The following is a 144179-nucleotide window of genomic DNA, read 5'->3' as shown; positions in this document are numbered from 1 at the left end:
TGCAGAAAAGAAGGAAACAAATAGTGTGTGACTGCTTATTCAACTCTAGTGAAACCATTAATTTTATTTAATTAAGTTCTTTCAAAAAAATCCAGAGTATAGTCAGAGTCTGGTAAAGCTAATAATAGTATCTTTCTTTGGTTAAAAAGTCTTTAGAGGGCTTCCCTGGTGGCGCAGTCGTTGAGAGTCCGCCTGCTGATGCAGGGGACACGGGTTCGCGACCCAGTCCGGGAAGACCCCACATGCCGCGGAGCGACTGGGCCCGTGAGCCATGGCCGCTGAGCCTGCGCGTCCGGAGCCTGTGCTCCACGGCGGGAGAGGCCACAACAGTGAGAGGCCCGCGTACCGCAAAAAAAAAGCCTTTAGAACATCTTCAGTCCATGAAATTACATTTGAAAAATGGTTGTGTATTATCCTTGGCTAATGATAGACAGATAATGTGAAATAAAGATTAAAGGTCAGTTGTCAAATGTGGCTATTAGCCAAAAAGTCTTTCAGATGTGTTTCCTGAAGCCTTTTGAGCCTGGACATGGTTGACGAACAAAGTGGGTTAGAGCCGTGAATCATCAGAGCCTCCTGTCCGACCGTGTTTCCTAGGGTAGCAGCCTGGATATGTTCAAGTCCCGAGTTATCTGATGTTCCTTTGTTAAACTGCTTCGGAGTGTACTTTGTCACCCTATTATTGATGGGAGGCCGAAGTGACAGTGCTCAATTGTGAGCTTTGGGGACTATTAGGGAAAGTGCTTATTTCATGAATTAATTCCCTTCACTGACACAGAGACCTGGGTTAATGCTTTCACTCAGTTGGGAAGATATGGGCAGTCTATAACAATGATCTTGAGGTGGGAAATGATGAAGTGAGCATTGTCAGAGATGTAATGGATGTCATATTGTGAAGAGCTGTGCTCAATTCGGTGAGTTCATGGTGAGGCATTGAAGAGAAAAGCATTTGCAGCCTCTTTAACCTCTATGACTTTTAAAAGTTCTAGAATTTTAAAAACAAGCATTAGAAATGACCCCTCCAAAGTACTTTTCAAGTTTACCAAAGATTACCATGGCAACTAAATTGCTGCATGACTAAAGGAAGTATGTCTAATGACGTTTTTCAGCCTATGTACAAGTTCCCTGTTTATTAAAGAAGAAATGCCAGGGGTTGAGGCGATCATGCTCTTTGTTAAGGAGGAGAATGAACATTCTCCAGAGGAGGTGTGTACTCTTAGCAATACGAAGGAAGTGTGTTAAAAGCCTGCACGTTCATCTTCATATAAGTGCCTGATGACATTAAAAGGATGAAATTGTTCAATGGGACACCATTACTCCTTGCAAGTGAGTCAGAAAGTCAGCGTTTTAACTATAGGAACAGCTTTGAGGTGATCTGGTGGTGGCTTCTTTTCTACGTGCATTTTTGTGTTCACCTATGTTCTGTGCACTGAATTTCATACCCTCCTGGGTGATTTTTTTTATGATCTAAAAGTACAAGCAGGAGCCAAGGTCAAGCCTTGTTACACATTTTCAGAGGATGTTATATAATTGCCACTCTGGGATTTCACTTCAAGTTTTATAGACTAGGTTTTCTGTTTATCATTTATGAGTATCTTCTTAGAAAACTCTTTGTTTCTTTGTAATGTACTACAAGCATTTATCACTAAAACACACTAACATTTGGTGAAGAAAAGAGCAACAAGGCTATATGAAATGGAAGTTTCTGTTTTATTTTTAAAATTTAAGTGTTTATAGCAAGTGCAGGTGTGTATTATTTCAACCTGGATTCATTCATTTATACACCCAGGTGATTTTTCTTTCTTGATTCCATTTGAAATTACCACAGCATCATGTACTTGGAAGTACAGATTCTTCTGGTCGGAAGGTACTTTTAAGGTAATCTGGTATTAAAGGATAAGTCTTTCTGAGGCTCTCATGAATTTGCTGTACCTCAAGCATGAATCAGTGCCCAGCTGACAGTCCCATTAGCATTTGGTGGTGTTCCACCTAGGAGTTTGTGATATTGGGAAAACTTTTTGGGAGAACCTCTGGGTCTGCACTTGTCCTTTTAGCTTTTGTTTCTGAGTTGGCCCGTTGATATCTTGCAAGAGAGAACAGAGAGGGAGAGAGGGAGGGAAGGAATGAGAGACAGAGTGAGAGAGAGAGAGAGAAATTAACTGTCCTTTCCTTCGTGTGCTAGCATTTCCCTGCAGAAAATATAAAGTTTAAAGTTACTTGAGTCAGGACCCTGAGTGTGCAATCAGCCACTTGGAGTTAACGGAAACCTTAAAATTTGTCAGCATGACTACATGTAGTTCACAGTTTAAGCAGTGAGTAGTATAAGATGAGCAGGAGGAGAGAAAGCCTATGGATTGGTGAGTTGATTATAGAATTAAACATAACGCATATGTATATCTCAGGGTATTCAAAGAATAGAAAACAATATTTGGGGGCCTGATATTGGTATCAAGACCTCAGTTTTCTTTTTCTCCTTCTAGAATTTGAGCCAAAGCATGGCATAGTATTGCTTATGCTTAACAGTTCTAAGAAATGTTTGGTATAAGCAGGGGCAGGAATAAATAGCTAAGATGAGGCTATAGAATGATTTGCAGGTTTCTTCTGTCTGCCATTCTACCCGAGAAGACAGTGGAGAGTTAAGAGTGAGGGCTGTGGAGTCAGGCTACTTGGCTCCAACCCTGGGCCAAGGGTGTCCTGGGCTGGGGTCTTTGGACAGAGTTTGGTATGTGTGGTAGTTAGAGGGACGGACCCCTGTGGACAGGAGAGGGAGGACGGTGTGGGCAGGGGGAGGAGTGGAACTGACTGCAGGTCCAGCAAAGCACCAGCCCACTTGATGGGGGGGCCGTGGCATGACCCATTTCAGCTGTCCCTCAGAGAGCCCCATCGGTCAGACCTTTCTACCCTGGCAGTGATCAGCCATTGGGTTTGGGCTGCCCTGGGGAGGGTGTGCTCTTGGCGAGGTGATGTAGACACAGCTGAGGGGGACTCTGAGTAGCTGACCACTTGAGGCTGTCGCTGGTGGCACTCCCAGAAGCTGAGACAAGTCCCTCCTTGAAGGCGGGTCCGGGTAGTACATCTCTGTGTCTACCATACCTGGCTCCCTTTTAGAAGCTATGTAACCTTGGACATGTTACTTAACCTCAACTGGGGACTCTGTCTCTTTATTTGTAAATGGGGATAATAACAGTACCTATACCTCATAAAGTCTTTGTGAAGGTTTAGAACTGTGCCTGGCATGTAGAAAACATATAAGAAATGTCAGCTATTTTTCTTTTTAGGCAATCTTCCCCTCCCCGCCCAGTAGCCCACTGAATGGAGAAAAGTTGTAGTATTTTCAGACTTTGCAAGATATAGTTCACACTCTGGGGAGAAGGTCACGACAGACCTTTTAAAGAGAGATCATAATTGGGATACTTCACGTTCTCCCCTTGTCACTTGATATTATATGATCTACACTGCTAGCGGAGTGTGCTAATGACCTCCAAGTAATAGAATATTAACAACTCCTAATAAGCTGGACATCATAGTCAGAGAGCTATTTAGAAGCTATTTCTAAATTACATGATTTGTTCCTAATGCATGTGCATTCCCATCATAAAATAGTATTTAAAGATTGATAATTAAGGAACTTGGTCTTTAACCCTCTGATGATTCATAAATGCTCATTTCTACTGTTTTGTAAGAGTCTCAATGGAAGTTTAAGGCCAGTTGGAGTTTTTCGGTTTCTGTAGCTTTGAATTTTTCAAGTTTTCTTTGAAAACCTCTGAATATATCAAATAAAGCCCTTTAAATCCTATTCATGGCTGAACTTGAAAGGATTGTGCTCTCGTCTCGGAAGTGGCAAATTACCGATGCTGCTGCTGCTAGTATCGACTGGGGAGAACTGTTGAAGAAAATGGCTGGGGAATGAGGAGATGGGAAAAGGAGAACCTGCTAGAAATAAAGACCAATTATTTCTTTCCATCTATTTGTTCACTGAAAAAGTATTAATCTAGCACCCACTGGGCCGTAAGCAGGATGTTGGGTGCTGGGATGAACAGAACATGAACCTTCTTTTGAGAAGTTTATGGTCTATTAGGGGTTGTGTTTGGGGTGTGGGCGTGGTGGGTTGATCGACACAATATTACAGATACTGTCATAAAGACACAAGGTGACCCTGTGGTGGGAGGCCTGCAGTTAGGGGTTAGCCTTGGGAATGGCAAAGTAGGAAGTGATGTCAGAGATACTGCAGTTGAAGAACAAGAAGTACTTGCCCATCAGTCCGCTGAGGGAGTAAGACAGAGGACTCGTCGACTAGAGTTAGAGTTTTGAGCCTGGGTGGTGGGGAGAATGGGACTATCCTTAGAAAAAATAGGATATTTGGGGATGATGATAGATTTGTTTTCAGACGTGTTTGTTTGAAGTACATTGAAACATCCACATGGAAGCACCTGTCAGGCAGGTATGCAGGTTTGTAAGGGAATTCATAGATCAGAAAAGAAAATAAAACTAAGGTTGCAAAGATAAAGATGGAAACAAAGTATATATTCAGTTAAACAGTTTGAGATCAAATGTGCACTGTGTGTCCCAAACTAAAACTTTCATAATTGTATTATTTTTTGCCTTGAATTTTATCCAACTAGAAGGGCTAAAATGAACCACATAATTTTACGCTTAAAGCTTCATTTGCTAGTGTATCTGATTTGCTTAATTTTTCTCTTTCCATGAGTGGCTAAGCTCAAAAAAGTATGAGGTCTTTTAAAATGTATATCTTTAAAAAATTATAAAATATCTCTTGCTTGTCAAAACTCAACTAATAGAGAACCACATACAGTAAAGAGTGAAAGCCTGCTCCCCTGAAGCCCCAGCCTGTCCTGCTCCCTAGAGCTGATGATTGCTAGTGTTTGCTATGGGTCGTTCTGGTCTTTTAAATGCAAATATAAATATGTACCTGTGTATTTTATATAAATGAGTTCATACCAAATATACTGCCTTGCATCCTACTTCTGTGCACAGAATAATATCTTGTGGACCTTTTTTTTTGTTGAAACATCTTATCCTTTTTACTCACTGAATAATACATAGCTTTGCATAGATGAATTGTAATTCACTTAACCATTCCTCCATGGATGCATGTTTACTTTGCTGTTTTTCAGAATACAAAGTGTGCACACAAACATCCTTCCATGTATCTACACACTTGTTCTAATAAGTGTCCTAGAAGTGGCACCAGTAGGTCAAAGGGAATCCACATTTTAAATTTTGATACATTTGACAGGTTGCATTCAAAGAGATTGTACCAATTTTTACCCCCTTAAAGGCTTTTTTTCCCCAATAATTGCAGCTGATGTTTATTGAGTCCTTCCTGCATGCAAAGGAATTTGTGTACATTATTTCATTTAATCCTTAAAAGAGTCCTTTGAGGCAAGTGCTATTATCATCTTCCTGTTGAGGGATAGGGAACTGAGGCTCAGAGAGATTAAATATGATACTCAAAGTCACATAGGTAGTAAGCCGTAGAGCCCGTACTTGAAACCAGTTTGATACTGGAATTTGTACCCTTAAGTACTGTCCTGTCCTGCCTCTCCGACGAACAGAAGACCACAAATTTGTCGACTGCAGGGGCCTCAAGTGTTGTGCTTGATCCTCAAATTTGGTTCTGATCTTCTTGGATGCTTGAAAGAAAGGGAAATAGTTGTATAGAACTAATCTTAAAGGCTTCTTTTGAATCAGATTGTCATTTTCCTGTGCCTGTAACTCTCCAGCCATCTTGTCTTGCATCCTACTTGAGAGAAACCGTGTCAAAGACCCTTTATGGAAGCACATCCCTAAAGGCCCAAGTTCCTGAGGGGCAAGTGCTCAGGCCACGTTGGCCGCACTGTCTTCAGCGTCTGCTGACAGTGGCACAGACTGTGTTCATTATTCTGATGTGACAGGTTGTCTGGGCAAGAGGGACAGAGGAGAGGAATGTGGCTGAGACCCTACGGCTTTCCCTGTGAATATTTAAAAGCCATTTAAATAGATTTCTTTTTATCTTCTAATTTCCTATTGATGACAGCACTGAAACGACTTGTCTCATTTTTCAAATCAAAGCTTCCCTAAAGCAAAATGGCCTGGAGACTGAACAGCTCTTGAAGCTGTATTAATCATAAGGGTGGGAGAGGTAGGGAGCCCAATAAATTGTTCAGGGAGTGGAAAAGTACTTAAGACTCAAGACCACCTCTCCCTTCAGCCAACCTCTTCACACTGCTGCTTTGAGGCTGGTTTCTTGTGAAGAGTCTTTCTGTTTCTTTCCTCAGAAATGATTTCATAAGTACTTTCTTTCACCAATACACCTATCGCTTTCTCTCAAAGACCTTGGTGGAGTCAGACAGCTGTGCTCTAGGTCATCTGATGTGCCTGCCCTCAGAAGAGGTGACTCTGGGAAGGCATCTCGAAGTCCGGAGCCATGTCCACACTGGGGCCATCGTCTCCCTTAGCTTTAGGAACTGGAGTGATGTGGGTTGGAATCCTGCCTCAGCCTTTGTTACCTGTATGACACTGGGCAAGAGACTTAACTTCTCTCGTTTTTGCTCATCTGAAAAGCCTTGGTGTCCCTACTGAGATAATAATGCCTGTCTCCCACGACTGTCTTCAGGATGAGTGCTAATTCGCTCTGTCTGTCATTGGTAAATCACGCACCAGCTCTGTCCTTTATGCAGCAGCTGCAGAATTTCCACAGAGCAGTGGCTGTGGTGATCACATGGTAGTGTTGTGCAAGTTTGGTAGGCCTTGGGGCTTCGAGGCTGCTTTCCAGGGCTCTGTAGCGAAGACGGAGAAAGCACAAGTTACCCATTTCAAAGCCTGGGGTGGGGGCTGTGTACCCTCCACAGCCCCCCTTGGTCCATCCATTGCTCATCTACTTAAGCTCCATAAAGCTTGGGCAAGTTACTTAACCTCTCTCTCAGATTATTTTACGTGTAAAAAGAAGTTAACCGTCTCTACTGCATATAGTTGCTGCAAGGATGAATGAGAACTTCATATCACCATTTTTCCATTTAGGTTCCTTTCACAATCTCACTTTAGTTTCCTTGTTTAGCTTCATGAGTGTTCACCTTCCCCAATATAAGCTCTGTGAAGCCAGAGATTTTGTCTGTTTTGCTCACTGCTCTATTGCCTAGCACATGGCAGATATTAAAGGCATGTTTTGTTGAATGAATGAATATGGAATGCATAGAACAGTGCCCCAAACATGATAAGCACCCCATAAATGTGAGTCCCTTTGAAAAATCATTAGCTACTGTCTATAAATTGAGGATAATAAAACACCTACCCCATAGAATAGGATAAAAGATCATATGAATGGTGTACCTGGCACAGCACACAGTAGGCCCTCAAAAAATGATAACTGGATTATGTGTGAGTGATTGTCAATCATTTTAGCTAAAGTGTTTTGTGAAGAAAGCACTTACAGTAGTTATGTTCTCTCCAACTCTGTGTTTGAGCTCATCGATTTTTAAAAATTTAACTTCATCCCTGGGTGAGGGGTGAGGAAAAGAGGTACAGGGAGAGGCTTGAAGAGACAGTGGGTGTTAGGAAATGGTAGCCATTTTTAAATGAATTCAGCTCCTGCATGCAAAAAGTATTTAGTGAATTCTTAATTATGTTCTTAACATTGTGCTGGGCATGGAAGTAACTAGAAAGGAAGATGAGAATGGCTTCCTCTCACGGCCAATCAGGAACCAGTAGTCTTTCAAAACTGAAGTGCCAGTTTTCATGGGCAGCTGTTGGAGATGCCCCTTCTGGAAGGCTTAAAGTGACCTAGCAGTTTTCTCGTAGGAATATATGATCTAGATATCATCAGTGATACATAGAAAGATACAGACACACATACTCATGAATATTCATCACAACATTAAAAAATATAAATCAATCTAAATGTCCTGGAAGAAAGGGTTGTTTAAATATTATGTTCAAATAGTGGAATTCTGTTTGGCCATTAAATATATTATGTACCAAACTGGTTTTCAGGGCAGAAATAGAGACACAGATGTACAGAACAAACATATGGATACCAAGGGGGGAAAGTGGCGGGGGTGGTGGTGGTGGTGGGATGAACTGAGAGATTGGGATTGACATATATACACTAATATGTATAAAATGGATAACTAAAAAGAACCTGCTGTATAAAAAAATAAATAAAATTCAAAAATTCAAAAAAAAGATATTATGTACCAGTATCTTTGTTGACATGGAAAGATATTCACAATATATTAGAAAAAGTTTATAGTAAATCTAAATTTTGAAAGAGGATATTGAGAAATAATTGATACAAAGAGATATAAAGTAATTTTTAAAAATTATTTTCATTATTTTGTTTTATTCTAATTTTTTAGATATACATAAGTAATTTAAGCACATAGAAATCTGGAATGATATACACCCAAATATTAACAGCATAAGAGGGATGGTTTTATTGTCTTCTTAGTGGTTATTTGTATTTTCCTAAATTTTTTTCCATTATGTAATACATTTTAAAAATTATTGTTTCAATAGCTAGGACATGGAAGCAAACTAAGTGTCCATCGACAGATGAATGGATAAAGAAGATGTGACACATGCATACAATGGAATATTACTCAGCCATAAAAAGAAACGAAATTGAGTTATTTGTAGTGAGGTGGATGGACCTAGAGACTGTCATACAGAGTGAAGTACGTCAGAAAGAGAAAAACAAATACTGTATGCTAACACATATATATGGAATCTAAAAAAAAAAGTTCTGAAGAACCTAGGGGCAGGACAGGAATAAAGACACACATGTAGAGGATGGACTTGAGGACATGGGGAGGGGGAAGGGTAAGCTGGGATGAAGTGAAAGAGTGGCATAGACATATATACACTACAGATGTAAAATAGATAGCTACTGGGAAGCAGCTGCATAGCACAGGGAGATCAGCTTGGTGCTTTTTGACCACCTTGGTGGGATGAGGGTGGGAGGGAGATGCAAGAGGGAGGGGATATGGGGATATATGTATACGTATAGCTGATTCACTTTGTTATAAAGCAGAAATTAACACACCATTGTAAAGCAGTTATACTCCAATGAAGATGTCTTTTAAAAAATTATTGTTTCAAAATTTATCTCTAGAAGGTTACACAAGAAACTGCTAACATTTGTTTCCCCTAGGGAGGGGAGCTGGGTATCTGGGGAACAGGGGTATAGTATAAGTTTTCATTATATACTGTCTGGACTTTTGAATTTTATTTATTTATTTTATATTTTTAATTTTTATTGAAGTATAGGCGATTTACAATGCTGTGCCGATCTCTGCTATGCAGCAAACTGATTCAGTTATACACATAGAGGCATTCTTTTTTTTTTTTTAATATTCTTTCCCATTGTGGTTTATCCCAGGAGATTGGATATAGTTCCCTGTGCTGTACAGTAGGAACTTGTTAATCCATTCTAATGTAATAGTTTGCATCTACCAACCCCAAACTCCCAGTCCATCCCTCTCCTTCTCCTACCTCCCACTTGGCAACCACAAATCTGATCTCTATGTCTGTGAGTCTATTTCTGTTTTGTACATAGGTTCATTTGTGCCATATTTTAGATTTCACATATAAGTGATATTGTATAGTGTTTTGGACTTTTGAATTTTAAAATATATGAATATAATACCTATTGAAAAAAATAATAAAAATTAAAAAACTATAAATGGTGGCTTGAGAAATGGTGGTGGGCACCTTGACTAGACTCTCGATGTGGGTAAAGGAGGTTTCTCAGATGCGTGGTGGCTCCTGCAGGTGGAAGATGGTGCCTGGGACCTGAGCAGCTGACTTAGGTAGGATATACATGCTCAGTGTGGATGAGGTGAAGAGACCAGGCAAACAGAGCAAATGCCTTGAGTAACACTATGATGCTGACCGTGCTATTCTCCTCCTTCCCCCTGAAAAATCGCCCAGAACGTGGTTATCTCTGTAAGCCCAAGATATTTATCTAAAAAATTTATTCATTTTCTGTTTTAATACAAAATACTACATGTTCATTGTAGAAAATGTATAAAATGCAGACAATGGAAAAAATTATTTGTAATCCAATTATAAAAATGTTCTAATATTTCTTTTTTTAATGTTGCTTCTGAAAGATATAAAGTTCAGGGTAGAGAGTTGTGGTCATTGAACAGACTCATTCATTCATTCATTCATTCATTCATGCATGTATGTGTAACCCAGTGTTCCTCCATCCTAACTAACCGGGGTCCATTGTTTGAGATCTCATTTACCTAGTAACACTGAGCCCTCCAACACCTAGACTGTCACCAGACTTTGTGACCCTGGGGCCCCTTCGGACTTACTCCTTCTTTGTCATGTATCGTCAGTCATTTCCTTTCCACTGGATTATTTCCATCAGCATTCAAACATGTTCAAGTTTCTTTCATCTACCCATCACCTTCCTAAACCTGCTGTGCCTACATTTTCCATTTCAGTAAATGATGTCCACACCGTTGCTCATGTCAAAGAGCTAGAAGTTATCGTTACTTCCTCTTTCTTTCTCCTTCTACATTCAATCCATCAACAAGTCCTGTGGACTTTATCTCCAAAATGTACCCCTGGTTCATCTACTTTTCTCCATCTTCACTGTTACCACTCTAGAGCAAAGCACTGTGATTATTGGCCTAGATATGGGAATAGCCTCCTAAACAGGTCTTCCTACAACCCATTCTCAGCAGCCAGTGAGACCTCTGACAAATCCAAATCCGATATCTCTTTCCTTTGTATAAAGCCCACCAAGGGCTTCTTCACATTTAGAAGATTACTCCATTCCTTATCATGACCCAAAAGGCCCCTTCTAGGCTGAGCCTGTCCACATCCCTGAGCTTGCTCCATCTGTGTTCCCCTTTTAGCCACTCTGGCTTTTTCCTGTTCCTTGAACACTCCTATTTCTTTTGCTGCAAAGGAAGATTCACCAGGGCAGAGACCATGACTGCCTTCTTTATTACTGACTCCTAAGTGTCCATTCCAGCTCCTTGAGCATGGCAGGAACTCCATACAAATTTTTGGACAAGTAGATGAATTTATGAACTAGTGAGGATGATAAAAACAAGGGCACCAACTTCTAAAATGCAAAGCCAAATGTGGTAAGTTTCCTAAGAGAGATTTGAACTAAGTGGTCTGGGAGGTCATAGATGGGATACTTATTCTGGCTGAGGAGGTCAGTGAGGACTTATGGATGAAGAAATGTTTGAGCTGGACATCAAGGATACCTAAGACCCTTCAGGCTAGAGAAAAGGTATAGGGTCTGAAGAGAATGGCAAATAGTAATCCTGTTGAATCGGTACATAAGGTGTATGTAATGGACTTGTACAAGTTAAGGCTGGAAAGGTATTTCTAGATGTGATCATGGGGGATCCATAGTACCAGGTTGAAGTGCTTAGACAGTTCATCTGACAAAGGAAACATCCCCCTACCCTCTGGGGATCAAAATGATCATAGCCATAGGAAGATAAATTGGTCCATGATCTTAGGTGGTCCACAGTGGAGATGAATGAAAGAAGAAGGAACAGATGTCAAGATTATCATTAAAATATCATCAATAGGAATTGATAACTGTTAGGAAGGGGCTGAGTATAGATGAGGAAGCAATGCAGATTTGAGCTTGGGTGACTCAGAGGATGGTGGTACCATTAATAGAAATAGAAAATCATGAAAAGAGGATTATTTTTTGAGGGGGAAGATGGTGAATTCGGTTTATAACCTGTTGAGGTTAAGGTACAAATGGAACATGCTTTGTGTTGGAATTTGGGGCTAGAGGCAGGATTTGAGATGTAGTTTTCACTCATTCATTAATTTGTCCAGTGAATATTTATTGAGCATCTAGTATATGCCGGGCACTGTATCAGTCACTGGGAATACAAAGATGAAAAGCGTAAACTCTGTCCCCGTGAGTTTCCTTTTGCTATATCCAGCTTTTTGACCCAGGATCAAGAGGAAGACTTTCCTCAATTGATATATAAATGTAAATGATCAAGATCAACAATATAACTTATAATGGGCATGAATATTTATATTTTTTAGTTCTGCTATGATTATAGGTTTGAATTAGAAGGAGTTTCATCATACAAACATAATTGCTTATAATGTATAACCTAAGGTTCAAGGAAATCCTGATGTGATTATCAGAAGAAATAGTTTGAGGATCTGTATGTGTGTTTGACTTTGACCTATGATTAGATCATCTCATCTATATCTCTAATGCAGTGAAATGGCAATGAAAGAGGAGCCAAAAATACCAAGTCCAATGTGCTGGAATTTGGAAGCCTTCTGTTTCTCAGTGGGGCTCATCAAAGGGTGTAAATTCTGTGGACAGTTTTAATAAGGGTGTCAATCTGGAGCCATCCTCAGAAGGGAAACAATACCACCTACACTCAGCCTCGGAAGAAGCAGGGATGACTGTTTTATGAGATTTGTATTATTTTTCTGATGGGAGAGGATGGGGTTATGAAGGCAAGGTGAGGGAAAATGTGGGAAGAAATCAGATGGTAGAAATTCAGGGCAAATGGAGAGAAGACTCTTAAGGAAAGGGGCTGTGAGTTTAATTATAATCATACACTTTCACTTCTTCATTACCCTATTTTATTTGCACAATATCATGCAAGTTTGAGCAATAGTTATCTTTCCCACTTTATATAAGGAAACTGAAGCTCAGAAAAGTTAAATGACTAAGGTTACAGGACTAAAAGCTAGAAAACTGGGGCTTGCCCCATGTTTTTGATTCAAGTCCAGGATTCTTTGCACTGTACTGAACTGTTGGGAGATGCTGTATGTTCTGGTGCTCTGTCCCACCACTATGCCTTTGCTCAGGCTTGCAGCTGAGGTTAAATGTCCTTCTTTACCTTTCCAAGGTTCAAACCCTACTTATCCTTACATGCCACCTTCTTTATGAAACTTTCTCAGATTCTCTCAGTTAGTACCCAATAGCTTTTCCTTATGGCTCTCTTTCTCCTTGGATTGCATCATACTCTCTCCCAGCATTATAATAGTTATTTATTTATATGCATATTTTATCTCTACTGGTAGACAGTAAACTCCTTCAGGATAAGCCCTGGATCTGAATCATCTTTATTTTTTCACAATACTTAGTACAATGCTTTGTAGGCATTTAATATATATTGAATGAACGAGTGAGTGAGCGAATGAGTCTTCAGGTCCCATGATCCTTACCAGTTAGATAACCTCCTTGCCTCTCCAATTCAGGGCAGGACTGAGGTCACCTGGGTGTTGTGGAGGCGGATAGCCAGATGAAAAAAAGAGGGCAAGGTTTGCTTTACTTTTTGCAGGTAAAAGGAAGGTGTAGAAGTAGTGAATGGATGGGTTTAGAACTGAGATTCAATCTGTACGATTGTCTGAAGGTCTTAGGAAAAAACTTCCAATCGCTTAGCTCATGTGAATTGAAATAATTAGCACTCTGCGCTGTGTAGTTATGTTATTTGGCACAAAGAGAACAAAAATGTATTGTCAAGTGTGTTATAAGGAGGTCAAGAAAAACCATGAATAAATTGAGACTGTGGCCTTTCCTAGACATTTTCACTTTGGACAGACACCACAATGGTCTGATGTCTGAATTATTTATTCTGGAGTCATGTGATTCTGTCCGCTGCTAGACTTCCCAGTGTGCTTGGAACAAGAGCAATTAATTCAGTGGCTCCATGACTCATTTCCCATAAACTACACTGAAAAAGTTTGGCATAGCAGTGAGAGAGAACTGGAGATTAAGATTGAGGAAGCAAATGGAACTTCTGCTGTATGTATCCCTGGATGAAATCATCCCTGTGCCAAAGAGGTATTAATCACTCTCTCAACCATTAAGGGGAAGAGGCCAGGAGAGCAGTTCAACCTTAACCTCTTCTGTGACTGCTTCAAAGAGGAATTAAAAACTATTCAACTTTAAAGCTTGGAACCAAGTAGTGTGAGTTTAAAGGATGAGACGATGGTAACCATGCTTTAAAGAATCCATATGTATGTTGAGCAATACTTGCTCTGGCATTCTCTTTCACTGACAGGTTCCTAAAGAACTAGTAATTTCCTAAAGAACTAACTAGTTTCCTTATTGCAATGAATGCAAAAAGTAGAAATCAGGAAATTCAGACTAAAGTGCATTGACCCTATTTTGGTTTGCCAACCAAAAAAAGGAAAACATCACCTACAGGGAGAAAATATGAGGCTGGCCTCAGACTTGTCCATGACAATATCAAATGCCAGAAAAAAGTGCAGTAATTTCTATGAAGAAATCCAATTTTATACCTAGCCAAGTTATTTTACAAATAAGTATAACAGAAAGACATTTCCAATATACATAGTCTCAGGGTATTAATGAGCTCTGCTTGGAAAAAAAATTTGATGTTGAAATATGGACAACTAAATGATACATCATAATTATAAAGAATTAGGAACAGGAAAGCCATGGTATGTACTGACTAGTAGTAAGCATTTAATGTATTTAAATAACCTACTAAGGCTTTAAAAAGTAGTCCATTTGTATACAGAAAATTATAAGACACTGATGAAAGAAATTAAAGATGATACAAACAGATGGAGAGATATACCATGTTCTTGGATTGGAAGAATCAACATTGTGAAAATGACTCTACTACCCAAAGCAATCTACAGATTCAATGCAATCCCTATCAAACTACCACTGGCATTTTTTCACAAAACTAGAACAAAAAATTTCACAATTTGCATGGAAACACAAAAGACCCCGAATAGCCAAAGCAATCTTGAGAAAGAAAAACGGAGCTGGAGCAATCAGGCTCCCTGACTTCAGACTATACTACAAAGCTACAGTAATCAAGACAGTATGGTACTGGCACAAAAACAGACATATAGATCAATGGAACAGGATGGAAAGCCCAGAGATAACCCCACACACATATGGTCACCTTATCTTTGATAAAGGAGGCAAGAATACATAGTGGAGAAAAGACAGCCTCTTCAATAAGTGGTGCTTGGAAAACTGGACAGCTACATGTAAAAGGTGAAATTAGAACACTCTCTAACACCATACACAAAAATAAACTCAAAATGGATTAAAGACCTAAATGTAAGGCCAGACACTATCAAACTCTTAGAGGAAAATATAGGCTCTATGATATAAATCACAGCAAGATCCTTTTTGAACCACCTCCTAGAGAAATGGAAATAAAAACAAAAATAAACAAATGGGACCTAATGAAACTTAAAGGCTTTTGCACAGCAAAGGAAACTACAAACAAGACAAAAAGACAACCCTCAGAATGGGAGAAAATATTTGCAAATGAAGCAACTGACAAAGGATTAATCTCCAAAACATACAAGCAACTCATGCGGCTCAATATCAAAAAAACAAACAACCCAATCCAAAAATGGGCACAAGACCTAAATAGACATTTCTCCAAAGAAGATATACAGATTGCCAAAAAACCCATGAAAGAATGCTCAGCATCATTAATCATTAGAGAAATGCAAATCAAAACTATGAGATATCATCTCACATCAGTCAGAATGGCCATCACCAAAAAATCTACAAACAATAAATGCTGGAGAGGGTGTGGAGAAAAGGGAACCCTCTTGCACTGTTGGTGGGAATGTAAACTGACACAGCCACTATGGAGAACAGTATGGAGGTTCCTTAAAAATCTAAAAATAGAACTACCATACGACCCAGCAATCCCACTACTGGGCATATACCCTGAGAAAACCATAATTCAAAAAGAGTCATGTACCACAATGTTCACTGCAGCTCTATTTACAATAGCCAGGACATGGAAGCAACCTAAGTATCCATCAACAGATGAATGGATAAAGAAGATGTGGCACATATATACAATGGAATATTACTCAGCCATAAAAAGAAATGAAGTTGAGTTACTTGTAGTGAGGTGGATGGACCTAGAGTCTGTCATACAGAGTGAAGTAAGTCAGATAGAGAAAACCAAATACCGTATGCTAACACATATATATGGAATCTAAAACAAACAAAAAAAATGGTCATGAAGAACCTAGGGTTAAGATGGGAATAAAGATGCAGACCTACTAAAGAATGGACTTGAGAATACAGGAAGGGGGAAGGGTAAGCTGGGATGAAGTGAGAGGGTGGCATGAACATATATACACTACCAAATGTAAAACGGATAGCTAGTTGGAAGCAGCTGCAGAGCACAGGGAAATCAGCTCGGTGCTTTGTGACCACCTAGAGGGGTGGGAGGGAGGGAGATGCAAGAGGGAAGAGATATGGGGATACATGTATATGTGTATCTGATTCACTTTGTTATAAAGCAGAAACTAACACACCATTGGAAAGCAATTATACTCCAATAAAGATGTTAAAAAGAAAAAAAGTAGTCCTTTCGAAGTGAAATGAAAGTAGCAATTGTTGACTTTCAAAAAGGAATTAGGTAGTGCTTGTAATTATTTAATCAAGGGGTAGATGGGATCACTCAGTGAGTTAAGATAACATGAGGGACTTAGTTTATACTGTACTATAACAGATTCACAAAAGTTGTTAAATACATGAATAAGTAAGAAAATGATGGTCAATATTACATCTTGTGTTTTTAATTACTGACCTCCTGTTAAAATAATTCTACTTCTACTTTCAACCTTATATACTAATTTTTTGGATTTTGAATATTTTGAAAGAAAAAGGAATGAGAACCAAAAAGAGTGAGCAACGGATAATAAAAGTTTCTACTTGCTAAAATTTCCTAGAATGATTTTGAACCTATCTTTAGTGCTGAGGCTGACTCTTAGAAGTTAACACTGTAACCAGGTATGTTTTCACACAGCCACTTTTCTCAATCCCTTTTCTTCCTCTGTTGTGACACACTCCCCCACTGAAGTTTATATGCAGGGCACACACCCATGTGCATATCCAGGGTTGTGTACAATTCCTAACTGGGAGCTGTAAATCTACCCTTTTCTCCACTTCTCAAGAAAGTCTCTCGAAATGAAGTGCATCAGGGCGTTTTCAGCTGCAAGTAACACTCAACATCACTCATATAATAGGGGGATTTATTCTTTCACAAAACTAAATCCAGAGTTAGAGAGAATCCAGAATTGGTTAGTTCAGCAAGTCAACAACATCAAGACCAAGCTCTTTCCATCTTTCCACTCCACCGTCTTCAGTGTGTTTGCTTTTGTCTTCAGGTTTATCCTTTCATGGCCACAAGATGGCTATGGCAGCTCCAAGCTTTATATTTTCACGTAGCTATGCCTAAAGGATAGAAAACAGGACATCCCTTTCTTGTGTCTCTTTTTGAGTGAAGAAGAATCTGCTGGAACCTCCCTGACAAGACTTCTTCTCATGTCTCCTTGGCCTAAATTCTGTCATGGGTCAATTTCTTTTTTTTTAGGTTTATTTATTTTATTTATTTATTTTTGGCTGTGTTGGGTCTTCGTTGCTGCACGCGAGCTTTCTCTAGTTGCGGTGAACAGAGGCTACTCTTCATTGCAGTGCGCGGGCTTCTCATTGCGGTGGCTTCTCTTGTTGCAGAGCACAGGCTTTAGGTGCACGGACTTCAGTAGTTGTGGCACGTGGGTTCAGTAGTTGTGGCCCGCGGGCTCTAGAGTGCCGGCTCAGTAGTTGTGGTGAGCGGGCCTTAGTTGCTCCATGGCATGGGAGATCTTCCCGGACCAGAGCTCAAACCTGTGTTCCCTGCATTGGCAGGCAGATTCTTAACCACTGCGCCACCAGGGAAGTCCCCATGGGTCAATTTCTAAACCAAACATTTGTTGCAAGGGAAATGGCAGAGAGGTTCACCTTCTCTGAAGCTAGAGTTCTGTTAGCAGTCAGGAAGGGACAGGCAACCAACAGTGTCTATTAGAGTGAAAGTGACATTATAGGAGTAATTTTTAATTGGCTATAACATTTATATAACCATATGAGAAAAGTGTTCTTTTAGCACTTAGTGCTAAAACTAGTGGGTGAAACTTTAAAGAAAAACAGGATATTTGCATAGCTTGAAAGTATTTCCCCAAAGATATTTAATTACATGTATTAATTACTGTGGTGTTTTTGACATATAGTCACAAATTCTGTCCAGAGGTGGAGCTTAATTCTCCTTTTGATTGTGAGTTTGACTTAGTAGCTTGCTTTTTTTTTTATTGTTTTATTTTTATTTATTTATTTATTTTACATCTTTATTGGAGTATAATTGCTTTACAATGTTGTTTTAGTTTCTGCTGTATAACAAAATGAATCAGCTATATGTATACATATATTCCCATATCCCCTCCCTCTTGTGTCTCCCTCTCACCCTCCCTATCCCACCCCTCTAGGTGGTCACAAAGCACGGAGCTGATCTCCCTGTAGCAGCTTGCTTTTAAGGAATAGGGTATGGAAAGGGAAAAATAGTAACGCTACAGTGAAGAAACCTGAAAGATACTATCTTTCCCAAATAATCAAGGTTAGGCAAGATGGTATCCTGGATTGGATCCTGAAAAACAAACAAAAAAAAACCTACAAAAGAACATTAATGGAAAAATCAGTGAAATCCAAATAAAGTCTATAGTTCAGTTAATAGAACTGTACCAATGTTAATGTCTTAGTTTTGTAAATGTAACTTGATTATGCAGGATATTAACATTAGGGGAAACTGAGTGACGGTATGCAGGAACTCCTTGTACTATCTTTGTAACTCTTCTGTAAATCTAAAAGTATGTCAAGAATAAAAAGTTTTAAAACAATTTGGTTATCAGAAGAAAGGTTTATTATCAGGACTAATTGCTTTGAACATATCTTGTAATACATGATGGCACTCCAACATCTCATGATACCTTGTTTGGTTGAGAACAACTGTTCCTTTTGTTCATTCAATACATATTAATAGGCTAGGCATGTGCCAGGCATGATGTCAGGCAGGAGTACCAATGCTGAACTGAAAAGATACCACCCCTGTCCTTCTGCAGCTCATATTCCATTGACCCAAACTGGAAAGTAATGGGTTTTTTTCTACCCAACACAATAGTGATTTGAAGAGAATCTTCAACTTTTAAAAAGAATTAATTTTTTTGAAGTATAGTTGATTTACAATATTTTATTAGTTCTAAGTGTATAGCATAGTGATACAAGATTTTTATGGTCTATACTCCATTTAAGGTTATTATAAAATATTGGCTATATTCCCTGTGCTGTACAATATTTCCTTTTAGCTTATTTATTTTATGCATAGTAGTTTGTGTCTCTTAATTCCCTACCCCTATCTTGCCCCTCCCCCTTCTCTCTCCCACTGGTAACCACTAGTTTGTTCTTTATATCTGTAAGTCTTTTCTGTTGTTATATTCAGAGAATCTTCAACTTTGAGATTTTTGATATGTTACATTCTCTATAGAGATTTTTTATTTTAAAAACTTGCCACTAATTTTATAAAATGTGGGGAATTTATGCTATTCATTTTTTGATACTAGCAAGTAAAATTAGAAAACTTTTTTAAAGGAGATATGAGTTAGGAGTTTTCCTTGTGCTGGAAAATAATGTTTTACTCCTTTGTCCAAGACTAAATATGAACCATTTCAGCTGAAGTATTTGTTAGATTTACCAGTGACTGAAGACAGGGTTGGGAGAGACTTTGATAAAAAGCCTTACACTGTTTGTCTTATTGCATTGGCAAATCTGAATATAATATATGTGATGAGTTTTTAAAAGGTGAATGCAGAATTTAATAAAGAGCGAGTAGAAAAAAAAGGCAAAATATCAGAATGCAAAATAAAAACACAACAGGCTAGCTTAAAAGGGACTCTGAAATTCACAGCCTTATTATAGTACTTTGCCTCATGCTTGCTGAATTTTTCTTGTAATTACCTGAATGAAGGATGATCATAAAATAAAACGAACAAGACTTTGTAGCTTTCCCAAGGCAATGTTGCAGCTATATCAGGATACGTGTAGGAGGTTGTAACAAGGCTGCTGGATGAATTTTAATTCAAAATTTATTTAAAAGTATCATGTTAATTCTTCACAAACAACAACCAGAATAACATAAAGCGATTTTCAAGTTTCATTTTTCGTTCTGAATATTTAAGAAAATTTTGAGTCACATACACAAAAAAAGAAAAATCACTGAAGACTTGTTTGTTTCAAAAAAAAAATTGTGGTCAAGATTTATCCTATAGGATTCAGAAAATATTTTCTGGAGCCAAATGAGATAGAAGAGTTTGATTTCAGTTAATCTCAAGGAACATTGCTTTAATCAGTGAGATCTGTGATTTTTGTGTCTACTTTCATTCTTTTCACCATTGCGTTTTTTTCCCCCAGAGTTAACTTTCACAGCTTTTACTTGTCCATATCTCTTCTTCCTTCTCTTGGTGATATCACCCCAATATTTTTTATTAGGTGATTTTTTTTTTGACAAAAGTCAAATGTACAGATCTTAAGTGCACAATTCACTGAGTTTTGACAAATGCATACTTGTATAATTGCCATCCCAATCAAGATAAAGAACGCTTTCATCACCTCAGAAAGTTCCTTTAGTCACCCAGCAAGTCAACTCTCAACCCACATGTGTAACCAAGCAAGTGGTCTGGTTTCCTGCCTCACAATGGAAAGGCCAAATGCTGAGGCAATAGTCTTTTGCAGAGAGAAAAGGCTTTATTCCTGGGTGGCCAAGCATGGAGACAGGATGCGATGCTCAGATCTGTCTCCTTCATTGATTGACTATTGAGTAGGGTGTTTATCTTGGAAGTAGAGAGCAAGATGGAGAGGGGGCTTGGGAATGATTGGTGGAAAGTCAGTGTAAGTTTCAATGTAAGTTTTAAGAGTCTTCTGCTCAGGGCAGGCATGTCTGTTCATCATGCCTCTTCATGGGCCACGTGTGCAAATTCAGGGGAGGGGGTGTGTTCTGTATGCAACACACAGTGGATTTTTGGCCTGTGAGGTCTCAAGTTCACTATGAGTCATCCTAGTCCCTTAAAGCACCTATGTAATGTTTAGTCAGGGTGCTGTCAGCAAGTTGTTTCCATATCTGCGGTTTCCCTGGTGTTCTGCCAAACTGGCTTGATGTTCCTGGTGTATCATTTTGTTTCTACATTATGGACCTTGTAAGTTACAGGGTACAGTTTTACATGTACAGTGTTATGATTTCCATCACCATTGATTATTTTGCCTTTGTTTGAACATCATATACGTGGAATCATTCAGTACTTAGTTCACAGTATCTGGCTTCTTTTGCTCAACATGTTTTTGAGATTCATTTACTTGCTGTGTGTATCAATTGTGTTATCGAACTGAACCTGGGTCTGCTTGCCAGCCTTGCAGCAAAGCCCATCTGCTGACACCAGGTTGTGGTGGAAAGTACACCATTTATTGACAGGTACCAAGCATGGAGAGTGGGCAGCTTGGGCTCAAGAGACCCAAACTCCCTGATGGTTTTCAGGGAAGGGTTTTTAAAGGCAACATTTGGGGTGAGGGCTGTAAGGTGTATAATTTTCTCCTGATTTGTTGGTGCTGAGGTAACAGGGTGATATTTTGGGAATCTTAATCATCAACCTTCTAGTTCTTACTAATCTGGGGTCTGCATGCTTGTGGTCAGCATGTAATCACCATCCTCCACCCGGGCAGGAGTCTTAGTTTCTACATCAAACTCAAAGATATGCATCAGATTGTTATGTATATTCCTTGAGGAGGAACTAGGACTCTATTATTGCTGAACTATTGTTTCTTGACTGGTTTTCCTTTGTTTCTGCACTCCCTCACTTCCCTAATTAGTAACTGCTTGTGTCTGCTCTTTGGAACTCAGGGAAGCTCTAGGAGACCAAAGCCTTTTCCTACAAATAAGAAACAGGGGACACAGAGGGGCTTTTGTACCCTGGAGGGTCCTGCAGTGTCCCTTGATTTCAGTCCCCTCTCTTCTTTGATACTCCTCAATCCTGAGGGGAATAGGGGAAGCACAAGAAAGGGAATAAAGTTTTGGATAGAGAGGTTAATCATAAACTTGACAGGGGAGCTTGATTTTAGGAGGACTCAGTTTCAATAGTTCATTCTTTTGTATTGCTAAGTAGTATTCTATCTTCTGAGTAGTATCCCCTTTTCTGTGGATAGGCATTTGTATTATTTCCAGTTTATTGCCTAATATGAATAACATTGCTATAAACATTCTTGTACTAGTCTTTTTGTAGATGTATGTTTCAGTTCTTTTGAGTGAATACCTAGGAGTGAAATTCCTGAGTCATAGGGTAGATGTATGCTTAACTCTACAAGAAACTGACAAATAACTTTCCAAAGTGTTTGTCTCATTTTATAATTCTACCAGTAATGTATGATATTTCAATGTTCATGTTCCTGTCAATATTTTCCACTGTCATTGAAATTTTAGCCATTCTAGTAGATATGAAATGGTAACCCATTGTAGTTTTAATTTGCATTTCCCTAATGACTAAAGAGATTGAGAACATTTTCATTGCTTATTGGCCATTTGTGTATATTTCTTTGTGAAGTGTCCATTTAAGTTCTTTGCTTTTTTATAATTTTTTGTCCTTTTGTTATGAATTTATGAGTTTTTATATATTAGTTCTTTGTTGGATAGTTATATTTCTATATTAATATTGATATTAAAATATTTATTAATATAAATATATTTATATATTATATGTATAGTAACTGTTTTCTCCCAGCATTTTTATTATTCTCTGAGAATTCTAGATTCTAGGTATGTGACTAAGTAATTACAGATTGCTCTCTAGAATGGCAGTAGTCTATACTCCTATGAGGAGTGCATGTTCCTATAAACGTTTTTCATTATTCAGTTTTCAACTTGTTACCAATCTACAAGGGTAGCGTAAGAATCCATTGTTGTTTTATTGTTCATTTCTCTGATTTCCAGTGAGTTGGAAATCTCTTCTATGCATGTTAGCCTTTTCAGTTTTCTCTTTTATAAATTGCTTATTCATATTGTCTGCCCATTTTGCCTATTGAGCTGATTGCCTTTATCTTATTGATTTGCGGGAGTTATCATATATTTTGTATATTAATCACTTGTCAGCTTAAGAAACTGAAAATATCTTATTTTTAATTTTTCAACTTTATCCATGTTGTCCTCTGTTAAAAAATGATAGTTAATTTTGAGGTAATAAAAGCTATCACTTGTTTTGTTAGATCAAAAAGATATTTTCTTGTGTTTCCTTCTATTAACTTTATATTTTATCTTTCATATTTAGGTCTGTAATCCATTTGGAGTCTATCTTTGATTAGGGTATTGGGTAGAAATCCACTTTGATTTTTCTCCACATGATTAGCTATTTTCTTTTTTTAAAAAATAAATTTATTTATTTATTTTTGGCTGTGTTGGGTCTTTGTTGCTGCACGCGGGCTTTCTCTACTTGCGGTGAGCAGGGGTTACTCTTCGTTGCGGTGTGTGGGCTTCTCATTGCGGTGGCTTCTCTTTGTTGTGGAGTACGGGCTCTAGGCACACAGGCTTCAGTAGTTGTGGCACGCAGGCTCAGTAGTTGTGGCTCGTGGGCTCTAGAGCACAGGCTCAGTAGTTGTGGCACACAGGCTTAGTTGCTCAGTGGCATGTGGGATCTTCCCAGACCAGGGCTCGAACCGTCGTCCCCTGCGTTGGCAGGTGGATTGTCAACCACTGAGCTACCAGGGGAGTCTTCTATTTTCTTAAATGAGGAACTAAGTAATAGGTCATTTCTCGATGATTTGTAGTACTACTTTTAATATATATTAGGTTCCTGACTCTGAGTTTCCTATTTCATTCCTTTGATTTTATATGTTTTTCTTGTACCAGAACAAGAACGTTTTTATCACTGTGGCTTTGTTGTATGTCTTACTATTTGGTAAGCTCCCTTATTTATCCCTCCAATTTTAGGCTGACTTAGCAATTTTGGACTTTTAAATATACTTATAAACTTGGAATAAGTTTAACAAGTTCCTCAAAGAAAATCCAAGTGGAATTTTCATTGGGATTGCATTAAATTTGTATATTCACTTGGCTATTAATGATATCTTTAGAATATTAAGTTGTCATTTTCAAGTATAGTGAAGTGACTTTACATTTATACAGTGAATCTTCTATTTTTTCAAATTAGAGTTTTAAGGTTTCTCCACAGTGTTTTTGTGTATCCTTGTTAAATGAAATGCCAGATATTTTAGAGTTTTGTTGCTCTGCTCAATGGTATCTTATTTTTTATTATTTTTTCTAGTTGGCTATTGCTGTTGTGAGAAATACTGTTGATTTTTTAAAAATTAATTAATTAATTTATTTTTGACTGTGTTGGGTCTTTGTTGCTGCATGCGGACTTTCTCTAGTTGCGGTGAGCGGGGGCTACTCTTCGTTGTGGTGCATGGGCTTCTCATTGTGGTGGCTTCTCTTGTTGCAGAGCAGAGCTCTAGGTGTGTGGGCTCAGTAGTTGTGGCTTGTGGGCTCTAGAGCACAGGCTCAGTAGTTGCAGTGCATGGGCTCACTAGTTGTGGCTCGTGGGCTCTAGAACGGAAGCTCAGTAGTTGTGGCACACAGGCTTAGTTGCTCCGTGGCATGTGGGATCTTCCTGGACCAGGGCTCAAACCTGTGTTCCCTGTATTGGCAGGCAGATTCTTAACCACTGCACCACCAGGGAAGTCCCAATACTGTTGATTTTTACTGATGATTTTGTGTTTGTTAATTTTGCTCTATTCTTTTAGTTCTCAAACACTCACTGTCTGTTAATACACTTATATTTTCTAGATTGATGATCTTATCATCTGCAAATAATATTTTTATTTCTTCCCATCCTATTCTTATACCTATTATTTCCTTTTCTTTTATTTTAGAGTTAACCATAACCTCTAAAATCATATTGGAACTTTGCTTTTATTCCTTGTCTTCAGAGGAATGTGTGTACTTTTGTCCCATTAAGTATATACTTGGAGGACTTCCCTGGTGGTACAGTGGGTAAGACTCCATGCTCCCAATGCAGGGGCCCTGGTCAAGGAATGAGATCCCACATGCATGCCACAACTAAGAGTTCTCATGCTGCAACTAAGAAGTACATATGCCACAACTAAACACGCTGCAACGAAGATCCTGCATACTGCAACTAAGACCTGGCGCAGCCAAAGTAAATAAATAAATATTTAAATATATTTTTTTAAAAAGTATATGCTTTTTTTTGGTTTAGCTATAGGCTAAGCCAAGAAAAAGGTATTTTTCTTATCCTGTGTGCTCATTTTATATGGCTATGATAAGGTGACTTTTCTCTGTTATAAACCTAAACTTAAGTTTCATTGTTAAAAGTTATGTTCTCATAAAGGCTAGGATTTCTGTAATTCTTATAGAATACAGTTTTATACCGAAAGAAAATACACTGTTGGATTCAATTATTTAATATTTTATTTAGTTTATGAGCAACTATGTGTAAAACTGAAACAGGCTTAAATTTCCCTCTTTTCTATTGTTCTTACCTGGTTTTGAGTAAAAGATTATACTAGTGGTGTAAAATGAACTGGGAATCTTTTACTCTTTTCCTATTTTGGATCAACTTGTATAAGTTAGATTTTATAAGACAGTTTGGAACAGCTTACCTGTAAAACCATCCGAGGCTGTGATTTTTTTTAGATTCAATTTCTTTAATACTTACTGTCAGTTTAAACTTTGTCAATGTGCCTGTTGTATGTTTAGGTATTTTCTTTTTTTCTGTATTTTATTTATTCCATTTTGTCTGTTTTTCTCTTTGACCAGTGTTACCAAAACTCTATATTTATTATTTATTAATCTTAGGAAAAGTAATTCTTGGTTTGTTAATCTATTTTTTTCTAAAATGATTCTTTGATTCTTTTTTTCTGTTATCTTTATTATTTGTTTCCTTCTTGTCTCTTTGGTTTTGCTCTGTAATGCTCAACATTTTCAGCTGAATCCTTAAGTCATCTTTTTTTTTTTTTTTTGTGGTATGCGAGCCTCTCACTGTTGTGGCCTCTCCCGTTGTGGAGCACAGGCTCCAGACGCGCAGGCTCAGCGGCCGTGGCTCACGGGCCCAGCAGCTTCGCGGCATGTGGGATCTTCCCGGACCGGGGCACAAACCCGTGTCCCCTGCATCGGCAGGCGGACTCTCAACCACTGCGCCACCAGGGATGCCCAAGTCATCTATTTATGATATTTGTTTCCGGGTAAATATATTTAAAACTATACATTTTCCTCAAGTATGGTTTAGCTGCCTTCCACAAAGTTTTGACTTGCAATGTCTTCATTCTCATTCAGTTTTAAATAGTTCTTTATTTCTGTCTTAACTAAAGAGTTATTTAGTAATATTTCAGTCTCTAAGCATACGAGATTTGTTTTGAAAAGTTTATCTTTTTGTTACTGATCAAAATTTTTTTGGACTATGGTTAGAGAGCTGAGTTTGTATGATACTGATTATTTGAAGTTTATTGTTCTTTTTGTGGCCTCTCACATATTCAATTTCTATTAATATTCTAAGAATGCAAGATAAGACTAGTCACTTTTCTATAAATCTATGTGTTTTTTTCAGGGTTGATTTTGGGGTAGGGAGCCAGTAGCCAATGGAAATTCAACAGCTTGAAAAGGTTACTTTCATTTTTAACTATTTTTTTTTTTTTGCGATACATGAGCCTCTCAGTGTTGTGGCCTCTCCCGTTGTGGAGCACAGGCTCCGGACGCGCAGGCTCAGCGGCCATGGCTCATGGGCCCAGCCGCTCCGCGGCATGTGGGATCTTCCCGGACCGGGGCGCGAACCCGTGTCCCCTGCATCGGCAGGCGGACTCTCAACCACTGCGCCACCAGGGAAGCCCTATTTTCATTTTTATACATTCAGATTACTGTTCAATTAGTAAAATGAGATTTTGGACCATTACAGAAAGATATTCTCAGTGAAGTCAACATATAGATTTAGACATTTCTCTATTGTCATAGAAATAGTGTATTTTATTTCCTCAATTTTCCTGAAGAGATGGGTTTTGGAAAGTTTAAAACTGAACATCCTGAGAGAACTCAGAAATAAGTACAAGATTTAGATTGTTGGACCCATCTTTTGGGAAGGACCTCCTTCCCATCTCTACATTTGCTTCTCACCTCTCCTCACCAGCCACACATAACAGAAACTTGGCTGCATCCAGATGGCTTCTCTTATTTTAACATGAAGGACTTGGGCAAGTAGTAAAAATGGTGAGCAATTACTTTCCAAGGATGGGGAGTCTGTGAACTAGGATACTCTTTGTTCAGCAGAACCTAAAATGAATTGGGGTATGCAGATTCAGTGGTAGAAGCTGGAGTTCGGCTGAAATGTTTTTGTAGTTGTGGAGGAAGGCCCTAGGATCAGAGGAAGTAAGATGCCTCAGAGATAGTTGGCTTTAAAGAGGGACTTTGGGAGAACTGAAATATCAAATGGAGTATTTTTACATTGAATCCCATAAGGTATATAATGTAACCTCTTTTGTAAGTTTCTCCTATGAAATCTTAAGTAAAATCTACATTGAAGAGAACATAAGAGCCAAAGAGGACTAGTGACAGTTATTTCATCATTGAAACTGTAGGGGAGGAGAAACTTTTCCTCTACTTTCTTAGGTTCAGTGACTGAGGGCCTGTGAATTAAACTGACAAAAGACAGATAAACAGGAGAAAAGGCATACAAACTTTATTGATATTAATATTTTTACGTGCACAGGGGCTTCACAGAAAAGAATGGAAAAACCCAAAGAGGTGGTTAGACCTGGGGACTTATATATCATTCTAACGAAGGGTGATAAAAATTGCAGAGAAGTAATTAGACAAAGGAAAAGGGAGTTTTTAGGAGTTAAATTGTGGGAAGGTCACTAAGAAATGTATGGGGGAAGCTAATAGTAGATAAGGGTTGTTTATGCAGATTCATCTTGGCATTCTCTTCCTGGTAGAGGACAGGGGGGTACCTTTATAAATGGAAATTTCCTTTATGAAAGGTAAGTTTATGTCCTGCTTTTAGTCAGATGGAGGAGGGCATAAAGCTCCTCCTGTGTCTGCTATTTCTCAGTTGCCTTCAGCTCAAAATAATCCTTATGCCAAAGTGGCATATTTTGGGGTGATCCCCTTCAATACATTTTATAATCAGTCTTTGTGTATCTTACAGATGTTCTCTTGGCTAGAGTTCCTTGAGGTTTTAGATCCTTGCCTTTTTTAAGTTCAAGACGATCTGCTACTTGAGGCTGTCTACCCTCCCAACAGAACAGGCCTCCCAAGATGTGTCACTTTGGCATATGGATTGTTTTGAACTAAAGGCAACAGAGACCCTGAGGGCTCGAGAGAAACTCCTCCCTTAATATAGTTAGCAGCATAGGTAAGACAACCTGAGATTATCTTTTAGATGTACGTACTCATGGATTTAAAGGTAAAATGATGTTGTATAAAACTAAACTCTGCACACTGAATGAAACAAAACAGAAGGATGAGTTTATTGCAAGGCTTTCGACCTGCAAGCCAGGAAACTAAAGACTGTGGGAACAATGAGGTCTTAGTTGCTCATAGGCCGAGGGATATTTATGTGAACAAATATGGAAGTTATTTGCCTTTTTCCACTGATTGGTTGCCTAGTGGTCTTCTTTCTTATTTGCTAAGGGTACGTGAATTAGGGGAACAAGGAAGTCCAGAGATGGCATGAACAGAATTGGCATTTGGGTATTGGCTGATGTCCTCTGCTGATTTCTGAGAAGAGTTGTAAATTCTTGTAAGGTTAGGTTAAGTTTCCTTTATGCACCTGCATTAACCTTCTCCGTTGTGTCCCTTCGTGGGGGACACACACGTTGTGTGACTTCGTCTTAGTTTGGATCTGCAATGTGATATCTATAATTTATGTTTAATAATTCTGGTTAATCAGTATTTGTCTTCCCTGTAGATTATAAGCTTCACAAGGGAGGAGAGTGCCTGTTTTATTCTCTGCTGTATCCCTGACCCATAATAGATGCTCAATAATATTTCTTGACTGATTGAGTAAATTAATGTGTAGGAACCACACAGATAAAAGTGCAGCATGAAGAGCAGTCAGATCACTCAGGGGCAGTAACCAGTGGGCCCCTACATGAGTGTTGGTTGGGGTAAAAGTTTGTAGTCACCGAAAGAAACACTGCCCACTTCAGAATTTTTGAATAGAGCTAATCCTATAAAATGAACAGAATTTCAATAGATATTTTTAATGCATTTACATAGCTAATTCTGTAAAATGTTTTCCTGACTTTCCATGGATTTCAGTAAAGAAGAAGTTCTAGTATAGACATTATAATAAAAGGCAATTAGACCCTTTCTCTTCTTTTCTGTAAAAGCACAGATACATTTTCCAATTCATTTTTGCTGCAACTTCCCGAAGGAGAGACTCAAAGCTTGCCAAACTCAAATATTGTTAGAACTCAAACAGTTCCAAAACTCAAAGGAAGGCAAGTTTTTAATCACCTCTGGGATGTTCACCTTCAATAAGGATTTTTAGGGCCAAGAAAGAATAAGCCCAAATATAGCTCTAAGATGTTGAGCTATCTACTTTTATACTTCCACTGGTGATAGAATTGTCGCTTTGTCAAATCCTGCTGCAGTTTGACCCTTCTCAGTGGGAACTTGGTGATTAATAATGCCCTTAATTGCTTTTCCTCCTGCCCTCGCAGCTGGTAGAAGTGATGTACATCACAAAGAAACGCTGAACCGAGTTTTAAGGACAGAAAGGAAGCGGGGATGTAGCGCTGTAGGGCTCTGCTTCCTTCCTACGGCGTGGGAGGCTTCGGAGCCTCTCCCTCGTTAAGCGAAGCGGCTCTGCGCAGGCGCACTGAGCCATCGCGGGTAACGTTGTGATCGCTGTTCCAGCTCCTTCCTGACTGACAGGGAAGCCTTCCTAGAGCCCCAGGGTTTGGTCAAGGCTTCCCCTCTGCTACACAGGTCAAGGGTATGCGAGTTAGTGAGCCAATGAACAGGGTCTCCTTGCTCACATCCTTTGCTGCTAATTAGTTGATGCAAGGGCTCAGGGACTCAAAATGCCTCCTTTCAATCACGGAGAACCATGGCTTTTCCTGAGCAGCGAATCAATGGCGAGTGTTCAATAGTAGCCAAGAGGATAGGGATGGTATCCCGACGACGCAGGGCCTGTGATGGAATCTAACCAAATGGGGAAGCACCGGGGAGGGGAGAGGTGATAATGGACAGTGAATGTGACTTTGATTTAGAAACTGATTTTTATATCATTTGAGATAATTCAGTAACTTCCCAAAGAGACAGATAGGCTGCTGCGCCAGGGGTAGGAGCTTTAGCAGCAAGTTTAGCCACGTGAGAACATTTTAATTAAGGTCTTTTTACATTGTTTTGGGGAATTGCTTTGGCTGAGATGGTGGAATGGGGAGTGGGGGGCAAGGAAGAAAACTAAGTATAAAGAACTTTAACTTTATAGCCTCAACCCAAATACCCTAAAAGCAGCTGGGCAGGAGGAAACGCAAGGACAAGAAGGGGGATCCAGGCGGGATCAAACGTAACGTTCACTGGAATGGCAAGGACAGCGTCAGGCAGGGAAGAGGAGGCTCAAATTTCCCCATTCCCATGACATTTTCTTTCATTTACACCCAGAATGACTCTTCTCTGGTCTCAGAGGGGGCCTCCTTCAGAGGAGAAGTAATTAGTTTTTAAATAGCCTCTTGAGATCTACCTACGGAAAGCGCAAAGTAGAATGTAATGGTTTAGAGATGAGATCAACCAGCAACTCGGTTGGGGTCACTGGGCAGCCACTGAAAAACAGAATAATCCAGCAAGGAAAAGTGCTAGAAGAATGCCTGTAGGGAGAAACTGGAGGGGCAAAGGGATAAATGGATACTGTCACGTCTTAGGCCTGTGCCTGGGTTAGTATTTCCTTTCCATAGCGTCCCAAACCACTTCCTTCTTTGCACAATGCCCTGATTGCATAGGGCCAGGCAGAATAAATCATCCGAAAGTACTTCTCATGTTCCTCCTCAAGTAATATTATAAGCTATATTAGTTTTGTTGAAAAATTTCAAACACCTCACAGCACGCAACCAAAGTGTTTAAGTAAGGTCAGTTAAGCCTGGTCCACACTGTGCTATTGAAAACTTACCAAGAAACCTTTGACCCTTTAAGAAGATTAGCTCCTTTAAATCATTAACGACCAATCAATACTTGCCTATTTCTTGGTGAGGGGGCCAGTACTTAAGATGTGGGTTTATTCATGGTGTATGTTTCATATCATGGCTTGATTTAAAGACAGTATGTTTTAGTGATTAAGGGCATGGACCTCAGAGCAGACTGGATGCAAGTCTGGCTCCACTGTTTCCCAGCTGTGTGCTCTTGGGAAAATTACTGAACTTTTCTGTTCCTTGCTTTACTCATCTATAAGATGGGGGGTAGTTATAGTACTATGGTATAGGAGATTAAACAAAGATTAAATGAGGGCTTATAATAGTACCTGGCACATGGCCAATCCCCAGTAAGGGTTAAATATTATTATTTGAGTTGTTTAGTTGTTTAGAATAATTCTACTGCTCTTGGGAACAGACATGATCCAACTTTAATTTGGCTGGCAGCTATGACTTGCTTCTGTCAGTTGCACTGATGGGAGAGGCGTGAACACATGGATGGATCTTTCCTTAAGGACCATTTGTTTGGTTTGTAATAAAGTAATGTAACCCTTGGCTACATGTTAATAAAAACACTTATTGTGTGTCAAGTACTTTATATGCCCCATTTCATTAAATCTTCCACGAGGAAATACTGTGATTATTCCCCACTTTACAGCTGAGGCACAGCGAGGTTAACGGAGAAAGTGCCAAAGGTCAAACAGCTGGTAAGTGGTGAGTCTGACTCCAGAGCCTGTGCTCTTAACCATGGTGCCGTACTGCCTCGACCTCTTCTGACACAAGCCCTTGCCCAGAAGTATGAGAGAATGGCCTCCCCTTGGCCCTCTGGGAAGCCAATAGCAAGGTCCCCACTGGCTAACAAAATGCTCACAATGTCACAGAAAGAACTTTTGCCATTTGATGGAGGAGAATCATATATTGGGCAGATGCAAGGACTAGACGGTTCCTAAGGTAATTTCAAAAATTCATGAAGACCTGAGGTGATCGGCAACAGGGTTCAATAATCCCAGCTCTTCAGGTAGTCATCAAGGTCACTTGCTCCTGGGCCTGGGGGTGGGCTACCACAGGACTCCTCGAGTCTCCTGCAATGTCTCTGCTACTTGGGATCTGCCGCTTCATCTTCTCCAGAGGCGTTCATTCAGTCTGTGCTCAGCTGGCCCTTCCAGCTCTTTCCACACATGATTCTCAAGCTAGTGTCTTTGAGAGAGTTTACGAATCCCCTCTGAGCAAGGCTCTGATTAGTAATGGCATTTGGTTTTTAGTGCTGCTGTGACAGATTACCACGAACTTAAACAACTCAAATTTATTATCTTATAATTCTGGAGCTTAGAAGTTCCAGCATGGGTCTCCCCTGCACAATGATCAAGTTGTCGGTAGAATGGAGTTCAGTTCTGAAGCCTCTAGGAGGGAGTCTGCTTCCTTACCTTTTCCAGCATCCTTGGCCCATGGCCCCCTTTCTCTGTCTTCAAAGCCAGCAAGGGCCTGGAGAGCCTTCCTCAGATGGCCTTTCTCTGCACCTTCTTCTGTGGTCAAGTCTGTCTCTGACCATAACGGGAAAGGTTTTCTGCTTTAAGGATTCTTGTGATTAGACTGGGCCTGCCTGGACAATCTAGGAGAATTTCCTGAGCTTAAGGTTCTTCACTTTAATGACATCTGCAAAGCCCCTCTGCCACGTAAGGTACCATATTCATGGGTCCCAGGGATTAGGACTTTGGACATCTTTGGGAGGACATTATTCTGCCTGCCATGGGAATGAAACTGAAACTGGGTGTCTAGTCCCATCAGTTTAGAGTGCAAACAATGCCACCCCATGGTGTTTTTTCAAAATGCTACACCCAATATGTTCATTGCAGCTCTATTTACAATAGCCAGGACATGGAAGCAACCTAAGTGTGCATCAACAGATGAATGGATAAAGGAGATGTGGCACATATATACAATGGAATATTACTCAGCCATAAAAAGAAACGAAATTGAGTTACTTGTAGTGAGGTGGATGGACCTAGAGTCTGTCATACAGAGTGAAGTACGTCAGAAAGAGAAAACCAAATACCGTATGCTAACACATATATATGGAATCTAAGAGAAAAAAAAAAGTCATGAAGAACCTAGGGGTAAGACGGGAATAAAGACACAGACCTACTAGAGAATGGACTTGAGGATATGGGGAGGGGGAAGGGTAAGCTGTGACAAAGTGAGAGAGTGGCATGGACATATATACACTACCAAACGTAAAATAGATAGCAAGTGGGAAGCAGCCGCATAGCACAGGGAGATCAGCTCGGTGCTGTGTGACCACCTAGAGGGGTGGGAAAAGGAGGGTGGGAGGGAGACGCAAGAGGGAGGAGATATGGGGACGTATGTATACATATAGCTGATTCACTTTGTTATAAAGCAGAAATTAACACACCATTGTAAAGCAATCATACTCCAATAAAGACGTTTAAAAAAAAAAAAAGCTACTCCCAAGCAGCCACCTGCCTTTCTAGCAGGATGTCCTATATCTGAGGTGAGGGTGGGAAGGGGCCCTCTTATGATGAGTCCATGAGCCCCAGGGACTTAATCCAGGGGGTCAGCCTTGGTCAGTATTGCCTTTCAGGGAGGAAAGTGGTCAGGGCTGTAAGCACGGTTCCAGCCCGATGTTGTTGCTGCTTCCACCCGCTGCTGTCGGCCTGCCCCAACCCGGGCATCCTTTAGGCCCACTCAGGGGCTGTGCTGCAGAAAGTGCGGTGGTACAAAGATTGATAAATACAAAGCTCGCCGCCGCTGCCACTGCTGCTCTGGCACAACTGTCTTGGGGCAGGATGGGGAGGGGGAATGCTTCTCTCACCTGGGGGTGCCCCACGCACGAGAGCCCCAGGTTCTCAGTGATAACTTTCTTTACTGAAATGGCCTTTCCAGTCTGTTCTTGGAACAGCAGGCACTTCTCTGGGCTTAACTGCCTCCATGGCCTGGTGAGATCCCTTTTGACTGCCTGACCCCTGACCTCAGGGTGACCCTGAGGAGTACTGTTGAGTTGACCTGCCCCTCAACACAGGTCAGGTGACAGTTAAGGTAACTCTGAAGCAGGCAGAAAAGGAGGTGCGGTTCTCAGTTCCTTCCTCTTGGTCCCCACCAGAAGCCCCTGGGCCTCTTAAGCAAATGCACCAACCCTGTTGGCCCATCTTTAAGCTTGTGTCAGTGGGGTATGGGTCGGGGTGAGGGAGTTGGGTCCTGATGCCGGCACAATGACTGTTGAGTGATTCAAGGGCAATTGGGTGACTTGTCTGAGAAAAGCGAAGACTTTAATAAGGCAGCTGCATGTTGCTACCATCAGAAACCAAACAACAATTAGCAATTTCCAAATGGCAGTTCTTTTAAAAAAAATAAAGTTCCATTTTGCTGGGCATCACACTAGGGCAACAATCTTCAAGCTCTTTTTGTCTTGGGACCCTGTTAAACTCTTAAAAATTATTAAGTCTCCCAGCTTGGTTGACATGGGTTGTATCTATTGATATTTTCCATATTAGACATTAAAACAATTATGCATTAATTCATTTTTAAAAACTCATTACATTTTAATATAAGTAACACATTTTTATGAAAACCTAGTATACTTTCCAAATCAAAAAAATATTTGTGATAAGTTACCTTGTTTTACATTTTTGCTGATTGCTTTTATGTTTGGCTTAATAGAAGACAGTTGAGTATTTCCTATCTGCTTCTGCCTTCAATCTGTTGTGATGTCACACTTTGGAATGGCTACCCTGGGGTAATTTCAAATCATATGTGCAATAATGCTTTAGAAATGACAAAGCACCATAAAAATGCTAGGAGTTTGCTGTTTCTATACAGACATGCTATAACAGGAAGTAACAGGAAATTCCTCCTCTGAGGTGCATCACACCTCTTTGACTTAAACACATCAGAACTCAGCCCACCCAGAAATGAGGTGTTTGTTCCTTCATACAGAGTTTCAGAAATAACAGTCTCCCAGAAACTTACATGAAAAAAGTCTATTATTTCACCAGATACCAAAGAAATCTCACTCCATGCCAGAAAAATTGTGGTTTTAAGAATTCTATAAGATACAGTTGGGAAAACTGTGTATGACTCATTAAAAATAAGTGTTTTTACATACATTTGTTTAAATCTAACCTGTATACTTTTGAGAGGTAGGAATTCTGAGGCTGAGAGAGATTAATGGGAAAAATGGCTTACCAAATGTCACACAGTTTCTGATAAGAGGTAAAACTGGGAATCCAGACCAGGTTTTCTGATTCTAAATTCAATAGGTTTTTTCCTTACATTGCAAAGTCTCTGGGTGGTTTATCTCATGCCCCCGGGGCTGTAAAGAAGAGGGAAGTAGGAAAGATGTTTCTGACTTGGGGATGGAAAGTGGAAAGAATATAGGGAAAAGTTTAAACCATGTCTGCGGCCCACACAGCTGTAGGAAGTATTGCCTTGAGGGATCATAGTGTCTGGGGAGATGGAATGGGAAAATGTGGGACACTAGATCGTTGGCAGGGGGTAGAAGTTAAGGATCGTTAAGTCAAATTTTCTCTCCTTCACAATTTTATCCAACTCCATCTCTGACTATAATGGGATTTCTTCAGAAATCTCTGACGGAAAAAGAACCCAAAGATAGAAAATTAGTTCAACATTAGATACTATTATGTGACTGCCTCTTAAACAGAGTTGAAGATGCTATCCTTTTGCTGCAAGTGACACCCAAAGATCATGAGTGATTTATCCATCTAATTACCAGACAAGCCCAGAATGGTAAAGGATAAGAAATGACTGCTTGTTAGTTTTTCATCTCTTTTCATAGGGCTCGCTGTTGTCTTCCTAAACAACCTTCAGAAACAAGCATTTTGCTTTTCTAATATGGCATAATCAGAAGGACACACCCCAGTCACTGTCCTAAGTGACCTGTCTAGAGCACGAAATTGTGTGCAAAGTCTTCCTTTAGCTTCCTGTGGGCTCCATGATACCCACTTGCTTGAACTCCTTCCTACCTCTCTGAAGGATCCTTCTCAGTCTTTTCTGTAGGCTCCTCTTCCGGGCTGACCCTTAAATGATGATGTCACATGAGACCCTCTTCTCTTTTTTCACTCTCCTGAGTCAGTGCACCCACTCTCTTGGCTTTTGTATCCACCTATTTGCTGATGATTCTGAAAGCTCTGTCTCAGGTCCAGATTTCTCTCTAGCTTTGGATCCATCTATCCATTTGCTTTTGGAAGTCCTACAGCTTTTGAAACCATTTGGTTTCGAAATGGAACTCATTCAAAATGTCCAAAATGGAACGCATTTTTACTGCTGTGCTCCAACTTATTTCTCCTCTGTGTTCTCCACCCAGCAAATGGCAACACTGCTTATCTAATTGTATAAATCAGAGACTTAGGAGTTACACTGGACATCTCTCTCTTTCACCCTGTGAAGGAAAACTCTGTTTTTCTCCTCTGCTCTCAGTACTTCTGATCCTAGATATGTGGGGTTTTTCCCATACCAAGCAATTCTCCAACTCTCAGTTACCAAGCAATTCTCCAACTCTTAGTGGGTAATGACTGGGTGTCCCACACATTTAACTCAGTTCTGACACGATTTGGAGATAGAGTCAGATTCCACAGGGTAGGAGCTCAGTCCCACAAGACTGCCCCCACTTTAGACCCCAGTCTCAAGTCCAGATTCTCACTGTACTTCTGACCTGTAAATTGGGACTTCCATGAGCCCCTTTTCAGGTCTGATAATTTGCTAGAATGGCTCACAGAAATGAGAAAAAAATTTGCTTACTTGATCTATTGGTTTATTTATAAAAGGATACAACTCAGGAACAGGCAACTGGAAGAGATGCATGGGCAGGTATGGGGGAGGCAACATGTAGGTTCCATGCTCTCTCTGACTATGCCACCCTCCCAGCATCTCCATATGTTTTCTCTCCCAGAAGCTCATCAAATTATGTTTGAGAGATTTTATAGAACTTGATCTCCAGCAACTCCCTCCCCCTTCCCAGAGGTCAGTGGGTGGGGCTGAAAGTTCCAACCCTCTAATCTCTTGGTTTTTCTGTGACTCTAAGTCACATAAGTCAGGTGTGCTCTAAAAGGGCTCCCTATGAATAACAAAAGACAATCCTATCACTCAGGAAATTCCAAGGGTTTTAGGAGCTCTGTGCCAGGAACTGGGGGCAAGACGAAACATATATCTTTATACCACACACCCCTCATAGACAATCAATCACCAAGTTTAGGTCTGGCCACTATAGTATTAAGCTGGGCTTATTGCAGTGACTCCCAGGATGGAGACATGTGTCACTCTGCCTCTAGTCTCCCCCCACCAACCCATCCTTGTCTTTCTGAAATGTAGACCTGATCATGCTACTGTACCTCCTAAAACTCAGCCAGTCCTCATTGCTCTTCGAGCATAGTGTTATTTTCCCATTTCACCTCTTGTCACCCCCTTTGCTTGCATTCTACACACTAAGCCATACTGCATTTCTTTTGTCTCCTAGAACGAACCATGCTCTTTGTCTTGCTTCCTGATTTTACAAGTACAGTTTCCTCTCTTGAAACGATTTCCTCCTTTTATCTACCTCTGTGCCTGTCTAACTCAATTGTGAGGTTTAAGCCAAAGTATCAGTCCTCAAGAAGTCTTTTTAACATCACCAGGGAGGGCTAAATACTGCTTCCATGTGCTCCGATAGCACGTGGAACTTCACCTTGGCGCTTACCACAGTGTTCCAATTACCTGTTTACTTGTCTGAGCCTCTGTGTGTGGTATAAGCTCAGTTAGGACAGAAACCTAACTAGATAGAAACTCGTTCGCGGATCTATCTCCAGCATCTAGCACTATTTTGGAGATACATTCTAAGTGACCTTGGGCAAGTTATTTAACCTCCTCGTGTCTTTCTGTTTACCAGACCGTAAAATGGGAGTTGAAATAGTACCTATCTCATGGGGTTACTCTGAGCAGTGTCTATATATTTAGAACTTACAGTGGAACATTCAGAGGTTGCCTCAATAATCATGTCTAAACAAATACTGTCATGTCACTCTGGAAACATCCCACCTTGGCCCTCAAAGCCAATAGAAAGTCAGAGCCCAGTGATTAAAAGTTGGATTCTGGAGCCAGGTTGCCTGATTCAAATGTGAGTTCTTCCACTCACTGGCTGTGTGCCTCGGGCCAGTTATTTAACTGTTCAATGCCTTCTGGTTTACCCATCTCTATATAAAATGGGAATAGAAGTTGTGTCTACCTCACAGGGTTGTTGTGCCCTTGCCACACAGTAAGGACACTGTAAATGACATTTAAATAAAATTTAAAATGTAGAGAGGAGGGGTGAGAGTGTGCAGACATTTGGTGCCATGTGATTACCAGTGACATGGTAATCACAGTTGATATGGAAGGACATCTCCCTGGGTTATGGCTCCCAAACTTCAAAGCACACCAGCTTCAGCGGTTCACTTATTGCTGTCCACACTAGCCACAGACTAGTTTCCAAGAGACCCAGACTTCCTAACGGAAAGCAGCATGTGCTCTAGGGGGGACAATGTCTGGGAAGGGGTCCATGAGCACTGGTAACTTTTGGGTCAGCATCCACGTAATTGCTGCAGTTTGCAATGCCATTGAACATGAATAAATGGCAGCAGGTGCAGAAGACAGGATAGGTTTGAAGGGGCCACTGCAGGGGGACCCTCAGCAGATGTGAGCTTTGTGTCCAGTGTCTGACAGACTTCAGGATTGCTTCTGACAGTGAGAAGAACAACTGCCCTTTGCCTAAACTCTTGTCACACTAAGTCTGAAAGTAAATGCTGACCCATTTATGATAGCTCAGTTTATTTACCTTGGAAAGCACAAACGTCCATAATTAGTCCTGATTATTTAACACGTGGCTTCTCTTCTGTTCTCCTCCCTACTCTGGCTTTTGACTACAACCATTGGCCCAAACAAAGAGATTGGACTAGCTTGTGTTATGGATTGAATTGTGTTTCCCCCAAAAAGATGTTTTGGAGTCCTAACCCTCAGTACTTCAGAATGTGATTTTATTTGGAGATAGGATCTTTATAGAGGTAATCAAATTAAAATGAGGTTATGGGCTTCCCTGGTGGCGCAGTGGTTGAGAGTCTGCCTGCCAATGCAGGGGACGCGGGTTCGTGCCCCGGTCCGGGAAGATCCCACATGCCGTGGAGCGACTGGGACCGTGAGCCATGGCTGCTGAGCCTGCGCGTCCGGAGCCTGTGCTCCGCAACGGGAGAGGCCACAACAGTGAGAGGCCCGCGTACAGCAAAAAAAAAAAAAAAAAAAATGAGGTTATGAGAGTAGACTCTCATCCAGAATGACTGAAGTCCTTATAAAAGGGAAATTTGGACACAGAGATAGACATACGAAGAGGGAATACCATGTAAGGAGACTGTGCATAAGTCAGGTAGAGAGCCTGGATCAGCTCCTTCCTCACAGTCCTCGGAAGGAACCAACCCTGAAAAAACCTTGATCTTGAACTTTTAGCTTCCAGATCTCTTAGACAATGTATTTCTGTTGTGCAAGTTACCCAATTTGTGGTACTTCGTTATGACGACCCTAGGAAACTCATACTGGATCTAAATTCCTACCTAGATATTTATTGTTCCTGGTGTTACATGTATCTCCCTAGCTTTCCCCAGCTGGGTGTCTGGGTGAAGATAATCAATGGGTGTGCATAACAGCAGTGCTATTTGGTTCTAGTCTCCATCAGCAGAATTGCTAGGCTCGAGTCTCTTTTTTTTTTTTTGTGGTATGCAGGCATCTCACTGATGTGGCCTCTCCCGTTGCAGAGCATAGGCTCTGGACACGCAGGCTCAGTGGCCATGGCTCACTGGCCTAGCCGCTCCGTGGCATGTGGGATCTTTCCGGACCGGGGCACGAACCTGTGTCCCCTGCATCGGCAGGTGGACTCTCAACCACTGTGCCACCAGGGAAGCCCCGACTCGAGTCTCTTTGTCTACCTTTTTGGTAGTCATTAAAGAGCTCTTGCTATAATGCTTGGTGTTCATTTCCATTCTGACCTGTGGCCTTAGCCATGCTATTGACCTAGCTGGGTCAAAGAAGTCCTATACAAAAGGAACCTATGATGACCAAACATTTATAAAATTTATTTAACCATAGAACAATTTTGTCATATAATTGTTGGAACATGGAACATCCTTTGGGAATTACTGCCCACAGTGTTTTGATCTTCTGGAAATGAGTAAGGTAACTTTTCAAGGAGAAGTCCGGATTAGACACTGGATTGGGAGACAGAGGTCTTGAAATTCCCTTGGGATGGAAATTATAATCTAAGTCAGGTAACATTTTAGACCAGATAATTCTATCTGGGGCTGTCCTGTGCATTGTAGGCTATTGGGCAGCATCCCTGACCTCTACCCACTTAAGTAGCACATAACTACCACTCGTGATAATCTAAATGTGTCCAGGCACTGCCAAATGTTTCTTGGGGAGCAAAATTGCTCCTGGTTGAGAACCAGTAATCTAAGGTGACTTTAAATTGTTCACAAGTTGACACTCATTTTCCATATTAAAAGTACCAAGCTAGAGAAGTGATCCAGAAGATTAAATTGTGTGTGTGTGTGTGCGTGTGCGTGTGTGTGTGTGTGTGTGTGTCTTAGGTAGGGGTAAGGTAGAAAGATAGATGCCTCCGTGGAGTCACTTGCAAAGAGATGCAGAGGATGGGTACAAGACAACTTCAGGCCTCATTTACTCTGACTTTACTGGGACCTTAGTAACTTCCCCATTTTTGCTGATTTTGTTATTGCTTGGTTATTTCTCCATCTAACAAGTGTTAATAAAACTTTTATGGAAAAAACAACCCATGTGTTATAGGGAATAAAAACTATAAGAGAAGGTGCACACATGAATGAGCTAGACTTAGTAGAATACTTGAACAAACCCAAGCTCTTTTCTGCTTGAGAATCTTTGTGTAAGGAAGGTACTCATTCTACCTGGAATTCATTATCCTAGGATCTTCTCAAGCATTGTCTTTAAGGAGAGACCTTTCCTGACTTCTCTCTCTAAAGTAACCCTCTCTGAGCTAGAAATTTATTTTTTTAACCTCAATAGTTAATTTTGTCCTAATAAAGGGGCCAACCTTTTTGGGGGGATTTTAAAAAATATACTTTCCTGCTAATCTTATCTTGTCTGTTGAATATATGGTAATTTCATCTATGTTACCAAGAAAGTGAGTATCATAAAGTTCAGTATGAGATAAAGAAAATCCTGTTAAACACATCTCAGGAGAAAAATATCAAGCAGGCCATCTAGTAATTTATATATTGTTGATAGGCTATAATAACAATTTCTGGTTGAGTCAAACACCCATTTTTCTTAAATTGTCAAGTGTTAAACATAAAACATTGTGTTTTTTAGAACCAGGCTCAGTGAATTTGTACAAATGATGAACTTGTCAGCTAATAGTGTTTTTGTGCGTATCATTTTATATCATTTTCACAGTAGTTGCTATGAGTATTTCAATATACCCATGTGACTTATCACAGTCTAATGGTATCAGCATTTTACTACTTTGAGTGAAGTGAGGAAAACTTACTTTCATTTAGATCCCTTTTTCAAGTTTTAAATATCAATGTCTTGAGTATCAGATAGTGTTATCATTTTTGTTTCAAACATCAGATATAATTCAGAAAACTCACAAGGAGAAGGGTGGCCTATTGTATTTGCTCATTATTTCTACTCTTTCTGTTGTTCTTTCTTCCTTCCTGAGGCTACAAGTTTCCTTCTTTTTACCATTTTCTTTCTTTTTGAAAAATTTTCTTTAGCTGTTCTTTAAGGGTAGGTCTGCCAGCAACAAATCACTCCAGTGATACTAATGTTGGATCTTTTGTTGCTACCCCATGAGTCCCTGAGTCTCTTCATTTTTTTTTCAGCCTATTTTCTCTCTGTTGTTCATACTGAGTTAATTCTATGCAAACTGATTCTATCCTGAAATCTCCACTCTACTGTTGAATCCATCCAGTGAGTTTTTTTCATTTTGGTTATTGTATTTGTCAGATCTATAATTGACATTTGATTCTTTCTTATAACCTTCTGTTTCTTTGCTGAGATTCTTTGCTGAGATTTTATATTTTTTATTTATTTCAAGAGCATTTTTAATTGCTTGTTGAAGCATTCTTATGATGGCTGCTTCAAAGTCCTTGCCAGATAATTCCAACATCTCATTCATCTAGGTGTTGGTATCTGTTGTCTTTCTCATTCAAATTTTGTTTTTCTTATTTCTTAATATGATAGGTGATTTTCATTGTATCCTGAATATCATGAATGTCAGAAGACTCTGGATCTTATTTAATATTTAATTTTAAAAGACAGTCACCCTGTTTAGGTTTAGTATGTAAGTCCTGACCTACTTTGGAAACTGTGGTTTCAATGTCATTTTAATTTCAGAGCCTTTGTGGTACTATTTTTTTAAATTTATTTATGTATATTTATTTTTGGCTGTGTTGGGTCTTCATTTCTGTGTGAGGGCTTTCTCTAGTTGTGGCAAGTTGGGGCCACTCTTCATCGTGGTGCATGGGCCTCTCACTATCGCAGCCTCTCTTGTTGTGGAGCACAGGCTCCAGACGCGCAGGCTCAGTAGTTGTGGCTCACGGGCCCAGTTGCTCCACGGCATGAGGGATCTTCCCAGACCAGGGCTCAAACCCGTGTCCCCTGCATTGGCAAGCAGATTCTCAACCACTGCACCACCAGGGAAGCCCTGTGGTACTATTTTGATCTGCTTGGTTTATCTGGTGCCTGTAGCTGTCACAGAATCCTGCCAGTGCTGTCTGAGAGAGTAGAAGGAGTTTCCCTAGGCCTGTGTAGAGGTCTGCTGGGTGCAAAAGTACTTCCTGGATTGAGCACTTCTATCAGAATCCCTTGCTTCCTAACAGTTTGGTATCTCTTAGAGAGGGTTGTCAGCCCCAGGGGAGGGAAGGAAAGCCCTTCTCCTGGCCACTTAAAGTCAGCAGGGCTCCAGATAGATTCTTCTTTCTGGTTCTACTGAGCTTGCTAAATTGAAAAGTTCTATAACCTAACACCCTGATTATTTCCTTCATAGCAGTTGTTGTCTAGAATTATATTTATTTATTGTTTTGTTTTCCTGTTACCTGTCTCTCACACTGAATATAACTTTGTGAGGGCAGAGATTATTGGGGTTTTTTGTTTTTGTTTTAAAATTTACTGCTGTATCCCAGCACCTAGACAAAGTAGGTTCTTAATAAATATTTGTTGAAGGAAAGAAGAAATCTCCAGGGATAGAAAAGATAATGACAGCTATAAGGAGGAGATGAGAACAGACTGAATTCTTAAAATATATTGTCTAGAGGACCTTCAAGATGGCGGAGGAGAAAGACGTGGAGATCACCTTCCTCCCCACAAACACATCAAAAATACATCTACATGTGGAGCAACTCCTACTGAAGACCTACTGAACGCTGGCAGAAGACCTCAGACTTCCCAAAAGGCAAGAAACTCCCCACGTACCTGAGTAGGGCAAAAGATAAAAGAAAAAACAGAGACAAAAGAATAGGGATGGGACCTGCACCTCTGGGAGGGAGCTGTGAAAGAGGAAAACTTTCCACACACTAGGAAGCCCCTTCACTGGTGGAGATGGGGGATGGGGTGGGGTAGGTGCGGGGAAAGCTTCAGAGCCACAGAGGAGAACACAGCAACAGGGGTGCAGAGGGCAAAGCGGAGAGATTCCCGCACAGAGGATCGGTGCCGACCGGCACTCACCAGTCCGAGAGGCTTGTCTGCTCACCCACCGGGGTGGATGGGGGCTGGGAGCTGAGGCTTGGTTATTGGAGGTCAGACCCCAGGGAGAGGACTGGGGTTGGCTGCATGAACACAGCCTAAAGGGGGCTAGTGAGCCACAGCTAACCTGGAGGGAATCCGCGAAAAAGTCTGGACCTGCCTAAGAGGCAAGAGACCACTGTTTTGGGGTGTGTGAGGAGAGGGGATTCAGAGCACTGCCTAAATGAGCTTCAGAGACAGGCGTGAGCTGCGGCTATCAGCGTGGGCACCAGAGACGGGTATGAAACGCTAATGCGGCTACTGCAGCCACTAAGAATCCTGTGTGCAAGCATAGGTCACTCTCCACAGCTCCCCTCACAGGAGCCTGTGCAGCCCGCCACTGCCAGGGTCCCATGATCCAGGGACAACTTCCCTGGGAGAACACACGGCGTGCCTCAGGCTGTTGCAACATCACGCTGGCCTCTGCCACCGCAGGCTCACCCCGCATTCTGTACCCTCCCTCCCACAGGCCTGAGTGAGCCAGAGACCCCTAATCAGCCACTCCTTTAACCCCTTCCTGTCTGGGAGAAGAACAGATGCCAGAGGGCAACTGACATGCAGAGGCGGGGCCAAATCCAAAGCTGAACCCCAGGAGCTGTGTGAACAAAGAAGATAAAGGGAAATCTCTCCCAGCAGCCTCAGGAGCAGCAGATTAAATCCCCACAATCAACCTGATGTAGCCTGCATCTGTGGAATACATGAATAGACAACAAATCATCCCAAAATTGAGGAGGTGGACTTTGGGAGCAACTGTAGACTTGGGGTTTGCTGTATGCGACTGACTAGTTTCTGATTTATATGTTTATCTTAGTTTAGTTTTTAGTGCTTGTTATCATTTGGTGCATTCGTTTATTGGTTTGGTTGCTCTCTTTTTTTTATTACTTTTTGTATTTTTTAATTTTAATAATATTTAAAAATTTTTTTACTTTAATAACTTTATTTTATTTTATTTTGCTTTATTTTATTTATTTCTTTCTTTTCTCCCTTTCCATCTGAGCCGTGTGGCTGACAGGGTCTTGGTGCTTGGCTGGGTGTCAGGCCTGAGCCTCTGAGGTGGGAGAGCTGAGTTCAGAACAATGGACCACCAGAGACCTCCTGGCCCCATGTAATATCAATTGGCGAGAGCTCTCCCAGAGATCTCTGTCTCAATGCAAAGACCCAGCTCCATTCAACGACCAGCAACTTCCAGTGCTGGACACCCCATGCCAAACAACTAGAAAGACAGGAACACAACCCAACCCATTAGCAGAGAAGCTGCCTAAAATCATAATAAGGTCACAGACACCCCAAAACACGCCACCGGACACAGCTCTGCCCACCAGAAAGACAAGATCCAGCCTCATCCACCAGAACACAGGCACCAGTCCCCTCCACCAGGAAGCCTACACAACCCACTGAACCAACCTTAGCCAGTGGGGGCAGACACCAAAAACAATGGGAATTATGAACCTGTAGCATGAGAAAAGGAGACCCCAAGCACACTAAGTTAAGCAAAATGAGAAGACAGAGAAACACACAACAGATGAAGGAGCAAGGTAAAAACCCACCAGACCAAACAAATGAAGAGGAAATAGGCAGTCTACCTGAAAAAGAATTCAGAGTAATTATAGTAAAGATGATCCAAAATCTTGGAAACAGAATGGAGAAAATACAAGAAACGTTTAACAAGGACCTAGAAGAACAAAAGAGCAAACAAACAATGATGAACAACACAATAAATGAAATTAAAAATTCTCAAGAAGGAATCAATAGCAGAATAACTGAGGCAGAAGAACGGATAAGTGACCTGGAAGATAAAAGAGTAGAAATAACTACCACAGACCAGAATAAAGAAAAAAGAATGAAAAGAATTGAGGACAGTCTCAGAGACCTCTGGGAAAACATTACATGCACCAACATTTGAATTATAGGGGTCTCAGAAGAAGAAGAGAAAAAGAAAGGGACTGAGAAAATAGTTGAAGAGATTATAGTTGAAAACTTCCCTAATATGGGAAAGGAAATAGTCAATCAAGTCCAGGAAGCACAGAGAGTCCCATACAGGAAAATCCAAGGAGAAACATGCCAAGACACATATTAATCAAACTATCAAAAATTAAATACAAAGAAAACATATTAAAAGCAGCAAGGGAAAAGCAACAAATAACATACAAGGGAATCCCCATAAGGTTAACAGCTGATCTTTCAGCAGAAACTCTGCAAGGGAGTGGCAGGGCATATTTAAAGTGATGAAAGGGAAAAACCTACAACCAAGATTACTCTACCCAGCAAGGATCTCATTCAGATTTGACAGAGAAACTAAAGCCTTTACAGACAAGCAAAAGTTAAGAGAATTCACACCATGAAACCAACTTTACAACAAATGCTACAGGAACGTCTCTAGGCAGGAAATACAAGAGAAGGAAAAGACCTACAATAACAAACCCAAAACAATTACGAAAATGGTAATAGGAACATGCATATTGATAATTACCTTAAATGTAAATGGATTAAGTGCTCCAACCAAAATACATAGACTGGCTGAATTGATACAAAAACAAGACCTGTATATATGCTGTCTACAAGAGACCCACTTCAGACCTAGGGACACATACAGACTGAAAGTGAGGGGATGGAAAAAGATATTCCATGCAAATGGAAATCAGAAGAAACCTGGAGCAGCAAGTATCATATCAGAAAAAATAAACTTTAAAATAAAGAGTATTACAAGAGACAAAGAAGTTCACTACATAATGATCAAGGGATCAATCCAAGAAGAAGATATAACAATTGTAAATATGCACCCAACATAGGAGCCCCTCAACACATAAGGCAAGTGCTAACAGGCATAAAAGGGGAAATTGACAGTAACACACTCAGTAGGGGACTTTAACACCGCACTTTCACCAATGGACAGATCATCCAAAATGAAAATAAATAAGGAAACACAAGCTATAAATGACACATTAAACAAGATGGACTTAATTGATATTTATAGGACATTCCATCCAAAAACAACAGAATACACTTTCTTCTCAAGTGCTCGTGGAATATTCTCCAGGATAGATCATATCTTGGGTCACAAATCAAGCCTTGGTAAATTTAAGAAAATTGAAATTGTATCAGGTATCTTTTCCAACCACAACGCTATGAGACTAGATGTCAATTACAGGAAAAAAATCTGTAAAAAATACAAACACATGGAGGCTAAACAATACACTACTTAATGACCAAGAGATCCCTGAAGAAATCAAAGAGGAAATCAAAAAATACCTAGAAACAAATGACAATGAAAACACGATGACCCAAAACCTATGGGATGTAGCAAAAGCAGTTCTAAGAGGGAAGTTTATAGCAATACAATCCTACCTCAAGAAACAAGAAACATCTCAAATAAACAACCTAACCTTACACGTAAAGCAATTAGAGAAAGAACAGAAAACCCCCAAAGTGAGCAGAGGAAAGAAATCATAAAGATCCGATCAGAAATAAATGAAAAAGAAATGAAGGAAACAATAGCTAAGATCAATAAAACTAAAAGCTGCTTCTTTGAGAAGATAAACAAAATTGATAAACCATTAGCCAGACTCATCAAGAAAAAAAGGGAGAAGACTCAAATCAACAGAATTAGAAATGAAAAAGGAGACGTAACAACTGACACTGCAGAAATACAACGGATCATGAGAGATTACTACAAGCAACTATATGGCAATAAAATGGACAACCGGGAAGAAACGGACAAATTCTTAGAAAAGCACACCCCCCCGAGACTGAACCAGGAAGAAATAGAAAATATAAACAGATGAATCACAAGCACCGAAATTGAGACTGTGATTAAAAATCCTCCAACAAACAAAAGCCCAGGACCAGATGGCTTCACAGGCGAATTCTATCAAACATTTAGAGAAGAGCTAACACCTATCCTTCTCAACTCTTCCAAAATATAGCAGAGGGAGGAACACTCCTAAACTCATTCTACAAGGCCACCATCAACCTGATACCAAAATCAGACAAAGATGTTACAAAAAAAGAAAACTACAGACCAATATCACTGATGAACATAGATGCAAAAATCCTCAACAAAATACTTGCAAACAGAATCCAACAGCACATTAGAGGAATCATACACCATGATCAAGTGAGGTTTCCCAGGAATGCAAGGATTCTTCATTATACACAAATTAATCAAAGTGATAGACCATATTAATAAGTTGAAGGATAAAAAACCATGATCATCTCAATAGATGCATAAAAAGCTTTTGACAAAATTCAACACCCATTTATGATAAAAAAACTTTCCAGAAAGTAGGCATAGAAGGAACTTACCTCAACATAATAAAGGTCATATATGACAGACCCACAGCCAACATCGTCCTCAATGGTGAAAAACCGAAATAATTTCCACTAAGATCAGGAACAAGACAAGGTTGCCCACTCTCACTACTATTATCCAACATAGTTTTGGAAGTTTTAGCCACAGCAATCAGAGAAGAAAAAGAAATAAAAGCAATCCAAATTGGAAAAGAAGACTTAAAACCGTAACTGTTTGCAGATGACATGATACTATACCTAGAGAATCCCAAAGATGCTACCAGAAAACTACTAGAGCTAATCAGTGAATCTGGTAAAGTAGCAGGATACAAAATTAATGCACAGAAATCTCTTGCATTCCTATACACTAATGATGAAAAATCTGAAAGAGAAATTAAGGAAACACTCCCATTTACCACTGCAACAAAAAGAATTAAATAACTAGGAATAAACCTACCTAAGGAGACAAAAGACCTGTATGCAGAAAACTGTAAGACACTGATGAAAGAAATTAAAGATGATACAAACAGATGGAGAGATGTACCATGTTCTTGAATTGGAAGAATCAACATTGTGAAAATGACTGTACTACCCAAAGCAATCTACAGATTCAGTGCAATCCCTATCAAACTACCAATGGCATTTTTTCACAAAACTAGAACAAAAAATTTCCTAATTTGTATGGAAACACAAAAGACCCAGAATGGCCAAAGCAATCTTGAGAAAGAAAAATGGAGCTGGAGGAATCAGGCTCCCTGACTTCAGACTATACTACAAAGCTACAGTAATCAAGACAGTATGGTACTGGCACAAAAACAGAAATATAGATCAGTGGAACAGGATAGAAAGCCCAGAGATAAACCCACGCACATATGGTCACCGTATCTTTGATAAAGGAGGCAAGAATATACAATGGAGAAAAGACAGCCTCTTCAATAAGTGGTGCTTGGAAAACTGGACAGCTACATGTAAAAGGTGAAATTAGAACACTCCCTAACACCATACACAAAAATAAACTTAAAATGGATTAAAGACCTAAATGTAAGGCCAGACACTATAAAACTCTTAGAGGAAAACATAGGCAGAATACTCTATGACATAAATCACAGCAAGATCGTTTTTGACCCACCCCCTAGAGAAATGGAAATAAAAACAAAAATAAACAAATGGGACCTAATGAAACTGAAAAGCTTTTGCACAGCAAAGGAAACCATAAACAAGACAAAAAGCCAACCCTCAGAATGGGAGAAAATATTTGCTAATGAAGCAGTTGACAAAGGATTAATCTCCATAATATGCAGGCACCTCGTGCAGCTCAATATCAAAAATCAACCAACCCGGGCTTCCCTGGTGGCCCGATGGTTGGGGGTCCCCCTGCCGATGGAGGGGACACGGGTTCGTGCCCCGGTCCGGGAGGATCCCACGTGCCGCGGAGCGGCTGGGCCTGTGGGCCATGGCCGCTGGGCCTGCACGTCTGGAGCCTGTTGCTCCGCAACGGGAGAGGCCACGGCAGTGAGAGGCCCGCGTACTGAAAAAAAAAAAAAAAAAAAAATCAACCAACCCAATCCAAAAATGGGCAGAGGACCTAAATAGACATTTCTCCAAAGAAGATATACAGATTGCCAACAATCTCATGAAAGGATGCTCAATGTCAGTAATCATTAGAGAAATCCAAATCAAAACTACAATGAGGGCTTCCCTGGTGGCGCAGTGGTTGAGAGTCCGCCTGCCGATGCAGGGGACACCGGTTCGTGCCCCTGTCCGGGAAGATCCCACATGCTGTGGAGCGGCTGGGCCCGTGAGCCATGGCTGCTGAGCCTGTGCGTCCGGAGCCTGTGCTCCACAATGGGAGAGGCCACAACAGTGAGAGGCCCGCATACAGCAAAAAAAAAAAAAACTACAATGAGGTATGACCTCACACCTGTCAGAATGGCCATCATCAAAAAATCTAAAAACAATAAATGCTGGAGAGGGTGTGGATAATAGGGAACCCTCTTGCACTGTTGGTGGCAATGTAAATTGATACAGCCACTATGGAGAACAGTGTGGAGGTTCCTTAGAAAACGAAAAATAGAACTACCATACGACCTAGCAATCCCACTACTGGGCATATACCCTGAGAAAACCATAATTCAAAAAGAGTCATGTACCACAATGTTCATTGCAGCTCTATTTACAATAGCCTGGACATGGAAGCAACCTAAGTGTCCATTGACAGATGAATGGATAAGGAAGATGTGCCATATATATACAATGGAATAATACTTAACCATAAGAAGAAACGAAATTGAGTTATTTGTAGTGAGGTGGATGGACCTAGAGTGTGTCATACAGGGTGAAGTAAGTCAGAGTGAGAAAAACAAAAACCATATGCTAACACATATACATGGAATATTAAAAAAACCAAAAAATAAATGGTTCTGAAGAACCTAGGGGCAGGACAGGAATAAAGACGCACACGTAGAGAATGGACTTGAGGATATGGGGAAGGGGAAGGGTAAGCTGGGACGAAGTGAGAGGGTGGCATGGACTTATGTATACTACCAAATGTAAAATAGATAGCTAGTGGGAAGCAGCCGCATAGCACAAGGAGATCAGCTCAGTGCTTTGTGTCCACCTAGAGGGGTGGGATAGGGAGGGTGGGAGGGAGATGCAAGAGGGAGGAGATATGGGGATATATGTACATGTATAGCTGATTCATTTTGTTATAAAGCGGAAACTAGCACACCATTGGAAAGCAATTATACTCCAATAAAGATGTTAGGGAAAAAAAAGGAAACTGTTGTAAAACAGTAAGATGGTCACTCCACTGGACCAGCGGGAGAAGGTGCTGGGGAATGTGGGGCAAGAAAGTCCTCTACCTGCTGTGGAGTCAGAGGATGCTCTCTGGGGAAGCTAGACCTCCAGCTGGGCCATGAAGAATGACAACTTTTCAGATGTCCAGCCAGGAAGAAGGTAACCCTGCTGGCAGGATGAGCCCATGTAAAATGGTCGAGGAGGCACGGTATGTTTGAACATCTGCAAGAAGTTTAGTATTTTTGGCACAAAAAAGTCAGAGGGACAAGAGGTGGAAAAATAAAGAGAAAGTGAAGTCTGGGACCCGATCGTGAAGGGTTTGCTATGCAGGTAAGGTGTTTGCCTTCTATTTCCTGGAGTGCTGGTTTTCCAACTACAATGAGAATTATCTGGGGAACTTTTATATAAGGCGAATGCCTGGTCCCAGTCCCAAAGATTCTGACTCAGTAGGTGTGGGGTGAGGCCTGAACACCAATATTGTTTTCAAACTTTTTATCGGAATAAAATTTACATGCCTGTTCAACCTCTACTCCAGTCATACCTGGCTCCTGTCTGGTCTCCAAATGTGCTGTTCTTTTTTGTGTGTTTTTTGTTTGCTATGTCTCTTTTCTTTTACGTATAATGCTCCTAGAAAGTCTTTATTTTTGACCCTGTTCCTCTAACTCTTAATCGGCTATCATGACTTAAACCTGCCATCACTTACTTCAAGAGGTCCTCCCTGATCTTTCCTGGCAGAGTTATGAATCCTTCCCTGTATTTCCATAGCACCTTTATAGAATTCTCAGTGGTTGGTGTCCAGTTGACTTAGTTTGGGTCTTGGGCAGAATACGATGACTGAGTTATTCCACCCAGATTGTATCCAATGGGGGAGGCAAAATTGGGTGTTGATATCAGAAGGGGGAGTGGATGCTGGGCATCAAAACAGCAAATATACTTTTCAATATTGCATAAACTTGTATTGTTCCTGAAAGTATTTAAAGTGGCTGTCTTTCTATTAGACTCTGAGTTCCTTAAGGGCAAATACTACCTGATATTAATCTTTGAATACTTAGCTCCAAGTGAAGTTCCTGGCTCAGTAAGTGTTTGTTAAGTGAGTGGTTCTTGCCGTCAGTTTTAAAGATATGGGTTCATTCTAAAGTCTGTTCTGAATAGCATTCATCCTTTCTAAAGTGCTTCTAATTTATTCTCTCAGGCCCCCAGAGCTTTTGCACGATGGCTTTTGAAACTATCATCCCCAGAAAACATCTTTGAGAAACTCTAAATTAGCTCCTTTCCATTTGTCCTCCTGAGAAAGTGATGCTAGAATTTAAGGGTCAGTGATGGGAGGGAGGCAGACCAGGTAGCTGGGATCCAAAGCCACTAATGCCATGGACAGGTGGCCTCTGTCCCTGCCAAAATTCCGCTTTGTGGTAAGGAGGAAAGCAGAAATTCCTGGACTCGGGGTGAGAGGAGCTCAACTCCTATTGAAGTGATTGGGTTGACGGAAGCCACTATGGAGGTAGAAAATGTTGCTTTCATTCTGCCCTATCTGCTGAACTTTCTCTAAGGATCTCTTTTAACTTATACTTAAGAATTGAGGGGAGAAGAAAAGCTGACAGTCAAGGAGTTTACATTTAAGTGCTAGTTTATAAGCAGTTTTTCTAAGTCTTAGGTCATTTCAAAGTTGCCATTTAATGGGTATCACAGCATCTCCCTGGAGAGAGGAGTGTGTTCCATCAAACTCACTACTCCTTTAGGAGCAGATTTGGATTTGGTTTTATGAACAGTAATGATTTTTTCATAAGGTACACTTTGCTTCCACACAGGATGGTATGATTCATAAAATAAAGCTCTTATGCCTTAATTATCCTTTCCAGGAATAAACCCTATTTCCTGAAGCTGTAAGTCCTATTGTAAACAAGCTAGGTCCTCCTACATTTGACTGTTATCTTGTGTAGCCATATTAAATGCCACAAAATGCTTTAGAATGGGAGAATAAAGCAAAGAAAGAGAAGGAGGAGGAGAGAAGAGTTGGCAGAGTAGCACCTGGTGGGACCCCTCAAAGAGAATGTCTCTGGCACCCAGATATCCACTGGGGCTCTGGGGCAGAAGGCAGAGCAGGTGGCTGAACGTTTTTTATTGAACTGACCATCCCCGTAGCAGTCTGTTCTGAGCAATCAAAGCCCTCTCTCCAGTGCCGAAGGATGAAGGGCCTACCTCAGAGCTGCTGTCTCCTTCCCTCCTCACCTCCGTCTTGGTCAAAACTTATTTGGACAACTGGACAACTTAATTAACTCAGTAGAAATAACGAGCGCAGCAGTGGCCTGCTTGACACCCATCCTTCCTTTTTTCCCTCTGTAGTAGCAGCATTTTTATTTTCCTTGGAGTACGGAGACAGGTGACCAAGAATCCTGCTTACCTACATTTCTCCCATCTGAGACCTCACAGCTGGCTTACAGGAAAGAGTCCCAACTCTTTGGCGTGGGGTACAACCAGGCAGTATAATCAAAGTGGTGTTTTGGGACTAATACGTTGGCATCAGAAAGTAAAGGCAAGGAGTAAACTAGCAGCCAATTAGAACAGTTTGGCAGGATATGGGCCGGTCTCACCCAGGAAAACATTGTGCCAGGACAATTATTTAGAGAGAATTTGGCCAAAGAATATAGTACACCGAGAGCCTATTAGGAGCCAAGCCTTGTGCTAAGTGCTTTACATATGTTGTCTCATTTGTGACAAAAGTAATTCCCTAAGAGCACCCATGCTTTTCTGCTGTGGCACTTTTCACAGCCAGTAACTCTATACTTATTTGTGTAGTTGTTTTGACATCTGGGTCCACACTCTAAGTTTCCAGCTATGTGCCTGGTGCCTAGTAGATGCTTGAAAATTTTGTTGAATGAATAAATGACTGTGTCTTAGTTACAACTTGTGGAACATAGATTCGTGAGAAGAAACCTCACGGAATTCTAGGAAAACCTGAAAAACTAGTATTCAGGAAGGGCGTGCTAAGCAGGGCAGTTCTGGGAACCTGTACAGCTCAACCTTCACTTGAGAACTGGCCATTAATATTACAGCTGCCAATGCTTCTGCACTATGGCTCTCAGTTTAAATTCCTGAGGGGTAGATTCTGATCGGCCCAGCTTCAGTCAGGTGTCCACACATGATCCAATCAGCTATGACCAAAAGGGCAGAGTCACATAGTAGGAACTGTCTGCAGGATGTGCCTTACAGAGATGTGTGTTGGATATTTCCTTTAGGTATGAGTTTTGTACTGTTGGCTATGAGTTCAATATTAACGAATCAACAGTATATGTTAAATAAGGTGTCTTTGAATAGAAGTACAAATAAAACCAGGTTATGTGTTGATTGGTTGACAAAAATATTGTGACTAGAGACTAGCAGGGAACTAACCCTTTAGTTTTCCTAGGAGCAATGGTTCAATATTTGCTAATTCAATATAACTACTGCAACAGATGAGAATCAATTGTCGTTGGAAATTTATACTTCCGTTAGCAATGTATAAGAGTTTCCAATAAGCCACATTCTTGAAAATATTTATTAATTTTTAAATGTTTTTTAAACAGATTAAACATTTTTGCCCATCTGGTAGTAATAATATATATATGGTGATATGATAATATATATGATGATGATTTTTCCCAATCTGTGACTTACCTATTCATTTTTTCTAAATTGAAGTATGGTTGATTTACAATGTTGTGTTAGTTTCAGGTGTACAGCAAAGTGATTCAGAGATATCTTTTTCAGATTATTTTCCCTTAGAGGTTATTACAAAATATTGAGTATAGTTCCCTGAGCTATACAGTAGTGTGTGTATATTAATCCCAAACTGCTAATGCCTAGTCATTAAAAAATTTTTTATTTATTTACGGTATGCGGGCCTCTCATTGCTGCGGCCTTTCCCGTTGCGGAGCACAGGCTCTGGACGCGCAGGCTCAGCAACCATGGCTCACAGGCCCAGCCGCTCCCTGGAATGTGGGATCTTCCCGGATCGGGGTACGAACCCGTGTCCCCTGCATCGGCAGGGGGACTCTCAACCACTGCGCCACCAGGGAAGCCCTGCCTATTTACTTTTATTAACTACATGTGTGATTCTCTTCCTCCTCCCCCTCCCCCTCCTTCTCCTCCCATTCTTCCTCCTTCTTCTGCTTTTTCTTCAAGAAGGTGTAGGATCTCCTAAGTCTTTCGCATTTTCGTATATGTTTTAGAATAAGCTTGTCAATTTTCACTAAAAATTCTTATGGGATCATAATTGTCATTGTGTTGAATCTATAGTTCAATGTAGAGAAAATTATCATCGTAACAATTTTGATACCTCATTTTTAAACAACAAAAGAGCCCTGTGGAATTTGGTGGGCATAACAACAATAAAAAGTAAACATTTCAGTCACTGTGATGTTTTTCCATTGAAAACTAGCTCACATCTACTCTCTTCCTCGTGTAGGAAATGTTCCCATCTTAAATGTACAAACAATATAGAGCCTCTCTTTACCCTCCTATTTGTTCTGAAAAGAATTTCCTTTTTCTTCACTGACTACATTGTTTGCCCATTAGAAAACCAAAAGAGAAAAAGCCAAACAGGAAAATAATTAAAAGAACAATTACTGCATGTTTTTGTATGAATAGTATAGGTTAAGACTGAGAAAGTAATTTTTCTCTTAAATAGGTATTTTAGATTTGTTACTGCAAAAGATACCCCAAATCTTACTCATTCAGTAATATCAATCTCCTGCAACATTCCCTGGCATTCTGAAGGAATTTCTGAATAAGCATTATTGTTATGTTTTACAAACATATGTCTAATGATAGCAATTATTCTCTTATGGGGCTGCTATAAAACAGAAAATAGAGGGTATAGAAATTAGGGGCTGCGCATGAGTCACTTCCTATAAGTTTCTATACTCCTTCAAAATAAAGATTCTCATAAGTCACAAATTCACTTTAAAGACAATACATTCAGGTTACCTGTTAGAATTATACTGATCTATAGCCTTAGAGGGTTGTTTTGTTTTTGCTTTTTTTAATCTGAACTGGTCAGGGGCCAGGCACAGATCTCTGTTAGGTTGATAGTGAACATTCCATTTTGGGGTTCATCCGTCTCCATGTGTTTGAACATTTAATTGAAAGATGATGCTTCAGACTCATCAGTAGCACCTGTGCTTTCAGTTCCTTTTATGACTAATCAGCCAGGGGGTAACTGAAATCCTGCTGTGTTAGGTGACATGGGGCAGGCGAAAGATGTACAGGATATGGTTTCTGCTGTTATACTCTTACAGCATACTTGGGCAGACAGGACCCAGATGCCTGCAACATCCCGTAGAATATCAAAATGCACACACAGTACAGGCCCTTAGAGGAGAATTTACATTTTAAAACATGACAATCATAATACACACACAGGAAGTGCACAATAAGTTAGCAAAGAGAGATTCTCATTCTTGCTTGGAGATTGCATTATCCTGTTTATTTTCAGCCCTTATCTGAAAGTATGTGTTTATGCATTTATTTGCTCTCTTACTTACATGTTTGTCTGTCTCCTCACAAGAATGTTAAGTTTCGTGAAGAGCTCAGGTTCAGTATCAGGAGAACAACTTGTAAATGATAGTTATACACTGCAGGATACATGATATATGAAAGGGATGCTCTGTGTGCTACTGGGTCACAGGGGAGCCAGGGGCAGGCTTCAGAGTCCAGAGGGAACTTCGCAGAAGAGGTGACATTTGCCCTGTGTGAGAAAACCCAAGGGTCCATTTACAATAGTGGACTGATGGGTCAGAAGGGGTGCGTATTTAACATTTTGTTAGATATCACTAAATTGCCACCTTTACTTGTGAAGAACGAGCGGGCGTTTATCTGGCACGTAAAGGTGTAACAAAGGGATGATATTCCTGGCACAGGGAACAGCATGTGCAAGTGATCATGCAGTTTTGTGGGATGCGTGGCGGGGAGTAAGCCAGACCGTGAAAGAATTTAGGGCCAGGTTAAGAATTAGGTGAGCTGAGGGCATCACGGCAGATCTCTCGGTGGAAGTAATCCACAGCAGTCTTTAAAATCTCAGTAGGATGCAAGGCAGAGATGAGTAGGGACATGAATCCATTTCTGTGGATGGTATCTGCCCTCCCTGCCCCTCTCTCTCCCTCCCTTCTTCCCTCATGTCCTGCCTGCCTGCCTTGCCTTCCTGCCTTCACACATTGACTGAGCACCAGTTCCATGCCAGGCGCTGAAGAGAACAAAGCGAAGTCCTGCTCTCGTGTTGCTTGCCTTCTAGTGGGGGAGACACACTGTTAACAAGAGAATGAAGGGAAGAAGGAAGGAAGGAAATTCAGGGGGTATGAGAACTGTGAGGGAAATAATTAAGTGAAGGAGAATGCAAGGTGAGAGGGAGGTGGCCCCCTGCGACCTGGGAAGCGAATGCTGCACACGCACTTCCTGCCTAAGTCCTGCCCCTGCCCTGTTTGTTGCAGGTGTCACTGCCCACCCAGGGTGCTGGGATTTCTCTCCTCTCTGAACTCAACTTCTGGTTTTGTGGTACCTATCTCTTGCAACTTCTATTTTCACTCTTCCATCTCCCCTGTTTGATTGTAAGCTCCTTGAGGGCAGGGCTGAGTTTTTTCATGTTCAGATCCTACACTAGAGCACAGTGCCTAGAAGCACATAACCCTGATTTAAAAAACAAAAAACAGAAAACTCCACTGTTGAAAAGTTAGCAAGTTTACATTTTCTGTTTTTTCTTTTCTCTGTTTCTCAGGTTGTTTGCATGAAGCATGGTCACCGCTGCTGAGGAATCCTTTGGCTTGGGCTGAGTCGGTCCCTCCTGTGTCTTCAGTCCTTGCGGTGACATCCACGTTGTTCCACTCGTGATAAACGAAGGGCCTCTCGGGCTGTGCTCCTCGCCTCATAATGAGAATTACCAGCAGGCCTGGATGGATCCAAAGTAATGTGAGCCTGCTGTCCTGCAAATGTCTGTAATAATAAATGACAAGGAAGGCAGAAGGTGTGATACATTCACTTCTTTATTATGAAATGTCCCTGTAGATTTTCAGTGCCCAAATTTAAACGAGAAAAGAAAGCAAGCTATCCTTTGGGGCCTTTGGTTGCGTATCATGAAAGAGTGTCAGTTTGGAGTGAGAAAATGACTTCTTTGGGATCAGAGGGCTTTCTAGAGATTACAGAGGTACCTCGTTTGGAGGTTTAATTGCAGACAGTTTCAATAAGGGTGATGCTAGATTAAGCATGACCAGTTGATTTAAATGGGAAATGGATTATGATTAGAAATATGAGTTAGAGCCACCCCGAAAACCTTCAGAAAATTACAACTGTAGGTCTTCATAGGAGAAGCTACCTTTTTCCAACTTGACAGTAAAGGCTCTATAGTATCAGATTCTAGAAACAAGGAATGTCAGAACCGGAAAGAGCACTAGTGATCCCGCCTCTTCCTCCTGTAGATATGAAAGTCAGATCCAGAGCCATAAAAGGATTTACTGAAGACCCAAGGCCAGGCAGTGGTTGAGGCATGCTTATAGATTAGGTCTTCTGACTTGTTTGCGTTTCCCTCTGTTCTTGATATGTGATGAGGAAAGAGCTTGGTGGACTGTAAAGTCTTATGTGATCTACTGGCATCCCATCATCTCCATGTGCTGCCTCCAATCCTACTTTGACCTTCCTGGGCCTTCGCTTGCTTGGTGACATTAGTGGATGTCCAAGTTCTCTTCTGTTTCTAAAATTCCATTCCTTCATGGCTCTGTTTTTAGAAAATAGAGATAGTGGTTGAAAGAACCTTGGAATTCATCAAGAAACTCTTAAGTTTTGCCTCCACTGACCCTCCTCCTTCAGTCTCATCTCTTACTGCATTGTGCCCATCCCATCCCCTGACCTACCAGTGCAGCTCCCCAAATGCCCCGGGATCAGAGCATCTGTGCGCGATGTGCCCTCTGCCATCTTTGCCCTGCTAAGTCCTATTTGTTCTTGAAGGCTCTGTTCGAGCATCAACTTCTCAGGAAGGCTTTCTTGTGTCCTCTTAGAGGCTTCCCCAGCACCCGATGCCTCTTGCTACCATGGTTTATCACACTGTATGGTAACTATCTACCTAGATCTCACTCTATCTTTCCAGGCTGTGAACTCCTCAGCTCTGAATACCAGTGCCTGTACTGTGCCTGGAACATAGGAGAGGCTCAGTAAATGTTTGTTTAATGCCGAGTGGTTTTCTCCAAGAGATGACCAGCAGTTCCATACTGATGGCTGTGTCTTGTCTTTTAAGACTTTGACATCTGGGCATTGGCTGGTGTGCACCGCCAATTGGTGGCTTAGATGGAATAATGAAGGTGTTAAGATTCATCCCTTGGTGCCACTTTGATGATGGAAGGAGCTCAAGGTGGATGACTTCTGAGCCTTCATCACAGGACAGCATGAAGCTAGTTGCTTGCCATCTAGCCAAACCCTATTTCAAGGTGGGAGCTCTGGAAAGAGATGTTGCAGACCCCAAAGAAGGTATAGCCTCTCCTGGGTTTACAAGATCTAGTGTACATCGGCAGCCTCTTTAGAGTTCTGGAGAGATGGGTGTAAGGCTTCTCACTGCAGCTGGAGGATGGGAAGAGGTCAGCCGTTCTCTAAAATCCTCAGAGGTTTTCCTTTCTGAGTTTGCTGAGTGGTTTCTAATGTGTGTTAACTCAGGCTGCTGCTAACTGCTGCTGATTGCTGATGAATTGCTGGCAATAGCAAGCGGCTGTCCTGGCAGCAGCAGAGGCTTGTCCCAGGATAACAGGAGTAGGGATAGAATGGTGTAGGTGGTGCTGAGCTGCCTACACCCAGAAGCCCAGAATGCCCAGGCAGCCCAGCAAGCCACTTAGCAAGGGGAGCCAGGAGCAAAAGCTCTCTTGGGAGCCCAGGGCTACCAAAAGTGTGGAGACAGAGGCCATGATTCAGCAGGAGCTGGGACTCTGCTGTGTTAATGTTTATATTGAATGATGAATGGAAGTTGGCCACCAAGCTTGAGGAAAGTTGCTTCTCAACACCTCAGTGTGTCAGGATCCTTGAAGGAATCCAGGACAAAATAAGAGACGTAATGCCAAATGGAAACAAGGGAACTGAAGATTTTGATAACATGATCAAAATTAGTGGAGGGTGTGTGCATGATATGTAACAGGAAAGTGGTTCCGGACTACTGAGATTACCTAATCGTTGCTGGCCTTCTTCTCTCTCCAGCAGAGTTATAAGGGAGGCTTTGCCCTGTCACCCCTGCTTTTCCTTCTCCCAGGCCTGGGGTGGGGATGTGGAAAGAGGCACATTCATTTCTTGAGCTCACTCACTGTGTTGTAGTAGGCTTTAGGGATATAGCATGAAACTAGATGGAGTTTAAAGTGTTTTAGTCCTTCCTGATTTTTCTTTATTCCTCTGAAAATTTAATCCAGCTATTGACCCTGCCTGGATGCTATTTCTTCTTCTTTGGTTGGGGTGGGATGGCTGTGTGTGTGTGTGTGTGTGTGTGTGTGTGTGTGTGTCCCTGAGGCAGGTACTGATGTTCCAGCAGGGAGGCCAGGACCAGGATCCTTTCTTGGTAACTTAGGAGTCAACAGCAGACATGAAGGGAAGGAAGGCTTGGCTCGGGGGCCTTTAGATCAAAGGGGCCTCTGAGACTTGGTTGCGCTGGCTCCTCTTTGTTGGAGTGAAGTCTCCACAACAAGCATACTCCATCAGTGATTGCGTCAGTTGGGACTATAGTAGGAAATAGATGGTACACTGAAATGGTCACTTGGAGAGAGTTTTTTTTGTTGTTGTTTTGGTTTGGTTTTTCTTTTGCGGTACGTGGGCCTCTCACTGCTGTGGCCTCTCCCGTTGAGGAGCACAGGCTCCAGACACGCAGGCTCAGCGGCCATGGCTCACGGGCCCAGCCGCTCCCTGGCATGTGGGATCTTCCCGGACCGGGGCACGAACCCGCGTCCCCTGCATCGGCAGGCGGACTCTCAACCACTGTGCCACCAGGGAAGCCCCTGGAGAAAGTTTAATGAATGGATTTTTTCAGAGACATGGACAGGGCCAAGGAAATCAGCAAAGGATGAAGCACCCAGAGAGTAGCAACAGTGGAGAGTGCCTTCTGATGATAATTGGCAATCCTATGGAGCTGCCACTTGGAAACTATATGTACCAGCTGAGGACTGAACATCTGACCATTGTGGTGCGTCATTCCCTTATCACTGGAACATCTACAGGTATTATTAAACCCATTTTACAGATGAGGCATGTTTAGGAATGTACCCAATGCCACACCTCCAGTAAGTGAGGAAACAGATTTGAGTACAGATCTGTCTGGATCTAAATGTCATGTCTTTTCCGGCTGCAAGCATTACATCCCTCATTCAAGGCAGTAAGAGGTGAAGGCAGGGGTGGTGTCATCCTTACCTGTCCCTTTTATTATGAAAGCAAAAACTGCTGTGTCATCCCCAGAAGACTCCCACTTATTTCTTACTGGCCAGAATTGTGTTATATGACCCCACCCCTCCAGTTGCAAAGCAGGCTGGGAAGGCAAGTATTTGGCTTTTCCATCCCGTATAGTGGAAAGTGATAAGGGAGCAGGAGTTGAGAATGATTCTTAGGTCCACCAACTAATGACTGACTTCTTTCTAGAGTTTTTGTGACACAGTCTTTCTTTAGATAATTTGACACATTCCATCTGGTTTTGATCAATTAATGCAAGATTCTTCACTTTCTGGTTACTTAAGGTGACAGCATATTTCTGATCTATTATGTATTGGTTTCTCCTGTCTCTGGGTTTCTGGGAGGCACTTCACACGAAAGCCGGTGGGTGCTAACAATAGTGCCTATGGTACCAGGATTAGAGGTCAGTGGAAAGCCCTAAACACACTCCCTGGCACATAGCAGGTATTTGGCAAATGGTCGCTATGATCATCATTTCTGCCTTTGCACGATAGGGGAAGGTCTTGGAGGGAGGTGGCTGGCTATGCAGATGGTATTGACAAATGGAATTTGGATGTGCGAGCTGTGGTTTAAGACACCAGGATGATGCATTCCTGGCTAAGTGTGAAGAATGGACGGAGGGGCAGATTGCATTTGTTCAGAGGGTAGCTAACAGATGTAGAGCTTTACACTGAGCAGGGCCAGAGAAGAGAGAAAACCGTAGCCAGATAAATCGCTGAAATTGGTTCTACAGAGAATAGGAATTGTGAGTTAAAAGTGGGAAATTGTGATTTTGAGACAGTTGGGGAAGTGAACTGGAGATTGTAGTACTCTAGGCCTTGGGGTGACCTCGTTGTGTCGCAATCATGTCACGTTTACATTTGCTTTGCCTTGTCAACATAATCTGGAATAAGATAAGCACCATCCTAACCTTCCCAAAGGGGATGGAAGTAGATTCCAGACCTAGAGATGGCCTTCAGTCTAGATGATGGCTTAGATGAAAAAGAGATGTTCCCAGGCACCTGCCTGAGGAGTCTATGGAAAATTATAGCAGTATCACTTACATCGCATTTATTATGTGCCAGGCACTGCTCTAAATACTTTGCTTAGATGGTTTCATTTAATCTTCACAATAGCTGTGTGCAGTAGATACTTTTATCATCCCTGTTTTACATCTGAGGAAACTGAAAAACAGGGAGAGAAGCGACTTGACTAAACTCACGTGGCTCGTAGCGGTTTAAACCCAGCCAGCCTGCTCTGGAGGCCAGGCCGAGTCCCCATGTCAATATAGGTCAATTAGGTTGGCTTAAATGAATTTCCTTCTAAATGGAAGGAAATTTAACTTTCCTTAAATGAATTGCCTACAAAACTGGCAATCAGAGCAAAGTGGTGTAATGTGTACTTGCTTTTGAAATAAGTCAATTCTATTATAGAAGATGAAGAAAGCTGTAAACTATAGGTGACACATTTTAAAGTGTGTTAGATATAGGCAAGCAGTTAGTAAGTAGGACATATGTGTTAAACACTAAGTCAATTCTATTATAGAAGATGAAGAAATCTGTAAACTATAGGTGACACATTTTAAAGTGTGTTAGATATAGGCAAGCAGTTAGTAAGTAGGACATATGTGTTAAACACTAAGTCAATTCTATTATAGAAGATGAAGAAATCTGTAAACTATAGGTGAAACATTTTAAAGTGTGTTAGATATAGGCAAGCAGTTACTAAGTAGGACATATGTGTTAAACATAGATGGGAAGGCATAAAGTGACCAAAAGGTATCTGATATTCATGAGGTCCTGGGTATTAAATATTCAGTCATATAAATGTATATGGGATATATGAGATACTAAATATAAAAAAAGGCATAAAGTATTCAGGTTACTAAATGAGCACATAATATTAATGAGGTCCTAATTCACGTAGCCATTCTAGCCCCATGTATCCTCTGCCCAAGAAACACACATAAACCCAGGGCTGGTCATCAGCTAACTGGTGAGCTATAGCTGTGGCCAGAGGTACTTGTCCCTTTGTTTCTCCAATGGAGCCAATGTGTGATGGGCCCAGGGCAACTTCCATCCTTGGGCCCCCTTGCTCAAATCTCAATTTTGATCTTTGTAACTATGGCATCAGTAGGAAAGACGTGTGCGTGCGTGTGTGTGTGTGTGTGTGTGTGTGTGAGAGAGAGAGAGAGAGAGAGAGAAGACAAATGAACACTGCTAACCCAGGATTCAAGCAGTGGGTCCTTCTACCCTGGCTGCACCCTATCTTAAGTGTGTTAACTCATCCTGGTCTCTTTTCCCTTCTTTCTCACTATGTGTTACAAATGGATTTTTAACAAACCATCCCATGACCTCCTGGTAGTATTTTCGGCATTCTGGTAGCCTGCAATGCATCAAGATAATGCCCCACAGGACAGTGGTACACCTAGGCTGTTGGGACCTCAGCAAGACTCCTGATAATGGTACATGAGATCCTTGTGGGCAAATATAAGCTGGGAGGTACGACAAACAGAAGGACTCCTGCCTGCTGGTGGTGGCAACATTCTGGCACCAGGGCCCTAGGAAGAGGTTCCTGGTGATGCTGCATCTCTCTGGTCTGTTCTGGTGATTTGGTGAAGACATACAAGTTAATTTAATCCATTAAAGAGGTGACAAATATTTGAAGGTCTTCATGTTGGAGAAGGGTTTCATCTGTTCTGATTTTCTGAGTTGAGCTGTGGGCCATCAGTTCCACTTGGGGCCAGATGCTGGGATGTGAGGGGGAGGGAGAGTGTGGGGACTGGCCGTAGAATGTAACGAGGGGCCCTTGAGTCCACAGAGCACCGAGTGAGGTGACGTGGGGAAGGATGAGAACAGAGCTCAGCCCCAAGAGTTGTGCGTGAAAGGAGGGAAGTAAGAAAACTGGTCCTAGGTGAGGCGTACCACAGAGCAGGAGGTAAACAAAACCCAGGTGCCCCAGTAGAGGGGATCAGTGGTTTTCCTGGGGAATGTGAAGGAAGCTGCTAACCCCCAGCATCCTGGGAACCAAATCCGTCTAGTATCTAGGATCTGCTATGCCCATGTTAAGCCTGGCTCACTACATAACCATTGATAAGTATAGGAATTGTGGATACTTCAGGCTTGTTCCAGCAATCCTGCCCTCACACTCTTCCTAATTAGTTCCTATCTCGCTTCTTTCAAACTCTGAATCAGTGTGACATGAGCCTTTGAGCTGGGACTTTGGAACCCGGCTTTCTCTAAAGAAGTAGTTTTCAAAAATTTTTGACCTTGATCCACAGTAAGAAATACTTTCACATAAAAATGAAGTATGTATACGTGAACATGCACACATATATGAAACCAAAATAAGAGTTCCATGAAATTTACCCTTACCACATTTGAGGAGCTCTAATGCGGTCCATTCCATTTCACTTAAAAAATGTTAGTCACAACACATTAAGTTGTTATATATCCCACTAAGTATCATGACCCATAGTTGGAAAACATGGTGTTAGAGGGTTGAGGTGTGACTTTTGCTCTTTTGCTGTCAGGGCCTTGTGCTACCTTGGGAGCAACCCTGCCCTACCTGAGCCAATGGAACCCCATTCCGGACAACAACCAAATGCTTTTATTTCTTCCACAGAGATGGACCAGAAATGAATGGGCATTTACTGGGGAACCCAAAGACGTATTATGATCTAAATAATTTGCATATATTTCTTCCTGTAATTCTCATAGTCATCCTATCCATTTGATATTTTCTTTCTTTTTTTGTGGTACGCGGGCCTCTCACCGTTGTGGCCTCTCCCGTTGAGGAGCACAGGCTCCGGACGTGCAGGCTCAGCGGCCATGGCTCACGGGCCCAGCCGCTCTGCGGCATGTGGGATCTTCCCGGACCGGGGCACGAACCCGTGTCCCCTGCATCGGCAGGCGGACTCTCAACCACTGCGCCACCAGGGAAGCCCCCATTTGATATTTTCATTCTCCTTTCACAAACCAAGCAAATGAGATCAAAGAAGTTGTGTGATTCATCGGTGGTCACAAAGGTAATAAGTGGAATAATTGGCACTTGAACCAAAGACTGTTTGACTGCAGCTTCAGGACCAGGTACCTTTCTTCTGTATCAGTGAGATTACTGCCCCCAGCTCTCTCCTATATATAACAACTCTGGAGCTTGAATCCCTTTCCCTTTTCCCTTGTGAATCCCAAACCCTCTCTTTGCTATATATGCTACTGGAATAACTTGAGAATAAAGATCTCATGTAGCAGATTTTTTTGTCTGTACATGTGTGTTTGGTGGTTATCCTCAGCCTCATGCGTATATTTATCCTTGTCTTATCCTCACAAGTATTTCTAAGCAATATTTTGACAGATGCAAGGGCTGGCGTAGTAGAAGCAGCTGTCTGTTATGTTGTCTCCAATGACATATGACAATCTTCCTCCTTAATTAGGAACAGGATGTATGCATGATTTATATCCTCAAGCTATAACTCTCCAACAGGTGAAGTCTCCGTTGTTAGTATTTGAAATATCCCCTATAAAGCCTAAAATTAGTACAACAGAATGTGAATTGCAAAATGGCAGACACATCAGGTTCTGCCTGATATGATAAAAATAATAAAATTTCTTATTACCCTATAACTTGTTTATATATGAAATAAATGTGCCAATATATGGCACCTAGAGATGTCTAGAATAGAATTTTAAAGCTTCAGTGATCTTTGTTGAAGTTTGAGGTCAATGTCTTTGTGCCTGAAGGATATTTTCAAATGGGTTGGGGGTGGTAGTGCTAAAAGGGACATGAATCATGCATGAATAAATAGAAAAAGATCCTAGAATTATTTTGAGAGAATGGAAACTTGGTCACTTAAAAATATATTAATTATAAAATGAATACACATTTATTGTAGACAATTTTGAAACAAAAATGTATAAAGTAGAAAATAATATACTCTTAATACCCAGAGTAAAGTTAACTGTTAAAATTTTAGGTATATTTCACTCCAGTTTTTTTTTTTAATACATCTCAAATAAACACAGATGTTCATGTGTTTACAAAATTGGGATCAAGCTCATTATACTGAAACATTGTTTCATCTCTGCTTTTCTTTAAAAAAATTAAATTAATATAGAACTTTCCCATATGCCACTATATATTCTTTGGAAATACATATTTTTAAATCTATTTATTCCTTTCTTGGACATTCTGGGGTTTTTTAGGGTATTAAAAGTATAGTCAAACATTGCTTTGTTTTTATATCCAAAACTGTGAAATCCCTACATACAGGAAAAGCAATACAAGAAGTCAGAAAACATTGAAAACATAAACGGTTCATGTAAAAGCAATTTTAACAACAATATTGCCTTCTTGCAGTGGTTTGGCTTATGAGGGCTAATTTTATTTTGTTTTGTTTTTTGAGAGCATAGGTATTAGTCTATTCTACATATATTTGATTTTATACCACACACTTCCTCCAAACTCCTCCTTTCTGTCCTCTGATTGGAATGCTACCCATGTCCCTTTGGTGATTGATGTTAGCTTATGGTGCTGATCAATGAAATCACTGGTGTCAACTTCAGAAAGAACGCCTTTTATTAATTACATTCTTTGACTAATATATTTCTCTTTAAATGTCACGCTTCCATGGTAAGAGGTTTCAGTAAGAACTAAAGTGTTTCAATAAGTTACAATTTTAAAAAAAGTTTATTTCTTAAAGAAAGGAATTTGGAAGTAAAAAGCCCCTGTTTTTTCCTATATGACTATTCACCTCATAGCTCAACAAAGCAAAAGCGACCAGAGGTCAGTCTGGCCTGGGTTTGGTCTCGGTTGGGCAGGGACACTCCTGCTCTGGACCCCAGGACCACCTGTGGTGGCTGCCCTTTAATTGTTCACTGTGACTGCAGCTTTTGGTCATTCTGTTTCCACACAGTGTTGCCCATAGAGATCTAATTTCCTCTCTGTGTTATGTTGACTATTAAACTAATTGTAGCAGTGAGTGATTTTCAAACTGTGTTCCACAAGGCAGGAAGGCAGAGATCTCCCAAGTTACCTGGGAGGTTGTTAAATATGCTGGTTCTGGACATTAATTCTGGAGATTCTGACTCAGCAAGTCTGGGATGGCGTCCACATTTTGAGAACCACCCTCCTGGGAGGGGGCTGGATAGCGGTAGCTTTATCAACCCTTCCCTCTGTTCTACTACAATAGAAGTTTTTTTAAAAAGTCTGAAAACAGCTTTTCTAAAGAATGCTGTGTTTACTCCACCCTAGTATGAGCATCAGAAAAGCAATGACTTTCAGAAGCTTACAAGAGGTGACTCTGCAACACAGGGTGGTTACCAGCTGCTTCACTTCTGGGAAAACTGTAAGATGCTCTGTGCACTACTTCTGCCTTCCTTCTGTCCTTCCTCCTGCCCTGACTTCTCAGCGATTAAATCGGCAGTCTCTGTGATCTACAGCGTGATGCTGGTGGGTGTTTTCAGGAAAAATGAGAAATGGGGCATAAATAGTTACTTAGCTTTTACAAGAGCATAAAAATATAAAAGTAATGTTGCTGCACAATTTTTGGTGTGGAGGGCTCATCCTACACTGACATGTGAATATGCTGTTTCTCCTAAGTGGGTTGTTGAGAATAGGAGGGTAAGTTATTTAAAACGGTGTGTGCATTATGTGGTCAACAACTTTATGTTTTAAATAATTCAGTATAGACATGTAAGTGTATGTGTATGAATTGTTTGGAATTCATTCACATTTGGGCAGTCAGTTAACCTAGGCTGCATGCATGTTTCTAGGAATAGTTTGTTACTATTTAACCAAACGACATACTTTGCAAACAGCCCCTCAACCCTTCCAGCCATCTTTATCTTGGATTAAAATAGGACTAGACATTTGTTAAACGTTACTAATGGGTTCTCCTTGGTGAAATTAATAGTTTGCTATTTTGTATAATGGCTTTTGGAATTTTTTTGCTGAAATTATTGGTCTTTAATATATATGGATTGATCAAAATATTTTAGAGAAACTCTCCCATTTTGCATGAAAGGGTATAAGAAGCTAGGAAGCCTGCCTCCCTCACATGTGGGGTTGGTGCCTGAGACTTGAATACAATATGTTCTTGTGTTCCCACAATTTAGAAGATTCTGGTCATTTGAGGTTGACTGAGAGGTTAACTGAATTTGCCTCTAGAATTCATGATTTTCTTGAATATTTTTTTAATGCAAGGTGTGGTTAGAGCATTTAAGAAGATGAGCCTCTGGGGAAAAGAAAGAAGAAGAAAAAAGGGACTGGCAGTCCAGTGGTTAAGAATCTGTGCTTCCACTGCAGGGGGCAAAGGTTCAATCCCTGACCAGGGAACTAAGATCCTGCATGCCCCGTGGTCTGGCCAAAAAAAAAAGACAGAGCCTGGGACTTCATCTAGCTAAGAAAACAGGTTGCCTTTGTGCTATCTGCTAATAAGTGCTTGTATTAGTGGCAGAATTTAATCTGAGAACTGCTTTATCTATAACCTGCCACAAAATTCAAGCATTTATTAATAATCTGATACAAATTCACTTTCATATAAGAACATTTATAATATCAAGATTACAACTGAAAATCTTTTGAATTATTTAAAGGAACCATTCCACATTACAAAAAAACTCTTCTTTGCCTTAAATTGAAACCCAATTTTGTGATGAAAGGAATCAGAGTAAATACAGGTTCAATTTAAATTTTATGATAACTACTATGTATTTATCTGACAATAAATATATTTATCTGATAATAAATATATTTATCTGACAATATAATGGCTAGTTGACGATTTGTCTTCTCAAAACATCTGTGCTGGTAGTCTTTCTATTGTTTGTTTGTTTTCTTTCTATTGTTTTAAATATTCTTCATTAAATAGCTATGGAAGAAGCACTTTCACTTCTGGGAAGATGGAGTAGACGTACTTTTCCACATTTCGTGTGCTTAGTAAGTACAGCCCCAAACCCTGGACAATATATATAAAACAAACATAAGAAGATTCTGAAAGATGAAAAGAAGAAAGAAGACCAGCTAGGAACCTCAAGATGGTAAATTTCCTGGGTTTTCTTTTGTCTCATAAATCCCAAACTTGGAGCTTAATAAACCTGTAACCTGGAAACACCAAGTGCAGACAGAAAGAGCCCCAACACAAGCCTGCTCTCTCTAGCCAAAGGACCAGGAAAGGGGCAGCTTAGGAAGACAGAAAATGTTTAGACAATAACCGCTCCACTCCAGCCAGACACCACAGAAGAACCAAGGCCCACCTCCACCAACACCAGGAAAGACGCCTACCCTCTCTACACTGGAACAAGGAAACCCCTCACCTGGACTGGTGTCAGAGGAGACCGCATGGAGTGTTAAGATTTTCACCACTGTCCAGTGGTGATGAGACCACCTCCCTGGCCCCCATGGTGTCAGTAGAAGTACAAGTTATCTATATATAATGCAATACCCAGAGAAATCACTAAAAATACTGTACAAAGAGATACATTCAAAAATAACATAGATTTATTATAACCCATAGGAAGATAGGAAAAAGGAAGCAAATGAAAAACAGAGAGAACAAACAGAAAACAAAATATAAAATGGCAGGCTTAATTCTCAACATATTAATAATTGCATTAAATGTGAACGTTTTACATATATCAACTATAAGACTGTCACTGCAGAGTTTATTTAAAAAACACAACTGTATGCGATCTATAAGGAACTCACTTCAAATATAACAATGTAGAAAGGTTGAAAGTATAAAGATGAAAAAGATATATTATGCAACCATTAAAATAAATCAGAAGTGGCTATATTAATATCATATAAAGTAAACTTTACAGCAAAGAAAATTAGTCAGAAAGGGACATTATTTAATGGCAAAAGGTCAGTATACCAGGAAGAGATAGTAATCCTAAATGTGCATGCATCAAACAGTAGAGCTGCAAAATATGTGAAGCAAAAACTGATAGAACTGAAAGTAGAAATGGACAAATTCCTCATTATAGTTGGAGATTTCCATACTCCTCTAATAACACTGATAGAACAACTAAACAATCAGCAAGAATATAGAAGAACACAACAACAGTATCAACCAACAAACTTTAATTGACATTTATAGAAAGATTCACCCAACCACAGCAGAGTACATATTCTTTTCAAGTGCCCATGGAACATATACCAAAACAGGACATATCTTGGGCCATAAAACTTTAAGAGAATAGAAGTCGTATGGTATGTACTTTCTGGCCACAGTGGAATTAATCTAGAAATCACTAACAGAAGGATCACAGCAAAATCTCCATGTACCTGGAAACTAAACAATACATTTCTAGGTAATCCATGGTTTTGATTATATTGAAGTAAAAAGAAATTGAACTGAATGAAAATGAATACACAGCATATCAAAATGTGTGGGACTCAGCTAAAGCACTACTGAAAAGAAAACTTATAGCATTAAAGTACTTTCATTAGAAAAGAGGAAAAGTAATCTAAGTTCTTACTTCAAGAATCTAGAAAAAGAAGAGCAAAATAAGTGAAAAGCAAGCATAGGGAAGGAAATAATAAGAGAACAGAGATCAATGAAATTAAAAACAAAAGTAGAGGAAATCAGTGGAACAAAAAGTTGGTTTTCTCTAAAATTTTTAAATGTTTAAAAAATTTTATTTTATATTGGAGTATCATCGATTACAATGTTGTGTTAGTTTCAGGTGTACAGCAAAGCGATTCAGTTATACATATACAAGTATCTATCCTTTTTCAAATTCTTCCCATTTAGGTTATTAAAGAATATTGATTCTTTGAAAAGACCGCACGCCTCAGTGAAGATTCCGTGTGCCGCCACTAAGACCCGACACAGCCAAAAAAATTAAAATAAATAATAAATAAGTAATGAAATAAAAATAATTAAAACCCTCCCAAAATAAATCTCCAGGCCCAGAAGTTTTCACTGGAGAATACTAACAAATGTTTAAAGAAGAACTAACGCCGATTCTACACAATCTCTTCAAAATAGAAGAAAAGGAAGCATTTCCAATTCATTTTATGAAACCAGTATTTCTTGATACTAAAAACCAGATAAAGACAGTACAAAAAAGAAAAAACTATAGACCAATATCCACATGAATATAGACACAAAGTTTTTGCAAAATATTGGCAAATAGAGTTTGGCATTCTATAAAAAGAATTATACACCACGACCAAATGGGGTTTTCTCCAGAGATGCAAGACTGGTTCAACACTTGAAAATCATATAATGTAATTCACCGTATTAACAGGCTAAAGAAGAAAAATCATATGATCATAGATGCCATCACATATCAATAGATGCAAAAATTTTTTGAAAATTTTAACATTTTTGATTAAAAAAAACCTCTCAGAAAAACAGGACTAGTGGGGAATTTCCTCAACTTGATAAAGTGAATCTATAAAAATCCTAAACCTAACATCAAACTTAATGGTGAAAGACTGTACGCTTTCCCCCTAAAGCTGGGAACAAGGCAAGTATGTCAGCTCTCACCACTCTTATTTAGTATAGTTTTGTAAATTCTAGTCAGTGTAACAAAGCAAGAAAAGGAAATAAAAGGCATCCAGATTGGAAATGAAGAAATTTATCTGTCCTTATATGCAGATGACATAATTGTCTCTGTAGAAAATCCCAAGGAATCAACAAAAAGGAATCCCTCCCCAAAACAAATGAACAAATCTCAACTCCTAGAACAATTAAGTGAATCCAGCATAAAATTGAATTATTTTTCTGTATATGAGTAATGAACATGTGGACACCGAAATTAAAAGTACAATACCATTTACAATTGCTTAAATAAAAAATAGGTAGAAATCTAACAAAACATAAATAGGACTTGTATTCCACAGACTACAAAATACTGAATAAAAAAGTCAGAGATCTAAATAAAGATACATATCACGTTCATGGTTTGGAAGACTTAGCATAGTAAAGATGTCAGTTCTTTCTGAATGAAATGTTTAATGCCATTCCTATTAAAATTCTAGTAAAATTTTTATAGATATAGATACGATTATCCTAAAATTTATATGGAAAGGCAAGGGAACTATTTTGAAAGAGAGGAATAAAGTGGGAGGAATCATTACCCAGTATCAAGACTAATTATAAAACAATAGTAATCAAGATTGTTTGGTATTCATGGAGAGTTAGACACATAGATCAATGGAATAGAATAGAGAACTCAATAAGAGACCTATACAAATACTTGCAACTGATTTTGACCCAAGTACAAAAGCAATTCAATACAGGAAGGATAGGCTTTATAAAAAATGGTCCTGGAGCAATTGGACATCCAGAAACAACAAAATAAATCTTGCCTAAACCTCATAACTTATACAAAATTTAACTCAAAATTGATCATGGACTTAAATGTAAAATGCAAAATTATAAACCTCTTAGGAAAAACATAGGAGAAAACTCAATTTGGGATCTAGGGCTAGGCAAAGAGTTCTTAAGGGGGACACCAAAGGCACAATTCATAAAAGGAAACTTGATAAATCAGACTGGATAAAAATTTTAAACTTTTGCTTTGTGGAAGACCTTGTTAAGAGGATAAAAGAAAAGCTACAGATTAGGAGAACATACTTGCAAAGCACAGATCTGACAAAGAACTAGTACCTAGAATATATTAAGACTCTCAAAACTCAACAGTAAAAGAACAAATAATCCAATTATTTAGTCAAAAGACATAAGGAGACATTTTAAAACCAAAGAGGATGTACGTATGCAAATGAACACATGAAAAGATGTTCAACATCATTACCCATGAGGGAAATGCAAATTAAAAGTAGAATGAGATATAACACACCTTTAAGAATGGCTGAAAAAATACATATGATAATACCAAATGCTGATGATGATGCAAAGAAACTGGATCACTGATACATTGCTGATAAGAATGTAAAATGGCACAGCCTCTCTGGAAAACAGTTTGGGCATTTCTGTCTATGCAATTATTGTTATGTTTTTATAACATCAATAGCTAGTGCCTATAAGAGCTTCCACAGCTGACTCATCCTTCTTTTGATTGACTTGTTCTTTTTAAAAATAGCAGTTGGGCTTCCCTGGTGGCGCAGTGGTTGAGAGTCCACCTGCCGATGCAGGGGACACGGGTTCGTGTCCCGGTCCGGTAAGATCCCACATGCCGCAGAGCGGCTGGGCCCGTGAGCCATGGCCGCTGAGCCTGCGCGTCCGGAGCCTGTGCTCCGCAACCTGAGAGGCCACAACAGTGAGAGGCCCGAGTACCGCAAAAAAAAAAAAAAAAAAAAGCAGTGACTTTCAATGAGCTATGGTCAAATCCACAAGCCTGGGAGCCATCTTGTCTCTGACGCATTTGGGTATCTTTTACTCTTGTGCATTGATTTTTAAGCCATGCTATTGCCCATTATTTCTAAGTTCTTGGATGAACATCATTACAACTTTGAAATTTTGACAACTTTAAAAAATAGCTGTCACTGTTACTGTTTTTCTCCAGGACATTGACTTTGAACCCATTTAGGACTCCTGTTGAGGTTTCCCATGACTTTCCCTGAGTAATATTGGGAAAAAGCCAAAGTTGATTCTCAGTTTCTCACCTCTGCATCCTGTGCTCCAGCTGTGAAGCCAAAGGGAATGCATTGTTGGGCAAGAATGCACCTGTAACGTGAAGTATTTCTGGACACCCCACTGTGTTCTCAGCCTCACACCCAGTGAAGAGAACTTGCTCCATGTGATTAGACAAGTGGAATGTGGCACAGAGAACTAAAGTTCCTCTGTGGTGTATTAGAGTGTCTGGGTCCAGAGGGTCCTTCAGGTTTTGCCTGGTCGGCAGACTCCAAATCCAGTAGTGGTTCCAGGGGTTTCTTTGTCCATTGAAGTGACTACGGAGTGACTTCCTCATGGAACCCACAGTGTCACCTTCATGAGGCAGCCTTCCTTGGAATTTGACCAGGTGTTGATCAAAACCAAGCCTATAGCATCCAAAGCCCAAAATGAAGCTGCCCTGCCCATTAACAGTGCATTTCTAGCAGGAGGATAGTGGTTTGGAGGCAAGGGAAGGTATTTACTATGTGCTTGCTGCCTGACTGCTTTTCAGCCGTGGTGGTCTGGGCTCTTGCTAATTTGTCTGACTGTCCTCATGTCTTAAGCTAAAGGAGTGAGAAGTACCACGTGCTGGGTTGGAAAGGTCAGCCTTGCCAGAAAGAGCTTCTATCCTTGTTAACATCTTGGTTTCCTTAATCTCTGCTGTTTCTCTGCAATTTTTGTTCACTGGATCTTTGGTTCAGTAATTCTTTTGTTTACTGACATTTGGAAGGTAGAAACAGAAGAAAAGATTTTAAACGTTGAATTCCCACTGTTTGGGGTCTAGCACATTTTTTTCTTCCCCCTTCAGATTGGAAGTATTTGGATAAGACTAAATTTTAATTTTTTCTTTAGTAGATTATCCTTGATATTTTATCATTATTCAAATTGGCTCTAAGTTTGTATGTATCAAGATTGTTTTGTATTACAGGATTCTTCAGGCACAAGTGGAGCTTATGTAGCCAATTGTATTCAGTGTTCACAATGCACACATAGACAGTCCATCATTTTTGATGATAAAAGCTCCTTAGGATGTGGAGTGGCATAGCTGTTCATAACAGAAAGTTTCAATTGGTGGAAAATAAACTTCATTTTTGAGGCAATAAAACATCAATGACAAAAGCACTAGCAATGCCACAACCCCTTGTAGGATTTTATATTTGAACAGTAATGAAAAGAAAAACAGGAATGAGAACTTGCCCCTCCCGAGAGCTTACTTTTTTTCTCTCTACGTTCCCTGGCCGGAAGCCTCAATTTTCAATGGTGAGTTTTCAGAAGAGCATCGTTTTGCATTTCCTGGACAATCTATCACACAGTGACTCACAGAGCTGGGGTGTGCAGGGCGGGCACATTGGGTTGCTCTGATTGAGAACAAGATGACATGATGTCATAGTCAGCTCCGTGTAATGCGTCATCCACACAAGATCACCAAGCAGCTCTTACCTTGATTCTGAATCTCAGAAGATACTGTGAAATGCTGGAGGGAAAAACCTGTCTTATGGGATTGTCTGTCGCAGGCATAAAATAAAAATCAATTTGATCCTTTGGAGGTACCTCTACTCCCAAAGGATCCCAATGTACTCAGCTCCTGCCCCGGGAGTATTAGTCACACATCTCTGAAACATCTCCTCTGTGCTAGAAAAGGCAGTTCCCTCAGAGGCAGTCCTCTCTGCAACAGGTTTTATTTTGAGTGGGATATTAAATAGTACTTCTAATTAAAATGACAGGGGAAATTGTAGGGAGGCAAAATGTAATTTCCCATGTTGGAATCTGACCAAAACATAGTGGTTAATAATCCTTCTTTTTTAAAGGACTATATGACTTAAGGGGAAAAGAACCCTCTTCATTGCAGAAGACACAGTGTGAGCTCACAGGGACTTGGATAGGATGAAAGGGTCGGAGGAAACAGGTCAGAACGGCTGGAGGAAGGGTGGACAGTACCCAATAACTAGGAGATCAAATCAACCAGTAGGTTTAAGTGGATGAGAAAGCTATCAGGTCATCATCTGTATGAAAATACGTGTCTGGTGTTTTAGAAATGTTGTTAGAATTGAACTGGCCATCAAATGACAAGGTACAATTTCCTCCTGAAACTCTTGAGTGTCCAACATCTTGAAGAGGGAGGGTGATTGAGAGACCACCTGCTCCATTTTCTGCATTCAGGTTGAATTGTTTAAAAGCATCTCAGAAAGTTGAGAAGCTACCCTACTTTAAAAAAATATTCCGAGGAAGGAATATCAGAGAACCAAAGGTAACATATCTAAGTTAGAAACCTCAAGTTTCACCTAAAAGTGGGCTCTTCTTTTTCCTCCGTTAGAGGAAATGAAAAGTAGCTCTTCACTGTGTGAAAGCCATTCCCACACTTGAAAGACAGTGTTACACAGCTCTTTTTGCTAAACTCAATAATCCTATTTCCTTAAAAGTTTTTCTAAGTTTTATTTCCCAATTCTGATTCTCTGACAGTTAGAGGGTCAGATACTAAATGGGAGAGCCCTCGAAACCTGCCAGAACTTCACTTATTTAAAGCATTTTAACTATTATTACTTTATATTCATTCGGAAGAATCTACAGAGCCCTTCACTGAGGAAATGGCAGAGAGCTGATGAGCTGACAGGAAAGGAGAGAGCCACTGAAATCTTTGAACTGTCTGTATAGCCCACGAACCGGTGACACGTTGTAAACTAACGATGGAAGCCAATGATGTTGTAAAGCAACTCTGATTGAATTGAGCTTCCAGGTGGGGCCTGGCAGAAGGGCCTCAGAGCGAGGCATGACGGGAGTCTCGTGGGCGCCGTGATTGTCTATTCGTCGGCTGGGAGGTTTCAAGGCGCTGCTCCTGTTTTCCTTGCAGTCCTGGTACCAAGTGGCGGACCCACAGGTACGCTTCCTGGGAGTGGTTAGGATCCAGTGCCTTCATTCCACTGATTTGGGTTTACAAGGGTGGTGTTCCAGAGGCCATTTCCTCCTTTGCAGCCTGTCTGTGATCCACGTAAGTTGCACTAGGTGGACGGTGCTGTTTGGCTTCAGCTTCTTTCTCTTATGTGTGTGAAGCACTGTGTTAAAGGTAACACCACATGTGAATTTGGCCAATTCTTTTTTTTTTTTTTGCGGTACGCGGGCCTCTCACTGTCGCGGCCTCTCCCGTTGCCGAGCACAGGCTCCGGACGCGCAGGCTCAGCGGCGATGACTCACGGGCCCAGCCGCTCCGCGGCATGTGGGATCTTCCCGGACTGGGGCATCGGCAGGCGGACTCTCAACCACTGCGCCACCAGGGAAGCTCTTGGCCAATTCTTAAACTAATTAAAATAGTAAAGTTATTTTTCTAAATAACATAGAGTCATAGCAAATTAAAAGCCAAATACCACAATCTGATAAAATGTAATTTTCAGTAACCTTGAACTCACTTCAATTTCTTCTTAGGCTAACCCTGATTCTAAGAAAATATTTTAAAAGCATTCATTCAACAAATATGCTTTGAGACACCCTTTAATACCAAGTACTGTGCTAGGCGTCGGATTTGCAATAATAAATAAGACAAAGTTGATTCCTTTCCACAGAGAGATGATAGTCTGCCGGAATACAATCTTCTCATGGATTAAAAACCTCTCCTGGAATTGCAGTTCTTTCAGGATATATAAGGTGCCTGGTGTCTGGCTCTAGTTCCTGAGAGTTTCAGAGCAGGAAATGTCAAAATTAAAAATGCACCAGGTGAAGGCAGGCTTTCAACGTACTGTTTCTAGTTCTCAGAAGAAAAGTGTCGTTTGATCCTTTGTTTCCCTGTGGTAAAGCAGAAGGGAGAAAGGAGAAATGCGGGGTCATGTCCACAGCATAAGTCCCATGATTTTTTTTCCCAGAGGGATTCCAGGAGCTTCTCAGTCGCTTCAGCTGTCTGTCATCTCCCATCAGATGAACAGCTTCTAACCTGCTTCAGTTTCCCCTCATCTTCCTTCAGATGCACAGGTTAGTTTCATATATTAATTCTCTTACCTACGTCTTCTGATTTTTATCAGAATCACCTATGTCTGTGATTTTATAGTGTGGCGTCCGAGACAGTTTACTTATATTTTCAAATAAGTATTTGTAATCAAATAGGTTCATTAAAAATCGTACATGTTCATTAAATTGGGAAAACATAGGTATGTAGAAAGAAAAAATCTATAATCCCACCACCTAAACATATTCACCATTTATATTTTGGTGAACTGTCTCCCAGGCTATATTTTTTCTTTGTATAACTGTTATTTTAAAATGTGAAATCATAACATATGCACACTTTGTTCCCTTAGACTTTTGACTGAGCATTATATCCTAAGCATTTTCCATAGTATAACATTCCTTCAGAATCCTTGTTTAATTATGTCCTGATATTCCATTGAGTGGAGTCATCTTATTTTAACTGTGTTGTCTCCTACATAGACTTCTAGTTTTTCAAAGTTATAAACAATGCTAAGATGAATTGCTGTGCAGATTATTTTCATCTAAAACTGGGAAGGTATCAGTTTATATCAAAATAACTCATCAAAATCTCTTGAGTAAGACATTGGGTTTTAAAACAGAACTCTAAACTTTCCAAACACCCACTGTGAGCCCCTCTCTGGTCCCCGCTCTCCTGTGTGAGGAGGGGAGTCTTGCTGTTCCTGTTGCTTTCTCCTTTCTCCTGGGAAGAGAACCATGTCCTTTTCCCCATCCAGCCTTGCTTGAATGGAGCCTCCATCAGTCAGGTTTATGAATGACTAGAGCGTCTTTCTGGAAATGGTTCAATCAGCCCTTGCGTTGCTGCTTCTAAGTAAAGCACAGACTTTGGCAACTGTCTGATAAATTTGCCTCGAGCTTTCTAGAAACAATTTAGGTCTGAATGATGTCGTTTGGTTGGAGTCAGGGATGCTGTAACTTGCCGATAACTGGGTGTGTTTTTCAGGAGAAGGGGCCAGGCCCTCTCCTTAGCAGACGTATGGAGGAGTGGAGTGGGCCAACTGGCAGGACAGTGGGCGTGGAAGCTCCAGAGATGTGGCCTGGAAGTGGGGTCACAGAGTCCAGGACAAGATTGGTGAGGGCTGGCCAGTAATGGCTCATGTGAAGTCAGCTCGTGGCGTGGCCACCAGTGATGGATTTAGACGCGCTCGTGTGCTTGGTCAAATGTCTGGGTGAGCATGTGAATTGGAAAGGGAGTCTCATGCAGCATATTATTTCTATTTTGGTTGGTATTTCCTAAGATGGACAGTTGGAACATTAAGGATTTTGTGGGCCAATTACATGCTTTTGAGCTATATAATTCCACATAATTCATATGATATATGACATGGAAAGTAAGATATACGTGATTGCTTTAGATAATTTTGCCATTTGATTACGATTTTGTAAGTTTTGAGCTTGAGAGTTTAGGCAGCACCCAAGACCATTGAAACATCCATGTTGATGAAACATCACTGCCATGCTGCCCACCTGCGAGCATCCTGGGCTTCTTTGTACCACAGCGCCACACGCAGGAGCTGCTCCAGGTCGGGGAGGCAAAGAACAGTGTGTGTGTGTGTGTGTGTGTGTGTGTGTGTGTGTGTGTGTGTGGTGGCGTGTGCTACTCTGGGATGAACACCCAGCAGCAGGCCCTCCTGACAGATTCCTAGAACGAGCCATTGCTACTGCTCTGTGGGCCCAACGTGCCGATGGGTGTGACTCTGCAGACCTGTGCACACCTGTCACTGGAGCTGCCCTGGAGGTATCTAGATTTGGTCAAGGGTGAGGGAGTATTGCTTGGCCCTATGTAAACCATCATATTACCAGTCAGGGCCTCCTAGGGGGAAATGTCTTCTCTTGCCATTTGCATGATTCCTCTCACCCAGGAAGCAGTGGGCAGCAGTTGGGCACCGGAGTAGCTGATTCTCAAATGCCAACCCATTTCAACTCTCTGATTTTTCGGGGATGGTGCTAGGGCCCTGGGAGGGGATGTGGAATGACACCGTGCCAGCCAGGCTGGGCTGCCCCCGGCAGCCTCTGCTGCAGGCAGGGGGGTCACACCACTCACCTGCTCTCTGATCCTGCGGGAAGAGGCTCTCCAGTCCTAATTGTTTTCCACATGCACAGCTGTCGTGCCTCAGAGGGACTAAGAAATAGAAGGGGTTTGAAGAGAGGCGCAGGCAGCTACACGTGTGTATAATTGAAATTTTCTTTGCAGTACTTCTCCCCATAAGGGTTTAATTGCTCACAGATAATTAAACCATATTAGAGGTCTTGAGAGCCTTACAAGAGGAGACTAGATAATCCCCAGCAACACACCCACTGTCATTCCTGAGGCGTCTTCCCATCCTGGCTCTGTACAGTGGGATAAATGGATGATGCTGTTCTGTCCTGGTGCTGAAGGAATATAAAGAATCTGGGGTATTATTCACGGTGCAAAGTAAGTTCTTGTCTTAGAGAAGTGCCCAAAGCTGTAATGTCCACTCAGTTCAATTTTAGTGGGGAGCTGAGGCGCTCTACCAGGTCAAAGGGAGAAGAGCCTTTTCTCCAAGCTGACTTTTCTAGTTTAGCTGCTTACATGAGCCAAACGCACCAGAATTGACTCAACTCCCCTCTTTATTTAGCATATCTAAACCATATAGTTACACTGGACCTGACATTTTAGTTCTCACCAGACCATTCCCAGATTTACCCTGAAATGCATTCTGTGAAACCCTGAGGAGAAATTTTTTGTTTGTTTCTTTACATCTTTATTGGAGTATAATTGCTTTACAATGTTGTGTTACTGCTGTATAACAAAGTGAGTAGGCTATACATGTACATATATCCCCATATCCCCTCCCTCTTGTGTCTCCCTCCCACCCTCCCGATCCCACCCCTCTAGGTGGTCACAAAGCACTTAGCTGATCTCCCTGTGCTATGCGGCTGCTTCCCACTAGCTATCTATTTTACATTTGGTAGTGTATATATGTCCATGCCACTCTCTCACCTCATCCCAGCTTCCCCTCCCCCCTCCCCATGTCCTCAAGTCCATTCTCTACATCTGCGTCTTTATTCCTGTCCTGCCCTTAGGTTCATCAGAATCATTTTTTTTTTTAGATTCCATATATATGTGTTAGCATACGGTATTTGTTTTTCTCTTTCTGACTTACTTCACTCTGTATGACAGACTCTAGGGCCACCCACCTCGCTACAAATAACTCAATTTCGTTTCTTTTTATGGCTGAGTAATATTCCATTGTATATATGTGCCACATCTTCTTTATCCATTCATCTGTTGATGGATACTTAGGTTGCTTCCATGTCCTGGCTATTGTAAATAGAGCTGCAATGAACATTGTGATACATGTCTCTTTTTGAATTATGGTTTTCTCAGGGTATATGCCCATTAGTGGGATTGCTGGGTCGTATGGTAGTTCTATTTGTAGTTTTTTAAGGTATCTCCATACTGTTCTCCATAGTGGCTGTGTCAGTTTACATTCCCACCAGCAGTGCAAGAGGGTTCCCTTTTCTCCACACCCTCTCCAGCATTTATTGTTTCTAGGTTTTTTGATGATGGCCATTCTGACCGGTGTGAGATGATATCTCATTGTAGTTTTGATTTGCATTTCTCTAATGATTAATGATGTTGAGCATTCTTTCATGGGTTTGTTGGCAATCTGTATATCTTCTTTGGAGAAATATCTGTTTAGGTCTTCTGCCCGTTTTTGGATTGGGTTGTTTGTTTATTTTTGGTATTGAACTGCATGAGCTGCTTGTATAGTATGGAGATTAATCCTTTGTCAGTTGCTTCATTTGCAAATATTTTCTCCCATTCTGAGGGTTGTCTTTTTGTCTTGTTTGTAGTTTCCTTTGCTGTGCAAAAACTTTTAAGTTTCATTAGGTGCCATTTGTTTATTTTTGTTTTTATTTCCATTTCTCTAGGAGGTGGGTCAAAAAGGATCTTGCTGTGATTTATGCCATTAGAGTGTTCTGCCTATGTTTTCCTCAAAGAGTTTTATAGTGTCTGGCCTTATATTTAGGTCTTTAATCCATTTTGAGTTTATTTTTGTGTATGGTGTTAGGAAGTGTTCTATTTTCATCTTTTACATGTAGCTGTCCAGTGTTCCCAGCACCACTTACTGAAGAGGCTGTCTTTTCTCCGCTGTATATTCTTGCCTCCTTTTTCAAAGATAAGGTGACCATATGTGTGTGGGGTTATCTCTGGGCTTTCTATCCTGTTCCATTGATCTATATTTCTGTTTTTGTGCCAGTAGCATACTGTCCTGATTACTGTAGCTTTGTAGTATAGTCTGAAGTCAGGGAGCCTGATTCCTCCAGCTCCACTTTTCTTTCTCAAGATTGCTTTGGCTATTCAGGGTCTTTCGTGTTTCCATACAAATTGTAAAATTTTTTGTTCTAGTTCTGTGAAAAATGCACTTGGTAGTTTGATAGGGATTGCATTGAATCTGTAGATTGCTTTTGGTAGTATAGTCATTTTCACAATGTTGATTCTTCGTGTCCAAGAACATGGTATATCTCTCCATCTGTTTGTATCATCTTTAATTTCTTTCATCAGTGTCTTATAGAATTCTGCATACAGGTCCTCTGTCTCGAGGAGAAATTATTGATGGATGGAGTCAGACTGTGGGCTGATGAGGGCCCACGTTAGGATGGGAGAACTTGCCTTGAGGAATGGAGTGAAAATGGGTGATGACTGTGATGTCAAAAATCCCACAGAGGAGTAGTTGTTGGTTTTTTACTTGTGCTTTTTGGGTTTATAAGGGAGGAGGAGTGATGTCTAGAAGCAGCAATAGGGAGCTGGAAGAATACCCATGTGTCTTCATGGTGTGTGGGAAGCTACTGAATGAGCAACCTCCTCTGAAAGGCCTTGGGGGAAGGTGATATCAGCTTACTCAGTGCATATGTGTTGCGCACATACAGTGCCATCGTGATCTGGGGAGAGAGGCGTGATGCTGTACTGAGATCAGCTCCCTTCTTTTTTTTTTTTTAACATCTTTATTGGAGTATAATTGCTTTACAATGGTGTGTTAGTTTCTGCTGCATAACAAAGTGAATCAGTTATACATATACATATGTTCCCATATCTCTTCCCTCTTGCATCTCCCTCCCTCCCTCCCACCCTCCCTATCCCACCCCTCCAGGCGGGATCAGCTCCCTTCTGATCCAGCTTTCAACCAAGTCAAGGAAGGTCAGTCAGGTAAAGTCAGAGTTCTGTGGGGTTTGAGGGTGTCCAGTCATCCACTTACAATGGACAGGGGTCCAGGGTTGGAGGCGAGAGTGTTGGAGGGAGGGAGCAGAGAGGGTCTAAGTGAGAGACCCAGGAAGCCCCTCTCTTGTCTCTGTTTCTTCTGCAGCTGCTTCCTGCTCCTTTTCTCTACACTGGCTTTCTCTACTGCTTGGTCCACGTTGGCAGAAAATGGCTGTATTCAAAGCCCCCGGGTCTTTATATCTCCTCTGTTTCAGGGGCCAGCCCAGACTGAAACTGGATACTTTTAGCCCTGACTCCAAAGTTCCAACTCTGGCCCAACTTAGGCCACCCGTAGCAGGGAGGGTGGGTCACAGAGTACAGATACGCCTGGCACGCCTAGCTTGGCAAGGGGGCTTGTTGAGAACTGGGTGAACAGCCTCCAGAGTGTCTTCCCCAGGGCACTTTTCAGGGGTCTCAGGGTTGGGGAGGATGTTGACTGTGAGTCCTTCTGTCTGGAGTTTGTATGGGGGCAAATGCTGCCGTTGGTCTCCCCGGTACGTTGCTGCTATTCCCTGAAGTCTCCTTCAGACACCCCCAAAGACAGAGAAGTGCCAGAATATCCTCGGCCTAAGTGGGTTACCCTTAGTAATAAACAGCCTTACACCCCTGCTGTAGCACTGAAATGAATCTACGTTGGTTTTCCTTCTCCTGAGCAGGTTGGCACTAACTGGCAGCATGTTTGTATTCATAAGGAAAATGCAGCATATCTTTGATCCAGAGGAAAAATAAATTTACACGTAAAATGACAAAGGAACATTTTATTAATTTCCCTCCAGCAGCTAAGCTTCATAGCTGCACAGTTCTCTTCTTGCAGCAAAGGAGTCCCCCTTGCCTTTAGACACGCTCTTTGGTCCTCCAAAGGCAACGTCAGAGCTAGTACAGATGCTGGTGTCCCTGAGTTACTGGGCCTGCATCACTCTCCTCATTTCCTGGTGCTGACAGCGAGATCAGCCCTGTTATTGATGATGGCAGGTGTGGCCTTTGGTGTCTGATGAATGGAGCCTGGGCCGAGGTTTATGGATTATATTTTTAATGGGATGCAGTCAAAACTCAAAGAACCCTTGGGTCCTTGGCTTGACACTCCCTGCTTGGACAGACCTTGTCAACAAGAGGGGTCTATTTTTAGAGAAGATGGAAGAGGGCTCCCAGGGGCAGAGGGAATAAATCAAGCTTAATATCCTGTATTTATTTACTCATTCATTTATAAGTTCAGGTTTTCAACATGATATCATCCTCTCGATGCACAGTAATGATCCATTGAACCATACCCTCAGGGAGCTTTCCATCGAGTAACGAGCAGTTTCCATTGGCACAAGTGCTTCGATGGGGAGTAGAGGCATTAGGAGAGAATTTAGGAAACATACTGACCTGCACCTCTGGGGAGGTGAGACGTCTCCAGGAGGAGGTGGTGAGTAAGCAGTGATGTGAAGATGAGCAGGTGTCGGGGTATTGTTCTGGGCACAGGGCACAGCTTCTTTGGGGACAGGAGAGCAGGGTGTCTAAGAGGATCTCTGGAAGCCAGGAGCACAGGAGTGCAGGTGGCCTGGGGCTGGAGCACGAGCCATGCTGTGCTGGCCAAGATGCCTGGACTTGCTCCCAGAGGGAATGGGAGCTACTGGAAGGCTTTAAGCAGTGGAGGGGGATGAAGGCTCTTCTCCTGCCTTAGCACCTCCAGGTCCTCCTGCAGGGTCAACAATGCTTTAGTTAAATATCACAAGTCCACCTTTGTAAATATTCCCAGAACAACACTCATTTTAAAGATACTCAATTAGAAGTGAATTAAAATGAAGAAAATTCACGTGTTTGGTCCTGTTTCCAGGGTCAGCCAAAGTCCTTTCTCAGCTTCCTCTCTTCGTTTACTCAGTTCCTGCAAACGCTTGTGACTCAAGCCCTGGACTCCTGTCCAGCAGGGCCTCTGGCCTTGGCACAGTGAATGGCCGCTGTAGGAGCCCATGACACGTTTTTGTCTCTGTTAGCCTGACGGAAGCTGAGTTACTTGCCCTGTGAGGCGTGCAGGAACCTGTATCATTTCTGCACAGTCTGTAGAAAGTGTGGGGACAGGAATCCAAGGCACAGCTGTTACAGTGAGGCTGCACGAGGATGCCCATGGGACCCAGTCTGCTGGAGCTTTACTGGGGTTCAGGGAGGTTATTTTCATCTCTTTAGTGCTGCTTCATTCTGTGCTTCCACTCAGGTTGCCTTCTTGCCTCGTCCCACCGTTTGTGTCAACTGAGGGGCAGCAGGGGGTGGGGGAGACAATTGAGGAAGATTCCAGTTATGTCAGTAAGATATGACATAAGTGTATGTGCTCTATGCTGGAAGTGCAAGAGGACAAAGTTAAGTTCCATTCAATTCAAAGTTTTATTTCTGGATTTCCCTGGTGGCACAGTGGTTAAGAATCTGCCTGCCAATGCAGGGGACATGAGGTTGATCCCTTGTCTGGGAAGATCCCACATGCTGCGGAGCAACTAAGCCCGTGCTCCACAACAAGAGAAGCCACTGCAATGAGAAGCCCACACACCACAATTAACAGTAGCCCCTGCTTGCAGCAACTAGAGAAAGCCCATGTGCCTCAACAAAGACACAATGCAGCCAAAAATAAGTAATTAATTTTTTTTTAAAAAAATGTGATGATTTGATGATTACCGCAATGAGATTGATTAACATATCCATCACCTCACATAATTACAGTATGCTTATGTGAGGTGAGAACACTTAAGATCTTCTCTTAGCAACTTTCAAGTATGTAATACAGAGTTATTAACTATAGTCACCATACTATATATTAGATACCTAGAGCTTATTCATCTTATAACTGGAAGTTTATACCCTTGGATCAACATCTCCTCAATTCCCCCACACCCTAGCCCCTGGCAATGCCCATTCTAATCTCTGTTTCTATGAGTTTGGCTTTTTTTTAGATCCCACATATAAGTGATATTGTACAGTATTTGTCTTTCTCTGTCTGACTTATTTCACTTAGCATAATGCCTTCAAAGTCCATCCATTTTGTCACAAATGGCAGGATTTCCTTCTTTTTCATGGCTGAATAATATTCTATTGTGTATGTATGTGTGTATGTGCATAGATGTGTATATATATATATCTTCTTTATCCATTCATCTGTTGGTGGACACTTAGGTTGTTTCCATGTGTTGGCTATTTTGAATAACGTTTTGAATAATGCTGTAGTGAACATGGGAAGGGGGGAGCAGATATCCCTTAGAGATAATGATTTTATTTCCTTGGGATATATACCCAGAAGTGGGATTGCTGAGTAATATGGTGGCTCTGTTTTTAATTTTTTGAGGAACCTCGATATTATTTTCTATAGTGGCTGCACCAATTTATGTTCCCACCAACAGTACACAAGGGTTCCCTTTCTTCCACATCCTCACCAACACTTGTTATCACTTGTCTTTTTGCTAAAAACTATTCTAATACATGTGAGTTGATATCTCGTTGAGGTTTTGATTTTTATTTCCCTGATGATTAGTGATGTTGAGCGTCTTTTCAAGTACCTGTTGGCCATTTGTATGTCTTCTTTGGAAAAATGTCTATTCAGGTTCTTTGCCCATTTCTTAATCAGATTATTTGGGGGTTTTTTGCTATTGGGTTGTATGAGTTCCTTATGTATTTTGAATATTAACTCCTATGTCATATATGGTTTTCAGATATTTTCTCCCATTCTGTAGGTTGTGTCTTCATTTTGTCGATTGTTTCTTTTGCTGTGCAGAAGCTTTTTAGTTTCATGTAGTCCCACTTGTTTATTTTTGCTTTTGTTGCTTGTGCTTTTGGTATCATATCCAAAATATTGTTGCCACTGCCGATGTAAAGGAACTTTTCCCCTGTATTTTCTTCTAGGAGTTTTATAGTTTCAGGTCTTTTATTTAAATCTTTAATCCATTTCAAGTGAATTTTTGTGAGTGATGTAAGATAGAGGTCTAGTTTCATTCTTTTGCAAATGTCCAGTTTTCCCAGCACTGTTCATTGAAAAGACTATCTTCTCCCCAGTGAGAATTCTTGGTTCCCATTTCAAATATCAGTTGACAGTATATGCATGGGTTTATTTCTGGGCTCTTAATTCTGTTCCATTGGTCTACATATATGTTTTTAATGCCAGTCATGTACTGTTTTGATTACTATAGCTTTGTAATATAGCTTGAAATCAGGAAGTGTAATGCCTCCAGCTTTGTTATTCTTTCTCAAGATTGCTTTGGCTATTCTGGGTCTTTTGTGTATCCATATGAATTTTAGGATTATTTTTTCTATTTCTGTGAAAGATGCTATTGGGATTATCATAGGGATTGCATTGCATCTCTAGATGGCTTTGGGTAGTAGACATTTTAACAATATTCTTCTGACCCACTAACATGGGATAGCTTTCCATTTATTTGTGTCTTCTTCAGTTTCTTTCATCAGTGTCATAGCTTTCAGTGAACAGATTTCTAATTCTCCAGGTTACATTTATTCCTACGTATTTTGTTGTTTTTGATGCTATTGTTTATTTCTCTTTTAAATATTTCAGTGTTAATATATAGACATGCCACTGATTTTTGTGTGTTAATATTATATCCTGGAGTGTTACTGAATTTGCTTCTTAGTTCTAAGAGATTTTTGGTGGAATCTTTGTGTTTCCTATATATAAAATTATATCATCTTCAAACAGAGACAATTTTAGTTCTTTTCCTAAGTAAATGCCTTTTCTTTCTTTCTTTCTTGCCGAAGTGCTCCAGCTAGGACTACTCTGAAGGCTTCATGGTATTTAGCAGGTGCTCAATAAATGATCACAGTTATTATCAATGAAATGATACATAATAAAAAGCTAGCCATTATTATCAAAATGACCAGTGGTAGAAAGCAAAGGCTATAAGGATGGGGAAATCATACCCTCAAGAACGTTAAAGAATCTCTGCCAAATGGAAGTGGTGGGATTCTTCCTCAATGGGCACCTTTCCACCTGTGCTGTGTTGTTCCTCTCAACCTGATTGTGTACTTTGCTTTCATCATGAAGGATCTTAGCACATCGGAAGGAAGTGTGTAAGGCAAATTGGTATTATCCTGCCAAAAACGCACCAGAACACACTGGGAACAAAAGAGTGAATCCACTGCAACATTCATTGACTGGGCTCCCTTGGGTGAGCAGCTGCCCAGAGACGACAGCCCTGTTTCACAGTTCTTTAAGTTGGGGATGAAAAGGTCAACACAGGTGTGCCAGTTACTGAAGGACAGTTGTGGCCTTACTTCCAAATGAATCTTCAGCATTATTACCATTGCTGAGGTAGAAGATAGTGGTTTTATTTTAAAACTTGGTTTGAGAAGGCCAGGGGCTACAGACAGTAGCAAAGGGCCTGGCACCAAGCAGTACTCCTGGCTGCTCCCGTCACAACAGGGGGGTGGAGGGGGGCAGCTCCAAGTGGCCTTTGACACGCAGGAAGCGCGAGCGCGAAGAAGCGGTGACAGCGCCAGCCGTGCGACTTCCCACCCACTGGAAGAGAAGTGAGGCTGCTGCTGCTCTTCCACCTCAAGGATCTTCATCTAGAAGACGAGGTTCACAGGGCTCAGAGAAAGGCCAGTTAGGAAAACAACCAGAAAAAAAGCCTTCTGCATTTTGGCAACCATTCACACGCAGAGCTTGAAAGATGACATTCAGGGTGAAGGTTTGGGGCCCTGAAATTTCACCCCGTGGGTCCCTGTCTTTGCTGAAGTTTCCAGCTGTTGGGACCAGGCTGGTGTGAGACAAATGGACTAAATCTGCCAGCTCACCTAGTTGTCCTTGATGCGAGAGTCTGGACAGAGGTCACTCAAGCCTGCTGACCATGTGTTCCCTTGCAATCCTGCAGTGAAGGCAGGTAACGGGGCCAGCAGCACAGCTTGCAAAATCCATGACCATCTGCGTTCATTCATCAGCAAACGTCTGATGCCCACGATGTTCCCAGCACTGGGCTGAGAAGGCTCTGGGGCTATGGAGATGAAACTCTGGATTCCTTCTCTCAGAGTCATGGTCAGGTGGGGGACACAGATGAGTGGACTTGATAATGTGGCGTGACGAGCACCACGCAGGACACCAGAGAAGCACAGAGGAAGGGCACCCAGCCCAGCTCAGCCAGGAGGCAACAATCAATGTGTGGCTTTAAGGAGTTGAATCGTGTCCTCCCAAAAGATACATGGGAGTCTTAACCTCCACTACCTCAGAATGTGGCCTTATTTGGATTTAGAGTCTTTACAGAGATAAGTTTAAAATGAGGGTTATCGGAGTGGAGTGGGCCTAACCCAAGTGTCCTTATTAAAAGGGGAAGATTTAGGGCTTCCCTGGTGGTGCAGTGGTTGAGAGTCTGCCTGCCGATGCAGGGGACACGGGTTCGTGCCCCGGTCCGGGAAGATCCCACATGCCGCAGAGCGGCTGGGCCCGTGAGCCATGGCCGCTGAGCCTGCGCGTCCGGAGCCTGTGCTCCTCAATGGGAGAGGCCGCGACAGTGAGAGGCCTGTGTACCGCAAAAAAAAAAAAAAAAAAAAAGTGTGGGGAAGATTTAGACACAAAGGCAGACACCCACACAGGGTAATGCCATGAGAAGATTAGAATTATGCTGCCACAAGCCAAGGAACTACCAAAAGCCCAGAGACAGGCCTGGAGCGGGTCCCCCCCAGCACCTCCAGAGGGAACATGGCCCTTCAGACACCTTGATTTTGGACTTCCGGGCTCCACAACTGTGAGACCGTAAACTTCCATTCTGTTACTACAGGAACAAGGAAACTAATACAAGGACTCAGGGCTTATACAGGTGGAGAAAGAGGGGAAGGGAGCCCCCAGCACAGGAGAGTAGGTAGGGACACAGTGCGATGTTTGTTGGTATAATCAGGGCACAAGAACAGGCAGGGCAGGGCTGTGGTGGGAGTTCAGAGGGGAGAGGGCTGCCCTGTGTTAGGTCGGGGGGGTGGCATTTGGGGACCCATCTTAGAGATCTGAGCTAGTTTGCCCGTCTGGGCCTAAAAACTCCCAAATCCGAATGCCCATTTTTTTCCTGATCTTATTGCTTTATCTGTACTTCATCACTGTAATTATGAGATGTCAGTGAAAAGGAACCCTGGGTTTCAGGTCTGGAGCCCTCACGTGGGGTCTGCCTTTGCCCCAGACGGATCATGCTGTTGGCTTCATTTTGTTTAGTATCCCCCTCCCTGCCTCAGTTTCCCCACCTCAGTCCCAGCCACAGTCACCATCAAATCAGATTGTGGAGGGTTCAAGTGAGACAATACGGGAAAATGCTTTGACCTCTTGGAAGGAAGATACGTCGCAACTGTACATTTTATTATATCATCAGCATTATTAATAAGATCTTCCCGGCTGGAAAGGCCACATTTTTCGACTCTCTGCTGGGAAGTCATGCTCAGTATTTGATTTCTCTCCATTCAAACCTCACCTTTTCCCAGATTGGTTCTCCTTTAAGTCTCACTTTCAGACCCAGATTGCTTTAGGCCAGTTTTCCATTGGTGGTTTTCTGTCACCTTCTTTTCAAGGACCTTTGTAGCACTTGATATGCTTCCCCCGAAGACTACACGCACTTCCTCCCGCCTGAGCTGAGGCCTGGCCTCTCTCCCAACAGCTTCTGCTACACTCAGGAAGGAAGCACTCATCTTCCCATCTCATAACGAGGTAAATTACATCATACTCAGCTCAAGCCCTGTAAGCCAACCACTCCTAGTGAGAGGGCAGAGCTGGATTCCTCGTTTGAAGATGATCGGAAGGTTAAAGGAAAAGGCTTTATTACTATTAATATCAAGTAACATTGGCCAGATGCCCAACAGGGCACAAGGTTCTGTACAGCACGGAGAGTGGCACAGCCTTGTCATTATCCAGAAATCTGGGGCCATTGACCGAACAAGAGAAAAAATCACCATCTGGATTCCGATCATCAGGAAGCCTGAAGATTGGGTATCGTGACTCTGCCAAACCTGGCTCTGCAACAGCTCCCCAACCTGGAAGTACAATCTGCAAGGTGGGGTCCAGGAATCTGTATTTTTCAGAAGCTCCCTGGCTCTGGGGAGAGGACGGCGGCTGTAATGCTCCAAGAGGTACCATCACGGACTGTGCTTTAGGGATTGGAGGAATTTGATCTCCCTCACGCATCTCCCCCCAGGATCACTCTTATTCATTCATTCGTTCATTCATTCATTCAACAAGTATTTTGTCGAGGGCTGGCTCTGGGCCAGATGCTGTGCCACGTGACCTGGTTGACACACCGCTGAGCAGGAAGGACACATCTGCCCTCCCAGGAACCAAGGATTCTCGGCTGGATGAGTGAAGGCCTGAGTCCTGCAGAAGAGAGATCAGAGTCCTCGTGGCCGGGAGTGTGGGGGACTGTGGAAATTGGGGAAGAGCGTGCAACTCCTCCCTTCTGCCTTTCTCTCTTCCTGCCTTTCTGCCACATGTATTTATGGAGGCGACACTTAAGGATGTGGAGGCAGCTTGCCCTGCGTCCACATGACATACACAGGCAGTAAGATGCTGGGCCAGGTCCTTCCATGACATGGAGCCTCCTAGTGTGGAGAGCGTGGCAAGGGGGCCTGGATGTGCAGTGTGAAGTCAATGTCCGGACACGGTGACAGCTTGATGAGGTAATGGGACAAGGCGCCCTGTCTCACAGAGCTCCAATTCTGGTGGGAAGAGGAAATATAAACAAATAAACAATGAGGACAATATAAGTTCAGATGGTAATACTGCCATGAAGAAAGAAAATCTGGTCATGAGATGGACAGTGACCCTTTGTGGGTTTGGGGCGTTGGGGGTGACTCCACTGAGGAGGTGCTCGAGGACTCAGCTGAGACCTGACAGCCACCTTGCAAAGATCTCGAGTGAGGGGCATCCCAGGCTGAGAGGACAGTGGGGCAAGCTCAGCCCTTTAGGTCATGGGGAGCTCTGTATGCAGTGAGCAAAGGGAGAGGGTGGGAGGTCAGCTCAAGAGGCAGGCAGGGACCCATCCCCTGGAGGGTCCAGTGAGGACTTGGGATTTTATTCTAACTGAGATGGGAAACGATGAGAGGGCTTTAGGCAAGGAAGATACATGATTTAGTTGACGTAGTAAAAAATATCCCCCTCCCCTTGTGCAATTAACATGTCACCAGCACCCACCCAAACCTGAAGTTGGGTTGGTTTCAGACAAAATTTCAGGTTTGTTCTTTCTTTTTACATCTTTATTGGAGTATAATTGCTTTACAATGGTGTGTTGGTTTCTGCTTTAAAACAAAGTGAATCAGCTATATGTATACATATGTCCCCATATCTCTTCCCTCTTGCATCTCCCTCCCACCCTCCCTATCCCACCCCTCTAGGTGGTCACAAAGCACCGAGCTGATCTCCCTGTGCTATGCGGCTGCTTCCCACTAGCTATCTACCTTATGTTTGGTTTGGCCTGAAACTGGTCACTGGACCTTGAAAAGCCAGCAAGATCGGAGGTAGACTCTTCTTCCTCATCACTCTGAAAACACTGCCCAAGTCTCATCCCCTGCCATTTCCTGGGACAGGGCACTGGGTACAAGACTCCCCTCTTCTGCCCCTCCCTGCCGTGAGGGTTACCTGTGGCTGTCAGGTCACTGATTCTGCCTTCCTGCCCAAGCTGTGCTGTGTCACAGGGTTGTGTCTCTAAGCCCCAGTTTCTTCCCCCGCTTGTGTCCAGGACAGCTGGAGCTCATTAACAGCTCTGGGGCTCGGTGAGGCAGTTTGGTGCCGTGTGGCCGTGGAGGTACGGAGCTTCCCTCCGTGACTCACCTGGCCCTCGGCATGGGTCGGGCTGGGATGCAGGGCTTCTGGCAGATGCTACAGCGCTTCTATTGGGAAAGGGAGCTTTCTTCTCGGTGTTTTCTTGATTTTCCTGGGACATTCAAGCAAACCCCTGAGAAGTAGGCTTGCTGGTTTATTGATGGTACGCCTACCTTATTCCAAACATGCTTTAAGATCTCTAACAGATATACGTAAGATATAGATTAGAAAGAATTAAGAAAGAAAGGCAAACAAGAGTGGAGACAAAACAGAGTAGAAATGAGGCCAGTTCAAAATGTAGACTGTAATATCTTTACACTTGCTTGTGGGTGGATGACAATTTTTCTTCTCTCACAAGGCACATAAAGGACAGCCCTGCCCCTGTGCCATTGGGGCTAACGTCAGTCTCCACGGCTGACAGATTCATGAGGGGCAGAGGTGTGGCAGGTCCCCAAACATCCCCAGGGACGATGCAGACAGGCAGGCGGGCAGGTGTTCATGGGGCCAGCCTTCCAGAAGGGGCAGGACTGAAGCAGAGAAAAGATCCTGTGCTTTGGGGTGAGATGCATCTCAGTTTTAATCCCACTGCTCTGCTAGCTAATGCTGTGTGATGTCAAGCAAGTTTCTTAACCTTTCTGAACCTTGGTTTGGTTTCTGCATCATAAAATGGAGCCAGTAATGCTTTCCTTGTGAGGACTAAACGATCTATGGAAACTGTTAGAATGTACTCTGTGAATAAAGCCGTTAGCACTGTCACCACCAAGATGAGCATGTTGATTGGACAATCAGCAAATATTTATTGAAAGCCCACTATGTGAATATCTATGCTGTCTTATTTATACCCACCATATCCCTGGAAGGAAGGCATTATTACTCTTATTTTAAGGTAAGGAAATATAGATTCAGAGAAGGCAAGGAATTTGCCTAGGATGCCCAGTGCCCATCTACTTGCCTTTAAGAGATTAAAAACAGTACTTCAAGAGAACTATAGTAATATTAATTGTAAAAATAATAGGTAACACTTATTGACACCTTTTTGTGTTAGGCATTGTGCTTATACATTTTACATGAGTTATCTGACTTAACCTTTAAAACAGTTCTCTGGGGTAGGTATTGTCGTTATGCTTGTTTTACCAGTGAAGACACTGAAGCTTATAGAATTTCCTTAGCAAGGTGAGAATCCAGAGCTCCCAAGACAAGCACAGGAGGGTGTTCATCTGTTTGTTCTACAAGTGGTCATCAAATAGCTGCTGTCTCCCCGACACTGTGCTAGGCCCTGAGGATTCCATGATGCACCGGACAGACAGGGTCACTGCCTTCATGGAGCCTGGGAGTCTTGCAGGGGAGACAGTCAGTCACATGCAGCAGGGCGCAGCTTGGATCTTGGTCCCTCGTCTCTATTGTGGCGTTCCTTCTCCTACACTACACTGAACGGGAGCTCCAGGTTACCTCCCAGCCTGCTAGGTCAGTCTTAGGCCATTGTTGTTTTTATAAAAGCCGGATGGAATTTCATCAGAGCAATGGCCTCATTTTCTGGACTGGAGTTGTTGTTTGTTTTAATTTTCTTTTTTAGCTATAGAACTCTTCCTTTAAACAGAATCTTCTATACGAGCCCAACTTTGAAACAGAACAAAGCTGGGTACTTTCTGGTTGAAGGTCGGGGGTGGGTATCACCTCTCATCTCCGATGCCTCTGGGAGGCCACCTCCCCAGACTGAGGAGAGCTTGCTTTGAAACTACTGGTCTAGATCATCGCACTTGAGACTTAGGAGGGGAAAACAGGCATCCAGGCATTTTTACTCAAGGAAAGGTCCAGTTGTGGGAAGATTTTGTTCTTTTGATTCTCTTTCTCCCTTTGGTTTCACTTTCTTTCACATTATTCTTGCTCGCTAGCATCTTTACCTGAAGGCTGACAGGGAAGGCCAATGCCATTAGTTAACAGCTGGAACAAGGTTTATTTGGGAGGAAGCTGGAAATGGGAATAAGACATGGAGATTTTCCATAGGTTCGGTTTATCTGAGCTCTGACAATGCAACGACCACAGAGAACTAGGGGCTCTTGTAAAGTTCAGGATGTTTTTTTCCCTGTTCAGTCATTTGTTGTTCTGTTACTTTTCCCTATTTGTTTTTTAGTGTTTTTAGTATAAAATCCCCTCACCCCGAGGTCCAGCCACTTGAACATCACAAAGCTAATAGGAGAATTTTTCCTCCCCTTGCTCTGCAAACATGTGCAATGGTCCATGTGATTATGTGTACATAGTCACATAAATAGAGATGCACACAAATACAGATGTGTGTGTGTGTAGGTGAGGAAAAACTTTTCCTCTACCCTCTTAGGTTCAATGTTTTCAGGACTGTGAATTAAACTGACAAAAGACAGATGAGCGAGAGAAAAGACAGATTTTTATTCATGTATAGATGTGGGAGTTCACAGAAAAATGTGACTCAAGGGGCTGGTTAGAACTTGGGGCTTTATTTACCATCTTAATCAGGGAAGGTAAGAGGGAGAAGGGCACTTACGGGAAAATAAATGACTTCTTAATAGGGAAGGGCAGAGCAAGGCGCACTTAAGAAAACAAATGTCCTACAACAAACAAACAAAAACCACAAATGACTTTTTGGAAAGATGAATGGACCCTTAGGAGAATAGACAAGAGATATGATAGGGTTTTGTTTTGGATTTGGGTTTTTTTTTTTTTTTTTTTTTAATGATGTCTGTTTGGATGTGGTGATAACAGTCTTTCTTGGTTGCCTCTGGAGAGGGGATTTATGACTGTTGAGTTCAGAGTTCTTTCGGAAGGCTCTGCTTTTAGGCAGATTAAGGATTTCAGGAACACAAATGCCTTCAGCTCAAAATAATTTTTATGCCACAGTGGCATATCCTGGACCCTTTCATGGACTATATGCTCCCATGATCCGTGCCTGTGTCCCCTTAGGCGCGGAGACCACAGCTGAGGAGAGGGCAGCTGCATGTGACGGTGTCATTTGCACGTTTCTTTTCTTGGTCGGAGATTTAGGCCCCCTCTGAGCAGAGGTCATCATCTCGGTAAGTGTGGGATTCCCATGCTTCCAGGGACATGGGTGAGCTGGAAAATCCACACTTCTCGCATTTACATATATCACCTTCTGTTCATTCCACGGAGACTTCTTGATTGCTTTTGCCAGATGCCAGGCATGGTTCTAGCAGCTGGGAATATAAGAAGGAAAAAAAAAATCCCCACTTTTAAGGAGCTCACAGCCTAGTGGGGAGACAGTCGTGAAACTCCTAATTAAATACTGTGGATAAATATTAGGATAGAGAAGGGCCCACGATGCTTTTGGGAGTAGCGGAGAGAATTCTCAACTCTGCCGGGGGTGGGAAAGAGCAGTGAGAGATGACTTCACAGGGGAAATGGCTTTTGAACTGAGTTTGGAAGACTAGGTGGGAGATCCCCAGGGATACAAGGACACTGCAGGCAGAGGGAATGTGTGCAAAGGCAAGGGGCACGCAACCCTGTGGTGTGTTTGGGAACCGCTCGTGCTGCCATGATTAGAGCGTAGGACAGTTACTGGGGTTGGGTGTTAAGGGGAGTGCAGGTGATGAAGCTAGAGGGCTGTCTGGGGCAGGCCGGGAAGGGCCCCGGAGCACGCTAGGGAGACAGTGGAGAGTAGGTGGGAGGCAGGGGCACTGTGGGCGAGGAGCCCACACAGCAGAAGCGGAAGTAGAGTTGTGAGAACAGATTAAGATGAATCCTGCAAACAGGCATATCTGCAGAGGCCCCTTCACTACCCACCTGGCTGGACCAAGGCGAGGCTGAAAGTTGAATGGCCTCGGATGGCAGGTTGGAAGCCGAGCATGCTCTGGAATATCTTCTTGGATAATTGTGACGGCACATGCGTAGCCAGGAAGGAATTATACATATGTATTTCCCAGTGGCTACTGCTAAGCCAAAGGGAAAAACACATTTGCATTTTTTAAAGAATTGATTGAGATTCTAAAGCTACCCTGGAAAGTTAATAGTAAAAATGCACAGCTTGAAAGACTTGGCTTTTTGGCATGAGAGTGCGGACCAGATTGACTCTAACTGAGACACAGTTTTTAATTAAGTGTTTATAATGAGACATTTATAGCCACTCAAGAGGCCTTTTTGGTCCTTTGGGGAGGAGAGATGAAGGAGGAGACGTCTGTGATTCTAGTAGAAATTAATATATAAACAGACCTCAATGTGTGTTTGGAAAGAATCAAATAGGAGGAAGCACTTTGTGAGGTGAAACTTGTCACACAAATTAAAACTGAATAGAGTGGGGGAAAACTTAGGAAAAATACATAGATGAGTGTTTTTCACTCCAAAGCATTTGCTACTGGAAACCAGCATTAATACCGATGAGGAGATTAGATAACACTTTCAAGTTAATTAATTTACATTGATTTTGATTTAACAAGCATCATGTGAAGTAAATACCAAATGTTTCCTCAAATCAATACAACTGGATATTAACTGCCGTGAAATAGATGAATCTCTATTTCATATGGAAACATTAAGCTCAATCGGTGACTTGATACTGAGTCCACCATAACAGGCCAGGCCAGTGAGACAGGGATTTGACTAAAGCTAGCCTCAGTGATGTTATTAATAGCAGGGGTGAACTGTCAAATGGTAGCTGAATTTGCTCCTTCTTGCTTCCTGCCTCTAAGCACAGGCTTTCAAGCTCCAAGACTGCTGGGGCTTCTGGATATGTCTTTCTGAGAGGAGGCCTTGGTGTCTAATATTTGTGCTTTCTTTTGTATTTGGCGTGAATATCTAACTATTTAGGAATCCAGAGAGTAATTCAGTGTTGGCTCTGTTCTTCCCAACTCGTATTTGGCTGTCTTTATGAAGACCTGACTAATAGTCCTACTTCAGACATAATAGGAATTCTACTGCGTAATGCTGGAATTTCCACTAATACTGCAAAACTGAGCTCAGACATTTATGGAACCTTCCCTGACCTCCCAAAACATAGCTAGAGTCTCCCTTTCTCTATGTCCCCCTCATAGTTCTTCACATGTCCCTGCTTTACAGCAGTAATCATATTGCCTTGTAATTACTTATCTCTGTCTCTCCCAGGAGACTGTGTTCTTGAGAGACTGTGCCTTTCTCATCTTTGCGTTCCCAGAACTGTGCTTAATGCCCCTCAAATGCCCTTTGATGAATATATGAAGAAATGGAAGTCAGTGTTTAACAGGCAAAAATGTTTCCACCTTTCGGTTTGTGTTGGAACTGTGTTCCTTCCCTTTCTGATGATCCCCATGTGTGCATGCCCGCCTCTACCCGTGGGGATATTTCCTTTCATGTCTACCTCTCTTTTCTTTACATTGGTGCCTGCACTGCAAATTCCTGAATTTCTTGGAAGAAAGCGTTCTGTGTAGAAAAAGAGTGTAGATTTCTTATAGGTGGGAACGAGGGGAAGGGCCCAAATTTGCTATCTCGCTGAAATAACAGGTATTTATCCAAAATTCAATTTGCTTTATTTTTCATTGTTATGGGATGTCACGTGATATTTATGTTTACTTTAAAATTAACTCCACTGAAGAATGTCCTCCAGAATTAGGATACACATTGTATTTGGATTCTAAGTAGCTTATAAAGGTAGAACTCTTCACTGATGAACCTACAGTTTCTTTTCTTTTTCCCTCTGGTATTCACTACCAAGGTAGTAGTAATGATCTGAGGAGAGTTCTGGGTGAATTTTTCAGGCAATTTTGCATGAGAATACTTTTTCTTATCAAATGATGTCTTTTTACTTTTGTCTCTATACCTTGAAGAATTGAGAACATATTTCTTCAAGATTTCTGATGCAGTGACTTCCTTTTCTAGTTTAAACTCTCCCTTTACTTCCTCTGGAGAAGAGCCTGGTCTTTTCTTATGGAAATTTTATATTAAGTCCTTTCTTTTCCCATATTTAAAGAATAGCCCTGAGAGAAAGAGCTTAGGAAAGTCAAATTAACCAGATTTTTTCCCAGCTAGAACAATTGTGTGATTTGCATCCTGTGTTTCCTTATAGCATTCATTGACCTTGCAGCAATTCTGATAAGATAAAGAACTAAACTAAACTCTACATTATTTTAAGTAAAAATGTCTGCCACACTCATGGCAGACAAATTTGGTTACTTATGCAAAATTTAATTATTTATTACATTGGTAATCTGCCTGTAAGATGTACTAATAGTTAAATACAAATTAAAAATAAAATACAAAAATATAACAGATATAAATAGATCACAATAGTGTCATTGCTTAATAACGCTGTCTCTGTCTTGCCATTCCACCTTGTCATTATAATAATTTGTGATTTTTGTCTTTTCACCTCTACCTAAATTGCATATTCTTTGAGAGAGCAACTTTTTAATTCTTTAAAAAATTAGTTTGGGGGCTTCCCTGGTGGCACAGTGGTTGAGAGTCCGCCTGCCGATACAGGGGACGCGGGTTCGTGCCCCGGTCCGGGAAGATCCCACGTGCCGCGGAGCGGCTGGCCCCGTGAGCCATGGCCGCTGAGCCTGCGCGTCCGGAGCCTGTGCACCGCAACGGGGAGAGGCCACAGCAGTGAGAGGCCCGTGTACCGCAAAAAAAAAAAAAAAAAAAAAAAAAAAAAAAAAAAAAAAAAAAAAATTACTTCGGTCTAAACACCCAGAGCATTGTGCTAAAAATTATATGTATTATATATATATATATATATATATATATATATATATATATACACACACACACACATATATATAGTGTTTTTATATATATACTATATAGTTTTATTTTTCTCTACTCTCTTTTATAACGAGTCCTTACATTAAAGAGCTGATGAAAGAATGATGATTTTCTTTGCCTTCCTTCCTTCCTTCCTTCCATCCTTCTGTCCATCCTTTTGTCCTTCCCTCCCTCCTTTTTTCCTTCTTTTTTTTAAATTACAGGATTGTGTTAGAAAAGAACCAGTTTATTAAAGGATATGATAAAGGATACAGATGAACAGCCAGATGAAAAGACATGTAGGGCGAGGTCTGGGAGGATCCTGAGCACAGGCACTTCTGTCCCCGTGGAGTTGGGATGCATCACCTTCCCAGTATGTGAATGTGTTCACCGACCTGGAAGCTCTTCAAACCCCACACTATTGGGATTTTTATGGAGGCTTCTTCCCATAGGCATGATCAATTATTAACTGTATTTCCAGACCCTTTTCCCTATCTGGAGAATGGGGAGTAGGGCTGAAATTTTCTAGTTTCTAATCACGGCTTAGTCTTTCAGTGACCAGCCCTCATCCAGGAGCTCACTCAGAGTCACCTCATTAGAACAAAAGATACTCCTATCGCCCAGGGAAATTACAAGGTTTTCAGGAGGTCTGTGTCAGGAACTGGGGTCAAAGCCCAAATATTAGGACAAATGATGCCCCTAGTGCTCTTATCACTTAGGAATTTACAAGCGTTTAAGAACTCTGCGTCAGGGGGCTTCCCTGGTGGTCCAATGGTAAAGGATCCACCTTACAAGGCAGGGGACGGGGGTTCGATGCCTGGTCAGGGAACTAAGATCCCACATGCCGTGGGGCAACTAAGCCCACCCGCCACAACTACTGAGCTCGTGCCCCTCAACTAGAGCCTGTGTGCCGCAAGCTCCAGAGCCCACGTGCTCTGGAACCTGTGCGCCACAACTGCAGAGCCCATGCACCCTGGAGTCTGTGCGCCACAACAGAAAACCCACACAACACAGCTAGAGAGAAGCCTGCGCACCACAACGAAGAGCCCGCATGCCAGAGCAAAAGATCCCACATGCCTCAGGGAAGATCCCGCGTGCCATGACTAAGCCCTAAAGCAGCCAAAAATAAAATAAATAAAATAATAAATGAATCTAAAAAAAAAAAGAACTCTGTGTCAGGAATAAGGATGAAGACCAAATATATATATATCTTTTATAAATCATAATATCACAGGTATATAATTCACATCATAGTAATTTTATTTAGTTCAACAAATCTTGTTAACTGTCATTGACTTGGGTGCTATATTATCAGGCTTTCAGTTTTCATTTTGCTAATTTTTATGTTCTATTATCTTTCACTTAATAAGGCAATTGTATTAGCTCAAATAAGATATATGTTTTCTTTATTATTTATAAAAAAGGAGGAGCTAGAATGTGCCATAGCATTTATTATAAGCATTTCCCCAATTAATATTTAGTGACTATTTTATTGAAGTTACAGTGTGATAAACACTCCCATTTTATGACAGTTCTTATATAAAGATTATTTTGTATTTCCCAAAGTAAGATAAATTTATGTTCTTATAAAAAAGAATAATTACTATGAAATCAAAACTTGGATAGGATTTAAACATGAATTCCTTGTTTGCCTCCCCAAATCACTACTTTCATCACATTCTCTCCAGCTTGAGAATTTACAGCCAGGGTAGAACTCAGTTTTGAAGGGTGTAAAGCTTACATAGTTTTGATATTTCTCATTAAGAAAAAGAATGCAAAATTAAAAATAGAAAATTAGGTACAGAATTAGTTATACCAAGAAATCACAACAAACTACAGATTTTATAAGAGCTGATGAGAACAAATATCACAAAATTAAATGCCTGACACATTGCCATAGAAGTTTTCCCCTAACATTTTTGGCTGTAAATTCTTTACCATCTCTCCTATGACAACAATTTTGCAATATTTTCTATAGCGAGAATGGAAAGACAACTCAGTCTTCTCTTTATAGCAGTTGGTTATAACATGTTATTATTATTACTGATAGCTCAGAAAAGTTTCTTTCAGCTTCACAACTTAGTGTCATATCATGTAAATTTTTAGAACTGTGGACAAATATGGAAAGCCTTTATCAATTTTCTGTGAGCTGGCACAGACGCGCTTGCTCTTTGTAATACATCTTTCTGCTCTGCACCATAAACTTAGGGGTTTCATGTACTGTTTTAAGGAAGTTGGATATACATGAGATAGGGGAACTGTTCAAAGCATGGATGTGGTGTTGATGACTGTGTTGGAATCCAGCACTACCATTTACTGGGTTTTCTCAATGCTTGGTTAGTCAACTGTTCAGATAAAGATTAGACTGCTCAAGGGCTCTCAAGCCAGGTTTTAAACATTTAAATAAACTTTTAATCTTAGAATTGTTTGAGTTACTGTTTCAAGCCACTTTTCACATGTGTTATCGCATTTAGTTCTCTTAATTTTGTGGGATGAGCATCTTGAGATTTAAAGGGATATGAGGATCTTACCGAAAGTGACAGAACATGTCTGTTTTGGGCTCCATGCTGAAGACATAACATCTGTGTTAACAGCTTTTATACAACAACATTTACTAGGGGGCAGTAGCAATAGTTATAAGATCATTATGTAATTAACCAAAAGCAAGTATCTTAAAAAAAAATCCTTTTTCTTTTCATCAATCCATTATAGTTGCGTCAGCTTCTCTTTATGAGTTTAATGAGTTTCCTTGGCAATTCACTTCTCTGTCTAGACTATAAAGTGTTTATTAAAGTCCTCATAGAACAACTCGTAGGAGAACCCCAGTTCTCCTAGAATGACTCTCTTTGGGCACAGCAGAGCGCTGAGGGGCTCCGTTGACCTCTTGAAGATTGGTTCCATTAAGTGACCACTAAGGACAAGAAGGTACCTTTGCAACTGACCATGGGTTTGATCATCTACTAATGCACTAACTTTCTCTTGATAGACCTACAGTAACTAATTGGTGAAGGCAAATTAGTTTGAATGGAGGGAAATATATTATTAGAATAAATTATCACATACAGAGAATGGCAAATGTCTGCTCTCTCTGTTACCTAAAATGATATTAATACTATTAGAATAAAGAGTGAGAGGGAAGAAAAGTTAGCAGAACCATTTGTCCCGGTTTTTAAAATTTCTATCATTAAAAAATAAATCACTGTACTAAGATGTCTTTGCCTTCAGCAGTACAACACATGGAATGAGTAAAGACTTTGGATTAAGATAGAACTTGATTCAAATGCCGGTTCCATTGCAACTCACTTATGATATTGGGTGAAGTATTACAACTATTAGAAAACTCAGTGTTCTCATCAGTGAAGTAGTGAATAGGTGCAAGCTTGCGGGATTGCTGTTATTGTGGAGAACGTGTGCAAAGTGCCTAGTACACTACCTGCTACAAGGCACTCATGTGACAAAATTAGCTATTATTATTCACATTAAGTTGGAGGCCTTCTTCCTTGTTAAAAATAAATAAAAGGGACCTATCAGTGCCTCACTGTAGTTTCAATGGACAGGCAAAATAAAGCAATCTACTGTTTTTTCTGGTAAAATAAGAGGCATATGGGGCGAGAATGCAAAGATACAATAAAAACTGTATTGAGCAAGTGTTTACTTATAGCATAGTATGATGGTTAATTTTATGTATCAACCTGGCTAGGCCACAGTACCCAGATACTTGGTCAAACACCAGTCAGGCTATTGCTGTGAAAGTACTTTTTTGACGAGATTAACGTTCAGATCAGTAGACTTTGAATAAAGCAGTTACTTCTATAATGTGGGGAGGCCTCATCTAGTCAGTTGACGGCCTTAAGAGAAAAAGACTGAGGTCCCCAAAGGATGGGGAAATTCTGCCTCCAGACTGAGGTTGGACTCAAGCTGTGATATCAACCTTGGGTCTCTAGTCTACCAGCCTACCCTGCAGATTTGGACTTACCTTCCTCCACTGCAGATATGGGACTTACCAGCCTCCACAATTGCATGAACCAATTCCTTAAAATAAATCTTTCTTCATCTTTCTCACTCATTTTCATTCATCCTCTCTCTCTCTCTCTCTCTCTCTCTCTCTACCTCCCTCCCTCCCTCCCTCCCTCCCTCCCCCCTCCCCCCCCCTCCCCCCACACCTACCTTCTCTCTCTCTCTTTATCTATTATTGGTTCTGTTTCTCTCTAGAATCCTGACTAATACGCTCAGATGAAATATTGATTTGATTTGTGGTGACATTACAGGTGACAAGTTCGGTTGGAGCCCTGCCTCTCTCTGGCTTATTTCTCTTCTCCTTTTTACCCTCAGTTTGACTTTCAGGTTTTTAGGGTACAGATACCTATACAGCTTTGCTCAGTAATTGCTCTCTATGTTATGGATGGTCAATAAAAGTCAGAAACTAGCAAATGTTGGGTAATTTATAACCATTTACAAAGTATATTTGTACACATTATTTAATACTTACACCAACTCTGTGGTATAAGTAAAAGTATCCCTGTTTTACAGATGGAAGGATAACAATTAAAACAGTACTGAGTATTTATCAAGTTCTTCTGGGCTAAGCATGTCGCAGAAATAATCTCAGGTACACCTCATGCTGACCCATGGCATGGGTGTCCTCATTATCCTTAATTTACAGGTGAGCACACTGGCCTGAACTTGAACTTTGATCAACTGATTCAAAAGGAGCCTGTATTTTTTTCCCCCATGGAAAGTGCATTTTCAACCTCCCCTATTCCCAGGCACACAAGACACTCTCAGAGCCCTTTCATGGCATGGGTCTCTGTGCTAGTGCCGTATTTCTGGAACTCAGCTAAAAGTCTGGTATTCAATTAGGACAGAGATCAAATGACAAGGCTGCAGAAACAGTGCCTTTCCTATCCTGAGCTAAAGATTCTCATTTACAGCTATTAATATTGAAAGGGATGAGACATATCTTTAAATCAGTCATCAATTTCCCCTTGTCTTCACAGTGGAACTGCACGACAATTCTGGGGACAGGTCAAGGCACCTGAGGAAGTAAGAGGAAGCAGAGGACTAGAGGACTTAGGAGCTGTGAGACTCTAGCTTCTTATCCTTCTCCCTCGTTTGATAGACGAGGAAGCTGAGGGAAGTCACCTGCTCAGAGTACGTTAGACTGGAGCAGCTAAACATTGATGTGCACGTGAAATCACTTGGAATCTTTTAAAGTGCAGGTTCTGATTCTGTAAGACTAGGTTGGCGCTGATGCTTCTGGCCCAGGGGCTGTGCCGTGAGTCAGAAGGGAGAGGGAAGCACTATGATGGCGAGGAGAGTAGAAGTGGAAGGAGGAAACAAGGTCTTAATAGGTCCCGTAACGGGTGGTGATGGCACAGTCTGGTCTCTACAGCGTTCGTGAATACTCAGATGCTCTCTCACAGCCACTGCTTTATAGACGATGACACGATTTCAAATGCCACCATGGGGGTTAAGAATTTTAACAGGCTAGAACAATAGGCTGATTTTTAATATGCTTAAAGTGAAGCAGAGTGAATATAATCCAGAAAACTCATGCCAATACAGGACGGGGAGATACGGTTTAATAGCTGCCTGTATGAAAAAGCCTAGAGGCTTTATTCGCTTATAAGTCTACTGAGTCAATAACATGAGCTGTGCTTTCAACAACAGAAGTATAGTGTGTCGGGAAAGGGAGGTGATGGTTTCCTGCCACACTGCACACGTCATAACATGCCTAGACTGCTCAGTTTTGTGGGCGTCACATTAAAGGGGATATTAGGAACCTGAGTGCATCTGTGTGAGCATGTCTGGGGACATCTGGAGAGGGCGCAGTTGAGGAATGGTGGAAGAAATGGGGTGTTTAACCTGGAGATTAAAAAGCCATCCAGAATAATGTGAAGCCTGACTCAAGTATTTGAAGGGGCATCGTGTGTATGATAGTATTCGGTAAAAGTTAAAGTTAAAACTAGAGACAGATTCCAACACAATCTAAGGCATTTGTGGGGAGACTGAGGAAGGGAACCAGGCTTGGAGTTGAATTCCAGCTGTGTGACATCAGGTAAATCACTTATTCACTCTGTCTCAGGCTCCCCATTTTTAAAATGGGGGGAAAAAAGCCTCCCTGGTGATAATAAGGAGTCAATGAGATAATATGTAAAAATCCGTGGCCACATATGGCGAAGAGTTCTGACTCAATCACTTTTTTTTTTTTTATTCGGTACGTGGACCTCTCACTGCTGTGGCCTCTCCCATTGCGGAGCACAGTCTCCAGACGCGCAGGCTCAGCGGCCATGGCTCACGGGCCCAGCCGCTCCGCGGCATGTGGGATCTTCCCAGACCAGGGCACGAACCCGTGTCCCCTGCATCGGCAGGCGGACTCTCAACCACTGCGCCACCAGGGAAGCCCTCAATCACTTTTTAAAAACAAAATGAACTACCGCAGGAAGCAGTGAGTTCCTTGTCACTGGAGGTGTGCAAGACAAGGACAATGAATCTCTTGGGAATTTGGGATGAGAACCTTGCACAGAGGTTTGCTGCCACACAGGAGGTTGATGTACAATGAACATGATTATAGGGTCCCTTCCAATTTTAAGAGTCTGGGCAGTTTAGCATCACCACTGTCTTTCCCTGGTTATTAAAAATGCAGGTGGAAAAAATTGCTTCATTCAATTGTAATACTATTCACCTCTCAACCCAGGATAAGGAGGCGGAAATGGGCTTTATTTTGAGCATTTCATTTCCTACTCCCAGACTGAATCATCTTCCTTTGAGTTCTAAAATGGTATTATTTCATTTTTGAGGCTATCAGGGCATATGTACCATACAGAAAAGCTTCCTATGTAGTATGATTTGAGGAGAGCAAAGGAAGACTCAATTGCACCAAATTATTTTTCCATTGGTCCTGTTGCGTATCTTAAAATTACTCTATTATTGTCATTCCCTCATATAGAGCTATCAAAATGTGAATGTTATCTAGAGTGACTGATGCCTCAAGCCATTATCAGTCATTAACATCTTGGCCAGACTAGCTTGGTCCTTAGTGTGTTACTGTGTGCTCGTGAAAATGCACCATTCAGCTCTGCTGGAGGGAGTGGTGTGGACTGGCAGCCCCAGCTGCTAGCCCCCTGCACCATGTTTGCACCAGGCCACGACACGTGGTCTGACCACAGTGAGGTTAGTAATGCAGGTCTGTTCCTGAGAGATGGCAGGTTTCCTCCAACCAGTGACTTTGACCCCAGCGCTCCTCAGTCAGCCCGGCTGAACTTTTTAGGAGCTGTGCTGCAGTCCTAGGCTCTTCCTACCCAATCCCCTCCCTTCCCCTCTTATTCACAGGTAACAAACCTGCATTGTGGTCTGAAGGCCCTTCCTGTCTTCTGCTTCTCCCGTTTACCTTCACAGGCATTTCCCTCCACAAATCTGCCTATCCAGCCCTTGGAGGACCCAGACTAACACAAGTGGTGCCAGGGATGGTCTGAGAAAGCTGGGGGTAAGATGGGGTTGTGAAGCGGGCTTACTCCCAGCCTGGAAGGCAAAGAGGACACCATCCTGCGTGATATTTAGGGCATAGGTGATCCCCGGCACAGGGTGGAGGCCCAGGTGCTAAACTTCAGCAGGGGTGATGTGGGGAAAGCCCCAGTGAGGGGAACCCCCTTATGGGAGCAATGATTTTGCATTTGAGGGAGTTGTCTACAAAGGCAGGGGAGTCAACAAGTTACTATTTAGTTGTCCCAATGCCGTGCTGAGAAAGAGGGGAACCACTCTGTGAGAAACTGAGGGCCTTTGACAAGCAGTTAAAGGCTGACTGTGGGAGCCAGAGGCTCTCTCTGAAAGCTTAAAAAGAGACCCAGCCGAGCCGTGTCTTTAGAGAGGATTGCAGAGCTCAGAGAGTTCAAAAGATCAGCTGAGGCAGGTCTGTCAGGCTAGGGCCAGGGCCTTGGTTGAGAAAGCCTGGGACCCTGAAACATGGCAGGGAGACATCTGGACGAATGTCTCTGAAGACTTCCCTGAACCCTCCAGGTTTCCCTAGTACGAGCTAGCACTTCCCCTGTGCTGGGAGGTGCTGTGCAGAGGTCTCACCTCCACAAGACAACAGGAGCTGCTCCCCCTTCCTCATGTGGCTGCCAGGCATCCTACGCTCTCTTCTTCTTCCCGCCTACCTAATCTCGCCCATCTTCCTGCTTCCTCCTTGAAGTCTTTCTGACTTGGTCCAGATCACACTAGCACATTCTTTGCTTAATGCCGTTAGAACTTGCGTCTCTACCCTCACTGAGCACAGACACTATTTTGCCTCGTATTCTGCTCTGGGCACATAACTTACCTCGCTTGAGGAGAAACGTAAGGCAGTGGAGGTGGTAGATGTGGCATGATATGAGGGGCCAGGATGACTGGGATTCCATTATCTACTAGCTGTTTGAGCAAGTGACTTAGTTTTTCTAAGCCCCATTTTCCTTATCTAGAAAATGGGAATCTACAGTTTACCTCATACATTTGTCATGAAGATTTAGAGGTGAATATGCAAAGCACCAGGTACATAGGGAAAAAAAGTTTATAATGTATTTATTATCTTATTTATCTTTTTATCTCTCAGAGAACCTAGCAGGAAGGACACACTATTTACTTCATAAATATTTGAAATAAAATTGGATTGTGTATTTGCAATGTTTTTTTTAGATAAAGATTGTAATGAAACTGGTGCTTCTCATACTTTCCTGGGCACATGCCTCCCTTGGAAAATCTAATTTGGAAGATCTGAAGTAGCAAATTTTAACATGTCCTCAGGGCATTCTGATATTTGTACCACTTGGGGAAATTGCTGTAATCTCAAAGGATGCTATAAACCCTCAACTGTTATGTCATAAAAAGAAAGGACTTTTACCAGCCTCTTAATAATTGATTCATATTGCTGCCCAATTGATTTGGGCAAACTGACCACCATTAACAGGTGGGTATATGTGGTTAAGTAACATTGCCATTTAGCTACCACTGGGTCAGAGCCATTAGCTGCGTGAGTGGGTACTGTGTCTCTAAGTGGGCTCCAGATGTATTTTCTTAATTGAATAAAATCCAAAATTTCAATTAATTTCAAACTGCATAATGTGGTAATTAGAAGCCTAGTTACTTCTAATGCCCTGAATGGAGACCCCAGGGTTGTCTCTCAGCAGTCCAGGGGCCTGAGCAGATAATTACAAGCACTTCACTGTGATAATTGCCAACCCCAGAGAGCTCCATGGAGAGAATATCTGTGGAACCAAAGGCTTTGCAAAGCTAAAGCACTGCTCCAACTCAGGCATTGTTATCGATAAGGAGATTTTGTCTTTTATGAAGCTGGGGTTGTTAGAAAAGAGGTTCTTTTACATGTCATTACTTTCATTTCATTCATCAGTCCACAATGAAATGATTTTAATGAGGCATGGTCTGGGCTGAGATGAAGATGAAAATAGAGCAAGGGCCAACTGGGAAGAGAAAAGAACACTCTTCTATTGTGCAAGGACAATTTGAAGATTTCCTGGTGGAAGGATTTGCAGTTTTAATAGCAGACTTGAAATTTAAGCTCAGTCTATTTCCAGGCAGCAAAGGAAGTATCTTTAGAGATAATATATCTTAACATTCTGATAGGTTCAAAACTAATAGACAATAACACCTGGAATGTTTGCCAGGGTGTAACCCAAGCAAAGTAATTCCAGAAAAGCAAGTAGTGCTCCATCTGCTCAAGTCTCAAAATCAAGTCCAGAAATCCAAGCGATTGGTTTTTGAACGTCCTTGGAATAGGAACTGAAAGATCAGCCCACAAAGCCAGGATGTATGTGTATGAGTTGCACACACTACCTCATAGCAGACACTGTTTGACATCACTCCTTACCAAAAACCTTCCTTCATTTCTCAGTCTTAAAGTAAATGGTGTTGTCTCCAATAGACACTATATTATACTACCTGAAAAAAGGGAGGGCCTCTCCCAAACCATTGAATAAATGTTGGAGAACAAAACCCCCCAGAGATGTCACTGTCTGACTTTATAGAAAGTGCTTTGAAATATTGATGATATTGATGCCACACTTTTCAGACGGTTGTACATTTGAGATTTGTTGTTACCGAGGTGTCTTGTTTATAATGAGGACAGTCATACAAATGTGAGTGGAGGTGGCCTGCAGGTTGAGATATTACATCATGAGGACTCAAGTTGGGAGCAAGTTCTATGATGTGTCACTCTTCCAGACTGATATGTGAGGTCAAGACCCTTAGGTAGTGAGTTCACCTAGCCGCCTACCCAGACCGCCACATCTCATGGTGTGTTCATGAAATAAAAGAAGTAGATTTTTCTGTGTTTTTTTTAAAAAAAAGATTTGAAAGTAAGGGTAACCCAGTGTTGCTGATAGAAGTAAAGAGAAAGTTGAGGTTGAAGACAGTTACAGTTCCTAACTAGAAAACAGAAGTTTGGGGTAAATCAGGCAGTGGAATGTGAAATTCAGCAGTGACCCGGTTCTATGAATATAAGCAATTCGCCATATATTCTCTACAAAAAGAAGAAAAAAGTACTTTGTGAAACAGTTTCAGCTGGTGTCTCAGCTAGGACAAAAATTGCTCATCAAGTGAGAGATAAAATTTTAGTGGAAATTGAAAAGACAATTTGTGGTATAATGATATGCACAAGAAGCCTGTGTCTAGAGAAAACTGATTTGGGTGAAATCTAGAAATTTCCATAATTAAGATCTTGGGGACTTGTGAAGAACTAAATGGTTATCTTATCTTTCAAATGGATTAGGTATCTGAAGAAGTTTACATCTATCCATCTATCTAATCTATCTAGTATATCATCCATGTATCCATGCAGTCATTCTTTTCTAAAAAATAGGAGTGCTGTGTGTCAGGCATTGTGCTAGGAGGGTGGTCATAGCCTTTAAGGGATATGGACTCCTGAAGGCAGAAGTCTAAGACATCACCATGGAAGAACACCTATGTATGGATTTAGGGCCCACCTGGTATAGGATTAGAAAGATGTAACCCTTACGGTTCACCTCTTCTTATCCATTCTCCACTCACTCTACTTTTCTACATCAAGCAATTTGATGGGTAGGTAAATCCACTCAACCGTATCAGTCTCTGATAATCCTTGATTAATTGGCCCTACAAAGTATATCTCTTGGGCATCTTGCCAACAAAATGTACAGCACCTATACAGGTATGAAAGCAAGAGGTCTTCCCTTGGTTTTCTGTGACTTCCCATGGTTTACGGTGATTTGAGAGCAAGTATTAAGGGCTCTTTCTTGTTGCTGAATGTGCTTCCCACATGGATGGGAGAACCACCACAGACGCTGACGGTTAAGGTGGTTTCTGAAGGAGGACCCAGGATCTGGCTCCAGCTTTCTCTCTTTCAGGGTCTCAATTGCCTCACTTGATTCCACTCTTTTGTTCCCTTTTCTACATGAATACAATAATAGCAAACCCATTATGACACGGTTATTAAAGGGCCTTTCCTGTATTAACTCATTTATTGGTTGCAACCCCCTAAGGAGGTAGATGCTATTATTATCTCCATTTTACAGACGAGGAACAGGGACCCAGAGAGATTAAGTAACTGTTCTAAGTGGCACAGCTGCTAAACTGCAGATCGCAGATTCAAACCCGCAAGGTCTGGACCTGAAGACTCTAGCCATACTGCCTCTCACACCAAAGTTAACTCGATGCGAGAAATATCCCTCATCTATCATATCCTCACTCACTGTTGCCTGTGACAAGAGAGTCAGAGGTCTTCCTCCCAGTGGACCTTCTGTCAACTGTCCTTCTCCATCTCATTTGATTAGTTCATATGGAGAAAGGGCAAAAATCAGTAAGCGCTTTAGAGCATATCTAGTGGGAACTAGAAAAATTCTAAAACCATTTCCAAGTATGCTCTGGTTATGGCCCTGGCTTCACATCAGTTGCACACAATAAAGATAATCAAGATAATAAAAGGTCCTCAAAAGCAGACACTAAGGGTTCTGTTAGAAATATGACTCCCTCGCTCTGCGACCAGTAGGTAGTGAGTTGCATCTGGTGAGCAGAAGCAAAGAAAGTTTTGGCTTTTAGGGGTTCCAGTTTCCCCATTCCTCCCAGACAACTACTGGGAAGAAGGGAAGATGTGATGGAGGGTCTGCGGGAATCCTAGACTTGTGCCAGGCCACTCCTCCATGACCAAACATCCCCAAGTGCCTTTCACTCTCTCCCTTTAAAGCAGTAATAAAATATATCAGAAATAAAAATCAAAGTTCTCATCTTAGCCTCACAAAATGGGTGAGCCAGCACCGTGTAACCTTGACCTTTTTTCTGTGAGACATTTTTTGAAACTATTTTAGGTTGTTGAAGGAACATTCCACTTGAAGAAAGGGTTGAAACAGTCGTGGCTGGGCTGAGGGGACAAAAATCCATGAGACTGAGCTCAGGTTCCAGGGGCTTCATTGACCTGTTTCTGCCAGGTTTGCAAAATAGGGCAGCATCCCTCACCCTTCGAGTGGTTGGATGGCAGTCAGGGCCACCCATGACGGGCATCCTTCCCGAGTCTGGACTTTGTTTCTCTGCCCATCTGCCCAGGTGACCACTATGAGGGAGCATGGTGGCCAGGCTGCTCTGAGCAGCACGGGTGCAGAAGGCCTTCTCCCCCTGAACATATGATTTCGGCCTTTCCCTCCTTTCCCTATTCCCTTGGAACCTCAAAGGGTTCATTTGGATTGAGGGGGAAATACAATCCCAAAGTGGACTCATGTGGTTGGGCTCATGACTGTTTCTGTCCCAACTGTGCTGGATCTGATCTAATCACATGCCTTGGGCCACTGAGAGTATATGGTGCATAGCATAGATTTGTAGAACCAGGTCACAGCTGAATCTCACATTCCCAAGCTTGATTTACCCCAAATTTCTGTTTTCTAGTTCAGAACTTTTAACTTCCTTTGACTTCAGTGTTCTCTCTGCTTCTGCCAGCAAGGAAAGCCCATTGTTCCCTTTTTCTTGTTTGCTTTATTTTCTCTTTTTTCCCCAATTACAACAGTTTCTTTTGAAATAATTCAACTTTGGACTGAACTAAAAAGAAAAGATATCTACTTACATGTCTGCATCTTCCATTAGACTGTGCTTTCCCTAATCGACACAGTGACACATGGCAGAACCCAAGAAATGTCCATTAAGTAAGCAGATAAACACTCAGGCCACTGTCCTGCACTGGGAACTAGTTGCATCACCCCTATTTTTTCCAGTGACTGTAGTAAACTTGATTCTTGGTGCCATCTCCCTAAGTATGAAGCCTGTGCTTTACCATGAACTAACTATGTGACTCAGGGCAGGTTGCCTCTGTGCCCTCATTTATTAACATGACCCTAATATTAGGACCTACTTCACTGGACTGTTGGGAAGATTCCATGAGACAAGCCATGTGAAATTTTACGGCATTGTCTGGCTTACAGTACCTGTTACTTCTGGTTCAATACCCGTGCTTCCCACAGGACCACTGATTGAGTTCATCTCTCTGCTGACGGACACTGATGCTCAGCACACTTGCAGAGCAGAAATGACTGGTCTGTCCTTTATGTAGCGTAGACTGAGGCCTCGGGCTGCCGTGTCAAACTCTGATGACTCCTGTTCCACTTACTATTAGTCTGTGACAAAATACTCCAAATTTAGTAGCATAAAATAGCAACCACTTCATTATGGTCACATATTCTATGGGGCAGGAATTCAGAGTACAGTGGGATGGCTTGTCTGTTCTACAACCCCGGGGCCCCAGCTGGGAAGACTCGATTGGCTAGGGGCTGGCATCACCAAAGGCTTTGTCACTCACATGTTTGGTGTCTGAGCTGGTGTGTTAGTTTCTGAGGGTTGCTGTAACAAAGTACTACAAATGGGGTGGTTTAAAACAACAGAAATGTATTCTCTCACAGTTCTGGAGTCTAGAAGTCTAAAATCAAGGTGTCGGTAAGGCCATCCTCCCTCTAAAGCCTGCAGGGTAGGATCCTTCTTTGTATCTCCCAGCTTCTGGGAGCCGTTGGCTTGTAGCAGCATAACTCATTCCCTGCCTCTGTCTGCCCATGGCTGTCTTCCTTGAGTGTCTGTGTCTTTGCATGGTGCTCTCATCTCTGATAAGGAGAGGTTAAGGGCCCATCCTACTCCAATGTGACTTCATGTTAACTAATTACATCTGCAATGACTCTTTTTCCAAATAAGGTCACATTCTGGGGTACTAGGGGTTAGACTCCAACATATCTTTAGGGGAAACATGATTCAGCCCCATAGCAGCTGGGATGACTCAAAGGCTGGGCTCAATGGCACTTGTTGACTAAAGTACCTACTACGTGGCCTCTCCACTCGTCCTGGGCGTCTCACAGCATGGTGGCTAGATTCTGAAAGTGGGCATTCCAAGAGCACCAGCTGGGAACCGCACGGCCACTCACAACCCAGCCCTGAAGTCACACAGCGTCACTTCTGCTCTGCTCAATTGTCAAACGAGTCTCGATCCACCCAGACTCTGCCTCTTGATGGTAACATGGCAAAGAACCTGGGGCCATGTTTTGCCCCCATCCCACCACACACACAGCCTGGGGATAGTTTTTCTGCATTTGCTTTTTTGACTTCCATATTAAAATACAGAGCACGGGGTCTCCTCTGAGGAAAAAGAAAGGCTCTTCTCCCCCACGCCCCCATAAAACATTTTCAGTGTTGTTTTGAAGACGGGATACTAGGCAGAACTAGTAGATCTATATCTATTAATTTAAAAATCACCAAAGAATTTTTTTTAATTGGGGTAGAGTTGCTTTACAATGTTGTGTTCATTTCTACTGTACAGGGAAGTGAATCAGCTCTATGTATATGTATATCCCCTCTTTTTTTTGGATTTCCTTCCCATTTAGGTCACCACAGAGCATTGAGTAGAGTTCCCTGTGCTCTACATCAGGTTCTCATGAGTTATCTAGTTTACATAGAGTAGTGTATATATGTCAGTCCCCATCTCCCAATTCATCCCACCCGCCTTTCCCCCCCTGGTGTCCATACATCTGTTTTTTACGTCTGTCTCTCTTTCTGCTTTGCAAATCAGTTCATCTGTACCATTTTTCTAGATCCCACATGTATGCGTAAAAATCACCAAAGAATTTTAAAGAAGAAAAAACTATCCCGGGATAAAGGATTTTTTGAAAAAAAATATTTATATGACCTGAAAATAGATGACATGACTGAGGTGATTACGAGCTGTTGTCAGGAGGCAGGAGTGAACGCCAAGATGCCACAGCAGGAAGAATCAAGGCCGTGGTATGAGCTGCGTTGTTGCGGCTTGATTTTAGAGAGAACGAACTGCCAAACTGTTGTGGAGAGATGATGTGAATGTCAAATCATGCTATTTTTTTCTAGTAGATTCTTAAGTACACTCAGCATATACTTTCTTATTGAGCTTTCTCGAATGGGGCCTGGAAAGATGTAAAAATACATGACCACCTGCTGTGGGGCAAGATATTACTAAAAACTATGACCTGCTACCTATGTTTCCTACCAACATGTATCAAGATGTTCAGAGAAGCGCTATTGGAAATAGCCACCAACTGGAAGCCAGCAAAATGCCCATCGGCTGCAGAATGGATCCGGTGTGGTGTATTCACAGTGGGTACTCTCTAGTGATGAGAATAATCTACAGCGACACCCAGCAGTATGGAGGAATCTCCCAAACAGTGGTGAGGGAAATAATACGGATATAAAAAAGAACATACCGTATAATCTCAGTTGTATAGAGTACTAACCCAGCAAAACTAACCTGTGCTGTCGTAAGGCCAGATAATAGTTACTCTTGGGAGAAGAGTGATGGGAAGGATGAGGCAAAGGGCTTCTGACAATGATTTCTGTTTCTTGATCTGGGGGCTGATTGCATCGTGCATTCGGTTTGTGAGGGTTTATGCTTCCGATAAGTGCACTTTTTTGGAGGTACATTTTGTTGCAGTAAAAAATGAAAAATGAAGTGCTTACACTTAAATAATTACCAAGCTATGACAGAAGAGTGAGGAGTGTTTTTAAAATTTTTATTTTATTGTGGGAAGAGCATGTAACATAAGATCTACCCTCGATAAATTTTTAAGTGTACAATACAGTATTTTTTGTTGAAGTATAGTTGATTTACAATATTAGTTTCAGGTGAACAGCATAGTGGCTCAGTATTTTTACAGATTATTCTCCATTAAAAGTTATTACAAGATAATGGCTATATTTCCCTGTGCTGTATAACATATCCTTATTGCTTATAACATATCCTTATTTATATTATACATAGTAGTTTATATCTCTTAATCCCATACCCCTATCTTGCCCCTGCCCACTTCCCTCTCCCCACTGGTAAACACTAGTTTGTTTTCTGTATCCGTGCGTCTCTCCTTTGCTATATACATTCATTTTATTTTTCTAGATTCTACATATAAGTGATATCACACAATATTTGTCTTTCTCTGTCTGATTTATTTCACTCAGCATAATATTCTCTAGGCCCATCCATATTGCTGCAGATGGCCATATTTCATTCTTTTTATGGCTGAGTAATATTCCATTGTGTGTGTACATATATATACATCTTCTTTATCCATTTGTCTGTTGATGGACACTTGGGTTGCTTCCCTATCTGGGCTGTGGTAAATACTGCTGCTATGAGCATTGGGGTTGGATGTATCTTTTCTAATTAGCATTTTTGTTTTTTTTCTGGATATGTATACCCAGGAGTGGAATTGCTAGATCATATGGTAGTTCTATTGTTAGTTTTTTAAGGAACTTCTTATACTGTTTTCCATAGTGGCTGCACCAATTTACATTCCCATCAACAGTGTGCAAGTGTTCCCTTTTCTCCACATCCCTGCCAATATTTGTTATTTGTAGACTTTTTGATGATAGCCATTCTGACAGGGGTGAGGTGATATGATACCTCACTGTTGTTTTGATTTGCATCTTTTCATATGCCTGTTAGCCATATATGTGTCTTCTTTGAGAAAATATCTGTTCAGGTCTTTTGCCTTTTTTTTTTTTTTTTGCGGTACACGGGCCTCTCACCGTTGTGGCCTCTCCCGTTGCGGAGCAACAGGCTCTGGACGCGCAGGCTCAGCGGCCATGGCTCACAGGCACAGCTGCTCCGCAGCATGTGGCATCCTCCCGGACCGGGGCACGAACCCGCGTCCCCTGCATCAGCAGGCAGACTCTCAACCACTGCGCCACCAGGGAACCCTTCTGCCCATTTTTTTGATTAGGTTTTTTTTTTAAATTGAGTTGTATGAGCTGTTAGATATTAACCCCTTGTCAGTTGCATCATTTGCAAATATTTTCTCCCATTCCTTAGGTTGCCTTTTTATTTTTGTTGATGGTTTCCTTTGCTGTGCAAAAGCTTTTAAGTTCAATTAGGTCCCATTAGTTTATTTTTGCTTTAATTTCTTTTGCCTTGGGAGACAGATCCAAAAAAATATTGTTACAATTTTTGTCATAGAGTGTTCTGCCTATATTCTTTTCTAGGACTTTGATGGTTTCAGGTCTTGCATTTAGGTCTTTAACCCATTTTTGAGTTTTATTTTTGTATGTGGTTTGAGTATTATTAGAGAAGAGTGAGTATTATCAGAGTATTATTAGGTAACACACAAGAACTCACACTGAGACTTACAGTGGTCATATTTCAAATGCTGACTTTCTTGACCTTTCTGATGACGTTTTAATTCAGCAATATATTTTCATTTCGGTAAAACAGGTACTGCTGCTTAAATCTCCAGAAAGCTTGTTTAACTCTGGTCCTTGTGTAAAGGGACAATCAAGCAATATAAGGTCCGTTGGAGGCAGAAAATTGCTTGCTCGTTCCTTTGAAGGGACCAAAGACCACAGAACAGGAGAACCATTGGCTGCATCAGCTGGAGAGGAGAGGGACTAAGGAGGATGACAAAAATGCCCAGACGAAATACGGGCTTTGCTGGAGTCCCCATTCACTTCCTTGCCCTTCAGATCCAGGGCTCTCTCTGACCAGGATCTTGCAGGATTCCAGTTTTCATTCCACCTTCTATCCTTCACTTGATTACCCATGTCCTATGTCTCCAGGATATTCATATGGAATTCTGTGAAAACTTTCTCCTTTGGGTGTCTTTCTTGCTTTACTTCCTCTACTGGGACTAATGGCCACCTGTCTGGAGTTCTTGGTCTTCTGTGACAAACCACCCTCAGTTGGTTTCCATGAGGCTCATTTGCTCAAGGGCTTTAGAGTCTTTTGGGGATGCAGACCAGGCTTCCAGACTCTCTCGCCCTGCATACTAGTCGTACATTTAGGATGCTTTTGGTACACGGTGTGTTTCCCATGCAGGGACAGGGAAGGAACGGGGTTCTTTGGTTATTTTGTCAAGTTGGTGGCTGCTCCCTTGGAGGAGACTCTTGTCACTTGTGCTGATTAAAAAGAGAGTTGCCTGGGCTTCCCTGGTGGCGCAGTGGTTGAGAGTCCGCCTGCCGATGCAGGGGGCACGGGTTCGTGCCCCGGTCCGGGAAGATCCCACATGCCACGGAGCGGCTGGGCCCGTGAGCCATGGCAGCAGGGCCTGTGCATCCGGAGCCTGTGCTCTGCAACGGGAGGGGCCACAACAGTGAGAGGCCCGTGTACCACAAGTAAAAAAAAAAAAAAAAAAAAGAGAGAGAGAGAGTTGTCTAATGAAGGGGGAAAGCAGTCACAGACCAAGGCTTGAGCTGGGCAGTTCCATGCTGCAGGCTTGGAAAATGCTCTCCAGGGCACCATGTGCACATCACCAATCAGGAAAGTTTCCCTTTGGTTTAAGAGGTACTCCTCTTCCCTGGTCTTGATGAGGTGAGCAGCATGTTTAGTGTCAGCTGCTGGGGCCTTCTGCAAGCCATCCCGGCTCTACTATTCCTCAGCTGTGTTTGCTCTTCTGCTGACAGAGAGCAGCATTTTCACTGGGTATAAACCGTGAGACACCGTCTAAGCAAGCAGGTTGGTTACTAAGGAAGCTGATGCAGACAGCTTGTGAGTCTCTGATGAGAGAAAAGAGATGTCTTCACATCAGACCAGTTTAACTCTCAATGTAGCACTGGCTGAAATTCGGAGAGCAAGAGAGAAGTTGAATTGTCAGGCTGTGGTGCACAGTGTCAAAGTTACTTAGATTATGAGAACTATGTCTTTCAACAGTTTAAAGGCCACAGCTCTCATCCTTTCTTTTTCTTTTATGAGAAGCCCAGGCAGGATCCAGAAACCCCAGCCTATACCTCATAGTTCTGTCAAACACTCAGCAGAGAAACAAAAAGTATTTGGCTGTAATATTAGCTATGGGCTGTTCCCTTGAGTCATATGATTCTGTTAGCTCAGTTCATTCCTGTCAGGGTAATAGATGTATCAGATATTTAGAGTTAGAAGGGTCCAGAGAGATAACCCAGTCCCATGTTCTCATTTTTAAAAAGTAAAACTTTTTTTTTTTTTAAGGCTGTACTGCGTGGCATGCGAGATCTTAGTTCCCTGACCAGGGATCGAACTTGTGCCCCTGCAGTGGAAGCGTGGAGTCCTAACCACTGGACCTCCAGGGAATTCCAAAACAAAAATTTTTAAATAAAAAACAAACAAAGAATCCTAGGCCCAGAGAAATTAAGCAACTTGTCTGAAGTATTCTGTCAGTGACAGAGCTGGGACTGCAATTCAATCCTGCAGCTCCCAGCTTACTAAGGACCCTATTCACTGTACCACTCTGAAGACTCACTTCCTATAGACATCTTTCAAAGTCAGAATGGCTTCTTGCCTCAGGGGTACACGTCTCTAGGATAAGAGCCAGCTGGGAGACAATCAAGAAAAAAGACGAATCAAATCTCTTTTGCCCCATGCCTTCCTTTCTTCACAAATGTATGAATGTTGAGTCATTTTCAGCCTCCTTTGGGGGACTGAGACTGAACACCAAGGATCTCTAAGGAGCCTGCTCCAATCTGTAATAGCTCTCGGGTGGTGTGCTGAGCCTTCCTGGCTTAAGGGTCCCTAGTGGGGTATTAGGGAGATCTGTTGATGGGAGCTATTGTGATTTAAGCCCAGGCATTCAATTCTTTGTGGGACCCCCAGTTTCACCCCAAATCTTTACCATGATTCCAAAATACCCAAGGGAGTAAAAATGCTTCCCTTAAGTCTTTCTGATGTTGGAAGACCTACTACAGAGGCGAAGCTTTCAGAGGCTTTCTCCTGGGGTTTAAATTTATGTCTAGCACACTTTGGACATTAGGAGACTGTCGTGTTCACCCAGATAAATTGCCCTCCCCATGGCAGTATTTATCCTCAGAAGACATTCATAGTAAGTCCCAGAGGAAATTCTGCTACCTTCTGCTCAGCGTTTTGCCAGGCAAGGTTTGCGGCAAGAGTGGTGGAGGAGAAGGAAGTCATAGGCGACACAATGCAGATCGTGGCACAGTTAAATGAGCTGACAGTTCCGAGTTTCTGAGCCGATCTCCATGACTGGTGCAGCTGTCAGAACTAGAGGCGCCATCGCTGGGCATCCTGGGGATGCTTTAGAAAGATGTGAGATTTCAGACATCCAGTCTCTTCTCTTTGCTTATACATATTCCCAGTGTCTAGCTCCCATTCATATTCAATAAGTATTTCTACCACACTTGCTGAAACAGGCTGATGAATAAGCGTTTATTAAGCCCCTACTTCTGTGTCAAGCACTTGCACATACATCGGCTCAGCTGTGCTCAAAATACCGTGGTGTGTTAGGTTCTCTTGCTGACAGACCCTGAAATCGTGGTTCACGTAAGTTAGGTGAACTGTTCAAAATACACGGAGACACAGAGCTGCACCTCAACCCTGGGGCTTCTGATTTGGGTTCTGGGTAGTTTCTACTCTATCTGCCCATTCTAATAGTGTGCCCTCAACCACTGAAATTGTTGACAGGAAAAAATGTGTGGTTATTTTACCAAAAGGAACTCACCAAAGTCGAAGTCTTTGGTTCGGTCAACATTCTAATGTAACTGTACTCAGCATGTAAACAATAGTGGCTTGATATAATGGATGATAAATGCAGTGCCGCTGCTCGTTTACCTAGAAATATATCACACCTCTTTTTGATAACAGGTTTACCTTCATTGTTTGGTCCATTTAAAAATTATTTTTTATTGTTTACTGGCTTCATATCAGTTTAAAAGAGAAGCCATCTAGGTAAGCAGATCGAAGTCAGCCTGGACCACTGAGGGTCATGACCCTAAGGACCGAAATTCAGGCAACAGTAAACAAGCACAACAACATCAATGGCAAAACCTGCCAGTGGGAAAAAAGCAGAGAGCACACCCAAGCCACCCTGCAAAGACAAGTTCCTCAGGAGCCGTACAGTCCTAGATCCGGGAGCCGTCACAGCTGAGAGGATAAGCTTTGGAATCTGAAAAAGCTGGTTCAGAACTAGGCTGTGCCTGTCATGTACAAGCTACAAGCAATTGAGAACTGAATGAAACCGGAACTAAATCTCAGTTTCCTTCTCTGCAAAGTGGTGTGTGTGTGGAGCACAGTGGAGTCTAATAATTTCTCCCTCATAGGGTCATTGCGGGGCGTAAATGCCCCTTAGCACAAGTGGGGCACGTGGGAAGTACCCTGTAAGTGGCAGCCATCGTTATTAAATATGATGCATGATGATAAGCAAAACAACATAGCTTTCTGCTTTTTCACTCAATAAATTGATTAGATACGTTGACCTTCATAATTCATTCCAAGCCTGAGGGTCTTGATAAGGCCTTTTAAGGGGGTTGCATGCTAATTCTAAGCAAGATCTGGTGTCATGTTATTTTCAACTAGGTGGAATATTAATGAATAGATAAATAAAATATAACTGAGAAAGAAACCCACAGATTGAACACTTGCACTCATCTCCACTCCTGTGTAAAACCCCATAGTAAAGGAATTAAAAATGCATGAACCTATATATAAGAACAAGAGAAGGGGAGAGGTGATGAGAGAGAAAAAATTTTGGCAACTAAAAAGCAAATAGAAGGGCAGTAACATACTTAGTGGATTAGGGACAGCTGAAAGTTTCGTTTCTGTGGAGGGGAAAAGCCATAAGAAGGAATGAGAGAAAAACTAATTTTGAAATGAAACCTTGGAAAGGCTTAGAACAGGAAACTCCTGGAACCACTGAAGGCAGGGATATTGAGAAGAGCTGAAAGCAGGAGGCTTGATTGAAAGTTTGCAGAAGGAGAACTGTGACCCTGGGTCTCCCCCTTGCCACTCAGCCAGGCGGCTACCCGAGTCTCACCTGCCTCCCAGCTTCTCCGTGATCACCTCTGGCCATCTTCTAAGAATTTTTCTGAACTTGCTACAGCCTTAAGTTCACTTTACCCCAAAGCATGGATACAGAACCTTCTCTTCATTCTCCAATGCTTACTAACACAACAACATGAGGTAATGATGTTCAACAAGTATTACTACAGAGAAAAGAAGAACCTAAAACAAGATACCATATATGTCTCTTGTTGATTCTGTCGTCATGTCCCTTTGAACATGGTAGACAGTCCCCCACTGGTTCTCTTGCTCCTTTGGCCCTAGCTTCCTGCCACTGAAACAAGACCTACTCTTCTCCATGCTTGGAAGTCTCCTTGATCTTGTCTTCCTACAGTCAAGGTGAAGGAAAATCTGTCGACAACATAATAAACAATATCATAGTTGACAATAAAATTGATGCATCTTTGCCCAATCTGAGTATAGAGTTTGTCATTGTTAGAGTAATGAACATCCTCCACGTGAAGCATCTGTGGTTGGAGCCCTCCTTCTGTTCAGGGCTTCTGCAAGACCAACGAGTAGGTACTTCTCTCTAAGCATGACTAAAGACTCACCAAAACGAACTGCCAAGAACAAATGGAGGAGGACCTGCCCACAAGAATATATTCTAAATTCTACCCAAAAAGCAGATGCTGCTAACCACTCTCAAGAGCTGTTTTTTTTTTTCTTCAACCCCAGATACATCGAGATTGAGACACATCTCTAATCAAAAAGAGATTGCTGGGACTGATCTCTCTCTAAAGTATCATTTGGTTTCCCATTACGTTTCCTTTCTGATTTCCCTCAACAGTATTTGCTGCTCCCTTATAGGTGTTCTCCTTCTTGTATGTTTATACAAATAGCAGTGAGATTTATAGCTCTACCACAGCTTACAATTGTTATTTGTTAGTGGGACTGTCTATCCTGGAAAGCTGTGAGCTATTTGAGGGCAAAGACTGTTTTATCCATCTTTATATTCCTGGCACATAGTAGGCACTCGGTAATGCTGCTGCTGAATTGAATTGGCTGTGGTGAAACAACAAAATGCTTCTCCTCAGTCAGCATTTGTTTTCTAGGATCCTTTCCAATATACTTCCAACTCAAACATGTGATTTAAGAGATAGGCAGAAAGTGAATTGAACTGAATGTTTTGCAAAAAACCTTGCCTTTAAAGGTGGGAAAAAAAAGTCAGCCACCTTCCCAAGATAGCTATTGTGTCCCACATCTTGAGAGCAGTGAAGTGATGCATGCTGTGATCAGAGAGGACCCTCAGAAAATAAATAAAAATCCAACTCTAGTAATGCAGCCATAAGCTAGGAGGGAAATGACGAAGGATGTCATTATCATCTTGATATTTTTAGAAGTTCTCTGGTGACAGGTCAGATTTTTGAGAATTGGAAAATGGTAAAAATAATCTTGTTATTCCACAAAGGAGGCTCTATATATATCAGGCCGGTTTTGAGCACTGCTCGAGAATGTTGAGAAAATATTTTTAAGTGTTAGTGAAATGATAGGCTTTGGGGGCAGACCCAGCCTTGCTTTATAACACATTTATTTTGGAGGGAGGTTGAGAGATTTTCATGATGTTGGCATCATAAAATAACCAGCAGTGGATGCAGGTTTTTTTTTTAATTGGGGTATAGTTGCTTTACAGTTTTTGATTGGGTTGTTTGTTTTTTTGATATTGAGCTGTATGGGCTGTTTATATATTTTGGAGCTTAATCCCTTGTCAGTTGCTTTGTTTGCAAATATTTTCTCCCATTCTGAGGGTTGTCTTTTTATCTCATTTTTTGTTTTCTTTGCTGTGCAAAAGCTTTTAAGTTTCATTAGGTCCCATTTGTTTATTTTTGATTTTATTTTCATTACTCTAGGAGCTGGGTCAAAAAAGATCTTGCTGTGATTTATGTCAGAGAGTGTTCTTCCTATGTTTTCCTCTAAGAGTTTTATACTGTCCAGTCTTACATTTAGGTCTTTAATACATTTTGAGTTTATTTTTGTGTGTAGTGTTAGGGAGTGTTCTAATTTCATTCTTTTTTTTTGGATATGTTTTCTTTGTATTTAATTTTTGACAGTTTGATGAATGTATGTCTTGGCGTATTTCTCCTTGGATTTATCCTGTATGGGACTCTCTGTGCTTCCTGGACTTGATTAACTATTTCCTTTCCCATATTAGGGAAGTTTTCAACTATAATCTCTTCAAATATTTTCTCAGTCCCTTTCTTTTTCTCTTCTTCTTCTGGAACCCCTATAATTCGAATGTTGGTGCATTTAATATTGTCCCAGAGGTCTCTGAGACTGTCCTCAGTTCTTTTCATTCTTTTTTCTTTATTCTGCTCTGCAGTAGTTATTTCCACTATTTTATCTTCCAGGTCACTTATCCGTTCTTCTGCCTCAGTTATTCTGCTATTGATCCCATCTAGAGTATTTTTCATTTCATTTATTGTGTTGTTCATCATTGTTTGTTTCATCTTTAGTTCTTCTAGGTTCTTGTTAAATGTTTCTTGCATTTTGTCTATTCTGTTTCCAAGATTTTGGATCATCTTTACTATCATTATTCTGAATGCTTTTCAGGTGGACTGCCTATTTCCTCTTCATTTGTTAGGTCTGGTGGGTTTTTATCTTGCTCCTTCATCTGCTGTGTGTTTTTCTGTCTTCTCATTTTGCTTATCTTACTGTGTTTGGGGTCTCCTTTTTGCAGGCTGCAGGTTTGTAGTTCCCGTTGTTTTTGGTGTCTGTCCCCAGTGGCTAAGGTTGGTTCAGTGGGTCGTGTAGTCTTCCTGGTGGAGGGGACTAGTGCCTGTGTTCTGGTGGATGAGGTTGGATCTTGTCTTTCTGGTGGGCAGGTCCACGTCTGGTGGTGTGTTTTGGGGTATCTGTGGACTTATTATGATTTTAGGCAGCCTCTCTGCTAGTGGGTGGGGTTGTGTTCCTGTCTTGCTAGTTGTTTGGCATAGGATGTCCAGCACTGTAGCTTGCTGGTCGTTGAGTGAAGCTGGGTGATAGTGTTGAGATGGAGATCTCTGGGAGATTTTCACCTTTTGATATTATGTGGAGCTGGGAGGTCTCTTGTGGACCAGTGTCCTGAAGTTGGCTCTCCCACCTCAGAGGCACAGCACTGACTCCTGGTTGCAGCACCAAGAGCCTTTTTTTTTGAATCTTTGAATTTTATTGTATTTATTTTTTATACAGCAGGTTCTTATTAGTTATCCATTTTATACATATTAGTGTATGTATGTCAATCCCAATCTCCCAATTCATCACACCACCACCCCCCTTCTAATTTCTTTCTTTTACATTTTTTATTTTCCAAATTTTCAAGAGAAGAATCCACATGGTAGAATTTCATGAGATACATAGAAAACTGAAAGTTGCTTTTGAAGTTATTAGGTGCCTGGTGAGTCCTCTTGGGCCCCACCAGATGACCTTGCCACCCACATCTAAGGCATCTTCATTTTTCCTTACATTGAGGCTCAGGATTCGGGAGGATTCCTTTGGCAGTTTCCATTTGCAGCTATTCCTGAGTTGCCCCATAATCATGTATCTACAAGGGCTCAGGGCTCTGGATTTCAGTAGAAATTACCCACTGTTTATCTGGGATGTTTGCTTCTTTAAATACTCAGCCATCTGACTCTCCAATTGTTTAGGATTAGTCATAATTAGGACAGAGAAAATGTTATAAATAGTTTATTGCATATCCATTCGAGAAATTTAGGCTAAGTTTACATATCCCAGCCACTAAAAGAGAGAGCCTGTGTGTTTATTTAAAACATGTTGTTCCTGTTTCATTTGGAATATACGAGTCTAATGTGACAAACAGTTCTTTAAGACTTATCATGTCAGTTGCTCTTTACCTCATACTTATCTCACTACCTTCTTGTTTCTTGTTTTTCTTAAGTCTTGAATTTGAATGTATTCCCTTTATGTCTTTTTTGAATGTTTTGAAAAATGAACTAAAAACATAAGTCCACATATCAAGGGAAATTTTTACACTCATTTCTTTGGAGTGAGGAGGTGATCACTATCAACACTCTTGAGCTTATTTTACTGAATCATGTAATTTTCATAAATCAGGTCTTACTATGACCAAGGAGACCTGAGTACAAAACTGAAATAATATTAAAAGGTAATGCCAAGAAATATGTAGGGGCCAAGAGAAAAACATTCTAATATTACTACAGTAAAGTACCATGGACAATAGGACTTTTAAGTGGCTGATGTCATTCATAGTGAGCCCCAGGACAGCTCTGGCACTGTGCATGGACGACATCAGGTGTCGCTGCTTTGGAGTGATTTGAGGAGTTCTGAGTTATTCGCTTCAAAGTGACAAGCACATTAGTATACTTGCCACATGTTCTCCATCTGTCAAGCACTTAGACTTAGGCACTGAAGGCCTCCTGGAGAATGCAAACATGCTATTGGGACGGAAAGTGCATCAATACATAGCATCCCGTGTCATTGTTATCAGGTTAATTGGCCCATCTCCTAAGTGTGGCTCAGGAGCGAAAGGGTCGAAGGAGGAGGGGCTCTGGAGAGGCAACGTTGTTTTGACCCAGATGGAGGGAGCCCTGTGGAGCCTGTCTCTGGGCAGCCAGTGTTGGGGGAGGGGAAAGGAGCGCACCTAGAAAAGAAAGGAGGAGGGGTCAGGTGAGAACCACAGGGACCGTGATGAGTTTACAAAGGTGCTATGAAGCTGCGGTTTGCAGTCTGGCAGAGCCACTTGGATTAAGTCATATTCTCAGTGGAAACTTGCATCTGCTCTCTCCGGTTTCCCGTGGTGTTTCCGTGGGTCAAGGACTCTGTTGTTATAGTAACATGAAATGTACCCTCTTTAGAAGTTCTGCAGCCTTGTGGCACTAAGAAAGAGTCTGATGCAGGTAAATTGAGTGGCCCAGCGCTCCCTGGGGGATGGCTGTTGGGAGGTTCTCTGTGGCAAGCATGAGTAGCGTCCCAGCCAGAATCTTCCTGGAGTTCCCCACTCCTGACACTTGTCCTGGAAGCAGTCTCTTCACTGCAACATTGGAAAGAAATGCAGGAGTATCTCACCATGACTTGGGACTTGCAAAAAAATGTCAAGAGTGAACATGGGTCAAACATCAGGAAAAATGCTGCAGTTGGGAGTCCAAAGGATCATAGCTGGTGCCCTTTGGATGCTATATATTGTGTTGGTGCCAATCACTTAGGGTAGGGGTTTCCAGGTCCTTTGATGAGCCTTGGTGAAGTGTGCTCACAGATCACCTATGTTCACGAGCCCAAATAAAGAAGGAGGCTATAATTTGCAGCTGCCTCCTTCAGATTCCCAAAGGAGCTGACCTGCAATCACAGGGCTGTGCATTTATATATAAACAGCTCACTGGAGGATTGACTCTTGGGCAGAGAATTCTTCTTACTCTTCTCTTTCTGCACAGTGAGAGGCATAATATGGTGGGAAAGAAAAGAATGTGGAGTGATGAGGCTATACGTCCAGTAGCTTTCTACCAATTTAAAGCTCATGTCATTCAGGACAATTAATTTCATCTCACTGAATCTCATGTCCAAAATGCAGATGATTTTAATAATTGCTTCCTAGAGCTGTCAAGCAGATAAAATAAGGTCAGGAGTGAAAATCTGACATTTATCAAAATAATGTTTGTGAGATTCCCGGTGGCGTGGACCGGCTCCTGATCAGATAGTCAGCCTTTCTGAAGGGAAAACTCCCCAGGGCTCCTTCTGAGTAGACTAAGCTTTGGGAGCTTATTCCCTTGGATTTTAGATATAAAAAGAAGATTAGAAATCATCTTGTTCAGTCATTATACTTTATTTTGTATTTATTATCAAAGAAATGCCTGCCTATAGTTTTACAATAAAATATTTATGATGAAAAACAAGTTTCCTACCCCACGGCACCTCAGATCCCACTCACTAGAAGATAATATCTTTTCGCACCACACGGCATGCGGGATCTTAGTTCCCTGACCAGGAACCATTTTTTGTTTTGTTTTTTTTTTAGATTCCATGTATATGTGTTAGTATACGGTGTTTGTTTTTCTCTTTCTGACTTACTTCACTCTGTATGACAGACTCTAGGTCCATCCACCACACTACAAATAACTCAATTTCATTTCTTTTTATGACCAAGTAACATTCCATTTTATATATGTGCCACATCTTTATCCATTCATCTGTTGATGGACACCTAGGTTGCTGCCATGTCCTGGCTATTGCAGATAGTGCTGCAATGAACATTGTGGTACGTGACTCTTTTTGAATTACGGTTTTCTCAGGGTATATGCCCAGCAGTGGGATTGCTGGGTCATATGGTAGTTCTATTTTTAGTTTTTTAAGGAACCTCCATACTGTTCTCAAGACTGTTATTATTCACAATGCCAAGATCTTGAGAACCTATTTGTGTTGAAACAATATAGAGCTATATTTATGCATTAATGTAATGCCATTTATTGAATGCTGGTTATATCGCTACTTATGATGCTGTATCATCCATCATGCCACTCATGAATATTGGCTTCCAACGTCTCCCTCAAAGGTTGTTGCTGTATTTCATTGATGATGATCACGAGTGCAAGTCTTATCCAGAGTATGCAGGCAAATGTGAACAGTAATTTGTTTTCTGGTTTTGTTGAATTTTCCATTCCACTTGGAATGTTATAACATAAATATAGAACAATACATCTTCCAACTCTGTCTTCTTTTGAATTCTGTATGCAGTAATCACTACATTCCTAGAGTGTGATTATTTTAATGTTAACTACACCCTGCCTTCCATTCTCTGCCACCAGAGGAGAGGACTGTAGGAGAAATGAGAAGAGTGGCCTCACTGGTATGGGAATGAATGTCTGTCCCTCATTAGGATGGCTTCAGCTGACCTGGCAAAGCATGGCCAGTTCTTCTTTGTTAGCTATTTGTATTTTGTTGATGCAATGACTTTTTTACTTTCTAGTAATATTAATCAGAGAATTTTTAAAGGTTAACTTGTGTTTCTAAATCATGTCTGTTCCTTTCAGAGTTACATATTCTGCTTGCATATCTTTGTCTCTCTCTTTTGTGTTGTAGAGTTTCCTCAAAGTCCAGGGCTCTTTGGCTGTTCCATCATATGAAAGAACCAGATAATAAGCTGATCTTGAGCTGTGGGCAGTTGGGGAGGGGCAGTTGAAGGGGAAGTTGGCAGTGCTTACAGGCTGGCAGTTCCTTTTAATGTGATATGAGGAAGTAGGCAACAATCCTAGGGACCCATAATGGGCAGGTTGGAGGTCTTTTCTGTATGGGCATTCCATTTCTTTGGAAAAGAATCCTCTCATTACTTGTATAGTGGGTTTATTAGTTTTCTAGGGCTGCCATAACAAAATACCACAGACTGTGTGGCTTAAACAGCAACAGAAGCTTATTTTCTTATAGTTCTCTCATGGTGTTTTCTGTGTGTGTGTGTGTGTGTGTGTATGTGTATCCCTGGTGTCTCTTTTTCTTCTTATAAGGGCAACAGCCCTATTGGATTAGGGCCCACCCTAATGGTCTCATTTTAAGTTAATTAACTCTTTTAGGATCCTATCTCCAAATATAATCACATGCTGATGGACTGGGGATTAGCACTTCAGCATATAAATTTTGGGAGGACACAGTTCAATCCACAGATGGGTACCTGTCAGTCTGCCGATAAGGACAGTGTTTGAAAGTGTGAGATTAACTCTTGGGTCTAGGGCAGAATTTCTTAACTTTGGCACTTTGACATTTTGGGCTGCGTCATTCTTTGTGTGAGGCCCATCCTGTGCATCAAAGGATGTTTATCAGCATCTACCCACAAGGTGGTGCCAGTCCTGACAACCAAAAATGTCTTAAACATTGACAAATGTCCCCTGGGGGTAGGGCAAAACGCCCCACGAGTTGACGGGCAAGCTGTGAATTTCTCCAATCCTTTATTACAACTGATGTTCCAGAATCCCGGGTCTCTCCAAGGTTTAATATGCAGATGGGTGTATTTCTTTCTTTGTTACTATATCCTGTGGCTTCCTCTACCTCGTTTGATTAGTCACCACCCCAACCTGTATTTTCCATCTTCTGGAAACTTGTTGATGTCCTGCATCCACAGTGGGTTCTCATGGTTAAAGAGTTTAACCTTTTTCCTTCTTTAATATTTTAGGAGATCTTAGGACAGAAAGTAGGTGAGTATGGATGGATAATGCACTGTATTTAAGTAAAAACTCTCCGCCTCTCCCAGATTATAAATGAGAAAACCAAGACTCTGAGGGAAGAAGTAATTATCACACAGCTGCCTCTAATAATAGTAAAAAGACAGGGTCGGAATCCAGTTCAATTAGCTCCCTGTCCAGTGCAGTTTCAGCATAATTTATTAGTAAACACACTGCCATTCCCTTCAGAGAGATCTCTCTTTAAAGGAGAAAGTCCTCAACAAATCATTGGATTTTTTAAAGTAATAAACTCTAGTAACAGCAAAAGCTTTTGGGAGGAACACTTTACCCCAAAATTTTCTTAAAAAGAAATTGAACTCTGGTATCAGTAAACAACTCCATCTAAAACTGGGAGGGTTGAGAGTAGATGGCTACTATGCTGCATCCTCTATTGAATGATTCCAGATAAAACATTAGTGTCATTCATTCATTCTTCCATTCATTTATTCTTTTAGTTGTTTCCCCAAACTCTCTAGCTGAGGACAAGCTTTACAATAGTGTGTGTGTGTGTGTGTGTGTGTGAAACTCAAGTGCCTTACCCGTGTGTGTGTTGTGGGTGTGTGTGATGTCTGTGCATTTCCATGTGGCATATGTATGTGTGCACATGCATTGGGTGCACTAAATTTGGGTTTGCTCAAAAAGGAAGAAACTGAATTTTATGGGAATAGTCCAAGGTACACACGGTGCTTTGTATAAGGACAACACACGCTCCTTCAGTGTTGCGGATTTTCATCCTTTGCATCCATAAAGCAGTCTGAGGTCTCTTCTAACACCTTGACAGATGGTGATTTGACCCCAATCCCCCATCACCCCGGTGGGGCTGACAGTACTGGCAGCCTGCTGCCTGGAGGGCTCCTACTGCCCATCAAAGTCAGCTCTTACGAGGCTTTCAAAACACAAACGTGTGTCAGGTGTGCGACAGCTGTACCGCTGGGCCCAGACCCTCTAATCCCACTCCCAGGAGGGGCTGAGAACTCGGCCCTGTGGAACCACGACCTTGACCAGCTGAAGGCAGTGAGTCCTGGGCTGCAGAGCAGACAGGATGCTGTGGACTGTGAGTCTCCCGGGATCCAAGAAAGGGACAGATGACTGGAGACCAATCTGCAGGGGAAAGTACAGCCTGGGAAGAAGGCGGGCAGAGTTCTGTCATTCTTCGGCTACCACGTGGGCTAATTTGTCAATTCTTCAAGTGATATAAATTCTATGATAGAACAGACTCCTCCATGTTCTTTTTCAATATCCCCCATAAGGCCCAGCAGACAGTGGCCGAATCCTAGCTGATTGATTTGAATGTTCTATTCTCTGTTTCAGTAGTGCTTGCATGGGGGTTTCATTCATTCGTGTATTCAACACATATATATCAAGTGCCTATTTTGTTCCAAGCATTGTTTTAACTCTGAGTTACAACAGTGAACAAAACAAACACTCCTGCTCTTGTGGAGAGACAACAATACATCCAATAATTAAGTAAGCTAGATGGAATGTGAGTCCTCAGGAGGACAAGTAGAAAGGGCGATTTCAAGTAGGTGGGGAGAACGGGTGAAAAGTTTAGATAGGGACTTCAGAGAAGGCCTGCGTGAAGATCCATGTGGAGACCCGGAAGATTCCCTCCACTAAGAGATGAGCCGTGCTTTCTGTTGGGATCACTTCATAGTAGACCTAGCACATCACTTACAAAGGGTGTGTTTTTGTTTGGTTGGTTTTGGTGGAACATCTTTCTTCACCTCTCAGAGAAATCGACGTTCTCTTGCTTCTGTCTCAGCCAGTCCCCTCACTCTGTGCCGAGTTCCCCCCTTCTCATCTCCTCCAGATGCTTTCACTCACCAGCACAGGCTCTCACCTCTCTGCAAGCTCAGGTTGAAACTTGCTTTAGGGTCTAAGTCCTTCTCTTTTTTTCTTTTAATTTTTCTTTATTTTTAAATTAATTTTTATTGGAGTACGGTGGCTTTACAATGTTGTGTTAACCTCCACGGCACAACACAATGAATCAGCCATACACAGGCAGATATCCCCTCCCTTTTGGATGTCCCTCCCATTTAGGTTACCATAGTGCATTAGGTAGAGTTCCCTGTGCTACACAGTATGTTCCCCTCAGTTATCTGTTTTATACATAGTCCTTCTTAATAGATAATTAAACACCCGTCCTGAATGTTGCATGTATCTCTTCCTACCACTTCATTCTTTTTTTTTCTCTTTTACAGCAAAATGTTTTGGAAAAATGGTCCCGATACACTGTCTTGACTTTGGCTTCTCAACCCATTGCTAGATGGCTTTCCTTTAAAACATTGAATTATACTTGGGAGGGTTACTGGGCAGATTATAAAGCTCGTTGCTTAGCCTCAAACCACCTTTCTAGATGCTGCTTTGGGATCCCAGGGCCAGGAGTCTGCAAACTCTCCCTCTCCATCTGGTTTCCACTGGGTCTTGCTGAGCGGGGACACTAGAGTGAGACTGGCACGTGGCAGTGGGGGAACCAGAAGGGCTTGCTCCTTCCCGTTTGCTTGTTGTTTGCCAGCATCTCCCCAGCAACAGCCCCGCATGCTAGATGCGGTCGTTGGTTCCAGTTTCCTGCTTCTACCAGTACCCCCAGTGCCACCTTGCGACCCCCTCCTCAGAGGTCCCAGCTCCTGCTCTGCTGGGTCTATCCTCCAGGCTTCTAAGGCATCAGCTCCAGCTGAGTGGGACCCCCTCCCCTGAGTCCCAGCCCCCTGAGGCCCCTCTTGGAGCTGCAGAGGTGGCAGCACCCAGCTTCAGGGGGCGGGGTCTCTCCTCCCAGGGGTTGGATCCCCGTGACTCCCACCTCTGCCCTTGGTTCCCTGGCTCTAGGGGAGGCCATTGCGTCCGTAGTTAAAGTCTATGCTTTCTCAGTGTTCCCGTTTGCTTTTTCAGCTCTCTAGCCCCTGTTTACCCAGTTCTTTATATTAAATTTTCTCTGTTGAAATAACTAGTGTGGTTTCTCTTCTGCTAACTAGACCCTGATGGATACAGTCACCAAAAGCTTCCAGGTTGTCAAATCCAATGGTTTGCTCTCAACCTTTATATCGTGGCACTTTTGTGTAACATTCTGCTTTTCTGACTACCTCTCCTTCAAGGGCGCTCCTTCCCCACTCCCAGCCCCTGGCCTCACGATACATTTTTTCTTGATTCTCTTCTTGCTCTGAACTGGCCCTTCTCAGTCTCCCCCGGGATCTCCAGCCACCCCTTATCCTGGCCTTCCTCAGCTCCCTGTGCTTGTCTCCTCCTGCCCCGCCTGGGCCATTCCGAGCCATGGCTTCTACCTCTCGCTGGGGATTCCAGTTTTCCAGCTCTGCCCAGCCTTCCCTGCAAGCTCATACCCCCACGTGCATATTCCTACCTGAATATTCCCTGGCTCTTCAATCTCAGTATTTCCCAAATCAACCTTGTCATCTTCTCATCCCAGACTCTCCTGCTATGTTCACCATCTGCCCCATCGCCCAAGACAAAATGATGAGATTGGTTTGGACTTCCCCCTCTGCATCGCATCCTGCCTTTTCTCACATTTAACATTTCTTGAGGCCATGGCTTCCATCTCCAGCCCCTACCATGGTTCAGACAATGAGAGCGAACCCTTAGCACTTACTGTTCCAGAGCCATACTGAGGACTTTGCATACAGCTTATTTAATCCTCACAACAATAACTCCATGAGGCGAGTCCTATTAGTAGCCTTATTTCACAAATGAAGAAACTGAGGCACAAAAGGTTATATGACCTACCCAGTGACACAACTAGTAAGTCACAGAGCTGGGATTTGAATTTGAGAAGGCAGACTCTTAACCATGCTGTTTGACAGCCTCTCAAGCACCTTGGACTGGTCCCAGCTTTCCTGAATTGGTTTAAAGGTCTCTCACTGGTGTCTTCTCTCCAGCGTTGGGCCTTGCCCACGGCAGGCACCCAAAGTGTTTATTATCATCACCATTTTACATGCTATCCATCAAGTCCAACTAGCCTGAGTGTTTTTTCTAAAATACAAATCTTCCCTTGTCATCTCCCTGTTAAAGCCTCACTGACTCTCCATCAGCCCAGGACCACATTTTATGTTCAGAGTACTTCAGGAGCTGGCCCTTATCCACCTCCCTAGCTTTACCCTCGAGCACTTTCCTCTCTGCACATCTTCACTCAGTACAGGAAACCACCTACCACCTGTCGTTCCTGGAATACCAGAAGCATCCTTCCAGCTTTGCTTCTTTCCATCTGAGGCCACCCTGTCTGGAGTGACCACCCTTCCTCTGCTTGTTGACCATTCCTGTTCTCCCTTCCAGTCTCATCTCAGGTATTGCCCCCTCTGGGGAGCTCTTCACAAACCCTCTCGCGCCGCCCCCATCAGAGTGGACTCCCTTCTCTGTATGCACAGAGCATTCACCATACATGTCGTTGTTGCTAACATGTCCTCCTCGGCTGGCAGTGGATACTGCAAGGGCAGCAGGGGTTTTAGTTGTTCATTTTTATCTCCAGCACCAGCCCCAGGGGTGGGACATAGGAGATGCTTAGGAAATACTTTGGGGACTAGTAAAGAAATGTTTTCAGTAGTCTCTGGCCAGTTGAGTTCAGTGGTTAGAACCTGAATGGGGGCCTCACTCGGGACACAAGTGTATCAGCTGAGGGACACAACCCCAGGGTAGTCACAGAAACAGAAGTCACCTGTGTCAGGCTGAAGTTGGCAGGGTGGTCTTAACTGCCTGATGGTCCCTAGGATAATATAAGAAAACTTTGACAAAACGCTGTGACCTGCTCTTGGCTCTGAGAATTCTACCAAATGGTGGGGAAGTAAGAAGCAAGACTCACAGCAAAGGCAGCGTCTAATCAGCTCCCTGTGTCTTGTCTCATGGTGTAGGAAGAAAGAATCATGCAAATGTTGTATAATTGTTTGTCTTCATTATGTGAGCTTGTTCCTCACTTCATTATGCATAGAATTTGCAAGTTGCTTTCTGCCTTTCTCCCATTTCAAAAAGCTGATTTGAAATTTCAGGAAAGGTACATATTAGCGGGACTCCATATAGCAAATATTAATTTAGAAATTGGTGTGAAGCATAAACATCAACTTATAACATCCATTATAGAATGAGAAACCACACAAATGTTTTCAAGGACCAGAGATACGGGGAGGTTGGAAACTATTTTGAGGACCTGGGTAAGCGCGCTCGTTCGTAGATTGTCCAAATTGCTCTGGGAATGGCAGCTAAGGATGGACGGAATGGGATGTTCAGCATGGTTTATACAGAAGAGGTGTGAGAATTAAAATTAAGGAGGAAAAACCGAGAGCAAACAGCAGAATGACTGTGGATAAAGCCCGGCTAAGTTTCCAGGGCTGTTCCCACCAAACCCAGGCATCTTAGTTAGTGTTCTCGTGGGTGACACGTGCCTTAACAGCGTGGTATTCCTCACAGTCACACCTGTTGCTTAGTGCTGAGGAAGGAGACGTCGTGGGACATGGCATAAATAGGGTGCCTATTCTTTCAAAACCGCTTGTCAACGCCTCACCCCTCCCCAGAGCTCCTGGGAGGCCTGAGGGAGATAGAGGAATGGGAGAGAGAGGGGGAGCTCTTTGGGGATCCCAGGGCCCCTCCACATATCAGCTGGAAGACATCAGCCAAGTTTCCTGCCCATTCTGAGCCTCCGCTCCTTCATCTATAGAATGTGGATAATAATATCTACTTCCTCTTAGGGTTCCAGTGAGGATTAGAGATAAGGAAGGTAATGCTTCTAGAAGAAGTGTAAACAAGGGAGACCGTTATTAGGGATGGAGGTCCCTGTGACACCATGTTATAGGATCAGGATCCACCCCCATGATTAGACGCAGAAGTGGGACAGGAGGGAAACAATAGCTCTTTGGGAGAAATCCAGATGACCCAGCTTCAGGGGGTTTGGTGAAGAGCCTAATCTTTCTGCATCTCCTCCACAAAAAAAAGCCCTATAAAAAGTTCAAGTGCACAGGGAGATGGCTTTTCAGAAAGCACTGAAGGATCCAAATAAATATATTTATGCATTTTCTAAATTTAGACCAGTGGAGAGACATACCATTTGTGCTTGAAAGGTGTAAACATTAAGGAAAGGTAAAAGGAAGCTGAAGAGCTTCAAAAGAAACTATATCTTATAGTATCTGGTAGAACAGGATGGAATTATCAAGATGAAGTCTGGAAGAGGCTAGTCCATGGCTGGCCTCTGGGAAGGCGTGGAGGCAGCTGTACCTGTGCTGATCCCATCTCCTCCCTCTGGGTGGGAAAAGGGGGCAATCCTCCAGGGATCGGTCAGGGAGAGAGATAAGATGAATAAAAGGGATTTTAAAAGGTATTATGTATGATTATTTTCTATTGCCTGATCTTATAGCAGAGACTAAGAATGGAACAATAGTAAGGCTCCCCAGGAGCAATTAGGGTGTGGAGACAAAAATGAATTCTCAGTCAGCTTGATGTGAGTTGTTATCCAGGTCTCCTTTGGAGACTCTGACAGGTCCATAATAACCTGGGGCAATGGAGGCTCCTACCGGGAAGTGAGGGACTTAGTGATCTCGGAATGGAAAAGAGAAGTATATGTTCTTGTGTTTTTATCTTAATCATCAGTGTTAATTGTTGTTTTTAACCCCTCAAGATGCAAAATTCCCCTTTGAGTGCACCTATTTTCAGTTAAATCAATAAATGATTAGGTTGAAATGAGTAGTTTCAACACAGAAATAATCCTTAAGTGAACAGACATTTATTAAGTAGTAAATAGTAGTAACAGATATTTCTCAAGTCAAATGGTGCTGTTCCTAAGTAAAAATGTACCTTTGTTTGAAAAGGCAAGGAGGAACCTGAAATGCATGTTACTAAGTGAAAGAAGCCTGTCTGAAAAGGCTACAAATTGTATAATTCCAGCTTATGTCATTCCGGAAGAGGCAAAACTATAGGAACAGTAAAAAGATCAGTGGTTGCCAGGGGTTGGGAGGAAGGAGGGAAGAAAAGATGAATAGCTGGAGCACAGGGGATTTTTAGGACAGTGAAACGATTCTTTGTGATACAGTCACAGTGGATACATGACATTGAGCACTTGTCAAAACTCACAGAATGTACACCACAGAGTGGACCCTAATGTAAACTATGGACTTTAGTTAATAACAGTGTATCAATATTGGTTCATCAGTTGTTAATAAATGTACCACACCAGTACAAGATGTTAACAGTAAAAATAATAACAGAGGAAATCTAAGGCGAGGAGGGTTGAGGGAGAAAGGGTGTAAGAGAATTCCTTGTACTTTCTGCTCAATTTAGCTATAAACCTAAAACTGCTCTTAGGGGATGAAGTCTAATGATTAAAAAAATGTTTCTTTAGATCAGCTGGATGGCGAAAAGCCTCTGGTATTAGAAGAAGAAAAACTTAGTGGTTATACGTATTTTATGTCAGTAATAAACGTGTATCAAGCCTAATAAGTACTGGACACAATCCTAGGCTCTGAGGAGCTGAGATTGGATGGAAATACTGTCTTCAGCTGAAACAGCAGCCGATCGTTAGCCCAACAACAACAATGACCAATGTTTTTTGAATGCTTTTTATATTCTGTCTCATTTCATCCCACAACCCTAAAAGGACCAAATAGAGAAACTGGCATTTTAGAATGAGCTGACAAATAAGGAAATAAGTTTAGGAAATTTAAATAAAGGTCCAAGGTCACCCAGCTAGGAAGTAATAGAGTAAAAACTGTATTGAGGTAATTTGACAGCTGCCATACTCAGAAATCTGGTGTATCCCCTCAGGAAGGGAGAGCCAGGTAACATTCTTTATTCTGTTTGCAGTGCTGCTTTCTTAGTGAACTCTTCATGTAAAGATATTAGAACAAATTCTATTATAAAAAGGAATCAGATATGGTATTCTGCCTTAAAAATCTGCATAACTTTTTATATAAGAAATCTAGGGGCTTCCCTGATGGTGCAGTGGTTATGAATCCACCTGCCAGTGCAGGGGACACAGGTTCAAGCCCTGGTCCGGGAAGATCCCACATGCCATGGAGCAACTAAGCCCGTGCACCACAACTACTGAGCCTGCACTCTAGAGCCCGCGAGCCACAACTACTGAGCCCACATGCCACAACTACTGAAGCCCATGCGACTGGAGCCCATGCTCTGCAACAAGAGCAGCCACCGCAATGAGAAGCCCACGCACCGCAACGAAGAGTAGCCCCCGCTCGCTGCAACTAGAAAAGGCCCGCGCACAGCAACGAAGAGCCAATGCAGCCAAAAATAAATTTTAAAAATAAATGTATTTTAAAAAAAGAAAAATCTATCAGATTATATAATTTTATTTCTCTTTGAAGATTAAAAAAAGTTCCTTCATTGCAATTATTGTTGCTGCTGGGAAGATAAAGGTACATAAGCACAATGCAGAACTTTACAGCTATTAAGAATTAAGTACAAAGAAAATAAGTTGGAAAATGAAGTGAAGCTCAAATATGTATCTATATTTAACTTTATATGAATAGGAACATTAAACTTCACTGCAGCTTGAGGCTGTTAAATCTTTTCCATTATCCTGAGAACACTGTTGTTCAGATCACTTCCAAATTTTATGCAAAAGAGAGCAGTGAATGTGGCAAATCAGATCCTTTCTTTCCCACACATAAGTTTCATATAACCATCCTTTCAAGGGTTCATTGACTTAGAGTTATGAGACCACCTTGAACTGATGTAGCCTTTCTCTTAAGTAGGACATACGTAGTCAATCTCCAACCAACAGCAAACACCATGTGTAAGCAGTGTATTAGGAGTTACAAACTACAAAGAAGTGGGAAATAAGCTCGCAGCAAGCTGGGAGACAGATAAATAAGCACACACACACATGAAAAATTAACTGAGGGTCTCATAATGGAAGCTAACATCACATTTTCCACAGATGGATGACAGAAGCCTCGGGAGATGAAAAGAGCCCGCAGCAAGGTTCACAAAAGGTCTGAAACCACAGCCAGAAACAACATCGTTGAAATCCACGGCTCCTGAATATTGGCTATCTGTCTCTGTCCACCCCTGCAGCTCTCATTACCTACGGCCTCTTGAGTAATCAAATTTTCTTTCTGAAAAACTCGACGTCACCAACTGCAATCAGCCTTGTCTAGGAAACTTCTGCCTTTTCACACCCAAAGAAGGTCCTCCTTTCCAAGGCAGGCCCACAGATTTCCCTGGGCTAAATTACTGTAGAGACCAACTCCTTCCCCAGGAAGTGTGCAAACAGTTTCATGAGTAGCAAGGGAGGGCTCAGCAGCTCCTTGCTGTAAGGTGACCCTTCTCCAGGCAGGTGATCCTCAGAGACACTGGAAATAGACATATATCCATACCCAGAAACCCTCTCTTCAAGGGTGAAACGTGTCCGTCGAAATTTTTCTCCCACAAGTAGTAAAAAATTACTCTAGCTTCAATCATGGACTTAAATATGGATGGCAAAGAAAGTGTAGCTGAACTCCTCATAAAATGCCTTGGCTTATTGCATCTCCCAACTTGTCCCACAACAAACATGCTCTATGGTCAAATAAGTCTGGGAGATGCTAAAATCTTGGGGATCTACACTGCAGAATAAAATTCTTAAAACACTAGAAAATTCTGCAGTAAAATAATGTGTTTAACTTTTCTTTAAACATCCCCTCATTTTTCTCCCTTTGTAACACTGATAACATTCCTAGGAGGGCTCTTTGGGAAAACTTTCCTTAGAGTCAAGAAATGTTCATGAATATAAATACCTAATTAGGATGCTTGGTCGATGGATTTCTTCCTTATGACAAACTATTGTAAGATGATTAGTTCCTGCAAATTGCCCTTCATGACAGAAAGTTGACACACATCCTCTCACTGCCCTCCATCCATTATCTGGAGCCTAAAACAGAAAATTTGATGTATTATGATGTAAATAGAAAGGTCAGTCATGTCTATCAAGACAAGAGCTTGTTAGAGAAGCAGAAACCTGACCCCTTTCCAATGCTCTGAGTCATCTCCCCAGGGTCAGTTACTGCCTAACTTCTGGAAAAATAAAGGGACAGGTAACAAAGTCCTTGCCATTTTCTGAGGAAAGGAGGTAGGGCACCCAATGATGGTTTCTGGCTGCTGAACGAAGTATTGACTGATGGGGAACTGAAAGGAAGCCTTGTCATCACCAATCCCTGAACAGGAATGTGGCTGCCCACAGTTAGTGCCCTGGGCTCCTGGAGCAATCCACAGGAGACCCTGCCATTGCCTGTACAGATCCTGCCATCACTGGCATGTGAGGCTCATTCTATAGAGGACCAGTGGTAATGACCCAAAGACCATAACTTATTTGTCCACCGTCTCATCCTTCCAGTTTACTCTCCCCACTGCATTCAGAGAGGTCTTTCCAAAAGCCATTTATGTTTACCTCTCCTCCCTCTGAGACCCCATTTAAATGGTAGCATAAACCCCCAATGATGAAGAGAACAGGGTAAGGACTTTAAGCAGGTGAAAGGGATTAATAAACTCCTGAAATAAGGAGAGCAGAAAAGATGAAGTGGTGTCTGAGGAAGGAAGGCAGAGGAAGCAGCTGTAAAGGGTCAGCTGAGAAGGGAGGGAGAGCAGACGACATGCAGTGGTTACTGAGGAGAAAGGGACAGAGGCCGTTGCAAAAGACACACAAAGAGTCAGGCAGCTGAGGAAAGAGCCACCTGCAGAGCCCAGGAGAGGCTCAGAGGCTAGAAACTCCAAGTATCACGAAAGGCAGGAATGAAAAAAAGGGGTCAGAAACAGGGAGGATGCTTGAAAGTTGGCATATGGAAGAGTCAACCCCTCTACCAGCCCTTCTCATCCGATGGGAGAATGTTGAACATTCACATGTCTACCTGGTAGGCAAAAAGCAAATAAAAAACAAACAATTGCAAAATATATTGTTATTGGCTGAATTGTGTCACCCCAACATTCACATGTTAGAGTTTTAACCACCACTACCTCAGAATGTGATTGTATTTAGAGACAGGGCCCTTAAGGAGGTAATTAAGGTAAAATGAAGTCAAATGGGTGGCCCTAATCTAATATGACTGGTGTCTTTAGAAAGAAGAGGACACACACATGCACAGAGGAAAGACCATGTGAAAGCACAGTGAGAAGACAGTCCTTTGAAGACCAAGGAGAAAGGCCTCAGAAGAAATCAACCTTAATCTTGGACTTCTAGCCTCCAGTGGTGTGACAGTATAAATTTTTATTGTTTAAACCACCCAGTCTGTGACATTTTTGTATGGTAGCTCTAACACGCTAATACATATATTTTCCTTATCTGAAACTGAACAGCACCAGAGAAAAGTTCTCTGTAATGTGACATGTTATGGGTATCTCCAAAGTAATGACTGTTTCACTATCGGATCACCCTAAAAGGAAGGCTGTTTGGTGACAAGGTCCTTGTCCTTTACAAAGAGTTCCCAATCAGCTTTGTATTGCCTAATTCTTCAATATGAAAGTGCAGCTCTTTTTACATAGGGTTACCTTAAGAGATTTAAGGAGAGTCTCCAACATAAACTAGAGAAACCAAGATAAATGTTTTTAAATGACCATGGATGTAATAGATAATTTGGGGAAAGAAAGCTTAGAAAATTTCTAGTTAATATATATATTTTTTTTCTTTTTTAGAGGAAAATGATCCTCTTTATTTTTGAATTTTTGAATTTTATTAAATTTTTTGTACAGCATGTTCTTATTAGTTATCCATTTAATACATATTAGTGTATACATGTCAATCCCAATGTCCCAGTTCATCCCACCCTCACCCCCCAACCCCCAACCCCCAACCCCCAACCCCCCTGCCGCTTTCCCCTCTTGGGTCCATACGTTTGTTATCTACATCTGTGTCTCTATTTCTGCCCTGCAAACTGGTTCATCTGTACCATTTCTCTAGGTTACACATATATGGGTTAATATAAGATATTTGTTTTTCTCTTCCTGACTGACTTCACTCTGTATGACAGTCTCTAGATCCATCCACGTCTCTACAAATGACTCAGTTTCGTTCCTTCTTATGGCTGAGTAATATTCCATTGTATATATGTACCACATCTTCTTTAACTATTTGTCTGTCGATGGGCATTGAGGTTGCTTCCGTGTCCTGGCTATTGTAAATAGAGCCGCAGTGAACATCGGGGTGCATGTCTCTTTTTGAATTATGGTTTTCTCAGCGTATATGCCCAGTAGTGGGATTGCTGGGTCATATGGTAGTTCTATTTTGAGTTTTTTAAGGGACCTCCTTACTGTTCTCCATAGTGGCTGCATCAATTTACATTCCCACCAACAGTGCAAGAGGGGTCCCTTTTCTCCACACCCTCTCCAGCATTTGCAGTTTGTAGATTTTCTGATGATGCCCATTCTAACTGGTGTGAGATGATACCTCATTGTAGTTTTGATTTGCATTTCTCTAATAGTGATTTTGAGCAGCTTTTCATGTGCTTCTTGGCCATCTGTATGTCTTCTTTGGAGAAATGTCTATTTAGTTCTTCTGCCCAGTTTTGAATTGGGTTGTTTGTTTTTTTAAATATTGAGCTGTGTGAGCTGTTTATATATTTTGGAGATTAATCCTTTGTGCATTGATTCGTTTGCAAATATTTTCTCCCATTTTGAGTGTTGTCTTTTCGTCTTGTTTATGGTTTCCTTTGCTGTGCAAAAGCTTTTAAGTTTCATTAGGTCCCATTTGTTTATTTTTGTTTTTATTTCCATTACTCTAGTAGGTGGATCAAAAAAGATCTTGCTGTGATTTATGTCAAAGAGTGTTCTTCCCATGTTTTCCTCTAAGAGTTTTATAGTGTCTGGTCTTACATTTAGGTCTCTAATCCATTTTGAGTTTATTTTTGTGTATGGTGTTAGGGAGTGTTCTAATTTCATTCTTTTACATGTAGCTGTCCAGTTTTCCCAGCATCACTTATTGAAGAGACTGTCTTTTCTCCATTGTATATCTTTGCCTCTTTTGTCATAGATTAGTTGACCATAGGTGTGTGGGTTTATCTCTGGGCTTTCTATCTTGTTCCGTTGACCTATGTTTCTGTTTTTGTGCCAGTACCATATTGTCTTGATTCCTGTAGCTTTGTAGTATAGTCTGAAGTCAGGGAGTCTGATTCCTGTAGCTCCGTTTTTTTCCCTCAAGACTGCTTTGGCTATTCGGGGTCTTTGGTGTCTCCATACAAATTTTAAGATTTTTTCTTCTAGTTCTGAAAAAATGCCATTGGTAATTTGATAGGGATTGTGTTGAATCTGTAGAAGCTTTGGGTAGTATAGTCATTTTTACAGTATTCATTCTTCCTATCTAAGAACATGGTATATCTCTCCAGCTGTTGGTATCATCTTTAATTTCTTTCATCAGTGTCTTACAGTTTTCTGCATACTGGTCTTTTGTCTCTCTAGGTACGTTTATTCCTCACTATTTTATTCTTTTTGTTGCAATGATAAATGGGAGTGTTTCCTTCAATTCTCTTTCAGATTTTTCATCATTAGTGTATAGGAATACAAGAGATTTCTGTGTATTAATTTTGTATCCTGCTACTTTACCAAATTCATTGATTAGCTCTAGTAGTTTTCTGGTGGTATCTTTAGGATTCTCTATGTAGAGTATCATGTCATCTGCAAACAGTGACAGTTTTACTTCTTTTCCAATTTGTATTCCTTTTATTTCTTTTTCTTCTCTGATTGCCATGGCTAAGACTTCCAAAACTATGTTGAATAGTAGTGTGAGAGTGGACATCCTTGTCTCGTTCCTGATCTTAGAGGAAATGCTTTCAGTTTTTCACCATTGAGAATGATGTTTGCTGTGGGTTTGTCCTATATGGCCTTCATTACGTTGAGGTAGGTTCCCTCTATGCCCACTTTCTGGAGAGTTTTTATCATAAATGGGTGTTGAATTTTGTCAAAAGCTTTTTCTGCATCTATTGAGATGATCATATGGTTTTTATTCTTCAATTTATTGATATGTTGTATCACATTGATTTTCGTATATTGAAGAATCCTTGCATCCCTGGGATAAATTGCAGTTGATCATGGTGTATGATCCTTTTAATGTATCATTGGATTCTGTTTGCTAGTATTTTGTTGAGGATTTCTGCCTCTATATTCATCAGTGATATTGGTCTGTAACTTTCTTTTTTAGGATCTTTGTCTGGTTTTGGTATCAGGGTGATGGTGGCCATCATAGAACGAGTTTGGGAGTGTTCCTTCCTCTGCAGTTTTTTGGAAGAGTTTGAAAAGGGTGGGTGTTAGCTCTTCTCTAAATGTTTGATAGAATTCACCTGTG

The sequence above is a fragment of the Phocoena phocoena genome, chromosome 17 (genome assembly GCF_963924675.1).
Source record: "Phocoena phocoena chromosome 17, mPhoPho1.1, whole genome shotgun sequence".
Taxonomy (NCBI): Eukaryota; Metazoa; Chordata; class Mammalia; order Artiodactyla; family Phocoenidae; genus Phocoena; species Phocoena phocoena.
This window is presented reverse-complemented; position numbering follows the sequence as displayed.